This window comes from Pseudorasbora parva, chromosome 6 (genome assembly GCF_024679245.1).
Source record: "Pseudorasbora parva isolate DD20220531a chromosome 6, ASM2467924v1, whole genome shotgun sequence".
Lineage (NCBI taxonomy): Eukaryota > Metazoa > Chordata > Actinopteri > Cypriniformes > Gobionidae > Pseudorasbora > Pseudorasbora parva.
Genome location: NC_090177.1, coordinates 31,420,881 through 31,565,059, shown reverse-complemented (window position 1 = coordinate 31,565,059; position 144,179 = coordinate 31,420,881). Strand labels below are relative to the sequence as shown.

Here is a 144,179-nt window from a genome sequence, read left to right as displayed (position 1 = left end):
CTTGGTTTGGAAGTCAGTACTTTTGACAACACTAGTAAGTACACAAAACACATAAAAATTAAACAAACACACACCTTCAATCCATGAATGCATCTCCCACTTTCTCTGTGATCTCAGTGTTTAAATCTGTGTGTTTCATATCTCAATACAGCAAAATAATATAAAGTAGAAACTTTTGTAAATAGATTGGACTTGAAACCTTTTGACTTGTTTTTATGACTGAATCTGTTTATGAATAGTTTTATGAATGTTATGTTTAAAAGTTGCTGCATGCTTTCAGAAAACAAAGTTTTACAATTTAACGATTAAAAACAAAAATAAAGAAAAGTTAAGCAGTTGTCATTGCTTCTTTTTATTGTTATAAGGGCCTGTTGAAATATTGTAATTGACAATTTGTACAGTTTTACAGTAAATAAAAAGTGTATAATGATTTACGGTTAATTAAAAAAATTGTATGTTCCACAGTAAAACAATATACTGTACTGTAAAAAAAAATCACAGCAAGATAAATTGTACTGTAAATAGTAATACAGTTAAGTTAGTTTACAGTAAATTACTGACAACCTGCTGCCAGTAAGTTACTGTAATTTATCCTCTTAACCTGTGCCCCTATTTTTGAGAATTTTCTAAAAACTACATACCCAAATAAAAATGTCTGCATCTCCTAAACCCTATGGTCTATATTCATAAATCTGGTCTTATTTTAAACTACACACTTTGAATGTTGTTACCCAAGTGTCATAACTCGATTAGTATAGGAACAGAGTAAAGCAAGGGGAAGTATGCAAGTGACTCTGTTTTGTTGTTTTTTTTATTCCCTGAGGGATTTTTTTTTTTTTTTTTTTGGTGAGATTTTAATGCTGAGGCCCTGAAAATAACTAAATATAAAACTGAATGTCTGATTATGTTTTGATTCAAATTTGAGGATAATTTTCTCAAAAATGTAACTTCTGTAAGCTTTTATGTAAAATAAATAAATAAATAAATAAAAAAGACTAGGCGTCCTTTCTTTCACTAAGGCCCTTTATTTCAGAACTCTTTTAGTGGTCAAGAGTAATTTTTTTATTCAAATAATAATGCAATAAACTGCTCATTATAATGGATATACAGTTCCTGAAAAACTAAAGTAAATATTTACAGAATTAACAAAGTGTAAAAAAAAAAACTAATTTAGTTGATAAAAACAGTCTGTCATTGAGTCTGCACACTGCACTATGATGTGTGCGTAAACTGACAGGCGCCTGCCGGTTTGTGAATGTGCTTACATAACATTTGCGCAAGATGATGCCTTTTGATTGGTTACTATGTCCATTCATCATAACGTTGCTGGCTAGGCATTAGCTAGGCATTGACTGGCTTTATCCAACGAAAACCATAGGCGCTATGACAGAAAGCTTTCACAGCCAGTAAATCGCTTCATGTATATGACCACTACTCAGAAAGGCTGTGATTGAAGGAGAGAGACCTGGGAGGGTTTATATTGCGAAAGAGACTATTCTTGCAGGGGATATCACCAAGAAACTGATAAGAATCGATATTTCATTGAAAATGGACAACTCAAAACGCTCATGCCAACAACGAGTATTTTTAGTGTTTTCCCTTATTTTTTCGTTGTTTTGGATTAAAATGTAGGATGATACTAAACTGAACATCAATGCACACTGTGGAATTTGTTATTTATATTATCTTATTGTAATCTTTTAATTTATTTTTAAAGAAAATTTGCATATTACATTGTGTGTCAGTTTGTGTCAAATGTCTGGTCTGTATTTTGTGTCAATTTTGCTGCTGCAACAACGCAATTTCCCTTTGGGGATTAATAAAGTTTTTCTATTCTATTCTATTCTATTCTATTCTATTCTATTCTATTCTATTCTATTCTATTCTATTCTATTCTATTCTATTCTATTCTATTCTATTCTATCTAGCCATCACAATTCCTTGCGCTCAGCCAGTTTGGCTCGATTTGCCTGGAACGCTACAAAGTCTTGAGTCTTGGTTTGAAGTTGTAACTTACGGGCTTTTGAGTAACTTTTTTTTGTAACTTTTGAGTTCACATCACACATATTTGTTAAGTTTAATTAACTTATTTTATTTAATTAGTAAATTTAGTAAAAATGTATTTAATTAATTTAGTTAAATAAATTAACACTTATTTCATTTAGTGAATTTCACTGTTAGGTTTTATGTAACTCATTTTATAGAAAATATAAGTCAGTAATGATTAATAGGCGTGGAGCTCTTTAAATGTATCACTCACACCTTGGATCTTTAAAAACTTGAGGAAGTGTTCTATTGTTCGCCAAAACAAACCACCCCGCCCCAAACTCACGCCATTGGTTGAGGGCTAACTCAAATACTTGGTCTTTCTGAGAGATTTTCCAGCAGAGCTCATTGTGTGATTGCAGGTCGTCAGGATGACAGCTCTAGTGCTCTGCGCGGTGTTATTGTGTCTGTCTGGATGCTTGAGCTCAACAGAAGCTGCTACAGGACTAAACACAGGTAAGAACATACATGCTCTTTAACTTCAGTACCAGTCTGAAGAAATGCATTAATGCCTTACAATATATGACATCTCAGGACATTACAATTTAAACATACAGTACAGACATCCAGTGAAAGATAAACTTTGTACATGTTTAAAGGTGCACTATGTAGTATTTTTGCAGTAAAATATCCAAAAACCACTAGGCCAGTGTTATATATTTTGTTCAGTTGAGTACTTACAATATCCCAAATGTTTCCAACTATTTGTAAATTGTGAGAAAATTGCTATTTGTCCGGTTTAGTTTGAAATACTTTCATGCACCTTCTGAATTGGTTTGTTTGAGTGATCGGAATTAAATACGTCTCGAAAGACTCTCGGAAGGCATTTAGGCCTACTCCTGGTCATTTCGCAACCAAATAGATACCTGATCAGAGAAAATGAATGAAGGAACCAGTTGTAAAAAGGCCATAACTCTAGCAGCTGCACTGAAGAAACAGACTCTTTAACCCTGCGCGAGCCATATCTTGACAGTGGCGCAAGCTATCATGGTCTCATGTTGTTTCCACCAGCACATCTCATTGTTCATTTTAATTATTATGTTCATATTAACGAGCCGTGTGTTTGTATAACAATCACTCCAGCTCCACAACAGTAGGTCCTGCTCTGCTTTACACACAGTAACGTTAATAACCGCATCCATGAACATGATTTCTGCCCGAGTCCTATTTTCCACCGGCTGTGAGGTGAAGACCACATGTCCCAAGATATTTCGCTCACACTTTCCGTCATCAAACTACGCCTTTGTTTAGAATAGGCACCCTCCAGTAGACGGAAAGTTGCATAGTGCACCTTTAAATAATTAATATAAAGTTATATAAATGTATAAATTGTCATAGTCCAATATTTCCACTGTACAAGGAAAAACAGATAAACTATACACGGAATACACAGTTGTTGTTTTTTTGTGTGCTTTTTTTCACAGTAAAACGAACATTAATATCAAATGTTTTGTATTTTCACGTTTTAACAACAAATGATACAATATAAGATAGGGCGTTCATTACTTATAACTCATAACTTATAACTTGATCAGTTTTAGGATTTTGTTGTTGTGGATTAGAATAAATTTGACAGATACAATTGGTTACAACTATACACTTTTTATATTTGAAGTTTGAGACACATATTGCAAAACCACTTTCAGATGCTAAAACAAACTGTATAACCTGATCTCCCCTAATGATGCTTTTCTGTAGTTATATTATATTATATTATATTATATTATATTATATTATATTATATTATATTATATTATATTATATTATATTATATTATATTATATTATATTATATTATATTATATTATATTATATATTAGCTAAAATGGCTTGACATAGTGTGTGTGCTGCCTGCTTTCAGTGAGTTTCAATAAACAGTTTTAGTTTAGAAATTGCATCATAAAATCATAAAAAGTTAAAAAAATAATTACAAAGAAACAGCAAGTAACACATTGAATAAAACATTAATTTTAAGACTGAAATAGTTATTTCTTGTAAAACGTATTTAAATGATGTTTAATCTTTTTATTATTTTTTTACAGTGAAATATTTTCATTGTATGGCTCCAGTATTATATTATATTATATTATATTATATTATATTATATTATATTATATTATATTATATTATATTATATTATATTATATTATATTATATTATATTACATTACATTATATATTGTAAGGGTGGATCGCCTACAGTGGTTCTTACTTCAGGGTTGCCGAACGACTAAAGAAACGTTATCAGCAAGATGGTAGAAAACTGTACATTTCTTGTCTATAACCACCCACTGCAACTTATACCAACGACGGAAATAAGCGCAGTTACAATAGCAAAATATGTGGGAGAGCGTTGCTTTAATGTGACTATATTGTATTGCAATAGGGAGGACTTCAAAGTCAATACCAAACCAAAACTAGTTAGCAAATCATTTATAATTGAAAGAATTTAATGACAAAATCCGGTTATGGTTACACTTAAAATAGTTACAAAATAGATGAATGGGATGATAAAAACTTTACCATTAATCGTACCCAGCATGTATAGAATGTTATCTGAGAGATAGAGAGAGATAGAAAGATAGAAAGAGAGAGAAAAAGAGAGAGCAAAGAGAAGAGCCAAAGAAGGCCCCTAGAAGTGACAGCCAGAACAAAAGACAGCGTCAGAGGAAAAAGACCCCGAGCAACCGTTGGAATCTTGTTTTATCCATCACGTGACCATGTGACTGAAACCCTGAGACATTCAAACTGACCAATCAAACCAAACTTCCCCCACTGTACTACAGGTGTGGCACCATTTGGCCTACAGGCCCTCAACATATCTTTGTCTTTAGGAATCCCAAACAGCCCCATTGATAAGAGGGGTGGGGGGGGGGGGTGCATGGAACGCAGTAAAACAAACGTCTTTGTTCAAAGTCAAATATCTTAGATTATTTTGGATTCTTTCAATATTATATTATATTATATTATATTATATTATATTATATTATATTATATTATATTATATTATATTATATTATATTATATTATATTATATTATACAGGCTTGAATCTGATTGGCTGATGAGCCTACTAAGGTGTGCGATCATTTATGAAAACAAAATTAAAGGGTGACTAAACCCTAAACAACTTTTTTTAAGTAAATGATCTGCAAGACCACAACACGCTTTCAGACACGCTTTCATACAAGTAATTTTTTGTAGTTTTATATTATGTATTTGAATGAATTAAGAGCCGTTTCATGTCTAACCTTGAATTGCTTAACTCGAGGGTTGATTTAGAAAGTAATTAAAAAGTAATTAGTAATAAGTAGTTAAATACTTTTTGGAGAGAGTAATTTGTACAGTAATCTAATTACACTATTGAAGATGTAATTAGTAACTAGTAATTAATTACTTTTTTAGAGTAACTTACCCAACACTGCACCCGTGGCACTTGCGGTCTTCATTGGCATGTGTCACTGACATTATCGCGACCCACACTGACACGACACCTGAATGGCACAGAGTCGCGGAACATGTCGCAGTGTGTCGTGTGTGTTTTTTTACAGTCTATGGTCGTTACACCTCCGGTAGACTGACAGATTATTCAAGCACCAATACTCACGTGACAGAAAAGCCAAAATAAAAAGCCTAATTTTGTTGTATTTAAGATGTCAATTAAACGCATTAAAGCCAGTAATATTTTTTCCAAACATGTTATTAGTGTCACGTCTGTATTTGATTGGCATGTGCCACTGAATGTTTTGTAATAGCCAAGGTCACTCATTCTAGGAAAAACTCAAAATAAATATCATACGGTCACTACGAATAATGCATTAACAGTCGCGATCCGTTACTGTAAAACGTTATTTTTGCGTGACAAACTGACATTGCAACATACTGACATCTAGAACCTCAATAAGCAAGCAAAACATAACTTCACCTCCAAGCCTAAACCTGAAATAACCCTACTCCTTTCAATGTCTAATTTAACGAAAACAATCACCAAAAACTAAATTTCCAACTGTTTTATTTTTATTCTTTTTTTATTATTATGTAATTTAATGCATTAAATGTAATGCGTCTTTATAGTAGCCTAAACTGTGGTTCAAGATGCCAGTTCACACTACATAATTAAATTAAATAAATGATATGATTATTTATATTGCCCTGTCACTGTTGCCTGTCATCATAAATAATTTTAATAAATCCATTAAATAATCATTAAGTTAGCCTATGTTTGCTATATCCTTAAAGGTGCCCTAGAATGAAAAAATTGTATTAACCATGGCATAGTTGAATAACAAGAGTTCAGAACATGGACATCACATACAGTGAGTCTCAAATGATTGCCCATTATTTCCTCCTTCATATATAAATCTTGTTTGTGAAAAACACAACAGAAAAACAGACGATTCTCGACTTAACGCCAACTGGGACGCAATGTCTGGGGATCATTAATATTTACGTATATTAACATTTGTATACAGCAGCACATGCGTCACGCGGGTGAATTTTTTTTTTTTTTTACATGTCTAGTAAATGTTTCTTAATGCAAGAATTTTTAGATATTTAGACTTGAAACAAGACAAAAATACTAAGTAAGAATGCTTTTTTTTTTTTTTTTTGCAGTGCAGACTTTACTAACATGGAAGTTCCCCATCCCAACAATTACTTTTGCTTGTCTAGTAAATACTTGTTTTAAGAATTTTTAGATATTTTGACAAGAAACAAAACAAAACTACTAAGAAAGAAAAGCATTTTTTGCACTGTCGTTTGACATCATATTTTACTCTCCATGTCCGATTAAGAAAGATTAATTTTTCGAGTCTTTCTTGTACCCACTCCTTCTCTTTTTAATTGATGATTGCCGTGCCTCATTTTTCGAATAGGAAAGTGCGCATCTAAAAAGTTCCAATTGTGTCTGGTATGCACGTCCGTGTGCTGTCATGACAACAACGAAAAAGTTGACAACAGCAGTTCAACTGAGGGGTGGGTGTGGCAACAGTAGCGTGCTGAACTGTCAAGTAATGTTGGTTTGGCTGCCTGAGGCAAGAAGATATAGAGCGACCAACTTTTTTTTGAGCAAGCATTAATTATGCGTGACACGGTCTCAATTTGCGGGACGCATGAATTTTGCTTCAAACGCTGTGCACGCACGCGCTACGCGGGACGGCTGGTCACCCTAATGTGAACTCCTCCTGCAGTGTTCAGGGGAACTGTTAGTGCTGCACCAACCCGCGGCGCCACTTTTATGAAGTTATTTGGCCCGCCCCGCACCACTGTATATATTTTTACAACCCGCCCCCCACCCGCGACCATTAAATAGACATACGGGGTCCGCGGGTTATGAGACGACCCGCGCATTACTAGTTCAGGGCTATCAGGGTTGTCATGTCAACAAAAGCACGCGCGATGGCATCCCCTGTTGTAGGATGACAGAGCTTACGACAGTAGTTGAGGACATTATTTTTTCCCAACTGTAGGGGGACCCCGAGAGCAAAAGTTGCCAAGTGCTGCTTTAATATTGGGGGAATCTATAAGTTATGACATTTGAACATTTAATAAAAAAAGTAACACAGTAGTCACTTTCCCTGGTAATTAGTTACATTTGTAATGATGTAACTCAGTTACTATTTGTAACTATAACTAATTACTTTTTTTAAAGTAACATGCCAACACTGTATATTATTGGTATATATTTCACAAGAAATAACTATATAACACTTACAAAAATATATTTTTTTGCAAAGAAAAATTCGTTCAGCATTCAGTGATATGTTTTCTCTGTCTTATGTCTGTATAACAGTAAAGCCAGGAGTGTGTCCATTCTATCGTTTTATACCACGAGTGTGTGACATGATTCGTTACAAGAGGGAGCTGAATACTTGTACCGATGACAGTGACTGTGGCGAGAATGAGAAATGCTGCAGCAATGGATGTGAACTTCAGTGTATGGCTCCAGTTAAAGGTATTTATGTTAATGTAATTTAAATTTAAATCAATAAAAAAAATACAAATTGTTTACACATTTTTCTGTAAGTAATCACAAAACATAATTAACAACATAAAGAATATTTGTTTAATAACATCATTTTATGAATGAAAGCCATTAGCACAGATACCAATAATTATTTTTCTCATAATTTTAACCATCAATTATAGGCATTCAGCATTAAAGTATAATTGAAACCCACCAATTTGAACATTTATTAGGCTTTAAAAAATATACCATGTTTTAATTTAAGCGAACTTAAAACAATCTTCACGTAAACCCATTGTAATAAATGTCACATTTATCTGTGGCTTTAATATATCAGGGCTCATTTGTTTCTATTGGCCCAGTGAGACCGGTTCAGATTTTTACTTTAAATACTAAAATGCACAAACACTTATTGTTTTCATTGTTTTTTTTACCCATGTAACCATATACTTCATTCCGTTTCTGTATATTTAGACGGGCTACGTCTACATTAATCCGGATAGATTTGAAAAGTTTCTCATCCACACTGAAACATCAGAAATGCCAAATTCAACTTACTGCGCATGCGTAAAACCACATAAAAGCTCACTGAGATGATACAGACATCAGAAAGTTATCACAATTCTTCTGGCAGGATCATTTTATTTAGCACAATTCTCATCATTCACTGACATGTCCAGGTCGCACTCGCTCAACCATTATGTTTGGTCTAAAACGCAACTCCACTCGTGTTTTTACCACATTACCACAGGACAGAAAATGCAAGTATATTTTCTGCATTCATTGCAGGACTGTGATGTGAAGTGTGCTAAGTAATTTATTTTAGCAACGTGTGAAAGTGAATAGCACATAACTGGAACAATAATACATATATTGGGACAATATGCGTCACATGACTAAACATGCGTCATCATTTTCAAATATCTTCACAATCCACACTACGACGCAAAGAAGGAGTTTTAAAAATGAATCCACTTTGGGGACCGTTTTCAAAAAGCTACGTTTTTGTTGACTGAAAATGGCATCTCAGTGTGGCTGGAATGACAAAACGGAGAGAAAAATATGCGTTATCAAACGAAAACGTATTAGTGTGGACATGGCCTAGTGTGTCAGATTAGGGAGACATACAAAATGTGCAGGGCTGGGGTGCCTTCAGGACAGGTTTGAAAACCACTGGTATAGCGAAAGCAAGGCAAGTGGACTTTGACCTCAATACCAAAACTACTTCTGGGAAATAATAGGACTCAAAGTTTTGAGTTTAAATAAATATTTTATCTTAATTGACGTATTAACGTAAAGCTTCCACTAAGAAAAATTACAAGTGGCTTTGAGCCAAAGACAAATAAACAAGTTCAGACAAGACTAGGGTGATATTTAAGGGATAATAATGTATATTCATTGAACACTTATTACACAGATTTTCTTTGCCACATAAATAACTACAGGGACATATTGAATTGAGATTCATGTTTAAATCTTATTTGTTTATAAATCCATTTTGTACAGTGTGAAAAAACAATCATCCAGACAAGATGATCACAAGAAGTTATAGTAGTATTATTAGTAAAGTCAAATTATTTAATTTCTAATACAATCAAAAACAGTCGCAAGACACAAGTTGAAACGAGAGAACTCATCCGTTGTGATGAGTGGATGTGCGCCGTGTTATAATGCGTTGCTATTGATGACGGACGGCCATTATAAGGAAGGAAATCCCACAGAATTTAATCTTGCTTTTAAAAAAAAGTGCATAGAGCATTTATTTTTTATTGATTTGCAAATATAAAACTTGAAAAGCTTTCATCTCATTTGAACAAAACCATGGTAATATTGATAGTCATCATAATTTGTGACACTATAATCATGATATATATATATATTTTTTTTTTTATACAGCTCCATTCCGGCCTCATGATATAAATCCTTCCCAACCACCTGAGGTCATGGAGTGAACCGTGCTGATTTAACCACAAGTAATAAGAGTCATTATATATGTTTCAGGGAAATGGGAGTTATTTTACTTAAATCAGGGAGTTCTTTTACTTGGGTCAGTTCAGTGCTTCATTTATGTATGCTTCTGTAACCCTGTAACCAAAATGAGTGTGTTGAAATAACAGAAGCATATGGACATGGCTAGATGGCTAAATAAACAAAATTACCCCATGACCTACACTGAATTATTCCAAAAAAAAAAAATTGTGCTTTGCCAGGTTGTTGCTGAATTGCACACATGTAGAACAAATCATACTAAAGAAAAATGATGTACTGAGTCATTTTACATTTGCCATGTACCTATCCTATATAAACTCTTGTATTCCGGTGAGATTCTCTGTGATTAAAGCATAAAGAAAGGCATTGTTTGGAGTCTGTCTGATTACTGCTCTACTCTAGAGATCTTACTTCTATTCTCAAGTGATAGTGCTGTTGTGGAGATCTGAGGCCGGTGGCACCAGCTGTGTGTAAGTTAAGTTACAACTTATGCATTATTAAATATTTTTGCATTGCACCATTAAACTTAGTTGAAATAAGCTAATAAGCTCTTGTTTTACATGACAGACTTCAATTATTTACATGAAATGCTGACATTTACACTTATATTTTAGCTCTTTAACATGAACCTGTGCAAAACTGTGTGCCGCTGCATAACCAATAAATGTAATTGCTTTTGTTTGTTTTTTATTATTTCAGCATATATTTGGAAATGTACTTTTACCGTTGGTTACGTGAGGCAAAATAAGTTATAATAATGAAGGATAAACTGAAATTCAGAGCATTTCAACAACTTTTGCTCACGTATTTGAAGGCTGCTATTGGATCATTGAGGGTAAACGTTGTGTTATGTGACTACGCATTACTTTATGGAGAGCTTACGACCTACTAGCTACGTTCTGCCTTAAGATCAAATGGTGCAACCGAAAAAAAGAGTTAGTTACAAACCAGCTACTAGTTACTAAGCCTCTAGTGTGGACTTTACGTTCAAATTTAAGAAAGAACTTGCGACCGACTGGTGCAACCCTACCCTGTGGAGCAAGTGGAGAGACATATTAGAGCACATATATGTAGGTGTCTGGAAGATGCGTCTGGAAATTTCAACCACACACACATACAAAAAATTGGTAAGCTGATAATGGTACTACTTGGACAAAATAAAAGTTACTGATTAAATTAGACTGAGTGAGTTCAGGGGGGGGGGGGGGGATCATTACATTCTTCCTCAAAATAAACAAACAGCTGCAAACTATTCTTAAAACTTTACAGGTTTCCAGTCAGTTTATTATGGGAAAGTTAACCAGAACCAAAGAGCTGCTTCAGAATTTGAATTCAACACCACTCAGAACAACACACAGTTATGATGACTGTGGAGATCACCAGGCAAAACACAAAAACAAATCTGTCCAGTCCTTTAAAATAACACGTACTTGAATATCAGTGCATTACAGAAAGTGGAAAATATTTGCCACATTTTTAGACATTAATTTTCAGTAGTTGGATTGTGGCGTTTGTTTCTCTGGTGCTTGGTCTCGCTCTCAAAGAGGTGGCGTAAACTGAGACGACTTAATATCACTGATGCTCTTTCATGTGTACATTTCTCCCAGATGTCCAAAGCATACAGTTCCTCTGAGAAATGTTCACGTGACAGTTTTCTAAAACAACACTGCAAAAACTGTATTTGCTTATGTGACCCGAGAAAACAAAAGACAAAAAAGTGGCTCTTATTTTATTGAGACAAAACAAACATTTTTTAAAAAAATGGCTCAGCCATCTGTCTTGGAAGCTCATTTGTTCAACAAAAGCTCAGAAAAGTCACTTGGCATCGAGTCGTTCCAGGGCTGAAAAGCATCTTAAAGCACCAGCAGATGCTGTTTTAGTGTCCTAATTCTCTCAGCTGCCTAATATGGACATTTCAGACGTCAGACCTGCTCTCGGCTGTTAGGTCAGCAGTGGTACTCCCCTTATACGACGAACGAGGTTGGCCAACCGCTTGGCCAGCGGTGGACTCAGTTCATACACTTGAAACGTGCGGGTCAGCAAGTTGTAAAAGGAGCCGTAGCCCACCGCGACCACCGTGCAGGTGAGGCAGATGACGTTGTAGGGCATGCTGAAGTCAGGCGTGGGTAGATTCACCAGCAGGGGTTCGGTGTACACTCGCACAAAGTAGCTTGATTCTTCTTTGACAGGGACACTGGAAGTCAGAGGTGAAAAATGTTATAAAGAACCAAAAAAAATAATAAGGTACACTTATTTACTATCAACACCAAGGACAGTTTATACTTACAAACTGCTAAATAAAGGTTGGTCTTGTGTGAAGTTGGTGTTCATTGCAACCATGCTTGGCACAAGGGCGCTAACCACAGAGGACCTCCAATAACATATTTTTGGAGTATCAATCAGATAATAGGGATTCGTAGAACTATAATAACATTTCGTGATTTATATTTAGTCAAGAATTAGAAAAGAACCTGGATCTTTCAAAATACTTGATAAGCAAGACTATTACCCAACATAGAAGCCGTGGTTGGGATCAGGGGTGTACTCAGTCCATTTAAGCAGGGCCCTTTCAAACTGTACAGTGACTTCTGTCATCGAATGAGGTGGTAACTGGACCAGCATCTCCAGTAGATGAGGACGATGGCGGTCTTTAGCAGGCTGATAGTGAATGTAACCTAGAGGAGAAGAAACAAAGGTCTGTAAGCTCTTCATACCAGACATTTTCTGTCTACTTAAGGTAGGAACACACCAAACCAACGGCAAAGAACTAGCGCTTAAGAAAGTGTTGTTGCCTCGTGTCGCCAGTGTCAGGAAAAAAACAAAAACAGCACCTGAACACACCAAAATGACTACAGGTGACTGTCAACTAGCATGCATGTTCTTTATGCAGATATATATTCAACATTCAAAAAAAGAATGTGAAACTAAGACTGCAGATAATCAAACCATAAAGCAGTGCCTGCTTTATTAGGCAGAAAGTGAACAGTGGTGAACCGGCAACAGTGGTCATTGATCAAGGCTCATTGATGCACGTGGGGACCGAAGCCTGGCCCATGTGATTCGATCAAAAAGACAAGCTAATAAAAAGGGTTTCAGAATACACAGTGCGTCACAGTTTGTTGTGTATGGGGCTGCATAGCCGCAGATCATGGCTATGCCCCATCGTCGACGCCCCATCATATCGACGCCCCATCCCATCATTTATTTCCAAATAAATCTCTATCTTCCGTGATACCCTGAAATTTTGAATATTCCAATCTAATATGATTTCTGACCTGTAAGGTTGCCAGAATAATAATCTTACACCGTGTGTTAATAGGCCAGAGGAGAACTGGCACCCCGACTGAGTCTGGTTTCTCCCAAGGTTTATTTTTCTCCATCACGCCCCGATGGAGTTTTGGTTCCTTGCCACTGTCGCCTTTAGCTTGGCTTGCTCAGTTGGGGACACTAAAAATATGATTAAAGTTATTCAACTTATTATACAAATAAAATGTATGAATTAGGTCTTATTTAATTCTATAAACTTAAATACTGATCTGCCAACATTGTTGCTATATGATAAATTAAAATAAGCTGATAACATCACTGTTTTCCCCAGTACGACTGTACAGCCAAATCTAATTTTGTCGCAATATTATCCTGTTTGACACTGTGAAGCTGCTTTGACACAATCGTGATTGTAAAAGCGCTATATAAATAAAGTTGATTGATTGATTGATTGATTGATTGATCAGTCAGGGTCCCCATGCTGACCCCTGTCCATCGCTGAAAGTGCCAGCAGAAGGCATGGGAGCATAACAAGGGAGGAATGGACGAAGGTGAATCAGGATTTCTTTTACTTCACGTGGATGGCCAGCTGTGTGAGAGTTGCTTACCTCGGTAACACATGGCACTAGGATGCACTATTGGAAAAAAGTCAAGCTGACGGAAGCAGTGTGATTCTTTGGGCAATGTTCTGGTCTGAATCCTTGGGTCCTGCTATCCATGTGGATGTTACTTTGACATGTATCACCTACCAAAGCATTGTTACAGACCATGAACACCCTTTCATGGAAACCATATTTCCTGGTGGCTGTGGTCTCTTTCAGCAGGATAATGTGCCACAAAGCAAAATTTGTGGTCAGGAATGGTTTGAGGAGCACAACGAGTCTGAGGTGTTGACTTGGTCAAGGGTGACCAACCCATTATTAGGAAGGTGGTCATAATGTTATGCCTGATCGGTGTATATACATGTGCTGGTCATATAATTAGAATATCATCAAAAAGTTGATTTATTTCATTAATTTCATTCAAAAAGTGAAACTTGAATATTCAATTCATTCATTACACACAGACTGATATATTTCAAATGTTTATTTATTTTAATTTTGATGATTATAACTGACCACTGAGGAAAATCCCAAATTCAGTATCTCAGAAAATTAGAATATTGTGAAAAGGTTCATTATTGAAGACACCTGGTGCCACACTCTAATCAACTAATTAACTCAAAACACCTGCAAAGGCCTTTAAATGGTCTCTCAGTCTAGTTCTGTAGACTACACAATCATAGGGGTGACTGTTGACTTAAAAGTGGTCCAAAAGACGACCATCGACACCTTGCACAAGGAGGGCAAGACACAAAAAGTCATTGCAAAAGAGGCTGGTTGTTCACAAAGCTCTGTGTTCAAGCCCATTAATAGAGAGGTGAAGGGAAGGAAAATATTTGGTAGAAAAAAGTGTAAAAGCAATAGAGATAACTGCACATTAAAAAGGATTGTGAAACAAAACCCATTCAAAAATGTGGACTGCAGCTGGAGTCAGTGTTTTAAGACATGGGTTTCAGCTGTCACATTCCTTGTGTCAAATCACTCTTGAACAACAGACAGCATCAAAAGCATCTCGCCTGGGCTAAAGACAAAAAGGACTGCTGAGTGGTCCAAAGTTATGTTCTCTAATGAAAGTAAATTTTGCATTTCCTTTGGAAATCAGGGTCAGAGTCTGGAGGAATAGAGGAGAGGCACACAATCCACGTTGCTTGAGGCCCAGTGTAAAGTTTCCACTGTCAGTGATGGTTTGGGGTGCCATGTCACCTGCTGGTGTTGGTCCAACTGTGTTTTCTGAGGTCCAAGGTTAATCCAACCTTATACAAGGAAGTTTTGGAGCACTTCATGCTTCCTGCTGCTGACCAACTTTATGGAGATGCAGATTTCATCTTAAAACAGGACTGCACAGTGGGCCAAAGCAACCAGTACCTGGTTACCTGGTTTAAGGACCCTGGTATCCCTTTTCTTAATTGGCAAGCAAACACACCTGACCTTAACCCCATAGAATTTCTATGGGGTATTGTGCAGAGGAAGATGAGATATGCCAGAGCCAACAATGCAGAAGAGCTGAAGGCCACTATCAGAGCAACCTGGGCCCTCATAACACCTGAGCATTGCCACTAGAATCGCCATTGGCTAGTAATTTTTTTTGTTTATTCACCAGACTGATATACTTTATTATATTATACTACACTACACTACACTACACTACATACATAATATATATATATATATATATATATATATATATATATATATATATATATATATATATATATATATATATAGTTGTTCAGTGAAGCGGCTCGTGAGTCCTGACAGAACACAGACCGACTGAATGACACTTTAAGCAGAACATTTCAAATGGAGATTGATAAAATGCAACTTACTTGTTTATTGGTGTTTTCAGATCATCGCGAGAGAGAGAGAGAGAGAGAGAGAGAGAGAGAGAGAGAGAGAGAGAGAGAGAGAGAGAGAGAGAGAGAGAGAGAGAGATCGAGAGAGAGAGAGCTTGCGTGCATATGGTTGCTAGATTGTCCATGTTTAGGTAAAACACTGAATAGTATACGTGTTCTTTTCACAGAAAAGCTCTGATTGGGGGATTTCAATTACTGAAATCTGGCAACCGCAGCACAAACGCTCTTCTTTCCCTCCGACAAAACCAAAACCAGTGGTTTTTGTTCAAGTTATTTTTTAAACTACATTTTAACATTTATATAATGTTAGTCACAATGGAGGCTATGCAGTGACTGTGATGTATTCTGAAACACAAGCATGCAACAACATCATACTTCAGTTCTCAAAAAAAAAAAAAAAAAAAAAAAAAAAAATATATATATATATAAGGTCATATACTGAATATGTCCTGCGATCCCCCAACACCACAGCTTGGCTGAGCAGTCAGTTTGTTTGAGCGTTATGCTGTTTGTCCAACAGGGGGAGCTGTTTGAGTTGAGTCCTCAGCAGAAAACTACAGTGGAAAAAAGATCAAATGGAATTTACAATTTAAAAAAGCTTCTTAGACTGTTTTATTTCACATTTACAGGTGCATTAAAGCATCACAAAGCACAAAGAAAATTTTCATTGACTGTTTCACCTCAGGGTTGTCTGTGATGTCCACATAGACTTTACTAGAGGAAGCAAGAGGACATGCCTCTGTCAGAGTTCGAGAAAACATCTTAAACAGTGACCATTCTTTCAAAAGATGATAATAGATATTAGTAATTAATATACAGATGTGTATTTTACTCTTCCCTTTAAAAAAATGTATTCATCCTTGCAAAATATGTCACTATGTTTGCAAGCACCCAAATGTGATTTAAATGAGATTTAAACAATATAAGCTCTAAAACTCAACACACTACTTCAATCAAATTGATGTGATGAAGCTCAAAATGGTAGCAAACATAACCATAGTAAAAGTGATGTATGCTGATTTTAAATCACAAAAGATATGCACATTTATTCCAGTCTGTCAACAACTTTGCGCATCAAGAATATAATGCAGTATATTGATGGACATTGAAATGGAGACATTTTGCCAAATAAATCAACAAATCCAAGTGCGCTGGAAGAGTTTGGCCATAGCACACCTACTGTATATGGGTGCTGGTCATATAATTAGAATATCATCAAAAAGTTGATTTATTTCACTAATTCCATTCAAAAAGTGAAACTTGTATATTATATTCATTCATTACACAAACTGATATACTTCAAAAGTTTATTTATTTTAATTTTGATGATTATAACTGACAACTAAGGAAAATCCCAAATTCAGTATCTCAGAAAATTAGAATATTGTGAAAAGGTTCAATATTAAAGACACCTGGTGCCACACTCTAATCAACTAATTAACTCAAAACACCTGCAAAGGCCTTTAAATGGTCTCTCAAGATGTGTCCCAAAGTTAAGTGCGCACACTTCGAAGGCCGCATTTGAAGTGCGATTATGTTATAGCAGCACTACGAAGGCTGTCCCAAAGTGAAGGCTGCACCCATAGACAGTAAAAGAAATGGACAGAGCGACCCCATAGACTGATGGCTGAGCGTACTGTAGTGATGGGCAGACCGAGGCTTCGTGAAGCACTGAAACAGTTGAAGCAAATGTGCCGAAGCTTCGAAACAACACCCGACACCCGTCTCCACGACGCCATCTAGTGGACACTTGCGTGTATTGCTCTGAAAGTGATCTACTATGTAAAAAACGTTTTTAACATCGGTCTGACAACTACTTGGTTTTGTAACCTGTAGCCTCCTCATTGTAAATAAATTTAGTTTTTTGTCATGAAAAATTAAGATTATTAAAAGAAATAAAGCCACAATGTGTTATTTGTTACATAACATTTTTATTCAAAAAAATATGAATTGCTCTGCTGTTGAAGGACTTGATTGATTTTTTTTTTTTTACATATAATTTCCAGCCTTTGAAAAAATTATTAAAAACTATTTTTTTAAATAATTTTATAATCAAGTAGCCTACACACAAATGAGGAAAAATTACTGAAAATTAAGTTAATGGATCATGCATTCTGGGTCAATATACAATACACACATCTCACTTTATGTAGTGTTTCCAAATGGAAATGCTCCCACACCAGATGTAGTACGAGATTTTTGATAAAAAAGCATTGTCATTTCATCATTGCAATATTTTAGAGAGGCATACATTTTTAAGCTTTGATAATTGCAAACGTTTTAAGTAGCCTACACTTGTTTAGTATACAAAATATTAGGCTACATAATCTTGCTCCCCCTCCACTGCATGGCTTTTTTCAAAGACTTGACAGTGGAGGTGGTACACGGGCCCCTTTCAATAAGAGAATGTCCTACATTCAACATCTTTAAAACTCTCTTAAAACAGTGGATTCTTGAAACCAGAGGTGTACTCATATTTAACTGTCATACATTTATCAATAGTATGTACACTTACACTGTAAATCTAAATGTAGTATAGAGGTGAATGAACAATGTCTTGCCATTTGTGTATTTTTTATTTTATTTTTTAGGTGAATGTGAATGATGTTGAATGATTGTTGGCTGTCTTTGTTATTTTTATGTTATCTGCAGGGACTGCAGACGAAAAATAGTTATTTTTACTAATTCTGGCATATTTACATTGTGAATTTTTATAGCCTACAACAATGTTCATGAATATGCTTGGTCTATTAAATAAACGAATAAAATAGAAATATATATTACCTATGGATATATATCTAGGATATATCTTCTATATATCTATATAATTCTATATATTTTATAATTCTAAGTTAGCCTATGTGAATGTGTTACTATGCACAATATATCTCACTTAGGCTTTATCACAATCTCTCTCCTCTCACAAAACCCATGAGGTGAAGATGGATTAACTTCACTTTTAAACTGTGGGGAATGAGGTTCATTCAGATGTGACTGTGTGGTTTGTTCCCGCCCCTTTTAATCAAAGCAGTTTCGACAGGCGCACCTGATGAAACACTTCAGCGCTTCGTTTAGCGGTGGTCACGTGACATGGGTGTGTCGAATCACAGCTCGGAGCAGTGTTTCGAAACATCTGCGCTTCGGGATCTCGACACAGCGTCGAAACGACAGGTTCGCGTCAGCCATCCCTACCTCTATCTGGATCAGGTCAGCCCTAACATCTCGCTGCTTTATAACCTCTCTACCACTCTGTGTCCAGCCCCGCTGTAGACACTCGCCCGGAGCGGAGACCGGGGGCAATTGTAACAGGGGGCAATTGTAACATCTCAAATTACACCAATCAGAAATGAGTCAGAATCATGAAACTCATTTTGCATATGCTCAGTGGAGATCCCTCTCTGCCTGCCAAAGGACAAGCTGCTGAGTGATACTTGGTAAAGTTTTTCTGCAAAGACTCATTTTTTAGGCGTGAAAGTGATTTTTCTCACCTACAGAATTTTCCTTATACTGTTAAAAAAATTAATGTCTATAAATTTAAATCTGTCTTGTATTCATGACCATTCTGTTTTCTAACATTTAATATATTTGTCAAACATTTGCTTTATTGTTTCTAGCTAGTAGGGTAGCTTGTCATGAGGTCGTACAGTCGGGGGCAATTGTAACACTGCGTTACAATTGCCCCCGACACCCATCAAAATAGTGTCCAGCTTAGTAAGGACATCAAAATAGACAACCCCCACCCCCGACCCCCCCACCAATAATTTAAGAAAAGTGTATTTAGTTCAGTTTTTAAATATCTATGTCATACATCTCTAAATATTTTATTGCAGTATAGCAGACCAGTGGTTTATAGTCTTTGAGTGCCTCTCAATCTGGGGACTGGGGTTCAAATCCCACCAAGAGCAAATTTTAGTGCTTTCTAATTCTTCAATATCTATGCATTTAAATACTGCCATATACTACCCATTGGTGTAAGATCAACATATTTACTATTATTTTTGGCTTGTAATACAACCCTACCATGGAAATTCAATATAGAAAATAGATGATTGTTTTTTTTCTAATGTCGTAATAATAATGTGATAATGTGAAAAGTTTTTTCTGTTCAGTTTAATATTTATGTATAGCCTACAAATTAACTATACCCTATTAAACTATGCATACTGTGTTATCAATATATTTAGTGGCATAGTACAGAGCTTAAAGATTTTGCCTCTCAGTCTGGATCCATTTTACTGAGTAGGCCCTGTACACTCTTTGTTTACAGCATGCTGTTCAGACCAAGGAAAATAGTAAGGGAAGTGTCACTGTCCATATTCTAATTGATTTTAAATAGTTTATATTATATCTATATTCTTTGAAGTTTATTGGGGTCCTTGGTATTTATACAAAGGTATTACATGTGTTGTTACAATTGCCCCCGCATGGTGTTACAATCGCCCCCGCATGTGGGGGCAGATGTAACATTTGACTGGTAATGTTTCAATCAGTATTGTGACTCTAACATTGCTTGTAAAACAATTTGGTGAATGTTAACAAGTAGAACATAGATACAAGTTACCAACATACATTTTTTATCCAAATATTTCAAAAGGTTTTTGAGCAATGAACACATGACCAAAATGTGTTACAATTGCCCCCGGTCTCCCCTACTTGGCACTTTGCAGCCGCCTGGTGCGCGAATAAGAGGTGGTTAGTCCCGCTCGCTGGTCTCCCGGATTCCCGGCTACTTTCCCCGTCTCCTTCCTACCCGAGAGAGAGAGAGAGAGAGAGAGAGAGAGAGAGAGAGAGAGAGAGAGAGAGAGAGAGAGAGAGAGAGAGAGAGAGAGAGAGAGAGAGAGAGAATTGAATTTGAAACCACATTTTAATACAAACAAAACCAAAACATTATTCCATTACATCATTTCTACATTTAAAACAAAAACATAGAAATTCATAAATGACACCATAAAAATACTCCTTTACTGCAACCAAATTGCAAAAATTAATGTCCCTTCATGGACATAACATAATACCTCTCCACTTCACCATTTCATTTCAAACAATGACAAATCATTCATAGCTTTAAAAAAATTAAAATCTGTAATTATTCTTGACTTGATTAAATTGGAAAATACCATTAAAACATCTTGTCCAGAAATGTTTTCAATCTTGTTTTTCCTACTCACGAAAATGGCCATTTTTGATTGTCCCAAAACAAAATTTAACAACTGACACACAGAAGCCTTTCTCTTTGCATATTTAAAACCACAAATAAACACTTGCATTGAGAATGTTTCATTAAAAGCCTTAAAAAAAGACTCTACAACAATAAATAAAGGTCTCAATCTATCACAATACATAAAAGGATGAAAAACAGTTTCTCTCTTAGAGCAAAAAGGACAATCAGAGCAAATCTCTGGGTTTATTACAGAAATAAAAGCATACACAGCTATAACCCCATGTAAGATTCTCCATTGCATGTCACCCGCTCTCTTAGGTAACGGTGGCTTATATAGTGCTCTCCATTGTGGTCTAAAATCTCTACTAAGTCCAATGACATTACGCCATGGTGTATCATTCCTGTTATGCAAAACTTTTCTGTTAAACACTTTTACACAACTTATATACACATCTTTCACATTGAAAGACTCAGGACTGAAACACAAATCTTTCTTTTCCAACAAAGGACCTTCACACTCATCCATTTTAGGTGATAGGATTAAAGTATGGAAAGGGTCATCCTCCTTTGGTTTTAAACAACCTCTGCAAAAGTCTTTGATGGTTTTCACCTCCTCTTCTTCAAGAACTGACCTCCACTTCATTAAAAGTTGATGAACCAGCCTTAAAGATTTAAGTCCCAATTTTTCTGCGGTCTTTTCAACATTGTCCAAGTCCGGTCCTGCAACATTCACTAAATGTCCCAATGTCGTAATTCCTGCTTTAATTAATAGTCCAGTATTTGCAGGAAAATAAGAAACGTTTACAACATTTTCAAAACGGGTTCCATAAATCAGTGGTTCTTGAAGTAACCAATACAAACTTGAGTTTTGTGTGTTTATAACATCAAACATATTCCAAACCTTAAAAACATTCTGATAAAAAATTGGTGCCTTCAATGTATTCATCTTTGGGGGATCCATCAAAAAAAGAGACTTATCAAGACCCAATCCTCCCAAACTCTTCAAAATCTCACAAGCAACAACCTTCCAATTTGAATTGGATGATCCATATAACAGTCTGTGTATAAAACGCATTCGAAAAGCTGCAGCTCTACTTTGCACATTTATAAGACCCTGTCCTCCTTCATCCTTAGATAAAAAAAGTACACTTTGGGATACCCAGTGTAACTTTTCCCCAAAAAAATCAATTAAAACCTTCTGAATATCTGAGAGTAAAGACAGAGGAGGGTCCAAACATGCTAAACGATGCCACAAAGTAGAAGCTACAAGGTTGTTAATAATTAAGGTGCGTCCCCTGTAGGACATCTTGGGGATCAACCACTTCCATTTACTTAATCTTCCATTTACCTTTTCAAAGGCATCATCCCAGTTTTTTTTGACAGTAGAATCATCTCCCAGAAAAACACCCAGATATTTAAAACCTCCAGTAGACCAGCTTAAGTCATTTGGGAGTTTTGGTGCACCCTGCAACCAATGCCCGACCAAAATCGCTTCACTTTTGGCCCAATTAATATTAGCTGAAGATATTTCTTTAAAATCATTTAAAATATTTACCACCGTATCAATGTCCGTTTGGTCACTGATTAAAACCACTACATCATCAGCATAAGCTGATATTGATACAGTTTTACCAGAAAAAGGTAGACTTAAACCTTTTATGTTTTCTCTAACCTTGCATAAAAGAGGTTCTATTGCAATTGAGTATAACATACCAGACAGAGGACAACCCTGTCTTACACCTCTTTCCACTTTAAAAGGAGCACATAAGCCACCGTTAACCTTAAGAATGCTTTCAATATCATTATACAAAACCTTAATTTTTCCCACAAAATCTTTTGTAAAACCAAAAGCCTCTAGAGTTTTTAAGAGATATTGGTGTTCCACCCTATCGAAAGCCTTCTCCTGATCTAAGGAGATTAGGCCAACATCAAACTCTTTCATTTTTGTCAATTCAAAAATATCACGGATAAACGATATATTATCAAAAATAGACCTCTCCGGGATACAATATGTTTGGTCCGAGTGAATCACCTGCTCTAAAACCCCTGCAAGTCTATTAGCAAGGGCTTTAGAAAGTATCTTATAATCACTACACAACACTGACACTGGTCTCCAACTTTTAATTTCTGTGAGGTCTCCTTTTTTTGGTAGAAGGGTAAGGACAGCTCTGCGACAGCTCAAAGGCAAATGACCATTTTTAAAACTATCATTTAAAACCTCCAGCAAGTCTTCCCCCACTACAGACCAGAAAGCTTTAAAAAACTCAACCGGAAGACCATCTATACCAGGGGCCTTTCCAAGTGCCATACTCTGAAGTGCTTTTTCCAGCTCTTCCAAACGTAACTCACCACTAAGGTCACCATTAGACTCAATAGAAACTTGAGGTAGTTTTCTAAAAAAAGATTTACTTATGGTTTGTTCTTCTTTTAGCTCACTTTTATATAACTCTTTATAAAAACTAGAAATTCTGTTCCGAATTTCATTAACATCACTCAACATTCCCCCAGAGTCAGATCGCAATGAATGGAAAAATCTTTTTTGACCATTCTTTTTCTCCAGGCCAAAAAAAAACTTAGATGGTACATCCATTTGGTCAACGTTTTGAAAACGTGACCTAATCAAAGCCCCTTTTGCTTTCGTCTCCAATAAATTATCCAGTTTGGACTTTTTCTCTGAAATACCTCTCATAATAGTCCAGTGGCCATTCGATTCTAACTGCTCTTGCAATTGTACGATTTCCATTTCTAAAACTTTCATGGATCTTTCTATATTTGCAGTAACATTTTTTGTATACTGTTGACTTAACTGTTTGATTTGCGCTTTTCCATAATCCCACCACTGTTGTAATGAGCTAAAAGTTGACTTTGAGTCTCTAAAATCATCCCAAAAAAATTTGAAAATATCTTTAAAATCTTTATCATTTAAAAGAGCATTATTAAAGTGCCAATATGCACTCTGTGGTTTTACAAAGCTCAAAAAAACAGAACATTGAACCATACAGTGGTCAGAGAAAGAAACTGGAAAAATACAGCAACTTCTAAAAACATTACTCTGATGACTATAACAATATAATCTGTCTAACCTTGCCAAAGACACAATCTTATCTCGAACATGAGTCCATGTATATTGTCTACAATCCCGATGAAAACTCCTCCATATATCACTAAGTTCATGTGTGTTAATAAGTTGTATAAGCCTTTTACGTGACAACATGTGAGGTTCGAGGTGATTTCTATCTATGTTTTTTTCAGTACAATTGAAATCACCACCAAGAATTAAAATATCATCATTATTACATTTTCGTAAAGCTAAGCATAAGGAGTCTAAAAAAACTATTCTATCTGTAGTTGCAGTAGGAGCATATACACACATAAAAACAAACACTTGATTCTCAACAACAGCTCTAATTTTTAAAATCCTCCCCTTTATAATCTCCTCTACTTCGTGAGAAACAGGGATGAAATTTTTAGAAAAAAGAACAGCAACTCCGGCGCTAAGTGAGTTATTATGACTCAAAATGGAAAGCCCATCCCATTCCATGGCCCAATTAACTTCATTTTGTACATCGCTATGGGTCTCTTGAAGTAACACCACATCAAAATGTTTTTGTTTAACCAACTCGTAAATCTCTGCCCTTTTTTTGCCATCCCTTGCACCATTCACATTTAGAGATGCAATATTGATGTTACTCATGCTTGATAATATAAACGACAAAAATAAGCCCCATACAAGCAGTACAGCAGGGACCATGGCATTAAAACTTTTAAACACCATCATTACTGCCTACTTCCATACTAACTTTCCTTACAATTTTTTTCAATCGGTACACCTCCCTATCAGAAAAGCACCCCTCGCTCATTAAACTCCGCGATCTTTCCACAAATAACTGCGTCTTCTGCCCTTGGTTGAGTGTGTGGCTACTCAGCCTATGCAGCGAGCTAAACATGCAGTAAGAGAAGGTGTGGCTCCAGGAATGACAGGACACAGTTTTCTTCTTAAAGCCTTTACTGAAGACCTCTCTTTTCTGATTTTTTAAAACTGCAAACATACAAGCAAAGTTTATTAAAAATAAATTATATAACAAACCAAGACACATTACTGTGGATTTAGATGCTGGAAGTGATTAGAACTCAAGATATAAGAATCACACAATTACATTTTAAATAATTCAGTTTGTGTCAGTTTGCCACCATGTGGTTGCAGAATATACTGCAGTCAATTTCAGTTTCAGTACACAAATTAACAGGCAGTTCAAAATGCTGTTTAACATATTTATAATCCCAAAATGTATTTACTGCTACTGTAGAAGAACGTTATACATTAGTTTACCTTTTCACTGTTCTGTAAAAGTATTAGATAAATTTAGTAGAAAATGAACTCAGCTACACAGGAAAAAAGGCTAACGTTACTTGTTTTACTTTGACAACCTGTATGAACAACCTGATGACCTAGGTTGTGTAAAAGATAATGCTGACATTGCCTTATAAGAAACTGTGCAACAACCACATACCACACAAGCTAGCAACATTAGCTTGACTTAGCTCACAAACATCTTTTTGCTTATAAAAGTCAAAATAACCTCTTAAGTAACAGAACATTAAGAAAGACAAAATGGGCCATTTATTACTTACAGATTATGGCATGTCAAAGCTTCCCAAAGATATACGGGGTCGGAGAGGAGTGTATAGCATGTCAACACCTCCAGACATTTTCTCACACTGAGGGTAACAAACTTTCTTCCTGCTGACACGAGCAGTCATAGCACGTGCAAAATATAATCGATGATGAACCCCAAAAAAACACTAAAGGAGATAGTGACCTCTAGTGGGAAAATAAAGAAATGCACTAGCGAACTAGAGGGACAGAATACTCCCCGCCTGACATCTGTAGAATGTCATCCATAACTAGCCTGTAAATACAGATAAAATGCCTGATTCTATGTACTGTCCTTAGACACCAATAACACAACCTCACTTATAGGTCTTATGTAGTATCTGAGTTCACCCTTGCGGAAAATCTTCACCTCAATTTTTTCTGACAAGTCCATCCTCGCTTGGGAAGATTTTGGTGATGAGACCAAGTGGCCAGTTGTTCCTATGTTCAACTGCCTCCTTTAGCAGAACAACATCTCCTGTTTGTAGGTTTGGTTTTACTGTTTTCCATTTGCGGCGGTTCTGAAGTCCTGAGATGTACTCCCTTTGCCATCGGCTCCAGAAAACATTGGCGAGGTATTGCACGCGCCTCCATTGCGCTCTGAAAAGATCCCTGCTTTCAAACATGCGCTCCCAGGAGCCACCCATATGAGATGCATGTGGGGGGTTAAAATGCCATTTGCAGCCAGAATCATTGAGAAAACTGTGAAGTTTGCTGTTGTGACAGCCCTGTTTGTCTATTTGCAGTTCTTTGCAGGCGCTCACAAAATTGGTCCCACAATCAGATCTAAGAAGTTTGACTGCACCCCTGATGGCGAAGAAACGACGCAGGGCATTAATGAACGACGACGTGTCCATCGATTCTATAGTTTCAATGTGAATGGCACGTGTGCTCATACATGTGAATATGACCGCCCATCGCTTAGCATCCGCTTGCCCACCACGTGTTCTTCTGACTGTGACAGGCCAGGGGCCGAACACATCAAGGCCTACATGAGTGAAAGGAGGGTCCATGGACAGTCTGTCCTCTGGTAGCTCAGCCATGATCTGTTCCTGTTGTCTCCCCCTTAGTTTGCGGCATGTGACACAGTTGAATATCACTCTGCTTATTGCTCTTTTACCTCCCACAATCCAAAAACCTGCAGTCCTGACTGCCCCTTCAGTAAAATGTCTGCCCTGGTGGCATACTTTCCCGTGGAAGTGTTTTATAATGAGCTGGGCAAGGTGGTGCTTTCCAGGGATGAGTATGGGATTTATTTCGTCCGATGTCAACTGTCCACGTTTAAGTCTCCCACCCACTCTGAGGATTCCATTAGTGTCGACAATAGGGCTCAGTTTGCTGAGTGGGCTTGAGTTTTTAAGGGGCACACCTTTTTCAACTTGTCTTATGTCCTCTGCATAAACTTCTCTTTGAACAGTGCGAATGATAGTGTTCTTGGCTTGGTTGAGTTGTTCTTCAGTGAAATATTCATTACAGCTGTGCCAGCCATGACAGGAGCTCTCTGTGTTCGGCTTAAATGACTGGGCAATGTGTTGGAGTTTGGATATAGCTTTAAGAAGTACATTCCAACTCGAAAACCTTTCAAATCTGACACTACCGAGTCTTTCCTTTAAGAGAGTGGTGGCACAAGTAGTGACCTCAGGTCGCAGTTCGTTGTCAGTCTCTGGGTCTACAAGATCAAACAACTCTGCCTGTGCTTGACTCTTTCCTGAATTGGAAAGGAAAGCGGGTCCACTGATCCATGTGGAGTTAGAGAGCTGCTCAGCGGGTAGTGCTCGTGTGGCATGATCGGCAGGATTTAAATGAGTGGGCACGTAACGCCACTGGTGAGCTTGTGTGAAGCGCCTAATACGTTCCACTCTGTTATGCACATAAACATGAAAGCGTCTCTTTTTGTTAAAGATGTAACCGAGCACTACTTTGGAGTCTGTGTAGAAGCTGACCTGTTCGACTGTGCTGTCTAGCTCCTCCAGGACTAACTCGGCCACCTCAACAGCCAGGACTGCTGCGCAAAGTTCAAGTCTGGGTATAGTGATGTCTGGTTTCGGGGAAAGCCGTGCCTTGCCGAGAAGGAAACCCACTTCACTGTGCCCATCCCTATCTGTGAGTTTGAGGTAAGCAACAGCTCCCACTGCCTTAGTGGAGGCATCACAAAAAACATGGATCTCCTTAGTTGGAGCTGCAGATAGTGGTATTGAGGTGTACATTCTGGGAATTTCAAGTTGTTGTAGATATTTAAGGGAGTCTTTCCATTGTTGCCACTGCTGTAATTTGTCTTTGGGCAATTCGGTGTCCCATTCACAAATGTCAGTGGAAATGTCTCTCAGTATGGCCCTGCCTTCTACAATAACTGGGACAGCAAAGCCAAGTGGGTCGAACACACTATTAATGACTGAAAGCACTCCCCGTTTAGTGAAGGGCTTTTGATTGATTGTTACCTGAAACTTGAACAGGTCTGTGGACAGGTCCCACCCCAAACCTAAGCTGCGCTGCATAGGTGGAGTAATCTGCCCGAGGTCAAGGCCCTGCATGTCTGTTGCAAGGTCCTCACTTGGAAAAGCACTTGTGATGATAGGACAGTTGGATGAGATTTTGTGCAGGCGTATGTTACACTGAGCCAGCATCTTTTGAGCTCTACAGAGAATGTCCACGGCCTCATCTGTGGAAGAGAATGACTTCAGTCCATCATCTACATAAAAGTGACGCTCAATGAACTCTCTTGCATCACTGCCGTATTCCCTTTCTCCCTCCATCGCTGACCGTTTCAGTCCATAGATAGCCACGGATGGGGAAGGGCAGTTCCCAAATACGTGTACTCTCATCCTAAATTCCTGCACTTCTCCATCCAGATCATGGTTTTTGAACCACAAGAAGCGAAGGTAGTTGCGGTGGTCTTCTCGAACTAGAAAGTTGTGAAACATTTGTTCCACGTCTGCCATGACTGCGTATGGGTCAGACCTAAAATGCATCAGAACTCCCACAAGAGTGTTATTGAGATCTGGCCCTTTTAGTAGCACGTCATTGAGAGAAACATTGCTGTATTGAGCACTCGAGTCGAAGACTACCCTAATTTTCCCCGGCTTTTGATGGTGGTAAACTCCAAAACTAGGGAGATACCAGCATTCTTGGTCTGGAGTAAGAGCAGGAGCTGGTTCTGCATGGCCCTTACTGAAGATTCTGCCCAAAAACTCAACATAATGCTCCCTCATTTCAGGTTTCCTTTTTAGCGTTTTGCGGAGTGACATTAAACGACTGAGGGCCTGGTCCCTGTTGTTGGGCAAACGCTGTCTGGGGGTGCGGAATGGGAGTGGAGCTACCCAATTATTTGCATCATCTTTTGCAAAGTTTTTGTGCATAATGTCCAGGAACAAAGCATCTTCTGCAGAAAGTGCCACTTTGTCATCATCTGCTGTTTGCCGGAAAATGTGCCTCCCCAATTCAACTTGTGTCTTATCAAGTGTATGACAGCTTTCTGTGTATTTATCTTTGATATAGATTTTGTTCTCACAGGGGCTGAGGAAGGTAGGGCGGCCATTGTTAAGAACGTTTGTCTTAAAAGAGTTCACTGTGGGTTTGTGGGCACCCGAGAGGCAGACATCACCTATAACTACCCATCCCAGGTCAAGGCGTTGAGCATAAGGCGCACTGTTAGGACCATTCACCTGACTGCGGACCTTGTGAGCTTGGATGATGTCCCTGCCCAAGAGGAGAAGGATTTCTGCTGATGGGTCCAGAGGAGGAATCTGCGAAGCGATCGCCTGTAGATGAGGGTGAGCCAACACAGCCTCAGAGGTGGGAATCTCGTCCCTGTTATCTGGAATCTGATCACATTCTGTTAGTATGGGCAGCAGCATGGACACTTCTCCGTTTAAATCCTCAATAACAAAGTCACTAGCTCTGCGCCCTCCAGTCTCTGACAAACCGGCGCATGTTTTCATGGTGTATGGGAGTATGGTACCTTTTACATTAAACATGTCAAAGAAGGCAGACCTGGCTAAGGATGAATTGCTTTGATCATCTAACATGGCATACATCCTCCTTTTCTCTTCAGGGGATGTGCGGGGATACACGTCGACTAAGCAAATCTTAGAGCAGGATTTACCTTTGAGGCCTCGGCCACACACTTCTGTGCAACTGGTTGTAGTTACAGGGCTTGGGGAATCGGACTCCCCGCCGTGGTTCTGAGGCAGAGGGTTAGAGTCTTTAGGTGTCCACGGAGGTGGACCAGCATGCATGGCGGACACGTGTACATTACTATTACACTCTGAGCATTGGATAAGGGCTTTACAGTCTTTAGCTCTGTGATTTGTGGAGGAACAACACTTATAACAAATAGCGTGTTCTTTGAGAATACCTTTTCGTTCATCCAGCGTTTTCAACCTAAATCCCCTGCATTTAGCGAGTGAATGGGGCTTGTGGTGAATGGGACATTGCTTGTCCGGATTGAGAATGAATGATTGAGCTGTGGCGTTTGTTTGACTGATATCTGTTTTGTTCACCATAACAGGAACTCTGTATCTGGTTGGTTTAACCAGTGTCTTGTCAACTTTTGGAGCTACTATGTTTGAACTTTGTAACACAAAGCTAGGGTCTGTTTTCATTTCAGCATAGTCATTTACAAACTGAACAAAATATGAGAAAGGTGGGTAAACTGCACCATTGTCTCTTTTGTATTTTGTCCCTTGTTTCACCCATGACTCCTGGAGTCCGTAAGGGAGCTTTTCAACTATCGGGTTTATCCCCCTTGGGGTGTCAAGAAAGCTAAGGCCTGGCAGAAAACTTTCACTTTGTGCATACTCTAACTCTAGCAGAAGATCTGCAAGCTCCTGCAGCAGGTGAGTGTCTTTATTGGATATCTTTGGAAAAGACTGTAAGCGTTGGAAGAGTGATGCTTCGATTACCTCTGGAGAGCCATAACTCTTGTCTAGACGCTGCCACAAACGTTGTAGACCTGCTTGTGTGTTGTTCACATGGACCGCCCTGATCCTCAGAGCGTGCTGAAGTGACTCCCCACTGAGCCACTTGGTTAGAAGGTCAAGCTCTTCGCTGGGCTTGAGGTTAAGGCCTCCTATGGCGTTGCGGAAGATGGACTTCCAGGACAAGTAGGATTCAGGACGGTTGTCGAAAACCTTGAATCCCGCTGTCAGCAGATCACGGCGTGCTAGGTAGGCTGCTAGATCCGACAGTTCAGTCTGTGGAGTCACTGAAGGTCTAGACTGGGGGGAAAACTCCATTTTTATCTGTGTAGGAGGGGGCTTCAGCTGTTCCCTGTCTACAAAATCAGTGAGATGTTCATCTGGAGAGGAAGCGACTGGAGTTTGGCTCTGTTGTAGATGGTGAGAGTCATTATGACTGACCAGTTGTCCTGTGTCAGGCTTTTCTTCTTCTTTCACTTGCAAACTGAAGTTGGCGAAGTGAGCATTCACATAGTCTCGAGCACGTCTAATGGAAGGAGGCGTTTTAGGGGAGATGCCTTGCTCAGTGAGGTCGATGGCGTGGTGCTCCTCGTCTGCTGCCGCTTCCAGGACATGAGCTGCAGCAAGCGCTGCTTCAGCCTCACCCTCTTTCATCAGAGCGTTTAGCGTTGCCTCGATGCGCGCCTTCTCAACCTCCATGTCGATCTGGCGTTTGGCGTACTGTGCTCTGGTGCGGGCAGCTTCCGCGTCTGCTCGGGCTCTTGCTGCAGCTTGACTGGTGGACGAACGGCGTGAAGAACGTGAGTAGCACTCCGACCGAGCTACCATCTGGGACATAGGCGGTGTAGCTTCAGGCTGAGACATCTTGGGTGCTTGATAGGTAGATAATCTTTTTACTCTTCTGCCCTTGGTTGAGTGTGTGGCTACTCAGCCTATGCAGCGAGCTAAACATGCAGTAAGAGAAGGTGTGGCTCCAGGAATGACAGGACACAGTTTTCTTCTTAAAGCCTTTACTGAAGACCTCTCTTTTCTGATTTTTTAAAACTGCAAACATACAAGCAAAGTTTATTAAAAATAAATTATATAACAAACCAAGACACATTACTGTGGATTTAGATGCTGGAAGTGATTAGAACTCAAGATATAAGAATCACACAATTACATTTTAAATAATTCAGTTTGTGTCAGTTTGCCACCATGTGGTTGCAGAATATACTGCAGTCAATTTCAGTTTCAGTACACAAATTAACAGGCAGTTCAAAATGCTGTTTAACATATTTATAATCCCAAAATGTATTTACTGCTACTGTAGAAGAACGTTATACATTAGTTTACCTTTTCACTGTTCTGTAAAAGTATTAGATAAATTTAGTAGAAAATGAACTCAGCTACACAGGAAAAAAGGCTAACGTTACTTGTTTTACTTTGACAACCTGTATGAACAACCTGATGACCTAGGTTGTGTAAAAGATAATGCTGACATTGCCTTATAAGAAACTGTGCAACAACCACATACCACACAAGCTAGCAACATTAGCTTGACTTAGCTCACAAACATCTTTTTGCTTATAAAAGTCAAAATAACCTCTTAAGTAACAGAACATTAAGAAAGACAAAATGGGCCATTTATTACTTACAGATTATGGCATGTCAAAGCTTCCCAAAGATATACGGGGTCGGAGAGGAGTGTATAGCATGTCAACACCTCCAGACATTTTCTCACACTGAGGGTAACAAACTTTCTTCCTGCTGACACGAGCAGTCATAGCACGTGCAAAATATAATCGATGATGAACCCCAAAAAAACACTAAAGGAGATAGTGACCTCTAGTGGGAAAATAAAGAAATGCACTAGCGAACTAGAGGGACAGAATACTCCCCGCCTGACATCTGTAGAATGTCATCCATAACTAGCCTGTAAATACAGATAAAATGCCTGATTCTATGTACTGTCCTTAGACACCAATAACACAACCTCACTTATAGGTCTTATGTAGTATCTGAGTTCACCCTTGCGGAAAATCTTCACCTCAATTTTTTCTGACAAGTCCATCCTCGCTTGGGAAGATTTTGGTGATGAGACCAAGTGGCCAGTTGTTCCTATGTTCAACTGCCTCCTTTAGCAGAACAACATCTCCTGTTTGTAGGTTTGGTTTTACTGTTTTCCATTTGCGGCGGTTCTGAAGTCCTGAGATGTACTCCCTTTGCCATCGGCTCCAGAAAACATTGGCGAGGTATTGCACGCGCCTCCATTGCGCTCTGAAAAGATCCCTGCTTTCAAACACGCGCTCCCAGGAGCCACCCATATGAGATGCATGTGGGGGGTTAAAATGCCATTTGCAGCCAGAATCATTGAGAAAACTGTGAAGTTTGCTGTTGTGACAGCCCTGTTTGTCTATTTGCAGTTCTTTGCAGGCGCTCACAAAATTGGTCCCACAATCAGATCTAAGAAGTTTGACTGCACCCCTGATGGCGAAGAAACGACGCAGGGCATTAATGAACGACGACGTGTCCATCGATTCTATAGTTTCAATGTGAATGGCACGTGTGCTCATACATGTGAATATGACCGCCCATCGCTTAGCATCCGCTTGCCCACCACGTGTTCTTCTGACTGTGACAGGCCAGGGGCCGAACACATCAAGGCCTACATGAGTGAAAGGAGGGTCCATGGACAGTCTGTCCTCTGGTAGCTCAGCCATGATCTGTTCCTGTTGTCTCCCCCTTAGTTTGCGGCATGTGACACAGTTGAATATCACTCTGCTTATTGCTCTTTTACCTCCCACAATCCAAAAACCTGCAGTCCTGACTGCCCTTCAGTAAAATGTCTGCCCTGGTGGCATACTTTCCTGTGGAAGTGTTTTATAATGAGCTGGGCAAGGTGGTGCTTTCCAGGGATGAGTATGGGATTTATTTCGTCCGATGTCAACTGTCCACGTTTAAGTCTCCCACCCACTCTGAGGATTCCATTAGTGTCGACAATAGGGCTCAGTTTGCTGAGTGGGCTTGAGTTTTTAAGGGGCACACCTTTTTCAACTTGTCTTATGTCCTCTGCATAAACTTCTCTTTGAACAGTGCGAATGATAGTGTTCTTGGCTTGGTTGAGTTGTTCTTCAGTGAAATATTCATTACAGCTGTGCCAGCCATGACAGGAGCTCTCTGTGTTCGGCTTAAATGACTGGGCAATGTGTTGGAGTTTGGATATAGCTTTAAGAAGTACATTCCAACTCGAAAACCTTTCAAATCTGACACTACCGAGTCTTTCCTTTAAGAGAGTGGTGGCACAAGTAGTGACCTCAGGTCGCAGTTCGTTGTCAGTCTCTGGGTCTACAAGATCAAACAACTCTGCCTGTGCTTGACTCTTTCCTGAATTGGAAAGGAAAGCGGGTCCACTGATCCATGTGGAGTTAGAGAGCTGCTCAGCGGGTAGTGCTCGTGTGGCATGATCGGCAGGATTTAAATGAGTGGGCACGTAACGCCACTGGTGAGCTTGTGTGAAGCGCCTAATACGTTCCACTCTGTTATGCACATAAACATGAAAGCGTCTCTTTTTGTTAAAGATGTAACCGAGCACTACTTTGGAGTCTGTGTAGAAGCTGACCTGTTCGACTGTGCTGTCTAGCTCCTCCAGGACTAACTCGGCCACCTCAACAGCCAGGACTGCTGCGCAAAGTTCAAGTCTGGGTATAGTGATGTCTGGTTTCGGGGAAAGCCGTGCCTTGCCGAGAAGGAAACCCACTTCACTGTGCCCATCCCTATCTGTGAGTTTGAGGTAAGCAACAGCTCCCACTGCCTTAGTGGAGGCATCACAAAAAACATGGATCTCCTTAGTTGGAGCTGCAGATAGTGGTATTGAGGTGTACATTCTGGGAATTTCAAGTTGTTGTAGATATTTAAGGGAGTCTTTCCATTGTTGCCACTGCTGTAATTTGTCTTTGGGCAATTCGGTGTCCCATTCACAAATGTCAGTGGAAATGTCTCTCAGTATGGCCCTGCCTTCTACAATAACTGGGACAGCAAAGCCAAGTGGGTCGAACACACTATTAATGACTGAAAGCACTCCCCGTTTAGTGAAGGGCTTTTGATTGATTGTTACCTGAAACTTGAACAGGTCTGTGGACAGGTCCCACCCCAAACCTAAGCTGCGCTGCATAGGTGGAGTAATCTGCCCGAGGTCAAGGCCCTGCATGTCTGTTGCAAGGTCCTCACTTGGAAAAGCACTTGTGATGATAGGACAGTTGGATGAGATTTTGTGCAGGCGTATGTTACACTGAGCCAGCATCTTTTGAGCTCTACAGAGAATGTCCACGGCCTCATCTGTGGAAGAGAATGACTTCAGTCCATCATCTACATAAAAGTGACGCTCAATGAACTCTCTTGCATCACTGCCGTATTCCCTTTCTCCCTCCATCGCTGACCGTTTCAGTCCATAGATAGCCACGGATGGGGAAGGGCAGTTCCCAAATACGTGTACTCTCATCCTAAATTCCTGCACTTCTCCATCCAGATCATGGTTTTTGAACCACAAGAAGCGAAGGTAGTTGCGGTCGTCTTTTTGAACTAGAAAGTTGTGAAACATTTGTTCCACGTCTGCCATGACTGCGTATGGGTCAGACCTAAAACGCATCAGAACTCCCACAAGAGTGTTATTGAGATCTGGCCCTTTTAGTAGCACGTCATTGAGAGAAACATTGCTGTATTGAGCACTCGAGTCGAAGACTACCCTAATTTTCCCCGGCTTTTGATGGTGGTAAACTCCAAAACTAGGGAGATACCAGCATTCTTGGTCTGGAGTAAGAGCAGGAGCTGGTTCTGCATGGCCCTTACTGAAGATTCTGCCCAAAAACTCAACATAATGCTCCCTCATTTCAGGTTTCCTTTTTAGCGTTTTGCGGAGTGACATTAAACGACTGAGGGCCTGGTCCCTGTTGTTGGGCAAACGCTGTCTGGGGGTGCGGAATGGGAGTGGAGCTACCCAATTATTTGCATCATCTTTTGCAAAGTTTTTGTGCATAATGTCCAGGAACAAAGCATCTTCTGCAGAAAGTGCCACTTTGTCATCATCTGCTGTTTGCCGGAAAATGTGCCTCCCCAATTCAACTTGTGTCTTATCAAGTGTATGACAGCTTTCTGTGTATTTATCTTTGATATAGATTTTGTTCTCACAGGGGCTGAGGAAGGTAGGGCGGCCATTGTTAAGAACGTTTGTCTTAAAAGAGTTCACTGTGGGTTTGTGGGCACCCGAGAGGCAGACATCACCTATAACTACCCATCCCAGGTCAAGGCGTTGAGCATAAGGCGCACTGTTAGGACCATTCACCTGACTGCGGACCTTGTGAGCTTGGATGATGTCCCTGCCCAAGAGGAGAAGGATTTCTGCTGATGGGTCCAGAGGAGGAATCTGCGAAGCGATCGCCTGTAGATGAGGGTGAGCCAACACAGCCTCAGAGGTGGGAATCTCGTCCCTGTTATCTGGAATCTGATCACATTCTGTTAGTATGGGCAGCAGCATGGACACTTCTCCGTTTAAATCCTCAATAACAAAGTCACTAGCTCTGCGCCCTCCAGTCTCTGACAAACCGGCGCATGTTTTCATGGTGTATGGGAGTATGGTACCTTTTACATTAAACATGTCAAAGAAGGCAGACCTGGCTAAGGATGAATTGCTTTGATCATCTAACATGGCATACATCCTCCTTTTCTCTTCAGGGGATGTGCGGGGATACACGTCGACTAAGCAAATCTTAGAGCAGGATTTACCTTTGAGGCCTCGGCCACACACTTCTGTGCAACTGGTTGTAGTTACAGGGCTTGGGGAATCGGACTCCCCGCCGTGGTTCTGAGGCAGAGGGTTAGAGTCTTTAGGTGTCCACGGAGGTGGACCAGCATGCATGGCGGACACGTGTACATTACTATTACACTCTGAGCATTGGATAAGGGCTTTACAGTCTTTAGCTCTGTGATTTGTGGAGGAACAACACTTATAACAAATAGCGTGTTCTTTGAGAATACCTTTTCGTTCATCCAGCGTTTTCAACCTAAATCCCCTGCATTTAGCGAGTGAATGGGGCTTGTGGTGAATGGGACATTGCTTGTCCGGATTGAGAATGAATGATTGAGCTGTGGCGTTTGTTTGACTGATATCTGTTTTGTTCACCATAACAGGAACTCTGTATCTGGTTGGTTTAACCAGTGTCTTGTCAACTTTTGGAGCTACTATGTTTGAACTTTGTAACACAAAGCTAGGGTCTGTTTTCATTTCAGCATAGTCATTTACAAACTGAACAAAATATGAGAAAGGTGGGTAAACTGCACCATTGTCTCTTTTGTATTTTGTCCCTTGTTTCACCCATGACTCCTGGAGTCCGTAAGGGAGCTTTTCAACTATCGGGTTTATCCCCCTTGGGGTGTCAAGAAAGCTAAGGCCTGGCAGAAAACTTTCACTTTGTGCATACTCTAACTCTAGCAGAAGATCTGCAAGCTCCTGCAGCAGGTGAGTGTCTTTATTGGATATCTTTGGAAAAGACTGTAAGCGTTGGAAGAGTGATGCTTCGATTACCTCTGGAGAGCCATAACTCTTGTCTAGACGCTGCCACAAACGTTGTAGACCTGCTTGTGTGTTGTTCACATGGACCGCCCTGATCCTCAGAGCGTGCTGAAGTGACTCTCCACTGAGCCACTTGGTTAGAAGGTCAAGCTCTTCGCTGGGCTTGAGGTTAAGGCCTCCTATGGCGTTGCGGAAGATGGACTTCCAGGACAAGTAGGATTCAGGACGGTTGTCGAAAACCTTGAATCCCGCTGTCAGCAGATCACGGCGTGCTAGGTAGGCTGCTAGATCCGACAGTTCAGTCTGTGGAGTCACTGAAGGTCTAGACTGGGGGGAAAACTCCATTTTTATCTGTGTAGGAGGGGGCTTCAGCTGTTCCCTGTCTACAAAATCAGTGAGATGTTCATCTGGAGAGGAAGCGACTGGAGTTTGGCTCTGTTGTAGATGGTGAGAGTCATTATGACTGACCAGTTGTCCTGTGTCAGGCTTTTCTTCTTCTTTCACTTGCAAACTGAAGTTGGCGAAGTGAGCATTCACATAGTCTCGAGCACGTCTAATGGAAGGAGGCGTTTTAGGGGAGATGCCTTGCTCAGTGAGGTCGATGGCGTGGTGCTCCTCGTCTGCTGCCGCTTCCAGGACATGAGCTGCAGCAAGCGCTGCTTCAGCCTCACCCTCTTTCATCAGAGCGTTTAGCGTTGCCTCGATGCGCGCCTTCTCAACCTCCATGTCGATCTGGCGTTTGGCGTACTGTGCTCTGGTGCGGGCAGCTTCCGCGTCTGCTCGGGCTCTTGCTGCAGCTTGACTGGTGGACGAACGGCGTGAAGAACGTGAGTAGCACTCCGACCGAGCTACCATCTGGGACATAGGCGGTGTAGCTTCAGGCTGAGACATCTTGGGTGCTTGATAGGTAGATAATCTTTTTACTCTTCTGCCCTTGGTTGAGTGTGTGGCTACTCAGCCTATGCAGCGAGCTAAACATGCAGTAAGAGAAGGTGTGGCTCCAGGAATGACAGGACACAGTTTTCTTCTTAAAGCCTTTACTGAAGACCTCTCTTTTCTGATTTTTTAAAACTGCAAACATACAAGCAAAGTTTATTAAAAATAAATTATATAACAAACCAAGACACATTACTGTGGATTTAGATGCTGGAAGTGATTAGAACTCAAGATATAAGAATCACACAATTACATTTTAAATAATTCAGTTTGTGTCAGTTTGCCACCATGTGGTTGCAGAATATACTGCAGTCAATTTCAGTTTCAGTACACAAATTAACAGGCAGTTCAAAATGCTGTTTAACATATTTATAATCCCAAAATGTATTTACTGCTACTGTAGAAGAACGTTATACATTAGTTTACCTTTTCACTGTTCTGTAAAAGTATTAGATAAATTTAGTAGAAAATGAACTCAGCTACACAGGAAAAAAGGCTAACGTTACTTGTTTTACTTTGACAACCTGTATGAACAACCTGATGACCTAGGTTGTGTAAAAGATAATGCTGACATTGCCTTATAAGAAACTGTGCAACAACCACATACCACACAAGCTAGCAACATTAGCTTGACTTAGCTCACAAACATCTTTTTGCTTATAAAAGTCAAAATAACCTCTTAAGTAACAGAACATTAAGAAAGACAAAATGGGCCATTTATTACTTACAGATTATGGCATGTCAAAGCTTCCCAAAGATATACGGGGTCGGAGAGGAGTGTATAGCATGTCAACACCTCCAGACATTTTCTCACACTGAGGGTAACAAACTTTCTTCCTGCTGACACGAGCAGTCATAGCACGTGCAAAATATAATCGATGATGAACCCCAAAAAAACACTAAAGGAGATAGTGACCTCTAGTGGGAAAATAAAGAAATGCACTAGCGAACTAGAGGGACAGAATACTGCGCATTCGGGAAGTGATTTTCAATGTTTACATTACGCTTATTTTTTGTTGTTCTCAAAAACCGTTTAATGTTTTGAACATCATAACCCTGTATACGGCAATCTGACTGGGAATAAACACTACTGGAATCAGATGAATCTTCATCACTTTCATCTTCCTCTCCATTTGACAACTCACTTATACCTGCCTTTTTCACCATCTTTAAGCTACCATCACTTTTCATCTTTCTTTTCAAGGGCACTTTAAATGACTGTGAATCCACTATTCCTGTGAGAGCTACATCAGAAACCACTTCAGATGATTTTATATCACATTCAGTCCTACTATTCTGCATTTTGTCTTCCACCACTACAGCCATGTCTTCCATTGGTTCTTCACACCCAGAAGGTCTAGACTCTACAGTCTCAGACACAGACACACTCTGACCACCAGCCACATCTACATCCGGCTCTTTTTCAGCAACCGTTGAATCATTTAGACTGGCCCTAGGACCCTCCATTTCCACCAATGTTGCAGATGTCTGTGGTCTAACCTCTTCATCTTTTTCACCTTTATCTGGACATGTCCGCACCAAATGTCCTACTCTACCACACCCAAAACATCTCATTTTATCAGTAGTTGCATATATCAAGTAATCAAAATCATCCATTCGAAAATTGAATGACACTTCAAGTTCAACGTTATCCTTCAATACCATATATGCATATCTCCTAAAGGAAACAACATGCTTCAGGAGTGGATTCACATTTCCAAGTGGAATCTTTTTTATTGGTGAAACCATTTTTCCATACCGAGACAGCATATTTACTAAAAACTCGTCCTTTACGAAAGGTGGCACATTTGACAAAGTCACTCTTTTAGACGGCATGGAAAGCGGAAGCACGACCGTAAAAGCACCATTTATCACTAAACCACGCTCCACTAATTCATTGGCTTTTTCCACAGAGCTCATAAACATTACTATGGCATTATTCATCCTAGAAGCCGACAACACCGAATCATAACCTACCACTTCTCCTGCCGCTAAGCAACACTCTTCTATACTCATCGCGGACGCAACTTTCACTCCATTGCGCCGCGTGAGAGACTCTAAAACTCCTGAAACGGCGCCCGCCATATTTCCGCACCCCGGAAAACGGCACGCCGCACAAACACCTTTACTTTAAAAACTCAGCTATATTTACTATTTTATGTGAAGAAAAAAGATAGAAAAGTTTGAAAAAACGCACCTGCACAATCGCTCTCACAGCCCCACTCAACTCGCTCAACCACACCCACACATCCGCACACGCGCAGAGAGAGAGAGAGAGAGAGAGAGAGAGAGAGAGAGAGAGAGAGAGAGAGAGAGAGAGAGAGAGAGAGAGAGAGAGAGAGAGAGAGAGAGAGAGAGAGAGACCGTCCCGTTTGCAGGGGATCTGTCTAGAGACTGTGCTGCTATACCTTTGTTATTTCTGCTCTGCCTTGGTTCCAGCTACTAGGGACTCGGTCCCGCAGCTACTTGCTTTCTAAGATCACGAGAAACGTTGCAGCACTTCCTAATAAACTTCTCTCTGAGCATTTTTGGATCCTGTTTCTTCCTTACAACAATATATGACACATTTATGGGAAAATTCTTAAAGTTTTGTAAAACAGGCCTATTTATTATAATGCATATGTCCAAAAAGCACAAAACATTCAAACGAATTAGGGGTACAAGAGCTTGATTGTAGCAACAATTACCAAGTCAATGAATTGAAATTATTTGTATAACTTTATTAATAAAATTAAATATTAATGGAAGAAGTCATTAATATATAAATTAATTAATATATTACATTTCAGTAGAAAATCTCTAACTTAAATCATTTTGCTGGGCTGCTATGTAACATTGAGTACAGTACTGAAAAAAAAAAGAGGGATACTTCACCCAAAAATGAAAATTCTGTCATCATTTATTTACCCTCACGTTCCAAACCTGCACTTTCTTCAATAAACCTGGTTATATCATTATTCGGGGTAATTCCACCGAGATTAATATCGGAAAAGCTGTTTAAGCAATCGGCTATTTTCTGTTCCTGCTCGTGTTTAAGTGCTGCGATGTCAAATAGCCTAGATAACTTAATTCACTAAGCCAGTGTTTCCCAACCTTTTTTCAGTCATGGCGCCCTTTGAAAATGTTCTACATTTTTTGGCACCCCCTCGCATATGTTACGCTAGGGATGTAACGGTACAGATTGCTCACGGTTCGGTTTGTATCAAGGTTTTAGGTTCACAGTTTCAGGTTGACAGTTTCTGTATGGTTCGGTATTTGCTATGTTCATGAAAAAAAAGAACTACTGTCAAATAAAAATAAATAAAATAAGAACAAATAACTTAAATACAAACAAATAATTACTAATGAGCAAAGATAGGCTCCTAATACAATTTTGCTTTTCTGGCTTTTCAGGTAGGTCTAACATTAGTTTTTAGGTAAATAAATTGAATAAAGTAATCAAATGAAAAAAATACTGCATATTTAACTGTTTAAATTAAATATTAATCCTTATTAAACTTACAAAAGCTATTCAATCAAGAGCAGTGAGTGATTCCTTATCTTCTTTGACATTAAACAGACAGCAGTAAAGGCTACTACCCCTTTAAGACCCAGGGTTATCGCTTTCTCGACTGTATGTTCACTTAAGGCATATTCAGACTATGTCTATTTGAATACTCATCAAGATGGACATGTTGACATAGGCTACATCTTGTGTGAGTTTGTCCTTTCAACACAAGACTTGAAAGAGAACTCAATAGTTGCGCGCTGTGAGACACATGTGCGCTTTCAGATGACCGCACAGAGACAAATCTTCTCACATTGCGATCGCATGTGAGTTCTTAATCGCGTCTTCCTGCTCTACACTCGTATTTATATTTGAAGATATTAAAAAAAAGTTTACACGGATAGACCGTTTTGCCCACTTCTTTTATTATTATCGCTGTTGTAATGTTTTACAGAGGAGCCAGCACGTTTATCCATCGACAGAAACATACATAACGCATTATTTTTAAGTTACAACCCATATTAAAGATGCGTCATCAGATGTGAGATGAACCGCGATGCAATTTCATGCTGAAACCTTTTACGCTGCACCTCGCGCACTCCGGTTGGGAAACACTGCATTAATCTGACGCAGTCATCTGAACCCGCGATGACCTGATTGCCGGTCGTGCCGATTGATATTAATGTCTTTCTCTTCCTAATGGAAAATATATATATATAAGTTCCTGAACAGAATAACGAATCAGCTGGTGTTGTTGTGATGAAAACCCCCTGAGATGATTAAAAATCGATGTTTAGGGAGCCCGAATCCGGTATTTTTTTTGTGTGCAAAAGTATTAAGTATAGTGTCAATAAAATCACTAATTTCAGTATTTATAAATAAAAATTGAGTATTATTTGTCAAATCCCTTAGTATAATTTATCATTTACAGCAATAAACACAAATTTCCTATTTTTGTCATTTTTATGGCTATGGCACTATGATGTAGCCTGGTTTTACCAGACTCTCGTACATTTCATTTGTACATAGAGTCTGGCCACTCTCCATTGACAAGGGTTTATTTTCGCGAAGGCGGGCACCCTGTTGAGGTTTAAAACTATTGGATCTGCCCTGAGCCACTCTAGATCTGCCATAACCAATCGCTGATGTCACGGAGTGACCTTAAAGGGCGGAATTTAAAATGGCGGAAATTGTCCGCCCGGACCATTGCACATGGAACACGCGATCAGTTCCGGTAACTCCGGGCAACTAAATGAGCGTGTTATTTGGAACAGGTGTGTGCATGGACGTGGCGATCGATGGTTGGACAAATTAGAGCAAAGGAGGCATATAAAGAAGGTACTGGGAGAACAGGAGGGGGGAGACAAAAGAAGAAGTTGATTCCGGCAAACGGGGGCGGAAGGAGGAAGTTGATTCGGGCCAACGCTGCAGGGTGAGCACAGTTGATTTGGGCGATCGCGGTGGGTGAGACAGAGTGATCGGTGGATCAGAGAGACGTCTCGAAGCGGATGATACAGACTGGGCTGAAGGAAACATGAGCTAAGTGTTGGAAGCATTCATTGTTGAAACAACCGTGTTGATATGTATTGTTACTGCCTTGGAGAAATTGTTTACATTAAGAAGGCATTGGGGACGTATTGAAGAGAGGAAGGAGCGTGCTGAAAGATCGTAGTCTTGACGTTTTAATATGGTCATCCTTTTGCACTGACCCCTTTCTACCACCCAGGACTTGTCCCCCGGCCCAATGTGGTGATCCTGACCTTAATTCACCGTGAGTGTGTGTGGAGTGCAGTGGGTGAGTCTTTCTTTTGATGTGTGTCCACCGAAGAATTATAGTGTTATGCTGTGCAAACGTCGTCAGCGATCCCTCCCTAGGTCGAAGTGAAAGTCCTGCATCAGAGGAAGCACTAAAGCCGACTTCTGCCTGACTACGGATCTGTGAGTTGAACCCAGTGTACTGCCTGTATACTCACCTGTATGCCCAGAGCTAAGAGCCCAGTGTACCGCCTGTATACTCACCTGTATGCCCAAAGCTAAGAGCCCAGTGTACCGCCTGCATACTTACCTGTATGCCCAGAGCTAAGAGCCTAGTGTACCGCCTGTATACTCACCTGTATGCCCAAAGCTAAGAGCCCAGTGTACCGCCTGTATACTCACCTGTATGTCCAAAGCTAAGAGCCCAGTGTACCGCCTGTATACTCACCTGTATGCCCAAAGCTAAGAGCCCAGTGTACCGCCTGTATACTCACCTGTATGCCCGGAGCTGAGAGCCCAGTGTACTGCCTGTATACTCACCTGTATGCCCAGAGCTAAGAGCCCAGTGTACCGCCTGTATACTCACCTGTATGCCCAAAGTTAAGAGCCCAGTGTACCGCCTGTATACTCACCTGTATGCCCAGAGCTAAGAGCCCAGTGTACCGCCTGTATACTCACCTGTATGCCCAAAGCTAAGAGCCCAGTGTACCGCCTGTATACTCACCTGTATGCCCAAAGCTAAGAGCCCAGTGTACCGCCTGTATACTCACCTGTATGCCCAAAGCTAAGAGCCCAGTGTACCGCCTGTATACTCACCTGTATGCCCGAAGCTAAGAGCCCAGTGTACCGCCTGTATACTCACCTGTATGCCCAGAGCTAAGAGCCCAGTGTACCGCCTGTATACTCACCTGTATGCCCAGAGCTAAGAGCCCAGTGTACCGCCTGTATACTCACCTGTATGCCCAGAGCTAAGAGCCCAGTGTACTGCCTGTATACTCACCTGTATGCCCAGAGCTAAGAGCCCAGTGTACTGCCTGTATACTCACCTGTATGCCCAGAGCTAAGAGCCCAGTGTACTGCCTGTATACTCATCTGTATGCCCAGAGCTAAGAGCCCAGTGTACCGCCTGTATACTCACCTGTATGCCCAGAGCTAAGAGCCCAGTGTACTGCCTGTATACTCACCTGTATGCCCAAAGCTAAGAGCCCAGTGTACCGCCTGTATACTCACCTGTATGCCCAAAGCTAAGAGCCCAGTGTACCGCCTGTATACTCACCTGTATGCCCAGAGCTAAGAGCCCAGTGTACCGCCTGTATACTCACCTGTATGCCCAGAGCTAAGAGCCCAGTGTACTGCCTGTATACTCACCTGTATGCCCAGAGCTAAGAGCCCAGTGTACTGCCTGTATACTCACCTGTATGCCCAGAGCTAAGAGCCCAGTGTACCACCTGTACACTCACCTGCAAACCTAGGCGTGAACGACGACAAGAGAGAGCTGGGAAGATCTGTTGAAAATCAGGAGCGACTCAAGAAACCAAGGCCCCAGTCCTGGAGGACTGGTGTTCCCCTTTTTTTAGTATCCCCCCCCCTTCCCCTCTTCATAAATCTCTTTTAAAGTTAATAAATATTGGTTCTTAATTTATCCGTCCTCGTCTGTCTGGTCATTGGGGTGTTTCTGGGACCTCCTCGGGGTGGAAACTAGGGGCGGAGCGGGACTCGCGCTAAGTGGCGGTCCGCTCCGGCCTGTGACAGATTTTGGCGTAGTCGGCAGGATTCCACCTCGAGTTGAGCGACCGAAATTCCCCAATGGCCGACGACGAGGTACCTGAGGCCCCACCCCGAGTCATGCCCGTGTTCATGGGCACCCCCTGGATCCAGAAGTATGGCGGAGCAGAGTCAGAGGTGAGATTTTCTGAGTGGAAAGCCCAGATAGAGTATCTGGCCGGAATCCAAGGGTTAAGTGCGTCCCAATATCAACAGTTTGTGTTGAACTCCCTAGAGGGGGAAGCCCGACGAGAAGTCCAGGCCGCCCCAGAAGCCGTCCGAGCCACCGCACAGTCTGTGTTTAACTTTCTGACCGAACGATATGGAGACACCACGCCGGTATCCGTCCTCCGAGCACAGTTCTTTAATTGCAAACAGGGCCCTCGACAGCCCATCCGAGCCTATGCGCTCCGACTGCGAGAGCAGTTCACCCGGTTGCAAGGAAGACGCGACCACGGGTTGGGAGAGGGAGAAACTCTGATGCGGGATCAATTCTTGCTAGGGCTGAGAGAAAGCCCGGTGCGACAGAGCCTGCGCGTGCAGTTTCGACGAGATCCAGAGATGACCTTTGAGGAGTTAAAGAAGGAAGCGGTGGCTCTGGAATCGGACCAGGCGGAAGTCGTTGATCCCCCAGTGTGTGCGACCGTAAGTGGTGCAGCAGCAGCCGCAGTAGCCCCTGAGGGAGTAGATTGGAAACAGGCCTTACGGAGGGAGCTCCTACAAGACGTCCGCGAGCAAATGACAGCGCTGTCCAAGACGCTCCTGGAGGAGTTGCGGCTAGGCGCATTAAGACAGGAGGTAAAGTCTGCCCCTCGGGAGCGAGCCTATTCAGGTGGAGGCCGAGACCTAGGGAGGCAACTAAGCCGACCTGCCCACCCTCGATTTGAGTGGGACGAACAAGGACGACCCATTTGCAACCGTTGTGGTGAGCCCGGACACTACAGCCGGCAGTGTGGCTCCCGACGAAGCTCAGAAGGGGGTTTTTAGGTCCACCGGCCACTGTGGGTCGAGTGGTCGGGACCCCTTTAGATGACCCATCTCCAGTAGCTGGCTCGAAGGATAGACTGATTGGGCAAAGCCCTGTGGTGGAGGTCCAGGTATGTGGTACTAAGGTACAGTGTCTAGTAGATACCGGATCTCAAGTCACCCTGTTTTCAGAGAGCCTGTCGAAGGAGCTGTTTGGAAGACGAAGTATGCAGGAAACCGAGGCCCCTTGGCTGACATTGAAGGGAGCGAATGGGTTAGACATCCCCTACATTGGGTACCTATTGACTGATCTGAAGATCCATGGGATCACCGTGCCCCAGAAGGGGGTAGTCATCGTCCAGGATCATTGTTTGGGGACCCATCGAGCCCTTCTGGGTATGAACGTAATCTCGGAGTGCTGGGAAGAATTATTCCGGGCGAGGCCCGGAAAGTCGATACCACCTGCAGAACAGCGAGAGTGGGAACGCATTGTGGCTGACTGTCGCCGGATACAGGCAGCTAGGGTCCGAAGAGACCGGGAAGATACCGGCCAAGTGGCCTGTCGTTATGCCTTGTCCGTGCCAGCTAGGAGTGAGGCATATTTGTGTGGGTAAGAGTCCCCCAACAGAAATATGGGCCAGAAGGCTGGGTATTAGTGGAGCCCCATCTGGATTGTCAACATGTGGAAGTGGCCCGAGGATTGGCAGTAGTCCGTCGAGGACGAGTTCCTGTGAAAGTACGCAACGAGAACCCCTATTCCATACACCTACATAGACATCAACGACTGGCCCGAGTGACGATGGTCGATCCTCATCAAGTAAGGGAAGAAAGAGATGTGAGCTTCCGGCAAGTGTGTCCTACCGTGGTTGAGGTGGCCTTAATTCAAACAGACTCACCCCTGAAGAAGGCTGGGGAAGAGACGCCCGGCCATTTGGTAGGTGAGTCCCTGTGGGGAGAAGAGTTGGAAGAGGCTCAGACACGTAAACTGCGAGAACTCCTGGTGAAGTGGCAACATATATTCTCTGCACATGATGAAGATTACGGATGTACCAATGTGGTGAAGCATCGAATTCCCACTGGGGAAGCCGGGCCTAGTCGCGAGAGATACCGTCCCATACCGCCCACCTTGTATTCTGAGGTACGAACCCTGTTGCAAGGACTGCTTGATCAAGGGATTATTCGTGAAAGCAGTAGTCCCTGGGCAGCCCCCATAGTCTTGGTGCAGAAGAAGACGGGAGCCTGGAGGTTCTGCGTAGACTACCGGAAGTTAAATCAGGTGACCAAGAAGGACGCCTTCCCCTTACCTAGGATCGAGGATTCACTTACCAGTTTAACTCGGTCGGCCTGGTATTCCACGTTAGATCTGGCAAGCGGCTATTGGCAAGTGCAGGTGGAAGAGGCAGACAGAGAGAAGACCGCCTTCACGACCCCCTTCGGGTTATTCGAGTGGGATCGGATGCCCTTCGGCCTTTGCAACGCTCCCGCTACGTTCCAGCGATTGATGCAGCGATGTTTGGGTGGTCAATTGATGGAGTCCACACTGGTATATCTGGATGATGTTATTGTTTATTCCCCAGACTTCGAGTCCCATTTGCACCATCTCGAGAAGGTCTTTCAAGCTATGTCACCTGTTGCGGAGAGAAGTAAGGTTCCTGGGCCACTGTGTGAGCGCTGCTGGGGTCTCTGTGGACCCGGAGAAGGTTTCAGCGGTACGAGAGTGGAATGTCCCGAAGACCGTGAGGCAAGTCAGATCCTTCTTGGGCTTTGTGGGGTATTATCGACGGTACATTAAAGACTACTCTAAGATCGCGAAGCCCCTGAACCAACTTTTGTCCGGGACGGGACGCTCTCGAGGCCGCGGATCGTCATCGATTGCTTGGGACTCTGAGTGTGGGAAAGCCTTTCAGCGGCTGAAACAAGAGCTGTTGCAAGCCCCGATCTTGGCCTATGCAGATTTTACCCAACCCTTTGTCCTGTACACAGATGCCAGTAACCTCGGCCTGGGGGCAGTGTTGGCCCAACTACAGGAGGGGGTGGAACGTGTGATCGCCTATGCTAGTCGGAGCCTCCATCCAGCCGAAAGAAACGATGCCAACTATAGTTCCTTTAAGCTGGAGTTGTTGGCCTTGAAATGGGCACTGAGCGAAAAATTTAAGGACTATCTGTGGGGCGCTAAGGTACAGGTAATCACTGACAACAACCCTCTTGTACACTTGCAGACCGCCAAGTTGGGAGCTGTGGAGCAGCGGTGGGTGGCACAGCTGGCCAACTACGAGTACGAGCTCCAGTACCGGCCTGGGAGAGAACATACAAATGCCGATGCTCTGTCCCGACTTCCGGAAGTAGAGAGCCTGAGGCGCCCACCTGAACAGCTACTAGACCAAGAGGAGAGGTATATGGTGGGCATTGTGGAGGCGCCGGGAGGCCAACGAGAGGCGGTGCCAATAAGCTGGGGTTGGGACCCTCGCCGCTGGAGAGAGCGGCAGCAAGAAGACAGCGGGTTGAGAATGCTGAGCCGATGGCTGGAACAGGGCCGAGGACCAACACAGGCGGAAAGGCAGGTTCAAGTGGGGATGGGGCGAAAATTACTGGGACAGTGGACGAAGCTCCGATTGAGAGATGGGGTGATGTGTAGGACCATCAGAGACTCGGGACTGGGAGAGGAGATCTGCCAGATTGTGGTACCGGAGGGCCAGGTACAAGCTTTACTGATGGCGTATCATGCCCAGTTGGGTCATCAAGGGCAAGAGAAGACGGTATCCCTATTATGCAGGCACTTCTATTGGCCAGGGCTGGAAGCATCCGTAAGTGCCTTCATCCAGGCATGTCCTCGTTGTACCTTGTTTAAATCTAGGAAGGAGCTCAGAGCCCCGATGGTCCCGATAAAGGCAAAAGCCCCCCTTCATATTGTGGCCATGGACTTTCTGACGTTGGGTAGACCAACGGATCGTTATCAGAACATCCTCGTAATTACTGATCTATTCACCAAGTACGCCTGGGCCATTCCAACTCTGGACCAGACTGCCAACACCACTGCCACTGCCTTATGGAGAGCCGTCTTTCAGCCGTTTGGGTGCCCTGAGTTTCTGCATTCCGATCAAGGGCCAAATTTCGAGTCCCGAGTGATCAAAGAACTGTGCCAATTATATGGGTGCACGAAAACTCACACCACGTCCTATCACCCCCAAGGGAACGGTGGGTGTGAACGACTTAATCAGACCTTGCTGGGCTTAATGGGCACGCTGGACCAAGAGCATCAGAGTGACTGGGTGAGTGCCTTACCAACCTTAGTCCAGGCATATAATAATAGTGTACACAGCACTACGGGGTATGCCCCGACTTACCTGATGTTTGGCAGGCATGTGCGGCTACCAACGGACTTGATGTTGGGGACACCCGCGGCTGGGGAGGATGTGAGTCTGACGGAGTGGGTGGGGCGCCACCATCAACGCCTTCACTTCGCCTATGAACAAGTCACCAAGCGGATACAAGGTGCTGCAGAGAAAAATAAGAGGTTGTATGATCGAACGGCCCGAGAGGCCCCCCTGCTTCCAGGAGAACGAGTGTTGGTCCGAGACAACCGGCGGCAAGGGAAGGGAAAGTTGAGCGACCGGTGGGAAGCCATCCCGTATGTGATCCAGGGCCAGCAGCGGCCGGGACAACCGGTATACACGATCCGGCCAGAAGGAAAGGCTGGGCCGGACCGAGTGGTCCATCGAAACATGATTCGTCCCTGTCCGAATTATCCCAGACCCGTGGAAGAGGCCCCAAGGGAGCCTGTGCCTGCAGCCCCGTGGATCGGGGGCTGGGCCGTGGTGCCAAGGGACCCTGAGACCGTGGCCGCGAGGGTGGACCCAGTCTCGCCACCTCGACGGTCTCAACGGGAGAACCGAGGGCGACCCCCTGTACGATATGGCGACTAGGCGGGTGATTCCCGTTCTAGGGACTAGAACGGTTTGGCGGGGGAGGATGTCACGGAGTGACCTTAAAGGGCGGAACTTAAAATGGCGGAAATTGTCCGCCCGGACCATTGCACATGGAACACGCGATCAGTTCCGGTAACTCCGGGCAACTAAATGAGCGTGTTATTGGGAACAGGTGTGTGCATGGACGTGGCGATCGATGGTTGGACAAATTAGAGCAAAGGAGGCATATAAAGAAGGTACTGGGAGAACAGGAGGGGGGAGACAAAAGAAGAAGTTGATTCCGGCAAACGGGGGCGGAAGGAGGAAGTTGATTCGGGCCAACGCTGCAGGGTGAGCACAGTTGATTTGGGCGATCGCGGTGGGTGAGACAGAGTGATCGGTGGATCAGAGAGACGTCTCGAAGCGGATGATACAGACTGGGCTGAAGGAAACATGAGCTAAGTGTTGGAAGCATTCATTGTTGAAACAACCGTGTTGATATGTATTGTTACTGCCTTGGAGAAATTGTTTACATTAAGAAGGCATTGGGGACGTATTGAAGAGAGGAAGGAGCGTGCTGAAAGATCGTAGTCTTGACGTTTTCATATGGTCATCCTTTTGCACTGACCCCTTTCTACCACCCAGGACTTGTCCCCCGGCCCAATGTGGTGATCCTGACCTTAATTCACCGTGAGTGTGTGTGGAGTGCAGTGGGTGAGTCTTTCTTTTGATGTGTGTCCACCGAAGAATTATAGTGTTATGCTGTGCAAACGTTGTCAGCGATCCCTCCCTAGGTCGAAGTGAAAGTCCTGCATCAGAGGAAGCACTAAAGCCGACTTCTGCCTGACTACGGATCTGTGAGTTGAACCCAGTGTACTGCCTGTATACTCACCTGTATGCCCAGAGCTAAGAGCCCAGTGTACCGCCTGTATACTCACCTGTATGCCCAAAGCTAAGAGCCCAGTGTACCGCCTGTATACTCACCTGTATGCCCAAAGCTAAGAGCCCAGTGTACCGCCTGTATACTCACCTGTATGCCCGGAGCTGAGAGCCCAGTGTACTGCCTGTATACTCACCTGTATGCCCAGAGCTAAGAGCCCAGTGTACCGCCTGTATACTCACCTGTATGCCCAAAGTTAAGAGCCCAGTGTACCGCCTGTATACTCACCTGTATGCCCAGAGCTAAGAGCCCAGTGTACTGCCTGTATACTCACCTGTATGCCCAAAGCTAAGAGCCCAGTGTACCGCCTGTATACTCACCTGTATGCCCAAAGCTAAGAGCCCAGTGTACCGCCTGTATACTCACCTGTATGCCCAAAGCTAAGAGCCCAGTGTACCGCCTGTATACTCACCTGTATGCCCAAAGCTAAGAGCCCAGTGTACCGCCTGTATACTCACCTGTATGCCCAGAGCTAAGAGCCCAGTGTACTGCCTGTATACTCACCTGTATGCCCAGAGCTAAGAGCCCAGTGTACTGCCTGTATACTCACCTGTATGCCCAGAGCTAAGAGCCCAGTGTACTGCCTGTATACTCACCTGTATGCCCAGAGCTAAGAGCCCAGTGTACTGCCTGTATACTCACCTGTATGCCCAGAGCTAAGAGCCCAGTGTACCGCCTGTATACTCACCTGTATGCCCAGAGCTAAGAGCCCAGTGTACTGCCTGTATACTCACCTGTATGCCCAAAGCTAAGAGCCCAGTGTACCGCCTGTATACTCACCTGTATGCCCAAAGCTAAGAGCCCAGTGTACCGCCTGTATACTCACCTGTATGCCCAAAGCTAAGAGCCCAGTGTACCGCCTGTATACTCACCTGTATGCCCAAAGCTAAGAGCCCAGTGTACTGCCTGTATACTCACCTGTATGCCCAGAGCTAAGAGCCCAGTGTACTGCCTGTATACTCACCTGTATGCCCAGAGCTAAGAGCCCAGTGTACTGCCTGTATACTCACCTGTATGCCCAGAGCTAAGAGCCCAGTGTACTGCCTGTATACTCACCTGTATGCCCAGAGCTAAGAGCCCAGTGTACTGCCTGTATACTCACCTGTATGCCCAGAGCTAAGAGCCCAGTGTACCGCCTGTATACTCACCTGTATGCCCAAAGCTAAGAGCCCAGTGTACCGCCTGTATACTTACCTGGATGCCCAAAGCTAAGAGCCCAGTGTACCGCCTGTATACTCACCTGTATGCCCAAAGCTAAGAGCCCAGTGTACCGCCTGTATACTCACCTGTATGCCCAGAGCTGAGAGCCCAGTGTACCGCCTGTACACTCACCTGCAAACCTAGGCGTGAACGACGACATAAATCTTAAATCATAAATCCCCTCTTCATAAATCTCTTTTAAATGAATAAATATTGGCTCTTAATTTAACCGTCCTCGTCTGTCTGGTCATTGGGGTGTTTCTGGGACCTCCTCGGGGTGGAAACTAGGGGAGGAGCGGGACTCGCGCTAAGTGGCGGTCCGCTCCGGCCTGTGACACTAACCTTCACCTGTTTCACTCATGGAAATCCGACAAAATAAAAGTGCACATGTGCTGGCCACCTCAGTATTAAAACTATAGGATAAAACCTAAAACTTGTGCATTCGGATTGTGATTTATTCACGCCACGGTAGAGAGGAGAGTTCTGTGATCGGGAACGCGGCGCTCAGGCAGTCCGTAACGTCATTGTATGCTGTAAATAAAATGTCATATGCTTGGTATGATAATAAATGCTGGTATAAATAACGGACCAATTCAAATGTTTATGTGCTTTTATTTTAATTTGTTTGAGCGGTGATGAAATATACTGCTCTTCTAAATACTTGCCAGCATTTTAAGGAAATACAAGTCTATAAATGCATTCAAATAACAGCAAAGCAACCGTATGGTGTTCTGCAGTGGTCAAAAATGATTACAAACAGTGAATTTTGAAGTGATATATTGTTGAAAACTCAGAGATGTGGATTCGGACAGCTGTTACATCAACACGACCTTGCGTTTGTCAAAAGCAGTAGGTAACTCGGCCAGGGATTTTTCTACGGGTGGTGAGAGACGGACGGCAATAAAATCACTGACCAGTCCCTGTAACTTAAATGATGGCAATACCTTCCGTCCCCACGAGAAACAGTTACCGTCCGAATAGCTTCAGCCAACTCATCACTAACGAAGCGATCTGGAAAATCAAACTTTTCCCGAATTTACCCTGTTGGAGGGCCACAACATCATGGCCACCAACAAACCCCAGCAAAGACTGTTATTGCTCCGGCTTTAACTTCTGGATATTCGGCAGCGGTGCCACAATGCAATGAATGGTTTAGTTTGCATCTTTCTCCGCCACCATTACTGAACACATCTCAAACTAGCGCTCGACATCAACGTCATCGTTCTCAGCCACTCCCTCTGTTCGCTGATTGGACCGGTAAAAATTTGTTCGGAGAAGACCTAAGACTACACAGCAGTCCCAGACGTAGTACTAAAGGAAAATTAAAATTGAGCGGAAGTACGTAGGAGGGCAGAGCCAGGCTAACTATGATGATCATTATCTCATAATTAAATTTTGCGACTTTAGCCGTTTCACAGACGGGGTCACATATATTATAAAAATATTTTAAAAACAGTAGAACAATGTTATGCGTTTTGTAGATTTGTGGACTTACTTCTGTTGTTAAAAGTACCGACTTCAAAAGCAAGTTGGTATTGAAATTTAAAAAATGTGACTATACCAGCATTCGCTCCAATCACAGAAATATGTTGAGCATGTGAACACAATGGCCAATCCGAGGTGTTTAAGAATCCGTCCAGAAATGCTGGTATAGTCACATTTTTTTAATTTCAGTACCAACTTGGTTTTGAAGTCAGTACATCTGACAACACTAGTAAGTACACAAAACTCAAAATCTATGAACATATCTCCCACTTACTCTGTGGAAAAAGCCATTGGAAAAGAGTCAGTATAGAAATCATGTTCATGGATGCGGTTATTAACGTTAGCCTTCAGTAAATTTACATTTACAACTTTGTTTTTACCGATACAGATGAAAATGAAAAGAGTGCTTCAAACAAAGCTCAGCTTTGAAAAGAGAAAAGATACAGGGCAAGAGAAAGAGACTGGGGAAAAAAGAAAGAGAGAAGATGATGGTGATGAGACAGAAAGAGCATGTAGCCCACTGTGCTCAGAATAGAAAAAGCATGAGCCTTCAATATATTCCTAATTGTTACACATAATGTGATTCTTGTCTGTGAAATCCAGCCTAAAGTCTCATAATCTAATATTGAGATTAGGAGCATCACATTTTGATTTCACTCATTGGTTATATTTTCACATTGATTTCTATCTTTGACATGATCATACTCATTCAACATTAAATATATAATAATAATAATAATAATAATAATAGATTTTATTTATAATGCACTTTTCATTCCGAAGAATCTCAAAGTGCAACAAGGGGGGGGGGGGGGGGGGGGAATAACTACAAAAAATGAATAACAAGTAAAAATATAGAATACTACAAACAATCAACCAACACAGAAAACAGAACAGAAACAGAGCTGATGGTGAACAGAAACAGAGCTGATGGTGGACAGAAAACAGCTGATGGTGGAAGTCTCTGTTAGCTCCGCAGCACACTGTTAGCTCCGCAGCACACTGTGGTCCACTCCATGTTTCAGATTTCTCCCAGCGGCAGTGTCCCGATGACATCGCCGAGGCATGACAGCTGAAGACCAGATGATGGGTCTTCTTCATGATGATTCAAACGATGGGGATCGCTGCAGCACCATGCAGGAGGCAGAACATTCCTCTGGGCACTTCTGTGGACACACCGGGGCCGGCGCAGATGTCCAAGCCGCTCCACGGTCGCAATGCAGGACGGAACAGCGGCGCAGCCGAGAAGCAGAACATCCCAACATCATGCCGGACGCCGACGACGAGAGCCCAGATGACGCTAGCCCGGTGCAAACTTCAGCCACCATGCAGCCCAAGCCCAAGGGAGACCACCAGTGAGCACCCGCGGCGAGAAACATCAAATGTCCTCCAAACCAGAACCAACCGCAGCAATTCAAACGTAAACATTAGAGAAGCGGTTGAAAACGGCGAAACGACGAACAACGACCTCTCAACGACCTCTCAGTGGCTGCCAGCAATCAGCAACAGTCCCAATTGTAGCTCTGACTGTTAGACTAGTCACAAACATAAGGACATAAAATAAAATGTAAATCTAATAGTACAGTAACATGATTTGTTGTGGGTGGAGAAGCGGCGAACAGACAACGCCAGCGTCCTCTCCCCCACGTTGCCTAGCAACAATATATCAAGGTTATATGTTCAAATAATGTTCTTTACATAATGTAAATCACAAAAATTAACTTTAGCTAGGTTTTCTAGCTAAAGTTAGTCACACATATGTAGTCTTTGGCTCAATTTAACAACAAAACAGATTTTCTGATTTTCTAATTTGGTGTAAATTTTTTTTGCAACATTTAACCAGATTCTCATTTTTTAAAATCTGTTGTCTTCTTAAATAATTTATCCTGCACACTGACATGGTTTTAAAGCTACCGTTAGCTGATTCTTTGATTTTCTTATGTCTTAAAATGCATATGTAAAGGAGGGAAATGTTTTTTTTGTTTTTCAAACCCTCCAAAATTCATATTTAGATCCTCGGTATTTAGAAAATCCTGGGTGCGGCCATGGTCATGAGTATGAGGTAACGCAGCTCTGTTTATTATATTAGATACATTTAGTGTGTTTATAATGATGTTATGACGTTACTCTGTGCGTTCGCTCCACGGCTGCTGTGATACTTGTTCGTACTGCTAAAAGAGGAGAAACCAAGGATTACACAGAAATGATGCATTTGACAGGAGACTCCCTCAGACATCCCGGGTCATTAGTTAAAATAGCAATTTTCTCACAATTTACAAATAGTTGAAAACATTTGGAATATTGTAAGAAATCAACTGAACAAAATATATAACACTGGCCTTCCCACATCTACCAATTAAGGCCAATTGTCTTTCCCGGACCACAGCTGTGGACATCTCCTAACCCAGGGGGCGTGTGGTCACCTACGCCACGCTGGGCGGGATCAGTGGCGGCACGCCTTTCTAGAGGCAGTGTTACCGGCCCGGACTCGGGTGGCATAGCGGCCTGGTGTCGGGGCACTGGTAACGACTGCGCCCTGACAGAGGAGACCAGGGAAGGACTCGCGTTCCACTGGGGTCTGCTCTGGGGGCGGGGCCTGCAGCTGTCGGGTGCCACCTCCAAAAACCAATCGCCCAAACGCAAGCACTCGTGACAGGGTGGAGATTCACACCAGCCCGAGGCTCGCGGCTGCCCGAGATAACATGGCTGTCAACTCTAGGTCAGTTTCTACAGTGCTACCACACCCGGAGGCGGAGCATAGCCGAATCGTCATCCCCAAAGGACTCTAGCCCACCTTGAGATGCGGCAATCGACCTCTCGCCGCTATCTGGAGTATGAACGAAACGAACGGGGCATCAGCAGACGGTCCCGCTGCTTCAGTCCAACACTCACTGGAAGCGATGTGCAAGAGGGCGGGAGTGGCCCGAGGAATGATCGTCGGGGTTCTTAATAACACAGCACCGCCCTCAGGTCACCCTGGCCACCAGCCAAAGTACCACCTCTCTCGGAGATGGTAGATCGGGGTGTGGCAGAGGGGACTCTCTCTCTTTACAGAGATCATTGAGTCTCGACCACAACATCGCGATGGTCATGTTCCCACAGAGGGAACACAGCACATCCACAAACACTGTCCGAACGTGCTGGGCCCAAACACGTCGAGCAGTGAATGCGTCCCAAAGACAGCAACAGATATCGACCGCACCCGGAAGTGCGCAGGCAACCCGTCTTAAAAAAGACGTGCCACACGCAAGCTCTTTTTGTGAGAGGAAGCTCTGCAGAGTGCCGAAGCGCCCAGGGAAAACACACACAGCTGTTGCAGATCACTGCACAGATCAGCAGGCAGGCAATGTGAGATCGCTGGAACGCACCGTTACACCAACACCCTGGAGAACCGCTCGTCTCGAAGACTGAAGAGAGGACTTCAGAATTCAGGCTTGCCGGAGTGAAGAGATGCTCTTGGCTCCGAAGCAGAAACATAATGCGATTCATGCCAGCTACTTCCTTATATACCCAGGTGGGTAGGCGGAGTTACGCATGCAAATCTCGCATGCCCATGGCATTGGCACTGCCATTGGGCGTTTTCTAAGATCTCGAAGATGATTGGCTTCTAGGCGAAACCCCCATTCGTCAGTCACTGACGTTACGTCGGAGGAAAGGGAAACACTGTTACGGTACTCCTGCCATGTTAAGGGTGTGTGATATATCCAAAATCCAACACGATCACATGTGAATGCGTATCAATAATACAAGTGTGAAATCTCGTGGATCTCATGTGGTACGCAGTTTTTAACGTATATATGATACACTTTATGTAAATGAAACGCTCTTGGGTAGGATGGGGGTGGTGGGTGAGTGGTTTGTGCGTATAATACACCATCAAATGCGTATCACGCGAAAAACTGCGTACCATAGCCACACCAAAACTAATTTTGCCGTATACATTCCACAAGATTGCACACTCGTACTATACGCATTTTTGTGAGATTGGGCTCCCAAAATCCCAACAAACGACACCCTGTTGCTAAAAAGTGTTTAGTGACACATCACATCCCTAGGCCAGACCTTCATACATATTGTTCTGACATAAAATTTGTGCATTTGTGTTACGTTATGCCTTTTAATTGGTTACTACGTCTATCCATCAAAACGTTGCTGGCTAGGCATTGACTGGCTCAAAAAGGCACAACATGTATGATTTATAGATGAAAAATATTCAAAGACCAGTAGAACAATGTTATGCATTTTGTAGATTTGTGGAATTGTGTTGTCAAAAGTACCGACTTCAAAACTAAGTTGGTATTGAAATTTAAAAAATGTGACTATACCAGCATTCACTCCAATCACAGAAATATGTTGAGCATGTAAACACAATCAGAGGTGTTTAAGAATCCGTCCAGAAATACTGGTATAGTCACATTTTTTAAATATCAATACCAACTTGGTTTTGAAGTCAGTACTTTTGACAACACTAGTAAGTACACAAAACACATAAAAATTAAACAAACACACACCTTCAATCCATGAATGCATCTCCCATTTACTCTGTGATCTCAGTGTTTAAATCTGTGTGTTTCATATCTCAATACAGTAAAATAATATAAAGTAGAAAATTTTGTAAATAGATTGGACTTGAAACCTTTTGACTTGTTTATCTGACTGAATCTGTTTATGAATAGTTTTATGAATGTTATGTTTAAAAGTTGCTGCAGGCTTTCAGAAAACAAAGTTTTACAATTTAACGATTAAAAACAAAAATAAAGAAAAGTTAAGCAGTTGTCATTGCTTCTTTTTATTGTTATAGGGCCTGTTGAAATATAGTAATTGACAATTTGTACAGTTTTACAGTAAATAAAAAGTGTAGTAAAGAAAAAGTGTATAATGATTTACGGTTAATTAATAAAATTGTATGTTTCACAGTAAAACAATATACTGTACTGTAAAATAAATTACAGCAAGATAAATGGTACTGTAAATAGTAATACAGCTAAAGTTAGTTTACGGTTACAGTTAAGTTACTGTAATTTAAATAAAAAACTAGGCGTTTTGTCAAAAAGGCTCTTTATTTCAATACTTTTGTAGTGGTGAAGAGTCATTTTTTATTTATAATAATGCAATAAACCACAATAAACTGCTGATTATAATGGATATATAGTTCCTGAAAAACTAAAGCAACTATTTACAGAATTAACAAAGTGTAAAAAAAAAAAAAACTAATTTAGTTGATAAAAACAGTCTGTCACTGAGTCTGCGCGCTGCACTACGATGTGTGCGTAAACTGACAGGCGCCTGCCGGTTTGTGAATGTGCTTACATAACATTTGCGCAAGATGATGCCTTTTGATTGGTTACTATGTCCATTCATCATAACGTTGCTGGCTAGGCATTAGCTAGGCATTGACTGGCTTTATCCAACGAAAACCATAGGCGCTATGACAGAAAGCTTTCACAGCCAGTAAATCGCTTCATGTATATGACGACTACTCAGAAAGGCTGTGATTGAAGGAGAGAGACCTGGGAGGGTTTAAATTGCGAAAGAGACTATTCTTGCAGGGGATATCACCAAGAAACTGATAAGAATTGATATTTCATTGAAAATGGACAACTCAAAACGCTCATGCCAACAACGAGTATTTTTAGTTTTTTCCCTTATTTTTTCGTTGTTTTGGATTAAAATGTAGGATGCATTTTGAAAAGGGGACTCTTACACAGACATCAGTAACGTTATGATGATGTTTTGGGGATTTGTCCGTTCTGATCTGAATGTCAGGAGATGAAAGATGAGTACCGCGTTTATTATGCTAATGTTTAAATAGCTAGTGCTTCAGCATTTCATTTAACCCTTTCTGGTGTATTTATTGCAAAAGTTCAGAACATGAATCTTGAGTGTTTTAGCTTTCAAATGCTGCATAGTTTGTAATAGTTGATTGAATAGTTTGTATAAAACAAAAGTCTATAAAAGTAGCAACACGCCCACTTGCCAGAACCTCCCTGCCCACGAACCAGTGCATAGTTAAGGGGATTTATACAGGAATTTTTCAACAGTATTGCCTTATGCACCTTTTATCTTCTCCATTTCCCTCAAATAATCAAGGAGAGTAGTAATATAATGCACCTTATGACAAAAAGATTTATGGCTTTGACCTTTTGACCTTTTGCCCGATTGAACTTCCGGGGTCGCGGTCATGGAGGGGTTTCCGGTATGATTTATGACGTGACCTTTTGACCTTCCGGGGGTTATGGGGATTACGGGTATAATTTATGACGTGCCCTTTGACCTTCCGGGGTTGATGGGGATTACCGGTATAATATATGATGTTTTGACAGATGGTTTTATCCTTTGAAGAGGGTATGATATATATTTGTGACGGAAAGTTTTATCCTTTGAAGTTCGGGCTATCAGGACCCTCCTCCTCCTCCTCATACCATATTATCATGCTGTACTGTGAAAAAACTGTCAAGTGTATCTCACACAAGCATTCTCTTCTTTTCAATTAATATAAACGAAAATCTACCCCACAAAAGTTGAATGTTTATAAAATAGTTTAATAAAAACAATAATTAAAAAACCTAAACCAACCAGTTTAGTTTTAAATAAAATGGAGTCACAAAAATACCGCTCAGTTAAATGTTTATAGATTCAAAGTAAAAAAACACTACTTATAAAGCAATACAATGTATGAAACGGTTCACACAAAATCATTTAGAGATATTATTTAGCAATATTTAGTGAACCTGCATCTAACATTCCACATCTTTTAAAAACAAAGTTCCCATACCATGTAGGCATCCTATTTCCTGAATGTCTCCCGAAGCAGCCTCTCTTACCCATGGGCTGGGGTGTGTGGGTGTGTATTCCTGACACCTTGTTGCCATCCGCTTCAGATCTCGCCTAATATATGGCACAATTCGTCCCTTTTGTAACGTACCTCATCTGTTGGAGTTGGACTATAAGGCCTCACAGGTCACGACACGCATTAAATGTTTATAGAGTTGAAGAAAAAACACACTGCTTATGAAGCAACGCAATGTTCACAAAAATCATCTAGAGATATTATTTAGTAATATCATAATCATAATATTTAGAGTGTCTGCATCTAACTTTCCACATCTTTTAAAAAATAATTAAATAACAAATTAATTAATATAATTTATAAGCTGTTTTGCGCATGGGTCAAATTTTGATCAGGGGAATACCTGAAACGCGCACACACACACACACACACACACACACACACACACACACACACACACACACACACACACACACACACACACACACACACACACACACACACGGTAATTGGTTCTATAAAATTAACTTTTCTCTATTTTAAATGAATAAAAACAAATGTTACTCAAATTATTTGAACACTTTTAGTTATAGTTTTAGCAAAATATAATAATAAATATAAAAATAAATAAATATAAAAATACCTTTCATTTTTAGAGAGTTGAAGAAGATAAAAAGCAAATAGTTTAAGCCAAAACACCCTCCGATCCCCCCAGAGTACTCCACTATGAAACGAATGCTTCAGACCCTCTCTGGACGGGAGGGGGTAGAGCTGAGACTCTGTGCATCATGTCACAGCACATGTTAAGTTTGTCTGCCAATGCCTTTCCAGAGACAATATTTTGTTTGTACTAATTTTCTTTCAAAGTATAATCTTTAAAGTTTAAATGAGATCTAAAGCCAATCTTTAAAGTTTAAATTAAGTCATATGTTCTTTATCTTGCTATAAGACATCCGTATAAGATCTGATGCCACATTGTAGGAATGATTTTCCTTAAATTCAACCTAAAGTATATTCTTACTAAAATCTTGTGTTCAAAAACTTTAGCTTTTTTAAAATATAAAATCTTAGATCTTATTTCTACAAATATTCAAATCAGGTCTTAAACGATTAACCTTGTATGAACCCCATGCTATGAAACACATCGACAAAGTTTGTCATCTGTGGTCAAAGACACAGCATTAGTAACGTTTAATTTTACTCGTCTTATGTCTAAGCACGATCTTTAAATAATAACCGGTCATATCTTATACTACTACTACAATAGTCCAACATTTTATGGTAGCCGTGATCTAGGATTGTAAGTCGCATATGATTTTTATTTTCTTGCATCTTCCAAACTGGTCTTCATCAGTTTGGAAACATACCCTTTACATAAAATATACTATCAGTTATCTACTCAAAATGCATAGAATTTTGAAAATGTAATGCTCATGTATGTTGGTGAGACAGTTTGTCTGTTGGCCAGCATGAACAGACTTTGGGAGAGCGGATGACGCTAGCAGGGAGATTGCCCTTTGACCCCAACGATTTTGCAGGCCCTGCAAGGTAGTCATTCATTTCAGTTATTATTCACAAAACAGCGCACAGTGAATCTGTAACATTTAAAATTGTGCATAAAAACCTTAATATTAAACTTACATTTTAAGATGGTACATGTCCCATGGATCTATATTTTACTTTTCTTAGTTCTACAAAGTTTCAATATCAATTAAACTCCTAGTTGACAATAATGTTTGCTGCAATGCACACAACTGTAAGATACACTACATATGTAAGATGGCAAAATAAAACACTGTATGACACTAGTTTAAAATTTGAAGAAAAAGTTTACCAAATGCATCTACATATCCGTTGTGTTCTGACACAAAGCCGTTAATTGGTACGTTTTGTTTTATAAAATGTACTTTTCCTATTTCTGCAAAGTTTCATGCTACTTTTACTAGCCTGATAAAAATGTAGTTAATACATTGTGAAACAAGACAATCACGCTACCAAATACATTTGATTTTAAGAAAAAGCAATGTTTTAAAATACAACTAAACAAGATTATTTTCTCTTTTGACAAACTATTAGAAAAAATACTTTCTCTGTGATGTTGGAATAGGCCTAGGTCTTTTTTAAGTATCACATCAGGCATGTAACAATCATGCGGTACAATGATCCAGATGAAGCTTCTTATCAAACAAAGACAATTATATTTATCTTTCACTTGTGAATATTTGTACGCTACTATCACACTTACCATTTTTAATTGTCTTTACTATTGCCTTACGCATCCCAATCCAGCTAAGTTATGCGTTATTTCAACTGTTTATGTCTTTTTCCTTTATTATTTTTGGCACAATTGAATCGATATCGATTAAAGCTTATCGGCATTGCTTCTTCCCTATACGGATACAATCCAAACATGTTCTTTGTAGGAATTATGTGGGACACAAAACTCTGCGTAAATTCAAGAGGCCTAGAGTAAGAAAGCAGTGACATTGTATAAGAAAAAGTGTCCGCTTTATTGCCATACGCATTTTTTCCCCCCATTGCCTATTCTTAGTCATATGATCAAGATTACTGTTCACATTTTATTTGCCCGGCGGTATTTGTTTTTAGGTAAAGATTCCTATCTGGTCGTTGTCAGTGCAAGTTTGTGCAAATCATTTTAAGCATTTTTACTAAACGTCTGACTAAACTTATTTGTTTTCTTTTGACAAACCTACATTTCAAACGATTCACCTCCAATGTTCCACAACCACAGGGAAAACATTTTGTTTTGCAACACTCCTGAAACCTAATCTTAGTGATTTTTTCTCACCTAGAACACAAAATTTGTTCATACCAAACAAGTACGTTTTACACATGTTGACTATTTAACTATTTTTGTAGGTATCATGACATTTTAGAGGAATTACTAAAAGATTAAAACACCAAGAATCACAATGTTTGTTGATGATGTGATTGTCATATTTAGTTACATTTCAGATGACCGTTTTGTTTGTTGAAATTTTTTGGCAAAGGCTCTTCTTTGAGCACCATCAACATTATAGGAATAAATGAAAATTAAGAAATGACACGACAGTCTTTCTATTTGACCGTGTTTGACTAAAGTGATATTTCTTTTACTGTCACTACAGTCTCAGTCTCATCTACGATGAGGAATCACATGAACCGTCACCGTGAAAAGTAAGTCTGCTGTTCTACAGCTGAAACATATACGCCTGTTGCATTCATTAAAGTTTGCGCTTGTTAAACAAAGTTAGACTCCTCTTATAAAGGTTATAGACACATTTTGAACATTAGCCTTATACGCGTTTTATCCATGCACAAATCTCTATGTAATTCGAGAAGTACATTTACGAAAGTATCATTTTATAATCAATTTAGGAAAAAAACATTCACAAGCAATTGTGAAAGTTTGTTATTTTGGATTTGTAAATAATGACTTTTACTACTCCACCAGATAGGCATGAGGTTTAGATGATTTTAAATGTGTGACCAAACTCTTCTTTTGACAAACCAACATTTCAAATTATGTAACGAATCGTTTCTTTCAACATCCACTTGACATTAAAGATTGTGACGTGTCGTCAACTATCATCGACATCTGACCCTGACGTCCGACACATCGGTTGTAATAAACAAGATGTGCTAAAAATTCCATCTGATTTGTTAGCGGGATAATACCGCATCAACATAACCTGTTCCTGTTTTAGGTTCTAGGTCAATTCAAGCATAATCTTTATGCAACAATTAGTACGCGTGCACAATTTACCACAAATGTTTACCGCGGATAAGATAAGAGACATTCAGCTATAATGAAATCATAATACAGAAATCCTTTCTTCTGATCTATTGTAAAAGTTTGTAAAGTAGATTTTTCCCTGCCAGTAGAGGACAGTTTTACATTTTGTTTCGAAGACTACACTTTGAGCAGAGTCAAACAGGCATAATACAGCATTAAAAAAATTAAACTATGTTATTTTAGGGGGTCTGTCTGCATAATGCATCAACATGAATAGCGAGCCTTGATCTTTTTGAAATATTACGTTTACCATCCACAGAACAGGGGTTAGAAGCCGTGACATGATTAATCTCACTGAGTCTGTTAAAGCGGCTGGTGTTTTATGGCTATCGAAAGCACCACATTCTTGTTAGTCACATCAAAGCTACAGCCCCTACCTACATAATTTAGTAGGCCTATTTAAAGAAGTTAGGAAACGGTCTGCAACTCTAGCGTTACAATGACTACTGAAACATCTTTGGTGGGTGTAACACCGACAAGAAGTTCTGTTGAAACGGTAGAAAACCTTCCTTACGCACTACAGAAAAAACAGAGGATCCATTTGACCAAGTTTCTTCATGAAGATGAAGATTTTGTCAAACAGGAATTTCTGCTAGGTGACGTTTATATCGGTGGGTTTGTTTTTGACAAGACATCACACACGGTCAAACTCTACGCCATGGAATTTTTTGAAGAAGAACTTACATCGGAGACACCTTGCGTGCTTTTCTCCGCTAAAGACTGGTCATTTTTCTACAACCGTGTTTGGAGCGATCTTAATGGGGTTGCTAGTAAAACCTATTACATAAACGAATGGGATGGAGCGACGCCCAATGTGAGGTACAAGGTGACAAAGGACAGTAAGGAACCAAAGCCTGATGATTACGTACTCTCATCAACCTGCAGGAACAAGACGCTACATGAACAAAACCGTAAATGTTAAGTTGCGTAAATGTTATGAGGAGGCTGAAATTCGAAATTCAAAGTATTGGCTTCAAAGCAGCAGTGATTCCGACTCTGATAATGACTTCCCAATTCCAGAGGACTACCCTTTCGAATGCTGTACAAAGAGTCTTGTCCTCTTGTGGAGTGACATGCCTATGCTGCACAGCACCTTTTCACTAATAGACATGTTCTTTAAGCTGAGTTATATGTTGAGTGATACTGAATGATCAATCAATCAATCAATCAATCAATCAATCAATCAATCAATCAGTATTGGCGTATTACATGGTTAAGTCCTTTGTATTGAAAATATTAATACGTTTCAGTAAAACCATGCAGTATTTTAGCAATTACATTGTAATTGTAATGTTCCTTGTTTTGTGTTACTTGACATTATCTTAGTTTTTTTTGTTTATTGGAACCAATTTCAATCCCCTCTATGTTACAAACTTAATAATAATTCACTCAAATTGTAGAATATTGTTTAAAATTGTTTGTATTTTTTGAAAAACATTAAAATTATTATTGATGTGTTACATAAAATATGCGCATTGTGTTTTAATTTTTCTTGAGACAAATTAATATGACTGTGTCAGTAAAAGTCTTTAACTGAAAATATCATCTTAGCATTATCTTAAAAGTCTGCACAAAAAGAAATTTCAACACTATCTAATTTCTGTTTTTTGTTTTGTTTTGTAAATCATAACTGGACTGCGTTACAATTATACACTTCTCTCTGGTGACATGTAGGACTTTTAACATGCGGGTACTTGTAGGACACAATCTGTAGGCGCATTTTCCAAAACTCGAATCACAATTCGCGCAACGACCTTCTGTTTTTACCACACATTAACACAATCCATGTTGGTTTCACACAATATCCAGTCATTTAAAATAATTCTAAAATGCATACATTTTCTGTGCACACATGCTTAGCCAATACCAAAAATCATGGTTTCTTCCGGTCTTATTTACAAATGCTTAAACAGTACGTCACAAATGAAGAGCTAATGGTCCAATCTTTAAATATAGTATAAAGCCTCTACTTCTGTAATAATACTGTTTGTAACAAGCTCAGACATTGTTCATAAAATAATCACAAATGATTGAACCTTTTATTTTTTAATAAACCGTTTCTGGACCTTGATACACTTAAGCTCTCTCCTAAAGTTGAAGAACAAGCTGCTCAAGCAAGCTCTTTGAAAAACAAGCTGCTTGGTTGACTTGTTTCTTTTTTTGTACTGTGAATGTTCATAGGCATTTTTATGCCTTATTTACTTGCTTTTTTTAATTATTTACCCTGTGACATCTAAAATGTTCATTGTGTGCAACCTTTACACTTACATTTCTATTAGTTGCATGTACTGCACATTATTTAATAACGAGGGTTGCCATCATTTGATAACTGTTTTGAAAAAATATTTTTACATTTTAAACATTTCAGAATTTTATTTCAGGTTTTTGTTAGTTTAAAAGGCTTTCCAAGTGTTCTGATACTGAGATGACACTATCTATGCATATAACTGCTAGTTCCAATATCTGTTTAATATGTCATTGAACGCTGATGTTTATCATCACTCAAGCTGTTTAAACCTTTCAACTGATTTCAAGCATTATTATAACAGTAACATTTAATTAAATTTAAAACAATTACCAGCATATCATAAAATAAGTAAAATGTATTTAAAAGAGCAAATTATTTTAAGTAATTACATTAATTACATCAGACTTGTAAGTAAAAAATACTTTATATAACTTAACAGGACAAGTTACATTTAATTATTACTTTGTAAATTTTACTCCGCATAGTTCAGTAGATTTCCATATCTGTAAAATTTACATAAAAAAATATTAGAGCAAAAACTTGCCAAAATCTACATTTCAAAATGTAACCAATGGAATCAAAACACAGCAAAACAAATTCAAAATGTAATCATTCCGTCAAAACTCTATCAAAACACTAACTATTGATGTCATTATGAAAAAAACTACAGGTAGAACACAGTACAATAGGAATGCCATTGTTTTTGTATTGTTCAGTTTAATTTTACTGTAAGCCATTCTACACATTCTCTCCTCCAACATAGGTTAGCAATAATATTTCTTTACAAGTTATACAAGGATCAACATTTTTTTATTTTATTTAAAGAAACTATTCTTATTTAAAGAAGCAATAGAGTCCTATTTTTCCAAGTAATGGAAAGAAATTCTAGCCTGACAAGCCAGACCCACATCAAGATGTTTGGTCTGGAAACTCACCAGACAGGGTTCAATCCGAGGGGCGGGATAAACGGTTGTCTTTCAAACTCCCTCTGCACGCGATAGGATAGTGCTACAACCAACCAGAGCAACGACAGAGCTCGCTGACAAGTTTTTGCTCTAATATTTTTTTATGTAAATTTTACAGATATGGAAATCTACTGAACTATGCGGAGTAAAATTTACAAAGTAATAATTAAATGTAACTTGTCCTGTTAAGTTATATAAAGTATTTTTTACTTACAAGTCTGATGTAATTAATGTAATTACTTAAAATAATTTGCTCTTTTAAATACATTTTACTTATTTTATGATATGCTGGTAATTGTTTTAAATTTAATTAAATGTTACTGTTATAATAATGCTTGAAATCAGTTGAAAGGTTTAAACAGCTTGAGTGATGATAAACATCAGCGTTCAATGACATATTAAACAGATATTGGAACTAGCAGTTATATGCATAGATAGTGTCATCTCAGTATCAGAACACTTGGAAAGCCTTTTAAACTAACAAAAACCTGAAATAAAATTCTGAAATGTTTAAAATGTAAAAATATTTTTTCAAAACAGTTATCAAATGATGGCAACCCTCGTTATTAAATAATGTGCAGTACATGCAACTAATAGAAATGTAAGTGTAAAGGTTGCACACAATGAACATTTTAGATGTCACAGGGTAAATAATTAAAAAAAGCAAGTAAATAAGGCATAAAAATGCCTATGAACATTCACAGTACAAAAAAAGAAACAAGTCAACCAAGCAGCTTGTTTTTCAAAGAGCTTGCTTGAGCAGCTTGTTCTTCAACTTTAGGAGAGAGCTTAAGTGTATCAAGGTCCAGAAACGGTTTATTAAAAAATAAAAGGTTCAATCATTTGTGATTATTTTATGAACAATGTCTGAGCTTGTTACAAACAGTATTATTACAGAAGTAGAGGCTTTATACTATATTTAAAGATTGGACCATTAGCTCTTCATTTGTGACGTACTGTTTAAGCATTTGTAAATAAGACCGGAAGAAACCATGATTTTTGGTATTGGCTAAGCATGTGTGCACAGAAAATGTATGCATTTTAGAATTATTTTAAATGACTGGATATTGTGTGAAACCAACATGGATTGTGTTAATGTGTGGTAAAAACAGAAGGTCGTTGCGCGAATTGTGATTCGAGTTTTGGAAAATGCGCCTACAGATTGTGTCCTACAAGTACCCGCATGTTAAAAGTCCTACATGTCACCAGAGAGAAGTGTATAATTGTAACGCAGTCCAGTTATGATTTACAAAACAAAACAAAAAACAGAAATTAGATAGTGTTGAAATTTCTTTTTGTGCAGACTTTTAAGATAATGCTAAGATGATATTTTCAGTTAAAGACTTTTACTGACACAGTCATATTAATTTGTCTCAAGAAAAATTAAAACACAATGCGCATATTTTATGTAACACATCAATAATAATTTTAATGTTTTTCAAAAAATACAAACAATTTTAAACAATATTCTACAATTTGAGTGAATTATTATTAAGTTTGTAACATAGAGGGGATTGAAATTGGTTCCAATAAACAAAAAAAACTAAGATAATGTCAAGTAACACAAAACAAGGAACATTACAATTACAATGTAATTGCTAAAATACTGCATGGTTTTACTGAAACGTATTAATATTTTCAATACAAAGGACTTAACCATGTAATACGCCAATACTGATTGATTGATTGATTGATTGATTGATTGATTGATTGATTGATCATTCAGTATCACTCAACATATAACTCAGCTTAAAGAACATGTCTATTAGTGAAAAGGTGCTGTGCAGCATAGGCATGTCACTCCACAAGAGGACAAGACTCTTTGTACAGCATTCGAAAGGGTAGTCCTCTGGAATTGGGAAGTCATTATCAGAGTCGGAATCACTGCTGCTTTGAAGCCAATACTTTGAATTTCGAATTTCAGCCTCCTCATAACATTTACGCAACTTAAGGCGGTTTTGTTCATGTAGCGTCTTGTTCCTGCAGGTTGATGAGAGTACGTAATCATCAGGCTTTGGTTCCTTACTGTCCTTTGTCACCTTGTACCTCACATTGGGCGTCGCTCCATCCCATTCGTTTATGTAATAGGTTTTACTAGCAACCCCATTAAGATCGCTCCAAACACGGTTGTAGAAAAATGACCAGTCTTTAGCGGAGAAAAGCACGCAAGGTGTCTCCGATGTAAGTTCTTCTTCAAAAAATTCCATGGCGTAGAGTTTGACCGTGTGTGATGTCTTGTCAAAAACAAACCCACCGATATAAACGTCACCTAGCAGAAATTCCTGTTTGACAAAATCTTCATCTTCATGAAGAAACTTGGTCAAATGGATCCTCTGTTTTTTCTGTAGTGCGTAAGGAAGGTTTTCTACCGTTTCAACAGAACTTCTTGTCGGTGTTACACCCACCAAAGATGTTTCAGTAGTCATTGTAACGCTAGAGTTGCAGACCGTTTCCTAACTTCTTTAAATAGGCCTACTAAATTATGTAGGTAGGGGCTGTAGCTTTGATGTGACTAACAAGAATGTGGTGCTTTCGATAGCCATAAAACACCAGCCGCTTTAACAGACTCAGTGAGATTAATCATGTCACGGCTTCTAACCCCTGTTCTGTGGATGGTAAACGTAATATTTCAAAAAGATCAAGGCTCGCTATTCATGTTGATGCATTATGCAGACAGACCCCCTAAAATAACATAGTTTAATTTTTTTAATGCTGTATTATGCCTGTTTGACTCTGCTCAAAGTGTAGTCTTCGAAACAAAATGTAAAACTGTCCTCTACTGGCAGGGAAAAATCTACTTTACAAACTTTTACAATAGATCAGAAGAAAGGATTTCTGTATTATGATTTCATTATAGCTGAATGTCTCTTATCTTATCCGCGGTAAACATTTGTGGTAAATTGTGCACGCGTACTAATTGTTGCATAAAGATTATGCTTGAATTGACCTAGAACCTAAAACAGGAACAGGTTATGTTGATGCGGTATTATCCCGCTAACAAATCAGATGGAATTTTTAGCACATCTTGTTTATTACAACCGATGTGTCGGACGTCAGGGTCAGATGTCGATGATAGTTGACGACACGTCACAATCTTTAATGTCAAGTGGATGTTGAAAGAAACGATTCGTTACATAATTTGAAATGTTGGTTTGTCAAAAGAAGAGTTTGGTCACACATTTAAAATCATCTAAACCTCATGCCTATCTGGTGGAGTAGTAAAAGTCATTATTTACAAATCCAAAATAACAAACTTTCACAATTGCTTGTGAATGTTTTTTTCCTAAATTGATTATAAAATGATACTTTCGTAAATGTACTTCTCGAATTACATAGAGATTTGTGCATGGATAAAACGCGTATAAGGCTAATGTTCAAAATGTGTCTATAACCTTTATAAGAGGAGTCTAACTTTGTTTAACAAGCGCAAACTTTAATGAATGCAACAGGCGTATATGTTTCAGCTGTAGAACAGCAGACTTACTTTTCACGGTGACGGTTCATGTGATTCCTCATCGTAGATGAGACTGAGACTGTAGTGACAGTAAAAGAAATATCACTTTAGTCAAACACGGTCAAATAGAAAGACTGTCGTGTCATTTCTTAATTTTCATTTATTCCTATAATGTTGATGGTGCTCAAAGAAGAGCCTTTGCCAAAAAATTTCAACAAACAAAACGGTCATCTGAAATGTAACTAAATATGACAATCACATCATCAACAAACATTGTGATTCTTGGTGTTTTAATCTTTTAGTAATTCCTCTAAAATGTCATGATACCTACAAAAATAGTTAAATAGTCAACATGTGTAAAACGTACTTGTTTGGTATGAACAAATTTTGTGTTCTAGGTGAGAAAAAATCACTAAGATTAGGTTTCAGGAGTGTTGCAAAACAAAATGTTTTCCCTGTGGTTGTGGAACATTGGAGGTGAATCGTTTGAAATGTAGGTTTGTCAAAAGAAAACAAATAAGTTTAGTCAGACGTTTAGTAAAAATGCTTAAAATGATTTGCACAAACTTGCACTGACAACGACCAGATAGGAATCTTTACCTAAAAACAAATACCGCCGGGCAAATAAAATGTGAACAGTAATCTTGATCATATGACTAAGAATAGGCAATGGGGGGAAAAAATGCGTATGGCAATAAAGCGGACACTTTTTCTTATACAATGTCACTGCTTTCTTACTCTAGGCCTCTTGAATTTACGCAGAGTTTTGTGTCCCACATAATTCCTACAAAGAACATGTTTGGATTGTATCCGTATAGGGAAGAAGCAATGCCGATAAGCTTTAATCGATATCGATTCAATTGTGCCAAAAATAATAAAGGAAAAAGACATAAACAGTTGAAATAACGCATAACTTAGCTGGATTGGGATGCGTAAGGCAATAGTAAAGACAATTAAAAATGGTAAGTGTGATAGTAGCGTACAAATATTCACAAGTGAAAGATAAATATAATTGTCTTTGTTTGATAAGAAGCTTCATCTGGATCATTGTACCGCATGATTGTTACATGCCTGATGTGATACTTAAAAAAGACCTAGGCCTATTCCAACATCACAGAGAAAGTATTTTTTCTAATAGTTTGTCAAAAGAGAAAATAATCTTGTTTAGTTGTATTTTAAAACATTGCTTTTTCTTAAAATCAAATGTATTTGGTAGCGTGATTGTCTTGTTTCACAATGTATTAACTACATTTTTATCAGGCTAGTAAAAGTAGCATGAAACTTTGCAGAAATAGGAAAAGTACATTTTATAAAACAAAACGTACCAATTAACGGCTTTGTGTCAGAACACAACGGATATGTAGATGCATTTGGTAAACTTTTTCTTCAAATTTTAAACTAGTGTCATACAGTGTTTTATTTTGCCATCTTACATATGTAGTGTATCTTACAGTTGTGTGCATTGCAGCAAACATTATTGTCAACTAGGAGTTTAATTGATATTGAAACTTTGTAGAACTAAGAAAAGTAAAATATAGATCCATGGGACATGTACCATCTTAAAATGTAAGTTTAATATTAAGGTTTTTATGCACAATTTTAAATGTTACAGATTCACTGTGCGCTGTTTTGTGAATAATAACTGAAATGAATGACTACCTTGCAGGGCCTGCAAAATCGTTGGGGTCAAAGGGCAATCTCCCTGCTAGCGTCATCCGCTCTCCCAAAGTCTGTTCATGCTGGCCAACAGACAAACTGTCTCACCAACATACATGAGCATTACATTTTCAAAATTCTATGCATTTTGAGTAGATAACTGATAGTATATTTTATGTAAAGGGTATGTTTCCAAACTGATGAAGACCAGTTTGGAAGATGCAAGAAAATAAAAATCATATGCGACTTACAATCCTAGATCACGGCTACCATAAAATGTTGGACTATTGTAGTAGTAGTATAAGATATGACCGGTTATTATTTAAAGATCGTGCTTAGACATAAGACGAGTAAAATTAAACGTTACTAATGCTGTGTCTTTGACCACAGATGACAAACTTTGTCGATGTGTTTCATAGCATGGGGTTCATACAAGGTTAATCGTTTAAGACCTGATTTGAATATTTGTAGAAATAAGATCTAAGATTTTATATTTTAAAAAAGCTAAAGTTTTTGAACACAAGATTTTAGTAAGAATATACTTTAGGTTGAATTTAAGGAAAATCATTCCTACAATGTGGCATCAGATCTTATACGGATGTCTTATAGCAAGATAAAGAACATATGACTTAATTTAAACTTTAAAGATTGGCTTTAGATCTCATTTAAACTTTAAAGATTATACTTTGAAAGAAAATTAGTACAAACAAAATATTGTCTCTGGAAAGGCATTGGCAGACAAACTTAACATGTGCTGTGACATGATGCACAGAGTCTCAGCTCTAACCCCTCCCGTCCAAGGGGGGGGTCTGAAGCAGTCGATTCATAGTGGAGTACTCTGGGGGGATCGGAGGGTGTTTTGGCTTAAACTATTTGCTTTTTATCTTCTTCAACTCTCTAAAAATGAAAGGTATTTTTATATTTATTTATTTTTATATTTATTATTATATTTTGCTAAAACTATAACTAAAAGTGTTCAAATAATTTGAGTAACATTTGTTTTTATTCATTTAAAATAGAGAAAAGTTAATTTTATAGAACCAATTACCGTGTGTGTGTGTGTGTGTGTGTGTGTGTGTGTGTGTGTGTGTGTGTGTGTGTGTGTGTGTGTGTGTGTGTGTGTGTGTGTGTGTGTGTGTGTGTGTGTGTGTGTGTGTGTGTGTGTGTGCGTGTGCGTTTCAGGTATTCCCCTGATCAAAATTTGACCCATGCGCAAAACAGCTTATAAATTATATTAATTAATTTGTTATTTAATTATTTTTTAAAAGATGTGGAAAGTTAGATGCAGACACTCTAAATATTATGATTATGATATTACTAAATAATATCTCTAGATGATTTTTGTGAACATTGCGTTGCTTCATAAGCAGTGTGTTTTTTCTTCAACTCTATAAACATTTAATGCGTGTCGTGACCTGTGAGGCCTTATAGTCCAACTCCAACAGATGAGGTACGTTACAAAAGGGACGAATTGTGCCATATATTAGGCGAGATCTGAAGCGGATGGCAACAAGGTGTCAGGAATACACACCCACACACCCCAGCCCATGGGTAAGAGAGGCTGCTTCGGGAGACATTCAGGAAATAGGATGCCTACATGGTATGGGAACTTTGTTTTTAAAAGATGTGGAATGTTAGATGCAGGTTCACTAAATATTGCTAAATAATATCTCTAAATGATTTTGTGTGAACCGTTTCATACATTGTATTGCTTTATAAGTAGTGTTTTTTTACTTTGAATCTATAAACATTTAACTGAGCGGTATTTTTGTGACTCCATTTTATTTAAAACTAAACTGGTTGGTTTAGGTTTTTTAATTATTGTTTTTATTAAACTATTTTATAAACATTCAACTTTTGTGGGGTAGATTTTCGTTTATATTAATTGAAAAGAAGAGAATGCTTGTGTGAGATACACTTGACAGTTTTTTCACAGTACAGCATGATAATATGGTATGAGGAGGAGGAGGAGGGTCCTGATAGCCCGAACTTCAAAGGATAAAACTTTCCGTCACAAATATATATCATACCCTCTTCAAAGGATAAAACCATCTGTCAAAACATCATATATTATACCGGTAATCCCCATCAACCCCGGAAGGTCAAAGGGCACGTCATAAATTATACCCGTAATCCCCATAACCCCCGGAAGGTCAAAAGGTCACGTCATAAATCATACCGGAAACCCCTCCATGACCGCGACCCCGGAAGTTCAATCGGGCAAAAGGTCAAAAGGTCAAAGCCATAAATCTTTTTGTCATAAGGTGCATTATATTACTACTAAGGAGTAAGCACCTTTGGCAATAGAAATGATTGTAAATGAGCATTATTGATTGTAATGACCAGTCCGCCATGCTTAGTTTACATCTAGACTCTATTTCTTGAGGAAGCTTAGGTCTTTTAATGTATGCAACAGGATGATGTTTATGTTCTATCAGTCAGTTGGCGAAAGTGCAATTTTCTTTGCAGCCGTCTGCTGGGGCAGCAGCATCAGAGCCAGTGACAGTAAGAGATTGAACAAACTAAAAAAGAAGGCTGCCTGTGTGATTGGTTCTGCTTTGGAACCCCTGGAGTCAGTTGTGGAGAGAAGAATGCTGCATAAACTTTTTAACATCATGGACAACAATTCACATCCACTGCAAAATATGCTGGTCGGGCAGAAGAGTGTATTCAGCTGGAGACTTCTACAACTCCGCTGTAGCAAGGACCGTTTTAGGAAGTCATTCCTACCCACTGCCATAACATTACACAATAACTATTCTATGGGTAGGGATAGGAGATTGAGGTGACTGAGGTGACTGAAGGACATGTAAATGATAAGGACATCATATTATTGTAATATTACACTCAACATTTTTTAGTATTTGTATATGATACTAAACTGAACATCAATGCACACTGTGGAATTTGTTATTTATATTATCTTATTTTAATCTTTTAATTTATTTTTAAAGAAAATTTGCAATTTGCATATTACATTGTGTGTCAGTTTGTGTCATATGTCTGGTCTGTATTTTGTGTCAATTTTGCTGCTGCAACAACGCAATTTCCCTTTGGGGATTAATAAAGTTTTTCTATTCTATTCTATTCTATTCTATTCTATTCTATTCTATTCTATTCTATTCTATTCTATTCTATTCTATTCTATCTAGCCATCACAATTCCTTGCGCTCAGCCAGTTTGGCTCGATTTGCCTGGAACGCTACAAAGTCTTGAGTCTTGGTTTGAAGTTGTAACTTACGGGCTTTTGAGTAACTTTTTTTTTGTAACTTTTGAGTTCACATCACACATATTTGTTAAGTTTAATTAACTTATTTTATTTAGTTAGTAAATTTTGTAAAAATGTATTTAATTAATTTAGTTAAATAAATTAACACATTTCATTTAGTGAATTTCACTGTTAGGTTTTATGTAACTCATTTTATAGAAAATATAAGTCAGTAATGAGTAACAGGCATGGAGCTCTCTAAATGTATCACTCACACCTTGGATTTTTAAAAACTTGAGGAAGTGTTCTATTGTTCACCAAAACAAACCACCCCGCCCTAAACTCACGCCATTGGTTGAGGGCTAACTCAAATACTTGGTCTTTCTGAGAGATTTTCCAGCAGAGCTCATTGTGTGATTGCAGGTCGTCAGGATGACAGCTCTAGTGCTCTGCGCGGTGTTATTGTGTCTGTCTGGATGCTTGAGCTCAACAGAAGCTGCTACAGGACTAAACACAGGTAAGAACATACATGCTCTTTAACTTCAGTACCAGTCTGAAGAAATGCATTAATGCCTTACAATATATGACATCTCAGGACATTACAATTTAAACATACAGTACAGACATCCAGTGAAAGAGAAACTTTGTACATGTTTAAAGGTGCACTATGTAGTATTTTTGCAGTAAAATATCCAAAAACCACTAGGCCAGTGTTATATATTTTGTTCAGTTGAGTACCTACAATATCCCAAATGTTTCCAACTATTTGTAAATTGTGAGAAAATTGCTATTTTAACTAAGGACCGGGACGTTTCAGCATAGCATTTGAGTGAGTCGCCTGTCAATGCCATGATATCTGCGTTACCCTCAGTTTTATTTGGCTGAAGCGCTTTTCTTTTAGCAGTGTGAACATGTCACAGCAGTGCTGAGCGAACGCACAGAGTAACGTCATTACATCATTTTAAACACACTTAAATGTATCTAATATGATACCTTATAATCATGACCGGAAAAAGCGGAAGTACAGGCACCCGGGGACTATATCCCGTCCTGTCATAATAAAAGTCCCGGTACTCACGAGCAGATCAGGTTACTCTAATCTGACTACTTTTTTTCCAGTAACGAGTAATCTAACGCGTTACTATTTCCAAACCAGTAATCAGATTAAAGTTACTTATCCAAGTCACTGTGAGTTACTATTTTAGTCATTTTCCTTAGTAAAAACCGACAGCTTATCAAAATTCTCAGCCCGAGTCTGGCTGGAGCCTGTGTTTTTTTTGTTTTGTTTTTTTTTTACATTGTTGCAGCCATTAAAATAGTTCAGTTTTGTTTTTAATGTCAAAGTAGTTATTTTTCGTTCCGTTTCTTTATCAACCTAATTTAGAAAAATGTTCAGAGCAATTTTTTGTTTGTTAAATTAAAGTTTATATAGGGAAGACAATTCAAGAGTTGGTTTGACAGACTAGGCTATTAAACATGCGGTTAACTCAGGTCGTCACTTAAAAAAATTAAAAATTTAATTTAACAAACAAAAAATTGCTCTAAACATTTTTCTAAATGAACTTAATAAAGAAACGAAACAAAATATAACTACTTTGACATTAAAAACAAAGTAGGCTAGTTATTATACCACCACAAAGGCATTTTTGAGCTGAGGCAGTCTGATAGATTAGCCTACTGCTCGCAACGGCGCTCAAAAAAAAAACGAAACGGGCTACACAATCTAAAGAAAAAAAAAGTACATGCAGGTTGTCTTATAGCCTACCTTAGACTTCAGCAAAATGAATATAAATCCGATCTTCAATTCCCGCGGTATAGCCTATGCTCATTTAACGGAGTTCACATCAAAGCAAAAGATTCCAGCATTTTATTCAGCAGCTCATTTCAAATTCAAAGATCGCAATATGAGACAGAGCGACCTAAGCACTGGTAAGATCATTAGTCTTATTAATTTATATTGAAGAGGATTGTGTTTTGTGTGACTTATTTTAAAGTTTCATTTACGGCCATTTGCGTTGGCTTGCTTTACTCATTTGCAGCGATGTTGCAGTAGCACCATCATATCTATCTGACTACAACATAACACACTCTCACACATTTATTTTTTAATTATTTGCCAGGAGTAAAATTTACACATATGGTTTAAACAACCAGATACATTTACATTTGTCCAGTTTAGTTTGAAATGCTTTCATGCACCTTCTGAATTGGTTTGTTTGAGTGATCGGAATTAAATACGTCTCGAAAGACTCTCGGAAGGCATTTAGGCCTACTCCTGATCATTTCGCACCCAAATAGATACCTGATCAGAGAAAATGAATGAAGGAACCAGTTGTAAAAAGGCCATAACTCTAGCAGCTGCACTGAAGAAACGGACTCTTAACCCTGCGCGAGCCATATCTTGACAGTGGCGCAAGCTATCATGGTCTCATGTTGTTTCCACCAGCACATCTCATTGTTTATTTTAATTATTAAAATAAATATAAAAAGAAGGAGAAGCCTAAAAAAAGGGGCGTAAAAAAGTCGGGGCCGTCAGGCTCGGGCATAAATGCAATAAAGTGTGTTGCCAAAAACGGTTGTCATTTCTATTTTGAGGCGGCAGGGGTGTTGTCGGCAACTGCTGAATGTAACTAATAAAGTAACTTGTAATCTAACTTAGTTACTTTTAAAATCAAGTAATCTGTAAAGTAACTAAGTTACTTTTTAAAGCAGTAATCAGTAATCAGATTACTTTTTCAAAGTAACTGTGGCAACACTGCTCACGAGCCGTGTGTTTGTATAACAAGCACTCCAGTGGCCGTGATCAGCTCCACAACACTCGGTCCTGCTCTGCTTTACACTACAGTAATGTTAACCGTTGGAATCTTCTTTGATCCATCCCTTGACCATGTGACTGAAACCCTGAGACATTCAAACTGACCAATCTGACCAAACTTCCCCCACTGTACTACAGGTGTGGCACCATTTGGCCTACAGGCCCTCAACATATCTTTGTCTTTAGGAATCCCAAACAGCCCCATTGATAAGAGAGGGGGGGGGGGTGGAACACAGTAAAACAAATGTCTTTGTTCAAAGTCAAATATCTTTGATTATTTTGGATTCTTTCAATATTATATTATATTATATTATATTATATTATATTATATTATATTATATTATATTATATTATATTATATTATATTATATTATATTATATTATATTACATTATATATTGTAAGGGTGGATCGCCTATAGTGGTTCTGACTTCAGGGTTGCCGAACGACTAAAGAAACGTTATCAGCAAGATGGTAGAAAACATAACTTCACCTCCAAGCCTAAACCTGAAATAACCCTACTACTTTCCATGTCTAATTTAACGAAAACAATCACCAAAAACTAAATTTCCAACTGTTTTTTTTTTATTTTTTTTATTATTATTATGTAATTTAATGCATTAAATGTAATGCGTCTTTATAGTAGCCTAAACTGTGGTTCAAGACGCCAGTTCACACTACATAATTAATTTAAATAAATTATATGATTAGTGATATTGCCTTGTCACTGTCACTGTTGCCTGTCATCATAAATAATTTTAATAAATCCATTAAATAATCATTAAGTTAGCCAATGTTTGCTATATCCTTAAAGGTGCCCTAGAATGAAAAAATTGTATTAACCATGGCATAGTTGAATAACAAGAGTTCAGAACATGGACATCACATACAGTGAGTCTCAAATGATTGCCCATTATTTCCTCCTTCATATATAAATCTTGTTTGTGAAAAACACCACAGAAAAACAGGCGATTCTCGACTTAACGCCAACTGGGACGCAATGTCTGGGGATCATTAATATTTACGTATATTAACATTTGTATACAGCAGCACATGCGTCACGCGGGGAAAGCGAAAATAGCAGATCATGGAAATAGATGTTATGTTCCAGGCTGTGCAGGGGACGGGGGGACTTTTCATACCCTTCCCACTGAACAAAACTGTCAACAGGCATGTTTATCTATAACTGGATACCACAACAGTTTAACTAAAAGTTGTTTGTTTGCTCTGCCCATTTCACCGCGGACAGTTTTTCTAACCTGGACAATACCAGGCTCGACTTAGCGACTGATACTGGAGAAGCGGCAATTCAAACTATATCCCTGCGAGCAGCAGGGGCGTTTCTAGGATTTTCATTTTAGGGGTGTTCAGCCCCCAGTGGCCTGTAGGCCTGTAGAAAAAAAATGGTAACACTTTAGTTTAGGGTCCGAATTGTGCTGTTAACTAATAGCTTACAAACATGCATACCCTTAGGATATATGCTGTTTATCACTTATACAGCAAATGTTAACACCTTTACTGCATGGCCATACTGTACATCCATTAATCATACCCAATAATGTAGGCAGTTTTATAATCACATAGATGAGATCCCAAATGTTTGGGGGGGGGATTCAGGGGCATGCTCCCCCGAGAAAATTTTGATTCCTATGATCTACATATGTGCCTTTTAAGATGTTCTGAAGGGCAAAAATTTTGATAACAATAGCTTGAAAACCATGTCACTGGGCATTAGATTATTTGTCTTTCGTAGTTTTTTCCATTTTTGTCAGTGAATAAAGTAAACGTATGGTTTACATATTAACATACTGATATTTATATGTTTTATGAATAATTTTCTTAGACACGTTAATTTACTGTTTATTAAAGTTTTAAGTTTATTTATTTATTTTTTACTGAATTTTACAAATAGAATTATATTAATTTACAACAAGCCTATATACACATTCATTATTAATCTTATTCCTAATCTGATGAAAATGGCTTAATATTTCTTATTTCTTTAATAAGGCCTACATTATGAATCACAGGCATATTTTCAGTTAAAAATGGCGACATAAGACAAAAGTTTATTCATTTGCCTAAATATTTTTTTTCTTTTGTTTAACATTTCTGATGTAAAGCAGCAGCTGTCAAACATGAATGTTTAGTTTAGCTGCTTATATTTATCTTATGGGTCCTGCACACTGTGCGATTATTTTTTATTTATTTATTTTTTTTTTTTTTAAATCCTTTGCGAATGTTCCTTGTCAGACTGTATGAACATGATCCCAGATGTAAGCTGTCACACTATAATATCTCAGTTGTCATTAATGTCAGACTGTACGATAGTTGAGGCGCGCTAAAACGGACGCACGCAAGAAAACTCATCCTTTGAGTTTTCAGCAATGAATGACGCGCTGAATGAATGAAATGCTGACTACAAAGAAATCTCAAGCTCTCGTTTTGGTCATAGTTTGTCTTGAAAAACCGAGTTATTTGACTGTTGTCATAGGAGAATTCAGACTGCAGGATTGTGTGGCAAGTCTTCTGACACTGCCAGAATTTCGTCTGTGGTAAAATTTGATCGCAGTTGTCATTAATCGGCTGCCGGTGAACATGTCAAACTAATGATCAAAGACGTCAGATTTTAGCCTAGGATCAGAGTCATCTTTTAGGATTTGCTAAATTTGTCTCAGACGGCCAAATCGGGGGCACAGATTATCAAGGGGGTAATCTAGCGCTCGGAAAGCGTTCCACCCATAGGGGCGGCCATTGCTAACCAAGCCATCACCTGCTGTTAGCATCCCATTGACTCCCATTCATTGTTGAGTCACTTTGACAGTGAATAACTTTACATCTGAGGCGTTTAAAGATTCCATTTGTCCATTGTTTATTTCTAAAGAAACACGACAATGCATAAAAGGCTCCATTACCTTGTATCTTACACTATCGCCCCACAGAAGCTGTTTTTGTAAAAATATGCTAACGATTGCTTCATAACCAACGCGACTCTGTCACACAGTTGAGAAATTACAGTATAGACCTGAGGAGAGGCTCGCAGGCAATCTTTTACTGTCTATGAGACAGTCGGGGGGACGTGGAGACATAAAGTCTGATAAAGTCAAGGAAGAAGAGTGGGGAGAAGCCCATAGTGAACCAAAAGCAACGGGACAAAACATTTAAACAACGTGATTCAGATTTCGCTTTCCACAACTACTAGAAGACCTACAACTGTCAAACAGGTTGCTCACGACACATCTACGTCGCCAAGCTCAGTCTAAGCCTGCGCAGTACGCTCAGCCATCAGGAAGTGAGTGCTTCTAATTGCCCTCACTTTCAGCCGTTGAAGTCTATGGGAACGCTCTGTCCATTTCTTTTACTGTCTATGGATAAAATTTGCGCTCAGCCTCAGCAGTTTCTGTGTGACCAAAAAGCCCGCCTACTATGATTTGATTGGTTTCATCAAATATTTTGACATTGACGAGTGGTGACAGACCAAAGACACTTAAATTTACACACACACACATACACACATACACACCTCTGCTTCTGACATGCGCTGCGCTCTGCGGACTGAAGAGACAGACCAAAAAACGTGACGAAAGGTTTTAAAGGTTAATCACATATTTTTTAGGGGAGCTGAGGCATAAGTTTAGGGGTCTGAAGCCCCCTAAAAAGGGCCTAGCGACGACCATGGCGAGCAGTAAGTAGTGATGTGTGACCCTGTCTGTGAAAACCCTCCTAAAGTCATTTTTTTGTGATTCACTGTTTTCTGCATAAAATCATCCTATATAATGTAAAGAACATTCTGTTAAAATATAACCTTGATATCACTAATATTAACTGAGTATGGCTATGTTAAAGATTTGCTAAATTTCGGGCTCAGAAAATCATGTTTTTGAGAAATTCCAATGTAAACACAAGCTTATTTGTAAAAACTGCAACACATTTGTCACATAATTATCCTGAATATGAGCCATATACCACATTAAAGCTGAGATTCTCCCATTTTCAGTTATATATGACACATGTGCGCGCTTTCGGATGACCGCACAGAGAAAAATCTTCTCACATCGCGATCGCACGTGAGTTCTCAATCGCGTCTTCTGGCTCTACACCCCTATTCATACGAAGATACGGCAGCACTCACATGCATTGAACAAAGTTTACTAAGAGAGACCTTTTGTCCACGTTTTTCTTTTATTATCGCTGTTGTTGTAGTGTATAATTGAGGAGCCAACACGTGTATCCCAAGCCTGCAGTCTCCCTCTCAGATACTGAAGCTTTCGCGCCCGATCGCCCCCCGGTGACCGGTCCCAGTATAGCCGCTCCTCTGTGTTTTCTAATGGACACGAGGCAAACTAAATAATAAAATTACACTTCAAATATTTTTTCCCCAAAGTTAATGTCATTGAAGGCAGTTATCATCACGATGATTTCATTTCAAGTGTTCGTTTTTAAAATAAGTTTAGTTTTAGTTAGCCATCTGATGCTTTAAAAACGGGGGGTGTGACGTCATGATTGACAGCTGAGATCGACGTCTTCTCTGAGTGAAGTTGTCACTGAGGCACTAACGGACTTTTTTCTGAATTTTTGGGAGCAGATTGGAGCTTTAGCTTTAATTTCTACATTTATACTGTTTATTTCACACCAACATAATTAATTGTTCTGCATCTGCGAGAGTGTGGGTGGGCTTTTGATATCGCGGCTGTACTTTCTGCTCTACTTCCTGCGCTCTATTGCCCAACTCCGGTCCCGAAATCGCTACTGCGCAGACTCGGTCCCAAGATGTCAGCGCCGTGCAGGCCGCCTGAAAGCTTCAAATCTGGCAAGCGGAAACGATGATGTCGAGTCGTCCATATTTTTTTATGGTTGATGGTGTATCCATCGACAGAAACATACATAAAGCATTATTTTCAAGTAACAACCTATATTAAAGATGCGTCATCAGATGTGAGATGAACCGCGATGCAAGTGTGTGCTGAAACCTTTTATGCGGCACCCCGCGCACCCCAGTTGGGAAACACTGCATTAATCGGATGCACCACCATCCACAACATGTTTTATATTGACATATAGCAGGCCTAATATGACTTTAAATTAAGATGGTTATAATTGGCACAATGTTGAGCTACAAAACAAAGAAGAAAATATTAAAATATTGGCGATGACACGAAAATATCTCACCAGACATCTGAACCCGGCTTAAGTCGCAATGACCTGATTGCCGCTCGTGATATTGATATATTGACTGCCGATTGATATTAATGTCTTTCTCTTCCTAATGTTAAAAAAATAAGTTCCTGAACCGAATAACATACGAATCAGCTGGTCTTGTTCTGATGAAAACCCCCTGAGATGATTAAAATCGATGTTTAGGGAGCCTGCATCCAATTTTTTTTTTTTTTTTTTTGTGCGAAAGTATAAAGTGTAGTGTCAATAAAATCCCTAATTTCAGTATTTACAATGGTATGAATGAAAGATTGAGTATTGTATCTCAAATCCCTTGGTATAATTTATCATTTACAGCAATAAACACAAATGACTTATTTTCGTCATTTTTATGGCTATGGTACTTTGACGATCAAAATCTCATAATTAAATTTTGTGACTTTAGCCAGGGTTTCACAGACGGGGTCACATTTTATCCGCTTATTGAGTGTCTAAACAATTTCTGATTAAACTGGAAGTTTCTTAGTGAGACAATATTAACGATAATATTCCCTGTGTTGTCTAGATCCAACGCAAGATGCTAGTACAGTAACATCAACAACATAACTATGTTAGTTTAGTTGCTTACAGATTGCTTCTAGCTAACGTCATCTCCACCACTAATTGTCCAAAAATCACAAAAACTAAGACTTTATTCAGCATTGCCTTCTCTTCCGCGTTACTTTTCAGACCTCAAATAAAGATTCAAACGGTCATGAATCAGTGGATTGATTCATTACTCGGATCAAGTGGCAACCTGCTGAAATCACGTGACATTGGCGATCCGAATCATGAATCAAAAAAATTCATTTAAATTGCTTTAATGCATGGCTAGCTGTGGATTATCCCGTACATATACTACGGGGCTGTTGAATGCTGGATGAATGCTTGATGGAGCTGTTAAATGTTTGTTATTTTTATGGGAACGCACAGCTAAAGTAGTTCTAGGCAGATCTTGACCGCATTTCGTACATTTCCATATCACTTCGCCAAATGATTTACACTCTATGGCCAAAACCCATGACAAATAAAACATAACATTTTAAAGAAGAAAGACTGAAAGAGTTATTTCTAGTAAAACATATTCCAATACAATGGGGCAAAAAAATATTTAGTCAGCCACCAATTGTGCAAATTCACCCACTTAAAAATATGAGAGGGGCCTGTAATTTTCATCAAAGGTACACTTCAACTATGAAAGACAAAATGAGAAGGAAAAAAAAACACAGAAAATCATAGTCTGATTTTTAAAGAATTTATTTGTAAATTAGACTTTTAATTGACTTCACTTTACCCCATAAAGTCTATGGGGTCGCTGGGTCCATTTCTTTTACTGTCTATGAGGACCAGGCTACGGCAAATGTAGTTCCAGGCAGGTCTTGATCGCATTACAGTTCCATATCACTTTGCTAATGATTTCAGTTATCTTAAACTAGAAAGACTGAAATAGTTATTTCTTAAAACTTTTTCTTTTCTTTTTTTACAGAGAAAAATTAAATTCAGCATTCAGTGATATGTTTTCTCTGTCTTGTGTCTGGACAGCAGGAAATCCAGGAGTGTGTCCACGCAGAATCTATACAGCAGAAGAGTGTAAGTGGATACGTTTTGTGTCGTGTACCGATGACAGTGAATGTGCCAATAATGAGAAATGCTGCAGCAATGGATGTGGACTTCAGTGTATGGCTCCAGCTACAGGTATTATATTATATTATATTATATTATATTATATTATATTATATTATATTATATTATATTATATTATATTATATTATATTATATTATATTATACGGGCTTGAATCTGATTGGCTGATGAGCCTACTAAGGTGTGCGATCATTTGGGAAAACAAAATTAAAGGGTGACTAAACCCTAAACAACTTTTTTAAGTAAATGATCTGCAAGACCACAACACGCTTTCAGACAAATTCTGACAGGCAAAGTGGTTGCTGTGGTAACGAACAACAATACCGGAACGTGCTGCCCTATAGTTTAACTTTTATTTGAGGAAATCTGTTTATAATAGGCAAATAGGTTTGAACTTATGGTTCCTGCGCTGCTTATTGATTCAGTTCATTTGAATAATACATTGCATGTAATTGATAATTTTATGGCATTCAATATAAGAATTTGACTGTTCAGTGTTCATAGATTAGTTAGTGGTTTATTTAATCCTCTGTTGTGCTGCTGCTTCGCTAGCATGAAGGAATAAATGAATAAATGAGCATCAACAGCATCGGGAGTTAAAGGAACACTACACTATTTTTGAAATAGTGCTTATACAACTTTTTCCTACATTTAGATGTGTGGGCAAATGCATTTTTGTCTCAGTGCATGCATTGCACAGACGAAGATTTAGGATTGTTTGAGATGAGCAAAATCTGCACAGAACCGATCGGTGATCAGCGCGAGATGCATGCCGGTTACAAATGTGTCCGAGTGCGGTCCGCCTTGCTCTGATGTCATGCTGACATATGTCAAAAAACTCTCGCTAGCAAAAGGCAGATGTGTCGGATTCTGCAGTCGAGCGCAGTTGCTCTCCACCGACTGGACTGACTAAAAGCATGATGGGAAACGACTTGCTGACGACACAGCTTATTGCTTTAAACAACCGTGATGTTCTTTTTTTAAAATATTTGATTTTTAATCTCTGATATCATATTTTCATGTGTATAAATTATGTGTGAATATTCTCAAACTCTCGGACAGTGCGATCTTTCTGTGGGTTATGTGATTGTTGTCATATTAATAAAAAAATATAAAAACGTGTGTAATTAAAGTAAAAATGCTTGATAAACAGGTCTTTCGAATGGAAATAAATAACAAAAACTTGTGGTGTCTTGTTCATAATATTTATTTTCATATAAAAGCAACAGAGCTTAAATTACATCCAGTTTATCAGCAACAAAGAGCATGAGTGTGAATCCCGCGATATCAGCAACTGATCTCGCAGTGTCTGATCCACTACGAGAGGAGAGAACTGTCCGGCTTTCCTGCTCTTTTTTGACTCCTCCCCTCACTGCAGCCGCCTAGTCTCGCCTTTATTTCAGGCGAGGCAAGGCGCATCTCAAACAAGCCTAATATTAGTCCCGTGCGAATCGACATCTCTGTGATTTGGCCAGGATTAGGCGGATTGTATATAATTTTTGCAAGTTTTTTTTTTTCCTGTGAGCATTTCTATCTTTATCTTTCACAAAGAATAAAGTCTGCATTCATAATGCGCACCGTTATGAATTCCCATGCAGCCACACGGATTATACTTTCACTTTAGAATGAGCATCAATTTGGGAGTAAACTGATTGAATGGTGTGTTTAATATTAACTTCAATACTATTTTTAATGAAAAACATAACAGAACAGTAAAATGACAAGCTCGTTTAAATGGGTTCTTTTACATTTAGCTCTGAACCTGAATCTTCCGCCGTATATTGTCAGCTTCTCACTCGTGATGAATGAAATCTGACTCCTGCCGCTGGTCTGCGCTCAGTTCATGGCGTCTGTTCGCTAACTGAACGAAATTATGTTTATTTAATAAAATAATCAAAACGATATCGATGCCTGTTTATGATTTCATACAGCTATATATCTATAAGAAGTCTTGACATCATATCCGGGAGAAGTCAGTAAATTTGAGTAAAATCATAGGCTTTGCTTATCCCTCAGTTGTGGGGGAGTAATTTCTAAATCACAGAGGTCCCTAGATAATACTAATAATGCTTAAATCTGCATCGCTATTTGTACTCGCTGTGAATACGCAGGGCACAATAAGTAATCGGGTGGGGGGTTTTTTGGATCACTTTTACTCAGGACATGCTATCTGGCAACATAGGATTCCATTCATTATGCTAAGATAAGCTAGCAGCGACCCTGCCAAACTAAAACAATGCATGCACTGAGACAAAACGTCTCAGTTTACGTATGTAACCATGGTTCCCTGAGAGGGAACGAGACACTGCGTCAGCACTGCGGGAACGCCTCTGCGTGACTGCGTCATGAAGCACTCGTGAAATCAGTCCAATGGTGTGCACGGACGTCACCGGCGGGTGACGTCATTGACCAGGAAACTATATATAGCACCCCTGAACCAAACAGTTTCAGCTTCTGATAGGTCGAACAAGTCGGTCACAAGTGTGCAGGGAGTATGGCAAGGCGACGCAGTGTCTCGTTCCCTCTCAGGGAACAATGGTTACATACATAACCTGAGACGTTCCCTTATCGAGGGAACTCACACTGCGTCAGCACTGCGGGAACTCTCAAATGCCTGTATATGTGAAATCACAGCGCACACTATGTTACAAGCATCCGAGAACCTGGGGTAGAAGGCACATCCAGGTTATAAAACCCCACGAATGTGTGCAGAGAGGACCATCCTGCCGCATCACACACTTCCTGAAGAGAAACTCCTAATAAAAGAGCCATAGAGGCAGCCATACTCCTAGTAGAGTGGGCTCGGACCTTTAGTGGTGAAGGTTGGCCGGCAGACTCATATGCTAGTGAAATAGCCTCGACTATCCACTTGCTTAGGGTCTGCTTAGATACAGGCTTTCCCTTACTCGGGGACCTGCAAAAGACAAACAGCTGATCTGACTTACGCCAAAGGGCAGCTCTGTGGACTTAAGCATCTAGTGCCCTCACTGGACAGAGCAGATTTAATTTCTCCTGGTCCGGATTCTGAAAAGGAGGCGGAGAGAAGGCTTGCAGCATTATAGGCCCTGCCACATTAGTGGGAACCTTTGGGACATATCCTTCTTTCGGAAACAAAAACGATTTCACCATACCCGGTGCAAACTCAAGAAATGAGGGAGCAACAGACAATGCTTGTAAATCTCCAACTCTTTTAAGAGAAGAGATGGCCAGAAGAAATAACGTCTTTAGCGTTACAAACTTTTCTGGCACCTCCTCAATAGGTTCGAAGGGGGCCAGAGTCAGGCCTTCTAATACTATAGCTAGGTCCCAAGTCTTAGGTCTTAGCCTCAGAGTACCACGAAGGAAGTGGGTTACCCAAGGGTGTCTCCCCACTAATGCACCATCGAGATGAACGTGATAGGCCGATATGGCTGACACATATACCTTTAAGGTTGAAGGGGACAACCTTCAACACCGGAAGGTTAGCCCAACACCGGACCCTGGGACAGAAACCAAGGATTTTTCCACATAGCCAAGGCACAAATTTATCGCCGCGTGACCTTGATCATGTGAAAAGGATTTCCCCTCTAGGAAAATCCCTTGGTTTTTAGCCACCACTGCAAGGGTCTCATGTACAGCAGGCCAAAAGTTATCACGTTGGACGCTGCTGCCATCAAACCCAGAAGTCTTTGAAACTGTTTCACAGTGAGTGACTGGCCTAGCTTTATCCGGGATACAGCTACTAGGATCGTTTTCAACCGAACGGGCGTCAGCTGAGCCCTCATAGTCTTTGTATCCCACACTACATCCAGAAAAGTGATGTTCTGCCTCGGAGACAACATGCTTTTCTTTGCGTTTAACCTTAACCCCAATATTTCCATATGAGCGAGAACAGCATCTTGGTGCTGAACCGCTAACTGTTCTGACTGTGCTAAAATGAGCCAAAAGTCTATTTGAAGCACAGAAAGAGCAGTGTTGAATATTAGATACATGTAATTAGTTAGTTAGTTAGTTAGTTAGTTAGTTAGTTAGTTAGTTAGTTAGTTAGTTAGTTAGTTAGTTAGTTAGTTAGTTAGTTAGTTAGTTAGTTAGTTAGTCTCAGATTTTTGCTGTTTATCTCAGTTCAGCAGAAAAAGCACTTTAGTTGATAATGTTGAAATGAATGTATTTTCAGTGCAGATATAGAGATGAAGGTATTTTTTTCATTCATCATATTTTTGTCAGACATGGTTACTTACTGGTTGAGTTTAGATATTTTGTACCAAAGCAACTTAAACAGAACAACCTAAAAATTAGATACATTTTGTGAAGGATTACCTATGTTTGCTTTAACAATCTGAAAAGACATGTTTATCTATACGAGAACATATTATATTTTGTTCAATAGAGATATTGTTTTTAATCTACACTAATTTCTTTAGTCTGGCAAAAAAACATCAATTCATGTTTTTAGGTATATAATTGTCCGGACCTCAGCCAGTGAGGAGGGTTCATTTACTGGACCCCAAGCAATATTATTTGAAGACCCCTGGTCTAGGTGGTACTCGAGACTGGAAGAACTCTTACAGTAAACTAATTCTGCATTGCACAAAATGCAAACAACCTTAGTCTTGTCGAGGTTTCCATTGCAAGCTTGATAAAAAATAAATTTTCCCTGAAGCAAACCCGGTGGCTTCAGAGCTGCATCCATGTTAACACATCACGTTTGATGTGGTGGTAATTTGACACTAGGCATAGTATAGCCTACGCAGGTTCGAAGACTCGTTCTCGATTTTGACAGCGATTTTTTTGAGTCTCAATTTAACGCAGCATGATAACGCCGATAACAGCCCACCACTATATATATATATAAAGATAAAACAGCAATCTCTGAATATTTTTGAAGTTGGAGGAGAAACATGAGATTTTCGGCACGGGGTCGGTACTTCCACCTACGCCACGGGCTTGACCTTACTGACATGAGTCCGTCATATGTCATGAAGAAACAGACGCGGACACGCTCATCTCATTTTCTCACAGCTCTTTACCAATACGAACAACAAATAAAGCATAACATTATTAATATATATATATTACAGTGAAAAATTCATTCAGCATTCAGTGATATGTTTTCTCTGTCATGTGTCTGTATAACAGAAAAGCCTGGAGTGTGTCCAAGTAGAAACATTAATCCAGCAGAGTGTGCCATGACAAGCTTCAGATGGATGTGTGCTGATGACAGTGACTGTGCCAGGAACGAGAAATGCTGCCACAATGGATGTGTACTTCAGTGTATGGCTCCAGTTACAGGTATTTGTTATGTTATATTATATGTTACATTTAGTGCTGAAAATTGATAAAAAATAACAACGAATAAAAAAGTTTTTTGTAATTAAGCTCTGCAACAGAATTAACATAAAGATAGTGGCCAATATGTTACATATTCGTTGTAATGGCATATTTTTGTGAATGAAGGCCAGTATCACCGAAACCAATACTAAAACATTATAAAGCATTAAAGTATAATTGAAAGCTATTAATTATCTTAATTAATTAATAAAAAATAAATATATATATATAATTTTATTTTTTTATGTGAACTTAAAATAATCTTCACATAAACACATTGTAATAAATGTCACATTTAGCCGAGGCTTTAATATATCAGGGATACATGTATTTCTATTGTCCCAGTGAGACCGGTAGTGTTAATTTTGTCACCTATTTTTAATTTAGTTTTAGTCTTAATCTTGTGCTAAATGCCCTTGTTAGTTTTAGTCAAATTAAGACAGTTCACATATCTTTTTTACTTAGTCAAGTTTTAGTTGACTAAAAGTCTCATTATTTCAGTCTAGTTCTAGTCAAAAGAAAACTCAATGAATCTTAGTCAAGTTTTAGTTTAAACAGTTTAGTCTTTTTTACATACATTATTTATGAGATTATTTCTAATACCATTTCAGTCAAATAGTCTTTCACACATCTCAAATACTGGTTAAATGTCATAATTACCAGACAAATCACACTTGATGAATGATTTTTGTTGAATGCAAAATGCAACTTTGTTAAATTCATCAATATCAATTTATATATATGTATAGCCTACTGTACATTATAAGGGAAAATAAGTTTGCCTTTTTAAGCACTCTTTTAAACTTTTCTTGGGTTAAATTGTATTTGTTTGCATTTATTAATATTCACTTGTGTGTGCTTACATAAGTATAATAAAGTTAAAATGACTAAACAAAATTACTCTAAATTTGCCTCTTTGCATTGGAATTCTCTATTTTGAACTTAATCACTACACTAATAGTAATATAAATAAGTGAGTGAGTCTCATTTATTGTTCAGTTTCTTTTGTTCATTGATTATCATTAATGACAAACAGCAGCAGGTTTATTAGGATGCTGTCACTTTAAGACCTGCCACTGCTGCACATGATGCGTATCTGACAGGCATTCCATTTTCTCATGCTATTTCAATTCAGTACTGTGTTCTCCTTTGTATTATTGCATTTAAATGTTTTTTTAAAGTGAGCGTGATCATATATTATAAAATGAGCCAAAGGAGGAGATTTTGTTCATATTGACGGCCCTAATTATATTATATTATATAATATTATATTATATTATATTATATTATATTATATTATATTATATTATATTATATTATATTATATTATATTATATTATATTATATTATTGTAACGAAGTTCGTTGATGGAGGGAAGGAGGCGGGAACCGGCGAACGTTTAACAAACTTTAATTCAAAATAAATAAACAAAACGAAAGTAAAACCGCGTGCGGGCAGCCCCTCACATGGTCCTCTCTCGTTCTTTCGCTGCCTTTGCACCTCCTTTTATGCTCCCGTCACTCAGCCGCGAGACGAGACCGGTGTGTCGCACAGCTGGCAGCCCGTAACCTGTGTTTTTCCGACCTTCTACCTGTGAAAGTGCACTGGAACGGCAGTTCTTCCTCCCAGGGCAGGGCACCGGTGCTCCAACTATCCAGCTCTGAGGAGGTGGACTTTGAGAGCATCGCAAATGAAGATTCACCACTTCAGTCACCCGCTGGCGAGGAGCTTGTTGAGGTGCTCACGAGAGCTGTGGCCAGGTTAAATATCGACTGGCTGGTAGAAAGATCTGAATCCCATCATAAGAAAAGTCAATTAGATGCGCAATTCCTACCGTCTCGTGCAGCAGAGCCTCAATGTCGGGGCTTTCCGTTCTTCCCTGATCTGCACACCGAGGTGTCTAGATCGTGGAGGAAGCCGGCATCATACAGAGTCTTTAGTCCTCAAACATTAACTTATAGTAACATCTTAGGGCTAAGGCAGTATGGTTATGGGGCGATGCCGAAGGTAGAAGAGACACTTGCGAGCCATCTCTCGCCTTCAGCGGCGTCGTCCCTTAAAACCCCGACTTTACCCACCAAGCCGCTAAAAACAACTTCGGCGTTGGTGGGTAAAGTGCACTCGGCGGCAGGTTAGGCCGCGGCGTGTCTGCACACTATGCCAATCATGCAGGCATACCAGACCGACCTGCTGAGGGATCTGGGCGGTAGAGATGAGGTGGGGGGTGAAGTGATCAACGAGCTAAGGCAATCAGCCGATCTCGCTCTCCGTGCCACCAAGGAGATGTGTGGGTCGGTCTATGGCAGCCCTGGTGGCTACGGAGAGGCACCTTTGGCTCAACCCCACTTAAAATCAAGGAGAGGGAGAAAAGTTTTTTGCTTGATGTGCCGGTGTCTCCTGCTGGCCTCTTCAGTGACGCAGTTCAAACTGTCACCGAGAGGTTTCAGGAGTCGAAAAAGCAGGCGGTGGCGCTCAAACAGTTTCTCCCTCTCTGGGTCCAGGTCCCAGGGGCTGCTGCAGCACAGCAGCCCAAGCCGAGTACGAGCTCCTCGCACAGGGCGCAACAGAAGCAGAGCGCCGCGACCCGTGCTCCCCCGCAGAGAGACTGGGAGGCGGGGCGGCGCTCGCAGACGATTCCTTCGAGGGGAAGGGCTGATCTGAGGACAGTCCTTATCGCCATAAAGGCCTCTTCGAAGAAGTCCTGACGCCAGACAGGTCAGGACGCTGAGGGTGTTCCCCTCCGTAGGAAGACGGTGTTTACCTCTGTACACGGTACCCGTCTTCCTTCGGTGCCCTCAGGGGGTCGCGCTGCCAACCCCGCCGCAATGCCGGGGTGCAGACGGTCCCCACGGGCCACCCGAGGGTGGTCCGCTCCCTCTTCGGGGGGCATGCGAGCAGTCAAGTCAGGTGTTCCCTGCCGGTTCGCCGCTTCAGGGCACTGCACTTGCTGTTCAAATTACACCAGAGGCCTGCCTCGAGAGGCTGGTTCCCTTAGTAGATTTTCTAGATGAGTGGAAACGTCTATCGAATATATCTCGTTGGGTCCTGCAGATAGTAGAAAGGGGGTACGCGATTCAGTTCAGAAGACCTCCTTTCAGTGGTGTCCGACCCACAGAGGTGGGCCCGGAGCAGGCTCTGGTTATGGCACAAGAAGTAGAGACTCTTCTGCAAAAGGGGGCTATAGAGAGTGTTCCTCCTCCCAGCAGGGAGTCAGGGTTTTACAGCCGTTACTTCATTGTACCAAAGAAGGATGGAGGGTTGCGCCCGATATTAGATCTATTAAATCGCTCTGTAGCAAAGCTCAAGTTCAAGATGCTTACACTCAGACAGATCGTGTCACAGATCAGATCCGAGGATTGGTTTGTGACCATAGATCTCAAAGACGCATACTTCCATGTTTCCTTCCTTCCACATCACAGGAAGTTTCTGAGGTTTGTCTTCGGGGGAGAGGCATACCAATATCGAGTACTTCCCTTCGGTCTAGCACTGTCACCTCGCACCTTCACGAAGTGTGTTTATGCAGCTCTGGCGCCATTGCGCCTGCAGGGCATCCGCATACTCAATTACATCGACTATTGGTTGATTTTGGCTCAATCAGAGCAGATGGCAGTTCAGCATCGAGATGTTGTCCTCGCACATATGTCAAGGTTGGGGTTGAGGTTAAACGCAAAGAAAAGTGTGCTTTCTCCAGCTCAGAGGACCACCTTTCTAGGCGTAATATGGAACTTGGTAATTATGCGGGCACAATTATCGCCGACAAGCAGAACATCGATCCTATTGGCGGTAAAAGAACCGAAGCTAGACCGACTTGTCACTGTAAAGCAGTTCCAGAAACTGTTAGGCCTCATGGCAGCTGTGTCCAACGTAATACCTTTTGGCCTGCTGAATATGAGGCCGCTGCAGTGGTGGCTCAGAACCAGGGGGTTCTCCCCGAGGGGGAATCCACTCCGCAAGATCAAAGTCACGCGGCGATGCCTTCGTGCTCTGGTCATGTGGAAAGATCCTGGGTTTCTGTCCCAGGGACCTGTGTTAGGGGCTCATGTTCGTCGCGTCACGCTAACGACAGATGCATCTCTCACAGGGTGGGGGGCGACCATGAGTGGTCGCTCGTCCCTAGGTCTATGACAGGAACATCAGCGGCTATGGCACATAAATTGGCTAGAGATACTGGCTGTGTTTCTTGCATTGAAACATTTCCTGCCAGACCTCAGGGGCCACCATGTGTTGGTCAGGATGGACAACACTTCGGTGGTCGCCTATATAAACCATCAGGGAGGTCTGAGGTCTCGCCCCTTGTACAAGTAGGTGTACGTGGCGGCCTTAGCTGCTTTCCACACTCCTTTGGGTGGAGTGTCTTTGGGAAGACACCCGTTAATTACTCATTTCCTCCGTGGTACTTTGAGGTTTCGGCCAGTGGTTCACTCGAGGGTCCCAACCTGGGACTTGGCCATTGTTCTTCAGGGTCTATCTCTGGCCCCTTTCGAGCCTATTGAAGAAGTATCAGACAAGTTCCTGACACTTAAAACTATCTTTTTGCTGGCCATTTCGTCTCTTAAGAGAATTGGAGACATTCAGTCCCTCTCGGTAGGGCCCTCATGTTTAGAGTTTGCACCTGGGATGGTGAAGGCTTTTCTTCACTCCAGACCGGGTTACATCCCTAAGGTCCCAACCGGCCCTTGGGGGCCTATCACTCTTCAAGCCTTCTGTCCTCCGCCTTTCGTGACGTCAGACCAGGAAAAACTGAATCTGCTTTGCCTAGTTAGGGCTCTTGATGCTTATGTCCACAGAGCTGCCCTGTGGAGAAAGACTGACCAGTTGTTTGTCTGTTTCGGAGCCCCGAAGAGGGGGGCTCCAGTATCTAAGCAGAGAATGAGCAAGTGGGTGGTCGAGGCCATCTCGCTTGCTTATGAGGCGTCCGGACAGCCGTCTCCCCTGGCTGTCCGGGCTCATTCTACCAGGGGTATGGCTGCTTCTAAAGCAATGTTGTCGCGGGCTTCCCTCCAAGATGTCTGTAATGCGGCAGGCTGGCCCTCGCCACTTACCTTCGTTAGATTCTACGAACTTGATGTAGCATCTACAGTTGGGGCGCAGGTGTTGTCGTAGTCGTGTGCGCTGCGGTTTCACACATACGAGCACTTGGTCTTATGGCGATGTGGGTATAAGCGTTCTCATAGGGAACGTCTCGGTTACGTATGTAACCTTAGTTCCCAGAGAGGAACGAGACGCTGCGTCACCCTGCCATACTCCCGGCATGCCCTTGATCACTTACTTCAGGCTTTTCCGAAGCTAGTTTCTGTTTGTGTTCGTGGGTGCTTTATAGTTTCCGGTCTATGAGGTCACCCGCCTATGACGTTCCGTCTTCCGATTGGACTGATTCGACACGAGCTTTATGGCACAATCACGTAGAGGCATTCTCACAGCGTTTCGACGCAGCATCTCGTTCCCCTCAGGGAACTAAGGTTACATACGTAACCGAGACGTTTTCAGTCCATTGAGTGCAAGAATAAATTAATACCAAATACATGTCCAAATATACAAATAATGTAAAATAAAAGGTATAACAGCTTCTCTTAACTTAAGCACTGTTTTTTTTCTCCCCTCAAATAAGCAAAGTAAGCACCTTTGGCAATAGAAATTATTGTTAATGAGCATACGCCCCGTATGGTCCGCCATGCTACCACAAATCCTTGTGCTCAGTTTGGCGTGACTTTGCCTAGAATGCTACAAAGTCATGAGTTAGGGTTTGAAGTTGGAACTTACGGGCTAAAAAAAACCTTCTTGGAACGCAGCATTATATGATGGGGCTGCTGAATGTTTGAATTTGATTAGATAATAAACGTTTTAAAGGGGTGATGAATTGAGAAATCAACTTTCCCTTGAGCTTCTGATATATAAAAGGTCATGGAAATAGAAGATTATTCTGTAAGTTTCAGAGCTGAAAACGTCCTTGTTAGTTAAAGAAAAGCTTTTATAGACACCAGGCCCAGAAAACGATCGTGTTCGAATCTTGACGTCATCGAATGAGGAAACACCGCCTCTACAGAATAATAATAAGCACATGTAATTCAGTAGACCCGCCCACCGACTCATCAGATCACGCTAGTCAGCAGTAGGGTTGGGTACCGACACCCGGTGCCATAGCACTGGTACCTATACAACCGGTATGTACTGGACTGAATCAGAATGCAGTTTTCGGTTCCTCATTTCGGTGCCATCAGTGCTTTCACGCTTTGGTTGGCGCTGAGCCAGAGACAGACGAGCTCAGTGCTCATCACATATCACTACGATTCAGTGTTTTCGACCACATCATGTTTAGTTTAGGTTCAGACATTCAAATGCACATGTACCAGCGAAAACACACTGATGTATGGAAGTGGCAATAACAATCCTTTCAGACAGTTAGAATTTGACTGTTTTATTCATATCAGACACGGGTTATATAAATTACTTTATAGTTTACTCTATTCTTCTCCGAGTTCACCGGTCACTTACTTTCATGTATTTCGTGAGACGAGGATGAAGTTATGTGATGTAAATCCAACAGATACAATTCTCTGAGGCGCAAACTAACATGACGAACGCCCATCGCGCATTATAGATAAACTAACATGATCATTATGACAAAACACATTCACTTAGGCACAAAGCACCGCAAGATCATTCCATATGCGCAGGTCAGAGAGGACCTGTCCATCAAAAGCTCTTTATCCAATCAGAGTAGATCACTGTTAAGCCCGCCCCCACGAGAGGTTTGTGTCAAAAAAACAAACGGAAAACTGAGAAACGTAAGCGAAATCTTTGCCAATACATACACAATCCACGATTTGCGAAAACAAATTTTTGAAAAACATTACCAATAAATGAAGCATACTGAATATTCTGTTACATTTGTGCAACTGAGTTCTTTTTTTTTCATTTTCAATGTGCTTTTCTTCTTTTGTAATGGCATATTTTTGATAGTTTCTGAAAAAGTTTAGTTCAGATTTATAAAGTTTCGTTCAGTTTTATTGAGACAAAGGTAATTCCATACAGGGCTCGCAAAGCTACTCAAACAGAAGCCCGTCAGGAGGCAGATGAATCTCATAATATTCCTTTATTGTTCTGCTATTCTCTTAGCCTGGCTCTGCCCTCCTATGTACATCCGCTCAATTTTCATTTTCCTTCAGTGCTTCGTTCGAGACTGCGTTGTATTCTTAGGTTTTCCAATCAGCGAACAGAGGGAGTGGCGGAGAACGATGACGTTGATGTTGTGCTCTAGTTTGAGTTGTCGTTCTGTAATGGCGGCGGAGAAAACGAAATCATTCATTCCGTTGTGGCACCGCTGCCGAATATCCAGAAGTTAAAGCCGGAGCAAGTACAATCTTTGCGGGGGTTTGTTGGTGGCCATTGGGTTGTGGCCCTCCTCCCCAACTGGGTGAATTCGGGAACAGTTCGATTTTCCAGCTCGCTCCGTTAGTGGTGAAGGAGTTTGCTGAAACCCTATTTGGACGATAATTGTTTCTCATGGGGTTGGAATCTATTGCCATCATTTACAGGGGCTAGTCAATGATTTTATTGCCGTCCATCTCCCACCACCCACTCAAAAATCCCAGGCCGAATTACCTACTGCTTTTAAAAAACACGAGGTCATGTGGTGATGTAATAGCTGTCCGAATCCATATCTCTGAGTTTTCAAGAATATATCACTTCAAAATGTTTATAATCATTTTTGACCACTACAGAGCACCGTATGGTTGCGCTTTGCTGTTATTTGGATGCATTTTTAGACTTGTATTATACTTATACTTTACAAGTATTTACAAGAGCAATATATTTCATCACTGCCCAAATAAATTAAAATAAAAGCACGTAAACATTTGAATTGGTTCTTTATTTATAGCAGTATTTATTATCATACCATGCATATGACATTTTATTTACAACAATCATGTTACGGACCACATGAGCAGCGCGTTCCCGATCACAAAACTCTCCCCTCCACTGTGGAAAATCCGAATGCATGAGCTTTAGGTTTTATCACTGAGGTGGCCTGCACAAGTGCACATTTATGTTGTCGGATTTGTGTGAAACAGGCGAAGGGCGCATGACATACGTCACGACCAAACGTTAGCAATTGGTTATGGCAGATCCAGAGTGGCTTAGGGCAGATCCAATAGTTTAAAACTTCAACAGACTGCCCGCCTTTGTGGAAATAAATGCTTTTCAATGGAGAGTGGCCATGCTCTATGTACAAATGAAATGTACGAGAGTCTGGTAAAACCGGCTACTATTCTCTCTCTCTCTCTCTTGATGTGACATTTGAAGAGCGTGCTCGACTGCTCGCACGTGTATGTGTGTGCACGGTGTTCACGCATATATCGAACGATCGTGTGGGCTATGTAATACAAAAATAATAGTCCAATCAATCGTGCGTGGATGAGAAATAAGTAATTGTGTTTGTTTGATAAAGACATACTTGAATCATTCCGGTTGCTGCTTTCAAAACAACCCCTCCCTCACGTGAACTGAACTGACAGGGGCATAGATATGAGGAGGAGCTGAAGCTCATTAAATATGCAAATCTTATCTAATCCTAGTCTAATCCTAATAATCTAATTACTTCCGTGCTGCATGCCCATCAAAACCCAGCGTTCAGGAGAGAGCCTCAAAACCAGTGCAGAAAATAGCCTATTACCTATAAGTTATGATGTTTTTGAATGTAAAAACCACACGAACGTCATTAGTTGACCTCAGACAACAATATAAAAAAATAAAAAAGCCATTTCATGACACCTTTAACGTGTGCAGTTATTTTCAGGGAAACAAAGAAGCAGAAATATGGAAATAGTTCCTTCTTGTGAAAAGTATTCCAATAATATAGATGTGCAACTTCCAAATATCTTTGTTTTTTACACTAAAGAATTTATTCTGCATTCAGTAATATGTTTTCTTTGTCTTGTGTCTTTATAACAGTAAATCCAGGATTGTGTCCAATCAGACGTTATACAGCAGAAGAGTGTGCCTGGATACCTTTTGTGTCGTGTACCGATGACAGTAACTGTGCCAATAATGAGAAATGCTGCAACAGTGGGTGTGGACTTCAGTGTATGGCTCCAGCTCCACCTCGAGGTATTATATTATATTATTATTTTTTGTAGGGTTAGAACAATTACCGGTTTCGTGAAAAAACTGGATAAAATTTACTGACAGTTAGTAATATTGTTTTACTTTATTACTTTATTGTAATTACTTACTTTATTGTAATTACTTTATTGTAATTACGTTTAATTGGGTACGAAACACACATACTCTATTTCTCTCTGCTTCGCGTTGTGACCGTGTTACCACCTCGGGTGTGGATTATTTTTAAAACAATTCAACGGCTCATGGCCAATTATTCCTTACATATTATATTATATTTAGTGCTGCCAACAATTTAAAAAAAAACTAATTAATCACACATTTTGTCTGTAATTAGTCACAAATAATTTTTTTTAAAAATATTTTTATATTGTAATAATTTCATATTCTTTCCAAATGAAGCAACTTAAAGACAGTATATTTAATATATTTGTTGAAATGCCATCTTTTTTATGAAGGAAGGCCAGTATCACTGATACTAATACAGCTCCTGGTATCTCTATGAAATACAGGGACGTGCACAGGATTTTTGAGGGGCAGTTGCTCTGACCTAAAAAAGCCCCTCCCCACCCCCAACCGAAAAAGAAAAAAAAACTCATCATCTGTCCAATTACATATTATTGTTATTGCCATTATCATTATTATTTTAATGCCCCCTAGTGGTATTTATGTTCTGCTCAGGAAAAATATTATAGGTGGGGCTATTTTTTTGTGGGGGGTCTGGGGGTTCTCCCCCAAGAATTTTTTTTATTTCGTAGATGTGATTTGCTGCATTATGGTGCGTCTGAGGCCATTTCCGCAGTGGCTCAGTGGTTCATGTAGGTTGTCTACAAACCGAAAGGTTGGTGGTTCAATCCCTGGTTCCACCTGACCAAGTGCCTTACATGGCTGACATCGCCGTCTGTGTATGAATGGGTGAATGTGAGGCAAAATGTAAAGTGCAAAATGGATGGCCATAGGGTCTGTTAAAAGCGCTATATAAATGCAGTCCATTTATATATAATTATATTTACTGCTGTCAAGCGATAAAAAAAATGAATTAATTGCACATTTTTATTTTATTTCTTGTAATAATTTCAGTTACTCTCCAAATTATTTTAATTTAACTTAAAGACATTATATTTTAAAAATTTGTTGTAATGGCAACTTTTTATGAAGTATTTTTAGGCCAGTATTACTGAAATTAATACCACTACTGTCGCTGAAATAGTTTTTTTTTAAAAAAACATTAAAGGATTAGTTCACTTTAGAATGAAACTTTCCTGATAATTAAATCACCCCATGTCATCCAAAATGTTCATGTCAAGTTTTTTGAGGAAAGCATTCCAGGATTTTTCTCCATTTAATGGACTTTAATTGGAAACCAACGGGTTGAAGGTCCAAATCAATGCAGTTTCAAAGGAAGAGCTTCAGAGGATCCGCACGATCCCCGATGAGGAATAGGGTCTTATCTAGCGAAACCATTGGTCATTTAACCCTTGTGTGGTTAGGGTTAGGGTTAACTATGGTTAATATTTTTTCTTTACCTTTGTTAGATCACATTTAAGAATTGCAACCTCGTATGGGAACGGCAGGGGTAGAAACGAAACTCACTCTTGCACTCTCTCACACTCAAAAGCAATCTCTCTCTCATAAGCACGCACACACACACACACACACACACACACACACACACACACACCCGTAACATACACAAACACACACACACACACACACACACACACACACACACACACACACACTTGGATATGTGGTGTATGATTACTCTCCATAGGCATGTTTTTTCTAATGTACAAACTGTATAATATATCCCCCTACACTAATCCTACCCATAATCACCTACCAATCACAGAAAACTTTTGGCATTTTTTGAATTTCAAAAAACACCATTTAGTATGTTTTAGTATGAGGACACAGATATCGTCATAAACCATGTCATTATACACATTTGTGTCCTCATAAACCATATACATGAACACACACACACTAACAGTATATGAGTAAATATGAGTATACATTACATGTAATTACTATTTATATGGCAAAGAACTGCTACTTTTATATGGTGTAAATAGAATATATCACTATTTTCACTCAGTAAATAGAATCTACAGCTATTTGCACTTAGTGTAAAATCATCTATCACTAAGAAAATAAATAAAATAAGAAAAATTTTCACTGAGTGTAAATATAATCTAGTTGCTATCAATGCGGTGTAAATATCATCTATCGCTATTTGCACTTCGTGTAAATAGCTACTAGATTATATTTACACTTAGTGCAAATAGCCGCTGCCAATAAATAATAACATCTTTTGAACAACAAATGCTCAACTTCGGTGTTCTGCTTTTGCAAAATGTATGACATCATCACGTCAGAGAGATCACGCACGTGGAAGTACCAACCCAGTGTTAAAGCGGACGTACAACGACTAAATCAAACACCCTTTACAAAAATAAAGATAAAACAGTGATGTCAGACTATTCTGAAGTTGGAGGAGAACATGAGATGGAGTTTTTCGGCACTGGGTCGGTACTTCCACCTACGCCACGGGCTTGACCTTTCCGACATTGACATCATATGTCATGAAGAAACAGACGCTGTCACGCTCATCTCATTTTCTCACAACTCTTTACCAAAACGAACGACAAATAAAGCATAACATTTTAAAGTAGAAAGACTAAAATAGTTATTTTTTGTGGAACATATTGCAACAATATATAGGTTCAACTTACAACTTTTTTTTTTTACAGTGACAATTTAGCATTTAGTGATATGTTTTCTCTGTCATGTGTCTGAATAACAGTAAAGGCAGAAGTGTGTCCAAGTGGAAAAATGTATCCAGCAGTGTGTCGCCCGACACGCTTCAGATGGATGTGTGCTGATGACAGTGACTGTGCCAAGAATGAGAAATGCTGCCACAATGGATGTGGATTTCAGTGTACGGCTCCAGTTACAGGTATTTGTTATGTTATGTAATATTTAGTGCTGACGAATGAATCACAAAATGTTTCGTAATTAAAGGGTTACTTCAGCGATCAGCATATGGCTTTCTATCAGTAGAAACCCTGGAGTAAAGCCCTGCATTTATGCCCGAGCCCGACGGGCCCCGACTTTTTTACGCCCCTCGGGCCGGGCTTCGGGCCAATTTTCATGTCATACCTAAAACGCGGGCCGGGCTTCGGGCCTTTTTATAGGCTTCTCCTTCGTTTTATATTTATTTTATCAATTAAAAGGAACAATGAGTTCTGCGCTGGTGGAAACAACACGAGACCATAATAGCTAACGCGACTGTCAAGATGGCTCGCACAGTGTTCAGAGCATAGGTTCAGAGTCCGCGCCAGCAGCAGCAGCGCGCGTTTCTTCAGCGCGGAGACACACTGCAAGCGTGGTGTGAGCGTGGCGTTTCTGTTGCGTGTCATCCGCGGGGGGTCTGGTGCTATTAATGTACAGGGAAGCCCTATACTTCATGTTAAATATAAATATATTGCCTATTGATAGAGCAAAGACAACTTCGGCAGTAGCCGGCCCATGCCATATCCATGGTATTGACGGCAAAAGGCTACAGAATAATTTGTTCTGTATTGACTGGTTTAATATTTCAAAATCGATAATTAGGCTATGTTGTCTTTTATTATTACAATTAGGCCTATCTGCATTTATGTTAACCTACAGACTTTCAAACATTATGTCATTATGTGTCACAATGTTTTATGGGCTATATGTTGTAGTCAGATAGATATGATGGGGCTGCAACACGCATCGCCGCAAATGACTAATGCAAGCCAACGCAAATGGCTGTAAATGAAACTTAAAATAAGTCTAAGATAGTCAAAAACACCATCTTCAATAAAAATGAATGAGATGAATGAGATCATTATCTTACCAGTGCGTCGCGCTCTCTTATGTGGTATTTGAATCTGAAATAAGCTGCTGAATAAAATGCATCTTAATCTTTTGCTTCCGTTGCTGTAAACTCCGTTAAATGAGCATATACCCCGGGAATTGAAGATGGGATTTATATTCATTTGCGTAGGTGTAAGGTAGGCTATAAGACAACCTGCATGTGCTTTTTTTATTTTATTTGTTTAGCTCCGTTTGCGAGAGCCGCGAGCAGAATCAGCCTGCCTCAGCTCGTCAAAAATGCCTTTTAGGCTACTGGTGGTAATAGTTGGCGAAATTAACTAACATTGTGATGCTTGAAGTGTTTTATGGATTTTATTATAGGCAAGACAAGTCAAGAGTTGATTTGAGAGACTAAATTAATTAAATATGCTTTTGGTCGTCACTTAAAAAAATTAAAACTTTAATTTAACAAACAAAAAAATGCTCTAAACATTTTTCTAAATTAACGTACTAAAGAAACGAAACGAAAAATAACTACTTTGACATTAAAAACAAAACAGAACTATTTTAATGGCTGCAACAATGTAAAAAAAAAACAAAAAAACGGGCTCTAGTCGGACTCGGGCCGAGAATTTTGATAAGCTGTCGGACACGGGCCGGGCTAGGGCCTCAGCGTCTCGGGCCCGGGCCGGGCTAGGGCCTAGATTTGAGGCCCGTGCAGGGCTCTACCCTGGAGTATATTCGAATGATCATGCTCCCCCCTCTCATATCCCCCTGAGACGAGAGATTTATGCATTTTATTTCTGGAAAAATTACTCCGGTGACGCAAATATCGTCAATTTGCATCATCGGTAAAATGCTTGGCCAGACGCTATACAGCCAGCAGAGGGAGCTATTTCCGCATGTTTTCAACTCGCACATGGGGGATGGGGTCGCACTCACAGCTCAGCTCAGCTCAGGCATTCATGGAAACGGTGCAGCCGGCGGAGCAAAGTGAGTATTTTATCTTCTCAAGTTAATTCCTATGAAAGTTAATCTTCAAAAGGCATTAACTGAAAATGCGCCAGACTGAACACATGCTGAGAACTACTGCCGCGAGCGTGTCAAAGAGCACTGTCCTTAAAATGAGATGTTAAACCGAGGTCCTGACTCTCTGTGGTCATTAAAAATCCCAGGATGTCTTTTGATAAAGAGTAGTGGTTTAACCACAGCATCTTGGCCACATTTGCCCATTGGCCTCTGTCTGTCCATCATTGCCTCCTAATCATCATACCCATGTACAGATTGGCTTCATCACTCTGTCTCCTCTCAAGCAATCAGCTGGTGTGTAATGGGCGTTCTGGCAACAATATGGCTGCCGTCGCATCATCCAGGTGGATGCTGTATATTGGTGGTGGTTGGCTTATTTGGAAGCGTCATGAATAATGTTGAGCTCTGCTCTGATTGGCTTATTTCAGCAGCTTAATGACACTTTAAAGCAAAATATCTCAAATGGAAATTGATAAAATGCAGCTTACTTGTTTATTGGTGTTTTCAGATCATCCGCACACGAGAAAGAGAAAGAGCTCACGTTCGTTCGTTTGCCAGATTTCAGTAATTAAATTCCCCAAACAGAGCTTTTCTGTGGAAAAAAAAAACCGTAGGCATCCGGTGTTTTACCAAAACATGTCCAATCTGGCAATCATATGCACGCAAGCTCTCTTTCTCTCTCTCGCGCGCGCACACAGACGATCTGAAAACACCAATAAACAAGTAAGCTGCATTTTATCAATCTCCATTTAAGATGTTTTTCTTAAAGTGTGTCATTCAGCCTATATTTTAGACTTGTCTTTTTTCGTCAACGATATTGCATGTTTATATAACGTTAGTCACAATGTAGGCTAACGTTACGCAGTGACTGTGATGTAGCCTAATCTGAAATACAAATAGTCAAAAACATCATAGGAAACACCATACTTCAGTTCTCAAAATATAAATATATAACTTATATTTTTATAAAATTAATAGCCTTGTCAAATGACTGTCGTTTTAACTTATATGGTGGAAAAGGTGAAGTTTACTAGAAGGATCGAGTGAACGATCTAAGCAATGTATCTACGGTTCTATTTTGTAATACAAAATAATATTAATCTTTGTCATTAGACACACTATTTAGTTCTGCCAGAAAGACTCGGGAGAATAGATACTGTGACAATAATCCATTTATTAACAACCCAGCAAGCAATAAAGTACTTTGGCATAGGCCCCATCCGTAGCTCGCAATCAGAGGGTATGGACTCTGCATATCCTGCCTGAAGATGAAGACAGAGGCGCAGCCGACGGGAGTCAATGGGATACTAACAGCAGGTGATGGCTTGGTTAGCAATGGCCACTCCTATGGGTGGAACGCTTTCTGAGTGCTAGGTTACCCCCTTGGTAATGTTAGTTAAGAAATACTGATCATTGTTAGTTTTATCTTAGGTCCATTAAAAACGTTCTTTTGGTTTTTAATGTTATTAAACAGTAACAAAGAAATTAACATTAATTAGAATAATACATTTTTCATTGTCAGTTTGGTAATAATGAATGAACATGTCAACTAATGATGTCGTATGTCTCAAATTTTTACTGAACAATAACAAATAATCAAAAAAATTAAAATCATTAAGGCATGTTGTAGTCCAGATTAAAACATAAAAAATGTAAAGTTTGAAAATAAATAGCCTATAAAGTCTTTAAGTATTAAGTATTTGGTGCTGTGATGAACAACATTGTGATTACAAAAAAAGAAATGTTTGTGGGTTTCCGGGGTAACCGCTGCATTCTGCAGTTCATCAGCGCCCTCTGCTGTCATTGAGCGGCACTTCAGCAGCGCGTCTCCTTCACTCGTTCATGTGCTTCTCATTTACATCTGAGCATGTCCCTTTGACGCAGAATACAGCGGTGTTGAGCATTTATACCTTTGATGGGCAAAGTATTCTTGAGTGCATTATAAAAAAATTAATATTTGTTAATAAATTATTATTTAAGATATTTTGAAGTGCCCACGATAACAATATCGTGCATATTCATTATCGTGATATATCGCATTACCGATCGGCACATGTCGAAATCAGCACATGAAAATCAGCACATGTCGAAATCAGAATTATGTTTAAAAAGTCCTTGCTAACAATAATCCAAGCAGTAGTTGTAGCTGTTTTTGAAGTCCATAAAAATGCGGCTGTCCATCAAATAACGTAGCTCTGATGGGTTAATAGAGGCCTTCTGATTCCAATCGATGCATTTGTGTAAGAAAATTATCCGTATTTAAAACTTTATAAAGTAAACCCATATAAAGTCTTCCATTGTAATCCATGGCGGTTAAGTGTTTTACAGCCATCACAAGATGACACCAGACAGTCAATGACAGCGTTAAGCGTATCAGTGGTACAGGTCAAGATAACTCGTAGTATCCAGATGAGGGATGTGTCCTGTTACTGTGGTGTAGTGTTGTCACGATACCAAAATTATGACTTCGATACGATATCAGACTAAAATATCGATATATCGATACTAAATCGATACCACAGTAAAAAAATAAATAAATAAATAAGATAAGATGCTTAATATGACAACAGAACTTATTATTCATTGTTATTTTTTACTAAAAATTCATGTGGCCAGCATGTTCCTTAGGGTTGGGCATCATTTTGATTTGAACAATTATTGATCAATTGATCAATTACTATTAAAATTATCTCACAAATTTTTGCCATCTCAATGTATTTTTTACAATGGGGTAATTGTGTTGCAATAGCTTACACACAGCACAAGAAAGCTTGATTTCGAATGGTAAATTGAATTTAAAAAGACGAGTAAACAGTAATAAAATAAGAACAAATAAACAGATTACAAACAATAGCACAAATAAATGCAATAGAATAGAAGATACAAATTAAAAAGACTGCTTTATTTTTTCAGGTAGGTCTAACATTCAGATAAGAAACTGAATTTAAAAAATGCATAGTAATTACATTTAAAACAACATTGGATAATGTTCTTTGTAACAAATTCAATAGCGTACAGATGAAACTATTAAAGTTACACAAGTTGATCAGTCAAGAGCAGTTGATCGTTTGTCTTTTTGTAGTTTGAATAGCAAATGACTGCGGTCCCTTTAAGACTAACGGACGCATGGCTCCTAAACACTGTTCCTGTTACTCGTTCTTCCTGAACGGTTTGCGACTGTGTTTACGTTAATACTCTTCCAGATGTGCACTGATAATTCTTTGAGTGTATTTGACCAATAATATGCTGGAAAAGGAAGTAAATGTTTGCACTTGTATCATGTCAGAGGCGGCTTTATTAGGGTAGGCTATGTGTGTGCGCTTCAGATGTGGAGCACGAAATCTGCGGGCATTAGTAGGCTAGAATTAATTTATGTGCAATCCCGCACGAAATTCAGACCGATCACACACTAACACTAACACACTGTCATGAGGAAAAAGTTCAGCAGAACGCGCGTTCGCCGTGCTCAGAGGTTAACCGGGCTGAGTGAGAATATGCCGGTGTGTGTCAGCTCGCTTTCAGTCGGAGAGGAGAGCGCAGCTAATATCGATACTGTAAAAACTGAGAATCGTTTCAGATATTCCAGTATCGATATATATCGAAATATCGATATTTTTGACAACACTACTGTGGTGTGGTTATGTGTTCTCACACATCTCTTTAAGAGAGAGGGGCTGGGAGGAGTTAAGAGAGAATAAGGAGGGGCTTTATGGGGAAGAGAGAGAGAAAAAAATAAAAGAGTTGGTTGACACGGAATGGGTTTGATATCTTTTTATTGACTAATGTGACATGGTGTCAGAAGTAAAAGGAATATAGAAGCGCAACAGTGAAGAGCGGCATGATAGAGAGGGGGGAAAAAAGGTCAGCGGCAGTTGAGCGATCAGCATTAGTGAGGACGAAGTTGGTCCCGCTGCAGCTCACAGGCTAATCATGTGAATACATTAATATACTGCATGGGAGACATCCGTTATCTGAGGTGCAGAGGCAAGAGTACAAAACTGTTAAAGAGACATTCAACACATTTTTGTGCCCAAAAAGAACGTAATCTACGAATGTGCAAGATTTAATTTAAAGGTGCTGCAGCCAAATTAATCAGTTGATAACTTCATAACACCCCTATATGCTCTGGCAGAAAACGTCTCGGTTACGTATGTAACCCTCGTTCCCTGAAGGAGGGAACGGAGACGTACGTCAGAACTGAACCGACGAATTGGGATCTGCCCTCAGAGACCTATCCACTTCGAGTGTGTAAAAACGAGCCAATCGGAGATTGGCATGTGATCCACACATTCCACGCTCCGCCCCGCAGCGCGGGTATAAATAGGAAGTGGAATGGTAGATCAAATGCTTTTTTCAACTGAGGAGCCGAATACGTGACTGGGCTCCTAGCTGAAGCACAGCTCCTGGCGACGGGACGTACGTCTCCGTTCCCTCCTTCAGGGAACGAGGGTTACATACGTAACCGAGACGTTCCCTTTCAGTCGGTCACGTTCGACGTACGTCAGAACTGAACCGACGAATTGGGATCCCTTTGGAAAACGCCAGGATGCTGGCCCTTCCAGCGTCCTGCTTGAGCGCACTGGACCGTCTAGTATGGTACGGAAGTCAGGGCTCCAAGCAGGGAGGTCAGTCACTGCTGTTTCTGCAAGACCCACTTAGAGTGACCATAGACCGCTGGGAAGCGTGCCCTCTCGGAAGAGGTACGCTGCGGGGCCACGTCCTTCAGGAAGGAGTGGTGGCGGAATACACATAAGGACTAACCTGGCAGGGTAGTGCAACATATGGCAGTCTCTGGGGTGGTTCCAACCTAATTGTAGGGGGGAAAGAACACGCCCAGAGACGACAGAGCGGGCTCTGTCGAGGGAAAGACACGGGGCTAGCCCGAAGGGTAGCTGATACCGTGGACGAATACACATATGGGGTTGCCGTGAGGGAACCGCTACATATGGAACCCAGCCTACAACCACGTTCCACAAGCATACGGGTGCAGGCCTAGCGTCAGACGGTCCGCAACGTCTGACACCGCATGGGGTGACGGAGGAGCTCGACAGGGTTAGCCGGTTTCCCGGGGAACACAACTGGAGACAATAAACGCACGTATCCGGCCCAGAGGGCGGGAGTGGCGTTGCAAGCCGACACTTAGAACGGGCACTTAGCGCTCCTGGCCACCAGGGGCGAGGATGCGGGAAGATACCGGCTCTACACGTAAGCTATAAAACCTAGCAAACGTGTTAGGTGTCGCCCAGCCCGCAGCTCTACAAATGTCTGTCAGCGAGGCGCCTTGAGCCAGCGCCCAGGAAGAGGCCACACTCGAGTGGAGTGTGCTCTTACACCGAACGGGCAAGGCACGTCTTGGGACTGGTAAGCCAAGACTATAGCATCCACTATCCAGTGGGCTAACCTCTGCTTGGAGACAGCCTTTCCCTTCTGCTGGCCTCCGTAACAGACGAAGAGTTGCTCTGAGGTCCGAAAGCTTTGGGTCCGGTCAATGTAAGCGCGAAGAGCGCGGACCGGACACAACAAAGCCAGGGCTGGGTCTGCCTCCTCCGAAGGCAGCGCTTGCAGGTTCACCACCTGGTCCCGGAAGGGAGTGGTAGGAACCTTGGGCACGTATCCGGGCCTGGGTCTCAGGACAACGTGAGAGTTACCAGGCCCGAACTCTAGGCACGATTCGCTGACCGAAAGTGCGTGCAGGTCCCCTACCCTCTTGATCGAGGCCAAAGCAGTCAAGAGCACTGTCTTCATTGACAGGATTTTAATCTCAATGGACTCCAACGGCTCGAAGGGAGGGCTCTGAAGTGCTCTGAGCACTAGAGCCAAGTCCCAAGAGGGTATCGAGGATGGACGAGGAGGATTTAGTCTCCTCGCACCTCTGAGGAACCTGACGATTAGGTCGTGCTTTCCGACGGACTTACCTTCGACTGCGTCGTGATACGCCGCTATTGCGGCGACGTACACTTTGAGGGTGGAGGGAGACAGCCTTCGCTCCAACCCGTCTTGCAGGAAGGAAAGCACAACACCAATCGAACACCTTCGGGGGTCTTCCTGGCGGGAAGAACACCACTCAACGAACAGGTTCCACTTCAGTACATAGAGGCGCCTCGTAGAGGGGGCTCTAGCTGAAGAGATGGTATCTACGACTGCTTGTGGTAGTCCATCTAGAACCTCCGCGTCCCGTCCAGGGACCAGACATGAAGATTCCAGAGGTCTGGACGCGGGTGCCATAGAGTGCCCCGTCCCTGAGAAAGAAGGTCCTTCCTCAGGGGAATGGGCCAAGGAGGGGCTGTCGCGAGGAGAGTTAGTTCTGGGAACCAGGTCCGGTTGGGCCAATATGGCGCAACTAACAAGACCTGCTCCTCGTCCTCCCTGACTTTGCACAGGGTCTGTGCAAGAAGGCTCACTGGGGGAAACGCATACTTGCGTAGGTCCCGGGGCCAGCTGTGCGCCAGTGCATCTGTGCCGAGGGTACCCCCGGTCAGGGAATAGTACCACTGGCAGTGGGTCGAGTCCGGAGAGGCAAACAGGTCTACCTGTGCGGCTCCGAACTGGTCCCATATCAGCTGGACCGCCTGGGGGTGGAGTCGCCATTCTCCCGGAGGTGCTGGCTGCCGAGAGAGCTCGTCGGCTGTCTGGTTCAGCGCACCAGGGACATGCATGGCCCGAAGCGACCTCAGATGCTTCTGACTCCACAGGAGCAGGTGGCGGGCGAGTTGGAACATGCGACGGGAGCGTAGACCACCCTGACGGTTGATGTACGCAACGGCCGCCATGCTGTCCGTACGGACCAGTACATGCTTGCCACGTAGCGGCCCCTTGAGGCGGCGCAGTGCCAAGTGTACTGCTAGCAACTCGAGGCAATTGATATGCCAATGCACTTGCGGTTCCGTCCACAGACCCGCAACTGCATGCCCGTTGTACGTGGCCCCCCAACCCGTGGATGAGGCATCCGTGAATAGCACAGCATGCCTGCACACTTGTTCTAGGGGCACCCCGGCCCGGAGAAACGAAGCGTTGGACCACGGGCTGAAGGTTTGGCGGCAGTAAGGAGTCACTGGGACCCGGTACTGGCCGCTCTGCCACGCCCACCTCGGGACTCGGCCATGAAGCCAGTGTTGGAGCGGTCTCATATGAAGCAATCCGAGCGGCGTGACCGCGGCTACGGATGCCATATGCCCCAGGAGCCTCTGAAAAAGTTTCAGTGGGACCGCTGTTCTGCCCTTGAACATATTCAAGCAGTTCAACACCGACCTGACTCGCTCCTCCGTGAGGCGCGCAGTCTGGCTGACCGAATCCAGCTCCATACCGAGGTAAGAGATTCTCTGCGTAGGACAGAGCTTGCTCTTCTCTCGGTTGACCCGAAGGCCCAACTGGCTGAGGTGACTGAGCACCATGTCCCTGTGTTCGCACAACTGCTCCCGAGACTGGGCGAGAAAGTTGAGGATGCGAACGCCGCGTTCTCGGAGTGGAACAATGGCTGCCTCCGCGACCTTCGTAAAGACGCGAGGCGACAGGGACAGCCCGAAGGGCAGGACTTTGTACTGGTATGCCCTCCCCTCGAACGCAAAGCGTAGGAACGGTCTGTGTCGAGGGAGTATGGACACATGGAAGTACGCGTCCTTCAGGTCGATCGCTGCGAACCAATCCTGGGGACGGATGCATTGAAAAATGCGTTTCTGCGTGAACATCCGGAACGGGAGCTTGTGCAGGGCCCGATTCAGGAAGCGCAGGTCCAGGATTGGCCGGAGCCCACCCCCTTTCTTGGGCACGATGAAGTAGGGACTGTAGGACCCTGACTTCATCTCGGCTGGAGGAACCGGCTCGATCGCGTCCTTCGCCAGTAGGACCTCGATCTCTGACCGCAAGACTTGAGCATCGCTGCTTCGCACTGAGGTGAAGAGGATGCCCTTGTACTTGGGTGGCCGGCGCGCGAACTGAATCGCGTAGCCGAGTCTGATGGCACGGATGAGCCAACGGGACGGTCGAGGGAGCTGTAGCCACGCTCCCAGGGACCGTACCAGCGGGACCAACGGCACCACAGACATGCCCGGGGTGGGGCAGCGCAACGGAGAGCTCTGGCTCGACTCGGGAGGCCCTGAGGCGGCCCGGAGTGTAGCGCGAGCACTCCTGGTGCGGGCAGGGAGCGGGTGAGAAGGCCCGGAGGCGTCCTCTGAGCCTGCTCGACTGCTCGCTGCCCGAAGGCAGAGAGGTGGGATGCTCAGACCCGACTCGGGAGGCCCGTGGGCGGCCCGGAGTGTTGTCTGAGTCTTCCCAGGAGGGGCAGAGAGTGGGTGAGAAGGCCCGGAGGCGTCCTCGAAGCCGACTCTGCTGCCTGCTGCCCGAAGGCAGGGGGGTGGGGCACTCAGACCCTACTCGGGAGGCCCGAAGGCGGCCCGGAGTGTTGTCCGAGTACTCCAGGTTGGGGCAGAGTGTGGGTGAGAAGGCCCAGGGGCGGTCTCGATGCCCACACTACTGCCCCCTGGCGAGAGAGGGGAGGAAGGAAGTAGCAAGGCCCGGGGGCGTCGCACACTACCAACCTGGCCCTCTGAGGCCCAGAGAGAGAGGAAACTGCTCTGATATGTGGGTACCGCTGGACTCCGGAGAGCCAGTGGCAGAACGTTAACCAGTCAGGGCCCCCCGGTCCTCCTCCGGGGGGGTGGGGGAGGGATACGAATATCACCTCCCCCCGAGCAGCTCCTGTTCTCCCCAGCCTGTCCGTCTCCGGGCCGCGTCCCCTTGCGCTTGCCTGCCGGTTAGCGGGGCCCTGGACGGGTTGGGCGCCTCCCTCGCGCCCGGCACCCTGCTCCTCCAGTGGAGGCTGCTGCTCGGCTCTAGCAGGGTGGAGGCGGACGCAGGAGGGGATGCCCTCGGCGACAAGCCGGCAGAGGCGCCGCGACCGACGACCGAGCAGCTCGTCGTCGGCACCCTGATGCAACGCCTCTGTCTGCTTCTGGGCCACCAAGAACTGCTGGGCAAAGTTCTCGATGGCGTCGCCGAGGAGGCCAGCCCGACAGACAGGCTTTTCTTGCGCATATCTGCCAGGTTAGCCCCCTATTCCTGGACCACTAGTGTGGACATCGCCTGACCCAGGGAGCGTGCAGTGATTTTCGTCGCCCATAGGGCGAGGTCCAACACCGCACGCAGTTCCTGCACAACCCCTGGGCTGGGACTACCCTCGTGCGTGCAGGGCAGAGGGCAGTGAGAGAGGGAAAACAATGATACATTTTTTTTTTTTTTTTTTTTTGTCTCATTTTTGGCCCTTTTGACCCTCCATATTTCCCTCTCTCCGATGCAGCAATTGACATCTGTCCTCTGCCAGAGCAAAAAATGAAACGCTAAGCCCTTTTCTCTTCCAGGACCAGCGATTCCATCTCTCACTACAAGCAGGCATGTGAGACAGTGAACGTGGCCGTCAGAACGGCACACAGCGCACTGAACGCTCAAGCCTCAATGAAGATGGCAAGGCGAACAATGCCCTGACGTGGTCATGTTCTCATGAGAGAATCCGTACCACCCACGAACAGAGTCTCAGCTTGCTTTTGATGCGATAGAGGAGTGGGGGCCCGCGGGGATTTACCCGGCGGGGAATCCCCACTGTAATCCTCAGGCCACCAGCGCTTATCAGCCAAAGTAGCCCTTTTCCAGTAACACTAGAAATGAACTAGATCGGGGGATAGGCGAAGGGACTCGACCCCATCTGAGGTTTCATAGTCTCGGCCGCGCATCTAGAGCACCGGCTGACGCGCGTCGGTTGCTGTGACAACCACCGCTGTCAGCCGGCCGCTCGACGGCACACGGCGCGCTGAACACTCAAGCCTTTTATGAGAAAGGGTGAGACGAACAACGCGCCGACGTGACCATGTTCTTCTGCGAGAACATGAATCACCCACGATCGCAATTTCACATGCGATCGTGGCCGTCAATGAGGACAGGAAACAGTTGCATTCCAGGAATGCACGGTTTGAATGACATCTTGAAAAAGACGCAGGGTCAAACCGTGTTGCTCTTTTAGAATGGAAAAACTGCTCTTTTAGTTTGTGCTGAAGCACTCAGGGAGATGACCGCGGTCAGCACGCAGTCCACAGTGCAAGCCTGCGTGTGACACTCAAATGTTTTTAGGAAAACGCCCAGCGAACCAACAGTTTGGAAGCTCTTTTGAATGCAAGCGATTGCAACAATATACGGTCACTCGCTGAGAAGCGCTATGACACCCGCACTGGCAGTTCCTCCTTTTCTCCAAGACTCAGCTTGTCTTTAACACTCTTCGTGGAAACAGTATTGAACTGTTCGGCTCCGAAGTTGAAAGCATTTGATCTACCATTCCACTTCCTATTTATACCCGCGCTGCGGGGCGGAGCGTGGAATGTGTGGATCACATGCCAATCTCCGATTGGCTCGTTTTTACACACTCGAAGTGGATAGGTCTCTGAGGGCAGATCCCAATTCGTCGGTTCAGTTCTGACGTACGTCGAACGTGACCGACTGAAAGGGAACTGTAGCTATGGAGCCCTTCATGATGAACTGCTCAGAGATAGACTCGTAGTTGGTCTAAGAGACGGTACACTATCTGAGCGGATGCAGCTAGACAGAGACCTCACTCTTGAGAAAGCCATTAATATGGGAAGTCAGAAGTCATAAAAAACAACAGGCTGACTTGAGAGGCGAAAAAAAGGGTAGCGGAAATTGATGCTGTAGCAGCAAAAGTAAATAAAAAAAACAGCAAAACAGAGCCCATCAAAATTTTAAACCAGCAGTTTTCACAAGCTTGCATGAACCTCATCTCAGATCAAATAGATCATTGTCAAATATGCGGAAAAATGCCAGGTCATGGGAAATGGCAATACCCAACCAAAGATGTTTCATGCCACACATGTGGGGAAAAAAAGGCCACTACAGCAAGGTGTGTAAAACTGCCAAAAATGTGCATACCACCGATGCAGCAGAGTAAAGCGAACCAACAGAGCTCTGGTTTTAAGGGCACAGTAGAGGCGGGCCATGATGCCTGGGCTGTGGAGCTGTTCATTGGACACCAAAAAGTAAGATTTAAAATTGACACGGGTGCAGCAGTCACAGTCATTCCAGAGTCTACATTCAGAGAGATAACTAAAGGGACATTCCATTTGGAAAATGCAGATAAGCCACTACTGGGGCCAGGTGGGACTCCACTCTCTGTAACGTCCCAGGAGTCACTTAGTAAAGGTGAGCTCACGGTGCAAGAGATTGTGTATGTGATTAAAGATCTGCACACAGCACTACTCGTCGGCCAGCAATTTTAAAGCTCAATTTGGTAGCTCGGCTCGACAGTGTGGATACAGACATGCTCAAAAGACTGTACCCAAAGGTATGTCAAGGCCTAGGTATGGTACACAAGCCCTACACAATCAAGCTCAAACCAAATGTGACTCCATTCTCACTGGCAACCCCTAGGAGAGTTCCACTTTCTTTGCTGGATAAAGTCAAGAAGGAATTAGAGTGCATGTAGCAGTTGGAAGTCATAACAAAGGTTGAGGAGCCGACTGACTGGTGTTCAGGCAAGGTACCTGTACCCAAGAAGAACGGGACAGTGCATAATTGCGTTGACCTTACCAAATTAAATGAGGCTGTATGTAGGGAAAAGTACATTTTGCCTTCTGTAGAGCAGTCTCTTGGACTGCTGGGTGGGGCTAGGATCTTCAGCAAATTGGACGCAAACATGGGATTCTGGCAGATTTCACTGTCGGACCAATCAGCCAGATACACAACATTCATAACCCCATTTGAAAGATTTTTTTTCAATAGACTACCGTTCGGCATTGCTTCAACACCGGGCTGTCTGGGGTAGTGTGCCACATGGATGATGTGCTCATCTGGGGTAAGTCTCAGCCACAGCATGAGAGACTACACTCAGTGTTAGCTAGGATCGAAAAAGCTGCTATCACACTGAACCTGGATAAGTGTGAGTTGGGCAGACGGAAGGTCAAGTTTCTGGGTCAAATAATTTCAGAAAGCGGGGTGAGACCTGATCCAGACATGACTAGTACGGTGCTGGAGATGAAAGAGCCATCTAACATTAGTGAAGTTTGCAGCTTCCTTGGTATGGTAAACCAAATATGTAAATTCATCCCATGCCTTGCTGAGAAGGACAGGCCGTTGAGGGACCTTCTGTCAAAAAGAAACCACTGGTGTTGGGGTAGAGTTCAGCAGGAAGCCTTTATTGAACTTAAGCATGAGCTTTCATCCCCACTTGTACTAGCTTTGTACAATCCGAACAAAGAGCTGAAACTGTCGGCTGACACATACGGCCTTGGTGCTGTTCTTCTGCAGAAATAGGAGGAGCAGTGGAAACCTGTGGCATATGCGTCACACTTACTTACCCCCACATAGCAACGGAATGCCCAGGTGGAAAAGGAGGCTTTGGGCCTGACTTGGAGATGAGAAAGGTTCAAAGATTTCCTCATAGGACATCACTTCCATCTCGAGACAGAACACAAACCTCTGGAGAGCCTGCTGGGTATTCAAGAACTAGCAGAACCTCCAAGGATACAGAGATTCCACATGAGATTGATGAGGTACAGTTACATCATCACACAACTTCAAACCACAACTCACAACTTTGTAGCATTCCAGGCAAAGTCACGCCAAACTGCCAAAGCGCAAAGAATTGCGGTAGCTAGATCTAAACAAATCATGGTGGACCGTACGGAGCTTCAGCTTATTTACAATCATTTCTATCGCCAAAGTTGCTTATGTTGCGTTTCGTTCAAGTCCTCCTGGGATGTTCGTATTTACGAGGTGCGAAGGCGTGTTTACAACATCATGTGCGTTCAAGTCTCTTTGGTTGGAGCAAGATGGTGGTGTGCCTTCTTTTTAATGAATTTCATGAAAATACAGCAAGGTTTATTAAATCTGCTTATAGAAAATGAACAACAAAGTTCATGACGTCCTGATGCAAATGTGCATCAGGTGAGTATTTCATGTTGTTTTATGTTGTTAGCATTCAGTGATATGTTTTCTCTGTCTTGTGTCTTTATAACAGTAAATCCAGGAGTGTGTCCAATTAGACTTTATACAGAAGAAGAGTGTACCTGGATACGTTTTGTGTCATGTGCTGATGACAGTGACTGTGCCAACAATGAGAAATGCTGCAACAATGGATGTGGACTTCAGTGTATGGCTCCAGCTACAGGTATTATATTATTTTATTATATTTTTAATATGTTTGATATATTTGAAATATTTGTTGAAATGGCATCTTTTTACGAATGAAGGCCAATATCACTGTATAACTAATAAAGCTCCTATCTCTATGAATTTTTTTTTTTAACATTAATGATAGAAATTTATGTATAAGCTACATAAATGTATAAGGTGACATTTATGTATAAGGTATATCGATACATTTATTATAACATTTATTAGGCTTAAAAAAAACTACTTTTAAATAAAGTGAACTTAAAACAATCGTCATACAAACGTATTATAATAAATGTCATATGTACCTGTGGCATTGCAGAAATTGAATGAGGAAATAGAAATTGAATAATGAAATAAAGTTGTCAAAAACTTTATAATCTTGTAAACTGAAAACCTGTTAAGCTGAATCCCAACTTTTGAAAAAAATCCTAAGAAATGCATACTCAGACTAAAACAAATACAGTTTGTGAATCCTTTGCACTAAAAGCATAATTACGGTCTCATTTGAAAGCAGACACCTGGCAGTTTACTGTAAAGTCAAAATGATAATATTTTTTAATCGTGAAAAGCGCATGTTAAAACCGTGCGTAAGCACGCAAATTAAATGTTTAACCGGCAAGGCTTTAAAACGCCTGCAAATAATGAAGTTTCGTGATTGTGAATGAAGTGTTCCGTGATTATTTTTAGATTTCATGTGACGTCACACAGTTGTGCGGCCACCATTTGTAGGACTGAATTGCAACATGCGTCTATCTGCTGTGCTGTGGGGTGTGACCACAAAGACATCGTCAGCAGTATTAATATTTTGTTATGTAGGCTACTGACAGGTGCAATATTTAAACATTTAAAACAATATCAAATACAAGTGAACAGATCAGCCAAGTGAGAACATAATTAAGTTTCACTTTTGTTCTGTGATTAACTTTAATGACAGACTGAAGGAGCTTGTGCAATTATTAAGACCAAATGCACAATGTTGAATCCAATAGACATGCATCCGATTTCACACCTTACATTCGGTAGTCGGTATACATAGCCGACTGTGTTTACTATTATATTTTTGCCATACCTTTATGATTATTTTACTCATTCAAGTGCAAGCCATGCTTCCTGTGTTTGCGCTATGATGAAGCGCCATATGCTGCGCAGTAAACAGTAAATCTAATCACCATACAGGCAAAACGTTTTTTCTTCAAGAATGAAAGAAGTGGCATCGATGTGTTTTGCTATAAAACTGCAACAACAAAAAAGTGCAAACTATACCTTCCATAAACACAGACTTTACACAGAAAGAAAAATAGCAACTTACTCCAACCTGCAGTGAAGTCATTAACAATGTTTTAACACTAATTTTGTTGATTAATCATATGTTTGGCAACGTTATTCTCTAAGGTTAATATTCAACGGTTATAGTAGGCTGCATGAAAAATGTGCCGTGGGACTGCACGTCAATACATGCTTCTTTCAATAGGATGTGAGTGAAATGGAAATAGCGATCTTTATTTTGGGGTGGCACCCAGGGTGGCCTGTCAAATGTCAAGGTGTCCAGTGCCACCCGCTCCCCTCTGGCTCCGCCACTGGGTTTCAGCAGTTTGTTTGGCAGTAAATAAGGATCTAATCCTAAAGACAAGTAGGCCTAGGCCTATCTATTTTCTTTAAGTATCTAAATACCGTTGCTATTGACGTTTTGTCAGAGATGAGATGTGCTATTTTAGCGTGTGAAATCTTTCTGATCATAGATATAGCCTGCATAATAATGTAATTCAGTAATCTCGTTCAGATGGGTCTGTCTGCGGTCTGCAAGACAGAGGCGTAACCAGCTATGCTACGCAAAGGTCCTAAAGATGGCGGCCGTGGCAAAAAAGTCACGTGACTGAAACCCATGAATAACTCTAGCACTAACATGTGATGTGTATGTCGCAATGTTCAGCATAATGAGATGAAGGCAAATTATAGAATTTGTAGGAAAAAAAATTATCAAATGCAAAACCAAAAAAAAACCAATTCACAAACGCGTATTGAACCTTGTCTAACCTTGTAAATCTGTTATATTGCAGCCATTTGCTAAAATCATTTCAGTTAATTTTTTTACTCATTAATTTAAATACCCCATATTGACAGAAAAACACAAAATTGTTAACATTTTTACTGAAAAAAAAGAAAAACTAAAATATGGCCCTAAGTATTCAGACCCCAATATTTAGCAAAAGCACGTTTTGATCTAATATAGCCATGAGTCGTTTTATGAAAGATTTAACAATAGGGCTGCACGATGATGGTTAAACTGATAATCACGATTATTTTCCTCAAAATTATCACAATTATTCTATCAAAAAGGGTAATGAAGTTATGGCCATTTTGCATGTTCTTTACCAACCTACACTACACCCAAAATGCCTGTACGTGGCACACCGACTTCATTTAACCAACTATGATAACTTCGTTAGATGGTAAATCAATACAAAACAAATCGTTTTGGTGACCACTTTGTAATCTGTATTCACATTAGATTTTTAAAGCAACACAATTTGTTTGCAAATAAGACAACACAGAGATTCGGATTGCCCTGAAAATGTGTAAAGCAAAGAACGATGCTGTTTGATATTTATAAATGTCCCTGACTAGGGACATTCTAAAATGGTTAACGTGAAAAAATGCTTAATGTAGCATAATGACACTAAGACACTATGATATGACCAAACTCTGTTAACATCACAATAAACCATACTGTAAGATTACAATTTTCCTGATTGAATTGTCACACTGTTTGCAGAATAAATGCACCTTTGCAACCTAGAAGGCTGAGATCCATGTTGCATTTGTTGAAATTCATTGCTAAAGGTTTGATCATGGCAGATGTAGTCACACAAAAAATACAAGTGGCTTGTGAAGAAACAAAGACTGGCTGTATTACACTTTAATTTAAGCAGAATTTTGCTGTGGAGATTGCTAAACTCTAGCGCACATTTATTTTCAGATCATCAGTGCTCCTTCCGCTTTTAGGGGGCACACATGCAGATTGAGATGGCAAATTGCACAGATTAAGTAAAACACTGGGAAGAAAGTATATCCTTTTAAGGGGAAAAGCTCTATTAGGGGGATTTAAGCTCTTCGCATCAGGCTCATTACCAATGCAATATAATGATGAAATCCCAAAGAAAAAAACACGTTTTAATAAGATAAGATAATAATAAGAGTTCAGCACATGGACATCAGATACTGTGAGTCTCAAACACTATTGCCTCCTACTTCTTATGTAAATCTTGTGTATGAAAAACACCACGGAAAAATAAGTGATTTTCAACCGTGTATCAATATCATTCCCTTTCAGTCGGTCACATTCGACGTACGTCAGAACTAGACCGACGAATGGGGATCACTTCTGGGAGCCCCTATCAGCTCCGAGATTTAGAAAATGGGCCAATGAACATTGGCGTGCGTGCTTTACATATCGCACCCCGCCCCACTGCACGGGTATAAAGCAGAAGCGATCACCACGCACCATTGTCATTCACTTCGGAGCCGAACAGCGTTGATGAAGCATCTATTGATGAAGTACTATTGGTCAGGCGATGTCCACCTTGGTGGTCCAGGAGCGCCATCTCTGGCTCAACCTGGCCGACATGAGGGAGACCGATAAGTCCCAGTTCCTGGACTCCCCTATTTTGTCGGCTGGGTTGTTCGGCGACGCGTTCGAGAGCTTTGCCCAGCAGTTCTCGACCGCCCAGCAGCAGACAGAGGCCATCCGGCACATCCTGCCTCGGCGGTCCGCTGCTACCTCCACCCTGCCGCCGGCGGCAGCACCTCCGCCTGCACATCGCCGAGGGCGTCCGCCTGCCACCGCTCCCGCCGCCCAGCAGCAACCTCCACCAGGGCGTAGATGTGGAGCTGGCCGCGGGAAGAGCGTCCAGCCCGCTAAGGCCGCTACCAAGCAAGGTGGCAAGCGTCGTCGGAAGAGACCCTGAGATGGGCCACCCAGAGATTGAGGATCCTGCTCAACAGGAAGTGGCAGCAGCACCACTTCCTCCCTCCGGAGGAGGGCCGGGGGGCTCCTTTGTGACTTTAACATTTGTGACCCAAAACTTTACAAAAAGAGCAGTTTCCAAAATCTCTGGGTGCCAAGAGGGCGCGCTTGGCGGTGTGCGACGCTTCCATGCCTTGCCGTCCTCAGGCGCCTCTCCAATCGCCAGAAGGGGGTGCGCGGGGAGGCCCCACGCGGTCTCCCCACTATTCCGCGCCCCCTGAGCGGAAGCGGTAGGTGTTGCCAGGCGCATGCAGACCCCACCACGGGCCGCCTCCGCGCCGTCCGGGTCGAGTCCCTGCATGCCGCCACGCTGCCCCGCTGCGGGTACATCTGTGGTGTCGATGGTCCCGCTGGTGCAGTCGCTGGGGGCCTGGCTAGCGCTCACCAGCCCGTCCCGCTGGCTCATCTGCACCATCAGACTCGGCTATGCGATTCACTTCGCCCCTCGTCCCCCCAAGTTTAGGGGCGTTCACTTCACCTCAGTGTCGAAGGAGGATGCCCCGGTGCTTCAGGTGGAGATCGCAGTCCTACTGGCGAAGGAAGCGATCGAGCCGGTCCCTTTTTATAGCCGGTACTTCATTGTACCCAAGAAAATCGGCAAGTTACGGCCGATTTTGGATCTGCGGGTCTTGAACCGGTCCCTTCACAGGCTACCGTTTAGAATGCTAACGCAGAAACGCATCCTCAGGTGCATCCGTCCCCAAGATTGGTTTGCAGCGATCGACCTGAAGGACGCGTACTTTCATGTCTCGATTCTCCCTAGACACAGACCGTTTCTACACTTTGCGTTCGACGGACGAGCAGATCAGGACAAGGTCCTACCTTTCGCGCTCTCCCTGTCACCCTGTGTCTTCAGGAAGGTCGCGGAGGCAGCCATTGCTCCCATGAGAGAGCATGGTGTTCGCATTCTCAACTACCTCGACGACTGGCTGATTCTAGCTCAGTCGCGAGAGCAGTTGTGCGAACACAGGGACATGGTGCTCAAGCACCTCAGCCAGTTGGGGCTTCGGGTCAACTGGGAGAAGAGCAAACTTTGCCCGACGCAGAGAATCTCTTTTCTCGGTATGGAGCTGGACTCGGTCACCCTGACAGCGCGCCTCACCAAGGAGCGTGTCCAGTCGGTGTTGAACTGCTTGAATTCGTTCAAACGCAGGACGGCGGTCACACTGAAACAATTTCAGAGGCTCCTGGGGCATATGGCATCCGCAGCGGCGGTGACGCGGCTCGGATTGCTCCATATGAGACCGCTTCAACACTGGCTACACGACCGTGTCCTGAGGTGGGGGTGGCACAGCGGATCCCTCCGTGTCTTAGTTACACCGAGATGCCACCAAACCTTCAGCCCATGGTCGGACCCTGGGTTTCTACGGGCCGGGGTGCCCTTAGAACAGGTGTCCAGGCATGCGATTGTCTCCACGGATGCCTCATCCACCGGCTGGGATGCCACGTACAACGGGCTTGCAGTTTCAGGTCTGTGGACGGGGCCTCAACTGCAATGGCAAATCAACTGCCTGGAGTTGTTAGCAGTTCGTCTTGCCCTGGGCCGCTTCAAGGCCCCGCTCCAGGACAAGCACGTTCTGGTCCGTACGGACAGCACTGCGGCCGTAGCGTACATCAACAAACAGAGTGGTCTACGCTCCCGTCGCATGTCACAACTCGCCCGCCACCTCCTGTTATGGAGTCAGAAGTATCTGAGGTCACTTTGTGCCACTCACATTCCGGGCCTGCTCAATCGTGCGGCCGACGAGCTCTCACGACAGCCAGTGCTTCCGGGAGAGTCGAGACTCCATCCCCAGGTGGTCCAGCTGATCTGGGACCGCATTGGGGCCGCGCAGGTAGACCTGTTTGCCGCCCCGGACACGGCCCGCTGCCAGTTGTTTTATTCCCTGTCCGAGGGGACCCTCGGCACGAATGCGCTGGCACACAGCTGGCCCTGGGGCCTACGCAAATATGTGTTTCCTCCAGTGAGCCTTATTGCACAGACTTTGTGCAAGGTCAGGGAGGACTAGGAGCAGGTCCTATTGGTGGCGCTGTACTGGCCCAACAGGACTTTCCGGAACTAGTTCCCGGAACTAGTGCTTCTTGCAACAGCACCTCCTTGGCCCATTCAGGGGGTGCTCACCCTGGGGTCTGTGTGGGTCCTAACGCCCCAGTATAGTGATGGGGACACTATACTGACAAAGAGCACCGTCTTTCGGATGAGACGTTAAACCGAGGTCCTGACTCTCTGTGGTCGTTAAAAATCCCAGGATGTCTTTCGGAAAAAGAGTAGGGGTGTAACCCCGGCATCCTGGTCAAATTTGCCCATTGGCCTCCGTCCATCATGGCCTCCTAATCATCCCCATATCCTGATTGGCTTCATCACTAGGTCTCCTCTCCACCAATCAGCTGGTGTGTGGTGAGTGCTCTGGCACAATATGGCTGCCGTCACATCATCCAGGTTGGTGCTGCACATTGGTGGTGGTAGAGGAGATTCCCCCCTTCAATGTAAAGTGCTTTGAGTGCCTTGAAAAGCGCTATATAAATCGAACACATTATTATTATTATTATTCCTCTGAGGAAGGACCTCCTGACTCTGGCACCCGCGTCTGGACCTCTGGAAACTCCATGTCTGGTGCCTGGACGGGATGTGGAGGTTCTAGATGGCCTGCCACAGGCTGTGGCAGACGCCATCACTTCCGCTAGAGCTCCCTCTACGAGGCACCTCTATGCGTTCAAGTGGAACCTGTTCGTCGACTGGTCATCTCGTCGAGAAGACCCCCGAAGGTGTTCGGTCAGGGCCGTGCTTTCCTTCCTACAAGATGGGTTGGAGAGAAGGCTGTCTCCCTCCACCCGCTAGGTGTATGTGGCCGCTATCGCTGCCCATCCCAAACTAGGAGAAGGTACATTTTTTGGGGAAGCACGACCTGATCTTGAGATTCCTGAGGGGCACGAGGAGATTAAATCCGCCTCGCTTCCCCTCTATACCCTCTTGGGACCTTTTCTCTTGTACTTAGTGCACTTCAGAGACCTCCCTTGAGCCTTTGCAGTCAGTGGAGTTAAAAATTCTGTCTCTGAAGACAGTCCTCCTTGTTGCATTGGTCTCTATCAAGAGGGTAGGGGACCTGCAGGCATTTTCGGTCGACGAATCGTGCCTCGGATACGTGCCCATGGTTCCCACCTCTCCCTTCCGGGACCAGGTGGTGAACCTGCAAGCGCTGCCTTCGGAGGAGGCAGACCCAGCCCTGGCTTTTCTCTGTCCTGTCCGAGCTCTTTGGACGTATGGGGACAGAAAGCAAAGCTTAGGACCTCAGACCAGCTCTTCGTATATTATGGAGGACAGCAGAAGGGAAAGGCTGTCTCCAAGCAGAGGATGGCCCACTGGATAGTGGATGCCCAATCTTCTTGGCGTATGTCCCAAGACGTGCCCTGCCCGCCCGGGATTTGAGCCCACTCCACCAAGGGTGTAGCCTCTTCCTGGGCGCTGGCTCGTGGCGCCTCGCTGACAGATATTGTAGAGCTGCGGGCTGGGCGACACCCATAGAACCGATAGCTTCCTGTGTACGCACTCCTCAGAGTCGGTAGAACTGAAGTGCCCGTTCTAGTGTCGGCTTGCTGCGCCACTCCCTTCCCCTTGGAACGGATATTTGCGCTTATATTGCTCCAGTCGAGTTTCCCAGTATGGTGAATCCTGTCGGGTCCTCCGCAACCCTCGGCAATCAGACGTGGCGGAGCGTCTGACACCAGGTCTAACACTTGTATGCAGTGTGGAACTTGTGTTAGGCTGGGTTCCATATGTAGTGACCCCCACGGTGGTCCCATATGTGTATCTGGGCCGGGGCCGCCCCTGGGACTCCTATATGTAGCACTGCCCACGGCCAGTCCATACGTGTATTTCCACACGTTATCTACTTGGGGGGAGTGTGGCTTCCGCAGCGGCCTCCAGGGGCACGCTTTCCCAGCGTTATCCAATAGTCCACTGTTTGGGTCTTGTGGGATAGCAGTAGGGCTCTCCCTGCAGGAAATTCCCCGCCTGCTGAGACGGGGTCCGAGGGACTCCGGCAGGGCGCTGAAAGTGGTAGTAACTGTGGCGTTTTCCATAGGGATCCCCATTCGTCGGTCTAGTTCTGACGTATGTCGAACCTGACCGACTGAAAGGGAATGTCTCGGTTACATATGTAACCCTCGTTCCCTGAAGGAGGGAACGGACACATAAGACCCGTCGCCACGGTTGCTATCACTGCAGTTCGAGCCTTGGTTCGGCTCCTCAGTGAAAAACAATGGTGCGTGGCGATCGCTTGTGCTTTATACCCGGGCAGCGGGGCAGGGTGCGATATGCACAGCACGCATGGCAATGTTCATTGGCCCCATTTTCTAAATTTCGAAGCTGATAGGGACTCCCAGAAGTGATTCCCATTCGTCGGTCTAGTTCTGACGTACGTTTCCGTTCCCTCCTTCAGGGAACGAGGGTTACATACGTAACCGAGACGTTTATATGTACGCCCCCAACATTTGCATCTGTCCGAACATGTTCATTGTCAGCCGGAACTGACAGAGCCGAATCATCGGGAATCAAGGCTATTCATTTTGTAAAAATATATATATTTATATTTTTGAGAACTTAAGTATTATGTTTTTGCATGCTTGTATTTCAGAGTACATCACAGTCACTGTGTACCCTACATTGTGACTAACGTTATATAAACATGAAATATCGTTGACGAAAAAAGACAAGTCTAAAATGTAGACTGAATGACAATTTAAGCAGAACATCACAAATGGAGATGGCTGAAAAGCTGCTTACTTGTTTATTGGTGTTTTCAGATCATCAGCGCGCAAGAGAGAGAGAGATCTTGTGTGTATATGGTTGCCAGATTGGATTGCATTTTTAGGTAAAACACCGGATAGTATACATGTTCTTTTCACAGAAAAGCTCTTTTTGGGGGATTTAAATGACTGAAATCTGGCAACCGCAAGCACGAACGCTCTCTCTCTCGCGCACGCGGATGATCTGAAAACACCAATAAACAAGTAAGCTGCATTTTATCAATCTCCATTTGAGATGGTCTGCTTAAAGTGTGATTCAGTTGGTCTGTGTTCTGTCAGGACTTACGAGCCGCTTCGCTGAACAGCTGAACTGGCCATTAAAATATAAAGTTAATTAAGAAAAATGTTTATAGCATTTTTTTGTTTGTTAAATTTAAGTTTAAATTTTTTTTAAGGGACTACCAAGTGGCCGACATTGAATTAATCACGTTTAATCAATTTAGCCTCTCAAATAAACTCTTGACTTATCTTGCCTATAAAATCCAAACGGATAAAAACGAAACGGCCTACACAATCTAAACAAGTAAAAAATAAAAGAACATGCAGTTTGTCTTATACCTCAAAAAAAAAAACAACAACACAAAAACAATTATATGCTGGAATATGCAGAAATATAAGTTAACACAAGAAAGCCTTTCTTTATTTCATTAAGGGGGGGGGGGGGGTGAAATGCTGTTTCATGCATACTGAGCTTTTTACACTGATAAATACTTGGATTCCCATCCTAAACATAGACAAAGTTTCAAAAACTAAGTTGGATGTTTGATGGAGTATTACTGTGTCAAAAATATCCACAGAGACGGACGTCCTGCTGTTGTTGCTTCTCCTGTTCAATTTATTTCAGCCTCCGGATCTGATTCTGGATCATATATGTATTAGTTGAATCTGATTGATAGCCATGGTTTATTTAGGGTAGCGTTTTCTTCTCCACGCTTGAGGACATCACCGCTTTGTGTGCGCTCGTCATTCTTTAGCTCCGCCAACACGATACGCCTCCAGGCGCTCGTTTTTTTTTTTTTTCGAAAAGACTCGGTACAGCCTATATTTCTTTTTATAAATATAATAAAACTAAAGACTTTTCGGAGATATGAAGGATGCAATACTACTCCATAGGTACTCAAGATTGACTGAAACTGAGTGCCCCCCCCCCCTTTAAAATATGGTGGAATGTGCAGAAAATAGGTTTAATGTTCAACAATTTTCTTCCAGTCTGAGACTGTTCCATTTAATTTAATTTTTTATTGATGCAATATGTGCATAAAGTTAAAATATCAAAACAAGAAAACAAGTTTAAAAATATTATTTGATTTAATTTTAGATGATGCATGGAATATGCAGAAAGAATTGTTTTAGGCTGAAAGGTCTTGCTAGGGATGGGTACCGAAACCCGGTATTAAATCAGCCCTGGTGCTAAATTATGAAAGACCACAGTATCGATAAGCTCTGATGATATCGGTTCTGCTGTCGGTACTGGAGCAATGAAGAAAATACAACTGGGCTACTATTTATAATTGCTTTATAGACGTAATATTGCGAATTCTACCTGTTTTTATAAGCAATAATAATATGAATCAAACTAAAGGCGAAGAGAAAGATACTTGCAGCTAGTAATAGTTTAAAAAGCATTAATCTATTAATTTGTACAGTGAAAACTATGCGGTGTTATTTTATACAGTTCTGTTCAAAATTATTTAACCCCCAATGCTGTAAATGGTTTTATGGAATTGAGTGTACATTTGTAATTGTATTCAGAATGAAATCCTACAAGGACTTCTTAAAGAACCATATGCAACTAAAATGACATCAATTCGTTTTGTAATACAGTAGTAAATGTTTCTTTTGTGAATTCTTCATTGACACAATTATTCAACCCCTTAAAGACTACCCCTGCATCCCAATTTTCATACTATCCATCCTAAATAGTATTCCAAAATAGAATTAGTATGTCCCAAATCGTAGTATGTTGAAAAGAGTATTCCAAAGATTCCCGGATGGTTTACTATTTCCGGTCCGAATTCGAAGTACTTATCAATGTGCACTCTAACGGCTGATATTGCCCACAACCCATTGCGAGTTGGACGAGAATTCGATTAGAACTACAAACGCGGATAAAAAGCGGTAAAAAAACTACAAGCACGATGGATGTGCGAATTCGATGGTTAAGTAGAGAAGTTTAGATAAAGGGGTTTGAGTAACCAACTATCAATATTTATCCTGACAAAAATATATTTATTCAGTGTTGTCCACATTATATTTCACATGCACCAGCATTGTGAACTTTTTTAATGACACGTTTGGCCATTAACTTTTAAATGCATCATTATATTTAAACTGCAAACACATGAGGAGAGTCTCTGACCCACAAAGACCCACACATGGCAGATCAACGAGCGGCTACATTTCTCTCTGATACGGTAGGAGATTAAACTGAATGTGGAGGATTTGAACTGTGACGAATTTGACGATGATTGACAGGGCAGATAAACGGTGACGGGATGCACGTAACTAAGCGACAGAGTCCGTTAAAGATGGCGAAGTAGTATGTCCTGAAGCTTGCATACTTTTCTGCTAAACACTCAAAAGTATGTACCTTTTCTTCACAAAAAGAGTACATACTTTTAGAACGTAGTATAAGTAGGCGAATTGGGACGCAGCATACCACTCTGAAGAACAGAGGTTCATTGAAATGTTTTCAGTCAGGTATTGAAAACACCTGTGGATGTCAGGGAGCAGCAATAAAGCCTAATAAACAGCAGTTAGGCAGCTTTAAAATGACTGTGATACTCAGCTCCTTCTAGACATTTACTGGTGTGGTTACAAACATGGTGAAGTCAAGAGAATGGTCCAGGAAGACAAGAGAAGAGGTGATTACTCTTCACAGGAAGGGCAATGTCTATAAGAAGATTGCAAAGATGTTAAACATACCAAGAGACACCATAGGAAGCCTCATTCGCAAATTCAAGGCAAAGGGTTCAAGGTTGAAGCACTACTTGGTCATGGCAGAAAGAAGATGCTGACTTCGACTGCTGTGCGCTACCTGAAGCGTAGAGTGGAGAAAAGTCCCCGTGTGACTGCTGAGGAACTGAGAAAAGAGTTGTCAGATGTGGGTACTGAAGTTACTGCTCAGACAATACGGCGCACCCTGCGTAATGAAGGCCTCCATGCCAGAACTCCCAGGCGCACGCCCTTGCTGTCTCCAAAGAATAAGAAGAGTCGACTGCAGTATGCCAAAAGTCATGTGGACAAACCACAGAAGTTTTGGGATAGTGTTCTGTGGACTGATGAAACAAAATTCGAACTGTTTGGGCCCATGGATCAACGCTATGTTTGGAGGAGGAAGAACAAGGCCTATGAAGAAAAGAACACCTTGCCTACTGTGAAGCATGGCGGGGGGTCAATCATGCTTTGGGGCTGTTTTGCTTCTGCAGGTACTGGGAAGCTTGAGCGTGTGCAAGGTACCATGAATTCTTTTCAGTACCAGGAGATATTGGATGACAATGTGATGCAGTACGTCACAAACCTGAGGCTTGGGAGACGTTGAACCTTTCAACAGGACAATGATACCTCCATAGTCCACCAAAGCAGGGTTGCAGATTAAAGTTTGGAACATTTTGAAGTGGCCATCGCAGTCACCAGACTTAAATCCGATTGAGAACCTCTGGTGGGACTAAGATTGGACACAGATTGATGCGCAAGCCTAAGAATGTGACTGAACTGGAGGCTTTTGTCCAAGATGAATGGGCGAAGAAACCCGTAGATCGCTGCAAGACACTTGCATCAAGCTATGCTTCACGTTTAAAAGCTGTTATAACTGTAAAAGGATGTTGTACTAAGTACTAAGATTGAATGTCACTTGGGGGTTGAATAAAACTGATAATGATGTGAGCTCAGAAAAGACATTTGTGGTTATTGCATTATAAATGTTATGTTATATTTGTCTGACCTACACGTGCCTCTTTGATTTAATTTAATTGTTAGCAGGATGACTGAATGATCAAAATCAATGTCAAACCGACCAAAACAATCAATTTCAGTGGGGGTTGAATAATTTAGAACACAACTGTATTTAATTATTAGATGTCTTTTCTAGGTCATTACCCAAACAGTATATGTTAGTAGACCTTCCTGAAATGAAAGCACCGTATTCTATTTGTATCTTTGTTTTATTGTATATTTACTGTATTTATTTGTCCATATGTTTGTTCTTTGTTTCTTGTTTTTATCGTATGCAAAAATGCCTGTAAAAATGCACTGGTGAAATGTTTTATATTCGTTTTGATTAAACATTGCTGTTTATTTTGCTATAGATATTTTTCATGTTCAGATTATAAAGCAATGTTTATTATTTTCTTAATGTTTCTTTTTATTGTAATAAAGTCAAGTAACTAGTAAAGTAACTAATTACTTTTGAAAATAAGTAATCAATAACTAATTACTATTTCCAAGTAACTTGAACACCACTGCTCATAGTATCCGGATGAGCAATGTGTTATTCATTTTGGTGCTTGTTTTCTGGGAATAGTGCAGCATTCCAGTGCACTTTCACATGTTGAAGGTTGGGAAAAACACGGGTTACAGGTTGCCTGAAACTCGGCATAACATACCGCTGGAACGTGCGATTGACCAATCAGAATCAAGTATTCCACAGAGCCGTGTTATAATAATATATATGTACAACTTCCAAAAATCTTTTTTTACACTGCAAAATGTATTCAGGATTCAGTGATATGTTTTCTCTGTCTTATGTCTTTATAACAGTAAAGCCAGGAGTGTGTCCAGTCAGATTTTATACAGCAGAAATGTGTCCTGTGATGGATTCTTGGTCATGTGCCGATGACAGTGAATGTGCCAATAATGAGAAATGCTGCAGCAATGGATGTGGACTTCAGTGTATGGCTCCAGTTACAGGTATTATATTATTTTATTATATATATTTTTATTTTAGGGTTAGATTAATTACCGGTTTCATGATAAACCGTGATAAAATGTACTGACGGTTAGTAATATCGTTTTAAATCAAAATCAAATCAAATCCAAAAATCGTGTTTGATTATCACAATTTTGAAAACTCAAAGTAAATCCGGTCCAGCCAGCATCATTCTGGCATAGACGCAGCTGCGACACTGACCGAGCAAATAAATATAGTAAACAATAGGATAATGACTAATTATTCATGCAAGGACACAATTATATACAGAAACGCACATACTGTCTTTCTCGCTGCTTCGCGTTGTGGCCGTGTTACCGCCTCGAGTGTGCATTATTTTTCAAACAATTCAAAGGCTCATCGCCAATTGTTCCTTACATAATCATATCACATTTAGTGCTGTCAATCAATTAAAAAAACTTTTATTAATCAAACATTTTGTCTGTAATTAGTCATGATTAAAAACGCCTGAGTTTCAGTTACTTTCTAAATTATTGTAGAAACAACTTAAAGACAGTATATTTTAAATATTTGTTGTAATGGCATCATTTTATGAATGCATTTATGAATTATCACTGATACTAATACAGCTTCCTGTATCTCTGATTTGTTTTAACAATAATGATAGAAATTAAACATTTATGTATAAGGTATATCAATTTCAACATTTATAAGGCTTTAAAATTATTAATTATAGTGAACTTAAAACAATCCTTACATAAGCCTAGTATAATACATTTCATCTGGCCTTGCAGAAACTAAATAAAGAAAGAGAAATTAAATAATGTAATAAAGTTACAACGCTTTACAATCTTCACTGCATGAATAATAAATTATAATATTTAAATATATCACACACACACACACACACACACACAAACACACACACACACACAGCCTGGCTCCGCCCTCCTACATACTTCCGCTCAAATTTCATTTTCCTTCAGTACTTCGTCTGAGACTGTGGTGTATTCTTAGTAGGGATGTCCCGATCAGGTTTTTTTGCCCTCGAGTCTGAGTCATTTGATTTTGAGTATCTGTTATAATAAATAACATAAATTCTTCACTTTTGGATTTTAGTGCAACAGTAAATATAAAAAAAGTCCGAGACCGAAATTGCGCGGGAAAGAGGAAGTACAACGGCGATATCAAAAGCCTGCCCATACTCTCACAGATGCAGAACAATTAATTATCTTGGTATGAAATAAACAGTTATGTAAATTAAATTAAATTAAATTAAATTAAATTAAATTAAATTAAATTAAATTAAATTAAATTAAATTAAATTAAATTAAATTAAATTAAATTAAATTAAATTAAAGAATCTGCTCCCAAAAATCCCGCAAAATGTCCGTTAGTGCCTCAGTGACCACTTTACTCAGAGAAGACATCGATCTCAGCTGTTAATCATGACGTCACACACCCGTTTTTATAGCATCAAATAACTAACTAAAACTAAACTTATTTAAAAAAACGAACACTTGTAATGAAATCATCGTGATGATAACTGCCTACAATGACACAAACTAACTTTGGGGAAAAAATATTTGAAATGTAATTTGATTGTTTAGTTTGCCTCGTGTCCATTAGAATACACGGAGGCGTGGCTATAATGGGACTGGTCACCTGGGGGCGATCGTGGTGTGGAGGCTTCTATTTCTGAGAGGGAGACTGCAGATTTAAACCAATAGCGTACGACAAAAAGTGACGTCATGCCACACGCGTTGCTGTTTCTGTGTGAAGTTAAAAGGGTCTAACTCTGTGTCACCGCATAACTATTGATGTGTTAAAAAAATAATCCTGATCGGGAGGTTAACATCCGATTCCGATCGAGTCTGAAGTCACATGATCAGGCTCGATTTCTGATCACCTGATTGGATCGGGACATCCCTAATTCTTAGATTTTCCAATCAGCGAACAGAGGGAGTGGCTGAGACCGATGACGTTGATGTTGTGTGCTAGTTTGAGTTGTAGTTCAGTAATGGCGGCGGAGAAAGATGCGAACGAACTCATTCATTCGGTTGTGGCACCGCTGCCGAGGATCCAGAAGTTAAAGCCGGAGCAAGAACAATCTTTGCTGGGGTTTGTTGGTGGCCATGATGTTGTGGCCCTCCTCCCCAACAGGGTGAATTCTGGAAAAGTTTGATTTTCCAGCTCGCTCCGTTAGTGGTGAAGGAGTTTGCTGAAGCCATATTCGGACGATAATTGTTTCTCGTGGGGTCGAAGGTATTGTCAATAAAACTGAACACTGTCATTATGAGCTGTATTGTTAATATTAAGGCACTGATTTCTGTGATCACTGAATTGTTTTACACAAACATGTTTTAAGAACATGAAATAACAAAGTTATGAGGACTATCTTATGCTGCACTTAGAGCAGCGCGCGGTAGTAACGTAATGCACGACGCGCTGTAAATGATAAAGGATCAAATGAACGTAAAACCACTTAAAGACAGAAAATAATTAAAACATACGTGCCCGTTACAAAGGGACTTTAAGTCACAATTAGACTAATTTAATTTTGTAGTTTTCTCTATTGTTACTGACATTATGGTACGAGTCCACTGCCTGAAAACCTCACGACACCTGATTCATACCTAGCGGCTGATCTGTGATGGTAGGATGCAGTATCTGGCCAATCCATCCAGAACTCATGCCCTGTAGTTTAGGTTCTGACGCTCATCGCATGCCAGATGATTAATTAAATAATCTAATACCTTTAGGAACATGTATTCTATTGCTACAACTGGTCGTGGCTATTTATTTGCAGCTTGTGAACAAATGCATGAGCACATCGGTAGGTCATGCAAGTTTACGTACTGATTTAATAAGGCCATATTTCTTGTAAATGATCGTTTCACATTTGTCTAATTGTGACTTTAAGTCCCTTTGTAATGGACACGTATGCTTTAATTATTCTTAATTATTCAGTCTTTAAATGGTTTTCTTTGCGTTCATTTTATCCTTTATCATTCACTGCATTATTGCCGTGCGCTGCTTTTTTAAATTTATTTATTTATTTATTTATTTATTTATTTATTTATTTATTTATTTATTTATTTATTTATTTATTTATTTATTTATTTATTTATTTATTTATTTATTTATTTATTTATTTATTTATTTATGTTTTGTATTATTATTTAAAGTATCAAGATTTACAAACAAATAATGTTGCATAAAATCAACTTCTTCGAAATACAGATACAGAAAAGATATAGCCTGAGGGAGCAGCTTATACAAACAGGGGAAAAAATAATAATAATATGCATTCGTAACAAAAATAAAAATAATTTATAAGGAAAAAAAAGGTAGGCAATTATAACATGACATGAGGGGAGAATCCAGTCATTGTTCAGCTATTAACCTCATTTGAGAAGTGTTTTAGTGTACACGCTGCTCTAAGTCCTTAGCAGCAAGGCACGCAGTAATGGCGGCGCTGCTTTACTTCCGTGTTTCGCCGGATTTGTGTATATCGCTTCAAAAATCACTGTTTATAATCCTAATAATTTTGACCACTGCAGAGCACCGTACAGATGCGCTTTGCTGTTATTTAGATGCATTTATAGACTTTTTTTCTTTAAAATGCTGGCAAGTATTTACAAGAGCAATATATTTTATCACCACTAAAACTAATTAAAATAAAAGCACAAACATTTGAATTGGGCTGTTATTTACAGTAGCATTAATTCTAATCATACTAAGCATGTGATTTATTTACAGCATTAAATCGTGTTACGGACCACATGAGCAAGCGCGTTCCAGTTTACAAAACTCTCCCATCCACCGTGAATAAAACACAATCCGAATGCACAAGTTTTAGATTTTATCCTATGGTTTTTTCACTGAGGTGGCCTGCACATTTATTATGTATATATCTATTTATTATGACGGATGTCCATGTGTGAAACAGGCGCAGGGTGCATGACATGCGTCACAACGAAATGTTAGCGATTGGTTATGGCAGATCTAGTGGCGGTGGGCAGATCCAATAGTTTTAAACTTTAACAGAGTACCCGCCTTCGTGAAAATAAATGCTTGTCAATGCAGAGAGGTCAGACTCTGTACAAATGAAATGTACAAGCATGTGGTAAGACCAGGCTACACACAGCACCCCATATTGACAGAAAAATCATAGAATTGTTGACATTTTTGCAGATTTATTATAAAAGAAAAACTAAAATATCACATGGTCTTAAATATTCAGACCCTTTGCTCAGTATTTAGTAGAAGCACCTCTTTTTTGGAAAGATGCAACAAGTTTTTCACACCTGGATTTGGGGATCCTCTGCCATTCCTCCTTTCATATCCTCTCCTGTTCTGTCGGGTTGAATAGTAAACGTTGGTGGACTGCCATTTTCAGGTCTCATCAGAGATGCTCAATTGTGTTTAAGTCAGGGCTCTGGCTGGGCCATTCGAGAACAGTCACAGAGTTGTTGTGAAGCCACTTCTTCGTTATTATAGCTGTGCGCTTAGGGTCATTGTCTTGTTGGAGGGTGAACCTTCGGTCCAGTCTGAGGTCTTGAGCACTCTGGAGAAGGTTTTCGTCTAGGATATCCCTGTACTTGGCCGCATTCAGCTTTCCCTCGATTGCAACCAGTTGTTCTGTCCCTTCAGCTGAAACACCCCCACAGCATGATGCTGCTACCATCATGCTTCACTGCTAGGACTTTATTGGACAGGTGATGAGCAGTGCCTGGTTTTCTCCACACATATTGCTAAGGATTAAGGCCAAAAAGTTGGTCCCGGTCCCATCAGAACAGAAAATCTTATTTCTCACCATCTTGGAGTCTTTCAGGTGTTTTTTTTTAGCAAACTCCATGCAGGCTTTCATGTGACCTGCACTGAGGAGAGGCTTCCGTCAGGCCACTCTGCCATAAAGCCCTGACTGGTGGAGGGCTGCAGTGATGGTTGACTTTCTACAACTTTCTCCCATCTCCCGACTGCATCTCTGGAGCTCGGCCACAGTGATCTTTGGGTTCTTCTTTACATCTCTCACCAAGGCTCTTCCCCTGATAGCTCAGTTTCCCCAGACAGTCAGCTCTAGGAAGGGTTCTGGTCATCCCAAACATCTTCCATTTAAGGATTATGGAGGCCACTGTGCTCTTAGAAAATGTGAGTAGAGCAAACGATTATCAGTTTAAACTAAAGGGCTCTATAGTGTTCCTACCAAACTTACCAAAGATTCAGTGATCCATGGATAATGACATGCAGCCAGGAATCGTGTTTTCCTGACATTTTTATGAACCTGATTTCAACTGATTTATAACTGTCATTAATTTTTCGAGTGAATCCAGCATGTATATGCGTCAGGGATGGAAATTAGCACCCGCCACCAGCCATATTTTTTTCCAGATTTTAAGTTGTGGCGAAAGGTAACGAAATAGGTTTTATTTTATTCTTCTGTAGCTGTTACTCTAAAATCAGGAGTTTTATATATTATCACGACAGCTAGAGGTCTATCCATGTTAAATATAGATCTGGGTCGCTAACGACCTGAATATGTAAGAATGTTTGGTGAAACAGTCATGCATTTAAGGGTTAATTGCATTTTATTTAATTTTATTTAATTACATTTTATTTTATTTAATAACTTTTATGTCAAAGATACAGGAGACACATAGCAGCATATACAATCTGTTGTTTAATATCTGCTTGTATTGCCTCATGACTGATGAAACATTTGCTTTGTGTGCAGTAGAATTTTGATGCATCCCAATGCATCGTAGAATCGAATTGAATCGAATCGTTACCTGGTGAATCGTAATCGAATCGAATCGTGAAGGCAGTGCCAATGCACACCCCTAGTGTAGAGCCAGAAGACGCGAATGAGAACTTGCGCGTGCTGAATGATCTGTCTCTGTGCATCATCCGAAAGCATGCACACATCTCACAGCGCGCAAATATTGAATTATCTTTCAAGTCTTGTGCTTAAACGGACAAACTCACACAAGAAGTATGTCAGCATATCCACCTTGATAAGTATCCTAGCAGACATAGTCTGTATATGCCTTATGTGAACTTTATACTGTCGAGAAAGATGATGCATATCCCTGCATTAGCTCTTAAAGGGGAATTTACTAGCCTTTACTGCTGTCTGTTTAATGTCAAACAAAAGAGAAGGACATCACTCACTGCTCTTGATTGAATAGCTTGTGTAAGTTTAATAAGGATTAATCTTTCATTTAAACAGTTCAAATATGCAGTTTTTTGCAGTCAATTTCTGTACCTTTCTGCAGGCCTGTACATTATTATTTAATGTACACGAGTGAAGTCAAGTTAAACATTTTAGTTAAAATATTATTTTATACTGTCCAGTGTTGCAATGTTGCAAACTATTTGCATAATTTATAATTGATTTATTATTTGAAACTTGCAATGCCTTGATTTTTAGTAAAGTTACACAGTCATAGCCATAAATGCAATGGTACTAATAATTGGCATATTTTCTTTCGGTGTTTCGGTTTTCGGCCTTGGTTTCCTCTTTTTCGGTTTCAGCCAAGAATTTTGATTTCGGTGCATCCATACTGACTACCTAATATTCTGCTCGGTATATCGTCAACACGCTTCAGAATATGCCAAAACAAATAGTTTCATTGTTGGAACTAAAAATGTAAAACTGGAAGCCATAAAAGACAAAGAATCAACCAGATCAAAAAGAGCACAGACACCTACTCATGTAATGAAATGCATATCATTACACATTGCACATTGTATAGCAAACAATTACACATTGTCGATTAAAAACAAGAAAGTGGATGTTAAAAACAGTGAGAGGCTGGTAGATTTTGAAATCCACCAGCCACAGTGGCCGGTGGACAAAAAAGTTAATTTCCATCCCTGATATGCGGATGGGTCGTCAGTGTATTGAAGTGTGTATGTGGTAATATACTTTATAATCACTAAAAGCTGTCACTCATTCAATAAACGCAATCTCGCAGTTATATTTATTAATAAATAAAGCTGGTATTTATTCTATTGGACATGGACATGTCCAAATCATTCATTTAACATATTTAAAGGGTTAGTTCACCCCAAAATTAAAATTGTCATTGATTCCTCACCCTAATCTCGTTTGACACCTGTGAGACCTCCGTTCATCTTCGGAACACAAATGAAGATGTTTTTGTTGAAATCCGATGGCTCAAAAAGGCCTTCATTGACACCAATGTCATTTCCTCTCTCAAGACCCATAAAGGCACTAAAGACTTCGTTACAAAGCCCGTCTCACTACAGTGGCTTTACAATAATTTTATGAAGTGACTAGAATAGTTTTTGTGCACAAAAATATCTAACATTTTGAATCAGTGTATCGATTCATGATTCGGATCGAAATGATATCACGTGACTTTGGCGATCTGAACTGCTGACACTGATTCATTAAGCTCAGCTTTACAAAGCAGTGTTTTGAAATCTGCCCATCACTATACAAGTCGTTATTTAGTTTAGTTTTTTTGAGCACAAAAACTATTCTCGTCACTTCATAACATTATTGTAGAGCCACTGTAGTGAGATGGACTTTGTAACGACGTCTTTAGTGCCTTTATGGGTCTTGAGAGAGGAAATGACATTGGTGTCAAAGAAGGCCTTTCTGAGCCAACAGATCTCATCAAAAATATCTTAATTTGTGTTCCGAAGATGAACGGGTGTCGAACGACATTAGGGTGAGTAATTAATGACAGAATTTTCATTTTTGGGTGAACTAAACCTTTAAAGGAGCACTAGGTAACTTTTCAACCATCATAATATATTTTCATAGCTTGATGGGGTCTGTATCGTTTTTAATCGTACTTTTAAACTTCGGGTTTCGGGTAGTAACCCGAGAACAAAAAGAACTACAAAATTTGACTGCTTTACGGCATATGCCATGCACTTCCACCAACACCCACACTTCCTTAAATTCGGACGTGCGAGCCCAACTTTGTTCGTCGGATAATATAGTCATGTCCGAAGCAGCACAGACAAATAAGAAAGAAATGGTTTTGTTGGAGGAAAGCAATAAGAGGAAACGAAAAAGTGATGTGATTAAAGGCAGGACGAGAATCAACATTGGACCAGCGTTTGCTCGTCGGCGTGAGCTGAAGGAGGCGTGCCCGACCGATGCTGTCATGCTTGTTATGATGATTACCTACCACTCAAACATTGAATTGAAGGATCATATAGATTCTGTAAAACGGTAACCAATAGACTACTATCATGACGCTGGCTTTTAAACGTGAGCATCGTGATTATTTGGCGTTTGAAAAAAATAAAACTCATGAAATTATAGTCATAAGACATGCTGAAACATGCCACTGACTGTACCTGGGATGAAGACATTTCACACGCGACGTCAGAAGAACACCTGCATGTGAACTCCTCCTGCAGTGTTCAGGGTAACTGTTAGTGCTGCACCAACCCGCGGCGCCACTTTTATGAAGTTATTTGGCCCGCCCCGCACCACTGTATATATTTTTACAACCCGCCGCGCACCCGCGACCATTAAATAGACATACGGGGTCCGCGGGTTATGAGACGACCCGCGCATCACTAGTTCAGGGCTATCAGGGTTGTCATGTCAACAAAAGCACATGCGATGGCATCTCCTGTTGAAGGATGACAGATCTTACGACAGTAGTTGAGGACATTATTTTTTCCAAACTGTAGGGGGACCCCGAGAGCAAAAGTTGCCAAGTGCTTTAATATTGGGCGAATCTATAAGTTATGACATTTGAACATTTAATAAAAAAGTAACACATTACACATTACTAATTACCTAGTAATTAGTCACTTTCCCTGGTAATTAGTTACATTTGTAATGATGTAACTCAGTTACTATTTGTAACTATAACTAATTACTTTTTTTTAAAGTAACATGCCCAACACTGTATATTATTGGTATATATTTCACAAGAAATAACTATATAACACTTACAAAAATATTTTTTTTTTTACAAAGAAAAATTCTTTCAGCATTCAGTGATATGTTTTCTCTGTCTTATGTCTGTATAACAGTAAAGCCAGGAGTGTGTCCATTCTATCGTTTTAAACCACGATTGTGTGACATGATTCGTTACAAGAGGGAGCTGAATACTTGTACCGATGACAGTGACTGTGGCGAGAATGATAAATGCTGCAGCAATGGATGTGGACTTCAGTGTATGGCTCCAGTTAAAGGTATTTATGTTAGTGTAATTTAAATTTAGTGCTACCAATCAATAAAAAAAATACAAATTATTTACACATTTTTCTGTAAGTAATCACAAAAACATAATTAACAACACAAAGAATATTTGTTTAATAACATCATTTTACGAATGAAAGCCATTAGCACAGATACCATTAATAATTTTTCTCATAATTTTAACCATCAATTATAGGCATTCAGCATTAAAGTATAATTGAAACCCACCAATTTGAACATTTATTAGGCTTTAAAAAATATATCATCTTTTAATTTAAGCGAACTTAAAACAATCTTCACGTAAACCCATTGTAATAAATGTCACATTTATCTGTGGCTTTAATATATCAGGGCTCATTTGTTTCTATTGGCCCAGTGAGACCGGTTCAGATTTTTACTTTAAATACTAAAATGCACAAACACTTATTGTTTTCATTGTTTTTTTTACCCATGTAACCATATACTTCATTCCGTTTCTGTATATTTAGACGGGCTACGTCTACATTAATCCGGATAGATTTGAAAAGTTTCTCATCCACACTGAAACATCAGAAACGCCAAATTCAACTTACTGCGCATGCGTAAAACCACATAAAAGCTCACTGAGATGATACAGACATCATAAAGTTATCACAATTCTTCTGGCAGGATCATTTTATTTAGCACAATTCTCATCATTCACTGACATGTCCAGGTCGCACTCGCGTTTGGTCTAAAACGCAACTTCACTCGTGTTTTTACCACATTACCACAGGACAGAAATGTATATTTTCTGCATTCATTGCAGGACTGTGATGTGAAGTGTGCTAAGTAATTTATTTTAGCAACGTGTGAAAGTGAATAGCACATAACTGGAACAATAATAGACATATATTGGGACAATATGCGTCACATGACTTAACATGCGTCATCATTTTCAAATATCTCCATCTTCACAATCCACACTACGACGCAAAGAAGGAGTTTTAAAAATGAATCCACTTTGGGGACCGTTTTCAAAAAGCTACGTTTTTGTTGACTGAAAATGGCGTCTCAGTGTGGCTGGAATGACAAAACGGAGAGAAAAATATGCGTTATCAAACGAAAACGTATAAGTGTCGACATGGCCTAGTGTGTCAGATTAGGGAGACATACAAAATGTGCAGGGCTGGGGCGCCTTCAGGACAGGTTTGAAAACCACTGTATAGCGAAAGCAAGGCAAGTGGACTTTGACCTCAATACCAAAACTACTTCTGGGAAATAATTGGACTCAAAGTTTTGAGTTTAAATAAATATTGTATCTCACTCCCTTGAAATTAACGTAAAGCTTCCACTAAGAAAAATTACAAGTGACTTTGAGCCAAAGACAAATAAACAAGTTCAGACAAGACTAGGGTGATATTTAAGGGATAATAATGTATCTTCATTGAACACTTATTACACAGATTTTCTTTGCCACATAAATAACTACGGGGACCTATTGAATTGAGATTCATGTTTAAATCTTAATTGTTATAAATCCATTTTGTACAGTGTAAAAAACAATCATCCAGACAAGATGATCACAAGAAGTTATAGTAGTATTATTAGTAAAGTCAAATTATTTAATTTCTAATACAATCAAAAACAGTCGCAAGACACAAGTTGAAACGAGAGAACTCATCCGTTGTGATGAGTGGATGTGCGCCGTGTTATAATGCGTTGCTATTGATGACGGACGGCCATTATAAGGAAGGAAATCCCACAGAATTTAATCTTGCTTTTAAAAAAAGTGCATAGAGCATTTATTTTTTATTGATTTGCAAATATAAAACTTGCAACACTTTCATCTCATTTGAACAAAACCATGGTAATATTGATAATCATGATAATTTGTTTCATTATAATCATGATATATTTTTTTTTTATACAGTTCCAATCCGGCGTTATGATATAAATCCTGCCCAACCACCTGAGGCCATGCAGTGAACCGTGCTGATTTAACCACAAGTAATAAGAGTCATTATATATGTTTCAGGGAAATGGGAGCTATTTTACTTAAATCAGGGAGTTCTTTTACTTGGGTCAGTTCAATGCTTCATTTATGTATGCTTCTGTAACCCTGTAACCAAAATGAGTGTGTTGAAATAACAGAAGCATATGGACATGGCTAGATGGCTAAATAAACAAAGTTACCCCATGACCTACACGCTGAATTATTCCAAAAAATAAATTGTGCTTTGCCAGGTTGTTGCTGAATTGCACAAATGTAGAACAAATCATACTAAAGAAAAATGATGTGCTGAGTCATGTTACCTTTGCCATGTACCTATCCTATATAAACTCTTGTATTCCGGTGAGTCTCTGTGATTAAAGCATAAAGAAAGGCATCGTTTGGAGTCTGTCTGATTACTGCTCTACTCTAGAGATCTTACTTCTATTCTCAAGTGATAGTGCTGAAGTGGAGATCTGAGGCCGGTGGCACCAGCTGTGTGTAAGTTAAGTTACAACTTATGCATTATTAAATATTTTTGCATTGCACCATTAAACTTAGTTGAAATAAGCTAATAAGCTCTTGATTTACATGACAGATTTCCATTATTTACATGAAATGCTGACATTTACACTTATATTTTAGCTCTTTAACATGAACCTGTGCAAAACTGTGTGCCGCTGCATAACCAATAAATGTAATTGCTTTTGTTTTTTTTATTATTTCAGCATATATTTGGAAATGTATTTTTACCGTTGGTTACGTGAGGCAAAATAAGTTATAATAATGAAGGATAAACTGAAATTCAGAGCATTTCAACAACTTTTTCTCACGTATTTGAAGGCTGCTATTGGATCATTGAGGGTAAAAATTGTGTTATGTGACTACGCATTACTTTATGGAGAGCTTACGACCTACTAGCTACGTTCTACCTTAAGATCAAATGGTGCAACCGAAAAAAAGAGTTAGTTACAAACCAGCTACTAGTTACTAAGCCTCTAGTGTGGACTTTACATTCAAATTTAAGAAAGAACTTGTGACCGACTGGTGACACCCTGACCTGTGGAGCTAGTGGAGAGACATATAGAGCACATATACAGTCTTGTTCAAAATAATAGCAGTACAATGTGACTAACCAGAATAATTAAGGTTTTTAGTATATTTTTTATTGCTACGTGGCAAACAAGTTACCAGTAGGTTCAGTAGATTCTCAGGAAACAAATGAGACCCAGCATTCATGATATGCACGCTCTTAAGGCTGTGCAATTGGGCAATTAGTTGAATTAGTTGAAAGGGGTGTGTTCAAAAAAATAGCAGTGTGGCATTCAATCACTGAGGTCATCAATTTTGTGAAAAAAACAGGTGTGAATCAGGTGGCCCCTATTTAAGGATGAAGCCAACACTTGTTGAACATGCATTTGAAAGCTGAGGAAAATGGGTCGTTCAAGACATTGTTCAGAAGAACAGCGTACTTTGATTAAAAAGTTGATTAGAGAGGGGAAAACCTATAAAGAGGTGCAAAAAATGATCTCCAATGCCTTAAAATGGAGAGCAAAACCAGAGAGACGTGGAAGAAAACGGAAGACAACCATCAAAATGGATAGAAGAATAACCAGAATGGCAAAGGCTCAGCC

The 144,179-nt window shown here is 41.0% G+C and overlaps 2 protein-coding genes and 2 long non-coding RNA genes across 4 annotated transcripts; 3 read left to right on the top strand and 1 right to left on the bottom strand.

Annotated features, from left to right (window-relative positions):
* The first annotated feature begins 2,392 nt into the window (after positions 1 to 2,392).
* On the top strand, positions 2,393 to 10,563 carry LOC137078896 (uncharacterized). Its single transcript, XR_010905368.1, has 3 exons — positions 2,393 to 2,502; positions 7,835 to 7,996; positions 9,905 to 10,563. It is a non-coding gene; the product is annotated as an uncharacterized lncRNA (long non-coding RNA).
* A 1,209-nt stretch (positions 10,564 to 11,772) lies between these two features.
* Positions 11,773 to 12,724, bottom strand: LOC137078891 (GPI transamidase component PIG-T-like). The gene is made up of 3 exons (XM_067446687.1): positions 12,507 to 12,724; positions 12,285 to 12,368; positions 11,773 to 12,191 (listed from the first exon to the last, which is right to left on the bottom strand). The coding sequence occupies exons 1-3, from the start codon at positions 12,716 to 12,718 to the stop codon at positions 11,939 to 11,941; spliced, it is 549 nt and encodes a 182-aa protein (XP_067302788.1). The 5' UTR covers positions 12,719 to 12,724; the 3' UTR covers positions 11,773 to 11,938.
* A 63,245-nt stretch (positions 12,725 to 75,969) lies between these two features.
* LOC137079510 (whey acidic protein-like) lies at positions 75,970 to 118,372 on the top strand. The gene is made up of 7 exons (XM_067447461.1): positions 75,970 to 76,069; positions 85,102 to 85,254; positions 90,318 to 90,470; positions 99,462 to 99,617; positions 102,436 to 102,588; positions 117,517 to 117,666; positions 118,362 to 118,372. The coding sequence occupies exons 1-7, from the start codon at positions 75,985 to 75,987 to the stop codon at positions 118,370 to 118,372; spliced, it is 861 nt and encodes a 286-aa protein (XP_067303562.1). The 5' UTR covers positions 75,970 to 75,984.
* Positions 118,373 to 131,333: 12,961 nt separating this feature from the next.
* LOC137078897 (uncharacterized) lies at positions 131,334 to 143,691 on the top strand. The gene is made up of 3 exons (XR_010905369.1): positions 131,334 to 131,412; positions 140,426 to 140,587; positions 142,486 to 143,691. It is a non-coding gene; the product is annotated as an uncharacterized lncRNA (long non-coding RNA).
* Positions 143,692 to 144,179: the final 488 nt, after the last annotated feature.

Bases quoted from the DNA above. Each gene is read 5' to 3' on its own strand.
- LOC137079510 (XM_067447461.1), top strand. From the start codon at position 75,985: ATGACAGCTCTAGTGCTCTGCGCGGTGTTATTGTGTCTGTCTGGATGC. The intron at 85,255-90,317 runs GTATTATATTAT...TCTGTATAACAG, and splicing joins GTGTATGGCTCCAGCTACAG to AAAAGCCTGGAGTGTGTCCA. The intron at 102,589-117,516 runs GTATTTGTTATG...TCTTTATAACAG, and splicing joins GTGTACGGCTCCAGTTACAG to TAAATCCAGGAGTGTGTCCA.
- LOC137078891 (XM_067446687.1), bottom strand. From the start codon at position 12,718: ATGTCTGGTATGAAGAGCTTACAGACCTTTGTTTCTTCTCCTCTAGGT. The intron at 12,369-12,506 runs GTAATAGTCTTG...ATGTTATTGGAG, and splicing joins AACCACGGCTTCTATGTTGG to GTCCTCTGTGGTTAGCGCCC. The intron at 12,192-12,284 runs GTAAGTATAAAC...TCTGACTTCCAG, and splicing joins CAACCTTTATTTAGCAGTTT to TGTCCCTGTCAAAGAAGAAT.